General features: G+C 42.8%; 6 protein-coding genes, 2 non-coding genes and 3 pseudogenes across 11 annotated transcripts; 8 read left to right on the top strand and 3 right to left on the bottom strand.

The window, feature by feature from the left end:
* Nucleotides 1-1,182: 1,182 nt before the first annotated feature.
* LOC139378595 (transcription termination factor 1-like) lies at nt 1,183-6,749 on the top strand. Of its 2 annotated transcripts, none has more exons than XM_071120909.1 (11): nt 1,183-1,286; nt 1,565-2,685; nt 3,268-3,395; nt 3,584-3,769; nt 3,930-4,008; nt 4,248-4,372; nt 4,743-4,938; nt 5,065-5,157; nt 5,358-5,423; nt 5,679-5,764; nt 6,261-6,749. In XM_071120909.1, the coding sequence occupies exons 1-11, from the start codon at nt 1,230-1,232 to the stop codon at nt 6,428-6,430; spliced, it is 2,307 nt and encodes a 768-aa protein (XP_070977010.1). In that variant the 5' UTR covers nt 1,183-1,229; the 3' UTR covers nt 6,431-6,749. The 2 variants fall into 2 exon arrangements, with proteins under 2 accessions (XP_070977010.1, XP_070977011.1); XM_071120910.1 differs by having other exon boundaries at nt 1,185-1,402.
* LOC139378596 (gelsolin-like) lies at nt 6,684-15,029 on the bottom strand. 2 transcript variants are annotated; one of them, XM_071120911.1, is made up of 16 exons: nt 13,998-14,102; nt 12,482-12,675; nt 12,224-12,378; nt 11,645-11,806; nt 11,176-11,325; nt 10,918-11,007; nt 10,676-10,808; nt 10,201-10,505; nt 9,784-9,917; nt 9,453-9,543; nt 9,016-9,186; nt 8,492-8,666; nt 8,217-8,338; nt 7,922-7,999; nt 7,621-7,681; nt 6,684-7,482 (listed from the first exon to the last, which is right to left on the bottom strand). In XM_071120911.1, exons 2-16 carry the CDS (start codon nt 12,672-12,674, stop codon nt 7,313-7,315), a joined length of 2,190 nt encoding a protein of 729 aa, XP_070977012.1. In that variant the 5' UTR covers nt 12,675; nt 13,998-14,102; the 3' UTR covers nt 6,684-7,312. The 2 variants fall into 2 exon arrangements, with proteins under 2 accessions (XP_070977012.1, XP_070977013.1); XM_071120912.1 differs by lacking the exon at nt 13,998-14,102 and adding an exon at nt 14,969-15,029 and having other exon boundaries at nt 7,175-7,482.
* Nucleotides 15,030-20,694: 5,665 nt separating this feature from the next.
* Nucleotides 20,695-30,677, bottom strand: LOC139379606 (tetratricopeptide repeat protein 41-like; annotated as a pseudogene).
* Nucleotides 30,678-32,118: 1,441 nt separating this feature from the next.
* LOC139378598 (endoplasmin-like) lies at nt 32,119-40,259 on the top strand. 2 transcript variants are annotated; one of them, XM_071120913.1, is made up of 17 exons: nt 32,119-32,304; nt 33,679-33,781; nt 34,225-34,366; nt 34,765-34,881; nt 35,285-35,616; nt 36,118-36,337; nt 36,467-36,583; nt 36,841-36,978; nt 37,089-37,166; nt 37,650-37,715; nt 37,823-38,092; nt 38,471-38,716; nt 38,849-38,985; nt 39,139-39,217; nt 39,336-39,491; nt 39,747-39,836; nt 39,958-40,259. In XM_071120913.1, the coding sequence occupies exons 1-17, from the start codon at nt 32,256-32,258 to the stop codon at nt 39,982-39,984; spliced, it is 2,367 nt and encodes a 788-aa protein (XP_070977014.1). In that variant the 5' UTR covers nt 32,119-32,255; the 3' UTR covers nt 39,985-40,259. The 2 variants fall into 2 exon arrangements, with proteins under 2 accessions (XP_070977014.1, XP_070977015.1); XM_071120914.1 differs by having other exon boundaries at nt 39,771-39,836.
* LOC139378599 (glycosyltransferase 8 domain containing 2) lies at nt 39,485-46,801 on the bottom strand. The gene is made up of 10 exons (XM_071120915.1): nt 46,625-46,801; nt 44,134-44,176; nt 43,067-43,165; nt 42,396-42,597; nt 42,092-42,209; nt 41,919-42,003; nt 41,708-41,820; nt 41,298-41,464; nt 40,984-41,096; nt 39,485-40,819 (listed from the first exon to the last, which is right to left on the bottom strand). The coding sequence occupies exons 2-10, from the start codon at nt 44,150-44,152 to the stop codon at nt 40,641-40,643; spliced, it is 1,095 nt and encodes a 364-aa protein (XP_070977016.1). The 5' UTR covers nt 44,153-44,176; nt 46,625-46,801; the 3' UTR covers nt 39,485-40,640.
* Nucleotides 46,802-47,572: 771 nt separating this feature from the next.
* LOC139378600 (ankyrin repeat domain-containing protein 16-like) lies at nt 47,573-50,987 on the top strand (annotated as a pseudogene).
* On the top strand, nt 47,910-47,997 carry trnay-gua (transfer RNA tyrosine (anticodon GUA)). Its single transcript is given in 2 exon segments — nt 47,910-47,946; nt 47,962-47,997. It is a non-coding gene; the product is annotated as a tRNA-Tyr (tRNA).
* Nucleotides 48,522-48,609, top strand: trnay-gua (transfer RNA tyrosine (anticodon GUA)). Its single transcript is given in 2 exon segments — nt 48,522-48,558; nt 48,574-48,609. It is a non-coding gene; the product is annotated as a tRNA-Tyr (tRNA).
* Nucleotides 50,988-55,257: 4,270 nt separating the features above from the next.
* Nucleotides 55,258-66,321, top strand: LOC139378601 (rab GDP dissociation inhibitor beta-like). Its single transcript, XM_071120917.1, has 11 exons — nt 55,258-55,417; nt 62,291-62,398; nt 62,717-62,816; nt 63,197-63,331; nt 63,610-63,808; nt 64,138-64,269; nt 64,563-64,662; nt 64,770-64,941; nt 65,326-65,470; nt 65,557-65,611; nt 65,736-66,321. The coding sequence occupies exons 1-11, from the start codon at nt 55,373-55,375 to the stop codon at nt 65,889-65,891; spliced, it is 1,347 nt and encodes a 448-aa protein (XP_070977018.1). The 5' UTR covers nt 55,258-55,372; the 3' UTR covers nt 65,892-66,321.
* Nucleotides 66,322-67,492: 1,171 nt separating this feature from the next.
* LOC139378602 (ankyrin repeat and SOCS box protein 13-like) lies at nt 67,493-71,332 on the top strand. The gene is made up of 6 exons (XM_071120918.1): nt 67,493-67,643; nt 67,849-68,036; nt 69,766-69,922; nt 70,282-70,416; nt 70,637-70,828; nt 70,920-71,332. Exons 1-6 carry the CDS (start codon nt 67,583-67,585, stop codon nt 71,051-71,053), a joined length of 867 nt encoding a protein of 288 aa, XP_070977019.1. The 5' UTR covers nt 67,493-67,582; the 3' UTR covers nt 71,054-71,332.
* A 100-nt stretch (nt 71,333-71,432) lies between these two features.
* LOC139379325 (ankyrin repeat and SOCS box protein 13-like) lies at nt 71,433-74,411 on the top strand (annotated as a pseudogene).
* Nucleotides 74,412-126,362: the final 51,951 nt, after the last annotated feature.

Here is a 126,362-nt window from a genome sequence, read left to right on the forward strand (position 1 = left end):
TCCATCGGTGTCAGGCGGTGCTCACAGGGTCATTTATACACATTGGATACTGAGGGGAAAAAGGTTGGTGCTGCTTTTGGCTCATATTTTCAAGACCTGAGCTATTAATGACTTGAGTCAAGTGTGATTTTTCAATCCAAACCAATTTCAGGCTGTGTAGACTAATACTGTAAAGTATATCTACATTTACTTTAGAACAAAAATATAGGCTATTATAATGACTTATACCTGAGTTAAGCCTATAGAAATAGCATACCAAAATCTATTTATATCCGTCTATAACACACACCACTCATCGCTGGCCATTGCTGACTGTATTTAGCGTCTTAAAATCACCACATAAAAGTTCTCCAATCTCAAATATTTTATCAACAGAAGCACAATTAACAGATCTCTGAAATCTTCAAAATATGATCTGCCTAACTATAGTGTTGTCATAGCAGCAGTGGTGTAAAGTACTGAAGTCAATATACTTTAATGTACTACTTAAGTCATTTTTGGGGGTATACATTTTTTTATAGGAAATTGTGCCATCTGCTTTTGCTTAAATAGTTTTTTTTCTCCATTGTTTCCTAAATGTGACAGCATGGATAGGCATGAATTTATGCAGTTGTGGAAAAAGTACCCAATTGTCACACTCGTGTAAAAGTATAGATACATTAATAATAACTTTTGGTTGTCAGAGAAAATGTATAGAGTACAATATTTTCTTTAGGAATGTAGTGAAGTAATAGTTAAAGTTATAAGGAATTTTAATTGATTTAAAATGTTACTTTTACTTTTGATACTTAAGTATATTTTAGCAATTACATTTACTTTTGATACTTAAGTTTATCTAAAACCAAATAATTTTAGACTTTTACTCAAGTAGTATTTTACTGGCTGATTTTCACTTTTACTTGAGTAACTTAATATTAAGGTATCTATACTTTTACTCAAGTGTAACATTTGGGTACTTTTTCCACAACTGCATAGCGGAATATTAATCTAGACCTACAAATCCTAATTGTTGGGAATTACACGGGAATGCAGATGGGAGACTCGTGATCAGAATACCAGGCAGGCAGCCATTGCGAGTGTAGTTTACCAGTCAAATTGCCAGGGTGAGATGTTCCAAAGTCGTTCAATATGTTATATTTCTATGATACATCCACCACAGAGTGGCAGTAGCTAGCTTTGGTCAGTCACACACATTGCTAACACCAAAGAAGATATTTACATCTCCGGCTATGTCGCTTTTGTCAACAAAGAAGTTACGGTGTTACTTTCCCCACTTGTTCAACCTGGTGAATTTATTTTTCTTTACGAGTTTTATCATGTTTGATTTACACAGCTAGCTAGTCTATTTGAATGGACTATCACTAGCTAGCTCGTTATCCCAACATTGATCACACTTGTGCGCGTATGTACGAAAAAAGTGAACTTGTGTTTTAATATGAACGTATTTTGCTAATCTAATTATGGTAGCTAGTTAACGTTACATAGCTGCTAAAGTGCATGCCTATCCATGCTGTCACATTTAGGAAACAATGGAAAAAACATGAATATTGTCTTTCTGTTACAGATAGAGAAAACAGGTTATGCTGTAGCCACCATGCTGGGGACTTCAACATCCACTGAACAGGGGGCTAGGGAGAATCCCATAGTGCTTGAGATGTGTCGAATATCCCCTCTTAAATTTGAAGACACTCCTGAATTAATCTCATCAGTGGCACCTGATACAGTCGAGGGATTCATAAAAGCCAAAAAGAATAAAGCACTATCTGAACAGGGACCAGAAGAACCGGCAATTGAGCACAATCAAAAGGATGGTCACCGGTTGACAGTCGAGAAAAGAGGTAAAGACCCTAAACATAAAGAGCAAACAGTGACTGAGCTGGAAGTGGTGGAGAAAGAGAGGAAGAAACGTAAAAAAGGAAACGAAGAGAAGCAGCCAAATGTTATTCAAGATGAAATGGAGGTACCAGATCCCGAGGAACAAACTGGAGGGAAAACAAAGAAAAAGTCAAAGAATCTTCAAACACAACAGGTGGGAGTGGATTTAGTGATTGCTGATGAGAATAATATGAATAGCCGGAAGAATAAGAGAAAACATAATGACATTGAGCCAGAACGGGTGATAGACGGTGTCCTCTCAAAGGCTGCAGTAGACGTTTCAGCTGTAACTGCGCCAGATGAAACCAGAAAGAGTAAGAAGAAACACAAGAACAGACAAACAGAACTTGAGGAGGGAGCGGAAAGCTGTCGGACAGTTTCAAGAACAGCAGATGATCCAAAAATCATAGAACTGCACCCTGAAATGGTCAAGAGAGGTAAAAATGTGGTAACTGAGGCAGAGGAGAATGTAAAAAAAAGGAAACGAAATAAGAAAAAACACACAGAGAGTGAACTGAACGATTGTCCAGATAAAGCAGACCTTCCAGGTATAAAAGAACAAACTGAAAGAAAATCAAAGAGGCCAAAAACAGATGTGGAGGTCAGCGGGAGAAAGAAAAAACACCGCAGAGAGTCAGACAAGGGAATGGCCAGTGTCCACTCTGCAGCAGATGTTTTGGATTTAGCTGTTCCAAATGACAACAGGACTCATGATGCTGGAACAAACGGTGAGACAGAGGGCGCCCATTCAACCATGGTTGAGACAGGGACCCAACACAACAAACCCTGCCTAAAGGAAGAAACTCTAGGGTGAGTAGGAGACCTGGTTCACTTGTATTGAAGTGTGAATCTAGCGTGTTTTGAAAGAGTGATTTCCCAAATGAACACAACCATTGACAGTGGGGCAAATCCACAATAATTGTAATGTATGCCCAACAAAAACCAATGATTGCAAAGTTAAACAATCCATACAACTCTAGGCACAACAATGACTTTTAACCATTTCCACTAAATATTTTACAAACACACATTTAAGCTACTTGTTGAACATTGCAGATGCAAATGAGTGCACCAGCTGCACAAACCCTCATTCTGTTACCAATCTTTGCATCTGCAATGTTTTTCAAATAAATGTATGTTTGTAATATTTTCTGTGGAACTTGTTAGACATACATTTTAGAGTGAAATTTGAGTCCCTGCATCACTCTGTTACTGTGGAGTCGCCCAGTTGCATTTGCTGGCGAAAACCAGACATTTTGTGAATGCTGTGTACCAGAATTTCATCTGGAGCCTCTTCCTGTGGAGAGAGGAAGGCATGTCTCTCTTGCTCTGTCGACTCAGAAGTGTGTTTAGACGTCACGTGTATGATTCTCTCCCCTCACTATGCTACAGTGTGGACGACTGGCAGGCTCTGAAGGATCTCAAAGACTTCATTCCCAATGTTGAGTCAAAGTCTGTTGACGAGATCCATAAGAGGATCAAGTATGATCTTGATCGATTCAAGGAATTCCGAAGACAAGGTAAACTTCTTCTTCAGTCACTCATGGTTCAATATTTTTAAGTGTTTATCGCAGCATCATGTAACATTGTAGCAATGATATGTAAGATGTTACTGTGTTTAGAGATGTGACTGATTGTATTATTAGCATTATTTTAGCATTTTAGACCCAGTCATTTAAGCCCATGTGGAATCTTCTGTTGTTCCCAGGCCTTTCCCTGCGAAGTGGAAGATTCAATGCGCAGGAGAACGAACGACTCAGGAGTAATGTCTACGACTTCCTGTCTCTCACTGGGATTCAGAGTGGCTCTGAGCTCTTCCATCCACAGCGCTTCAAAGAGGAAGAAGCAAATATCAAGAAATTGAAGAGGCAGCACAGATTCCATGAAAGAATAGGTGTGTCGTCTTGTAGCCAGGTTCATTCGATTAGAAAACTTTGACAAAGTTTTTATCCACATTACATCCCTGTTCTTCAGCATTGTCTACAGTGGCCACAAAATATGCTAAGCAATTTCCCAGAAAACTGATCTCACCTCTTCCTAACCTGTTGTTCCAGGTGAAGGAATACCCAGGCCTTGGCATCAAATCTATATACGTGGGAGGAAAATGTTTGATGGCAGCAACTACAAGGGCAGGTAAGACGTGGCTAGTTACTATAAGGAAATGACCTTCACGGTTATAAACGGCTATCCCGGCTTACGTTATGTTGCCTCTAAATACAGTGTACGAAAGTATAGTAATATTGAATTGCCATTTTCTTGAATTAGTGTTCACAACTGTGCTATTGTTCTGATATGAACCACTTTATGGTTTGCTAATATTTGCAGACATTGAGGCACTTTGAATGCTTATTTCCTTGATTTCCTTACCGAAGGTTCACCGAAGAAGAGCTTCACACTTTGAAAAAACTACAGACGTTGCACGGCAACAAGTGGGCGAAGATCTCGGCGTTGACTGGCCGAAGCGAATCGGCCCTAGAGAAACGTTTTGCTCAAATGTGTAAGTCGTTGGGAACTGGAATCCGCAAAAGGTGACTCATCGCCACTGTCCCCCCCCCCCCATCTTGTTGATGAAATGGAAGAGAGGAATGTCCAGCATCGTGGTACAAAATATAATCACAGTACATATTCTGCAGTTCTATCACGTGTGCAAGGATGGCCGAAGGAAAATAACTGATGTTGGAAGTAACTTCTTTGTTGTAATATCCCAAACAAATGTGGCAGTTTCACCAAGTACAGATTACAGCTTTAATATATTGACTCTGACATCCTTGCCGGACATTCTGCTCCACTCATCTTTTGGGGAAATGGTTGTTTGTGTTGTTTGATGTGGGACAATGTTCACGCTTTGTTTGGTGTGTATTTCTCAGCCGCAAACAAAGGTGCGTGGACTGAGGAAGAACTGAAAAGACTAATGGAAGCGGTGCGGAAGCACCTGGTGGGACAGGCAGAGCCTGGCAGTGGACCGGCCACCGTCAGGAAAGGCCAGCTGTACAACAACATCCCCTGGACAGATGTGTGCCAGACGGTTGAAACGCGCCACTGGTCCCAGTGTCGAATAAAATGGTGGGCGGGGAGTTTCAGGGGTAGCTGTTACAAAATAAAACCATTGTCATTGAATTGTTTACACAAACATTGATTCAGAACTTTCGTCTGACTTTTGAGGCTGTATCTTTGATACAACTTTTCCAGGTTGGGTGTTTTGAAGCACAAAATGGCATATGGACAACCAGTATTCAGTGGACACACGAAATCATTACAGGGCAAAGTGGATTTGATCAAAGCGTAAGTGTGTTGATTTCCATTCAATCTATGCGATGGTGAATCTGTTTTTTGATTCTTTAAGATTTATTAGCCCGGTCTAGTGATGTTACTCGGACCTTTCTGCACTGTCCTGATACACAGGACAAAAGGTAGACTTTTGGTCCTGATATCAGCATGTGAAACTGTTGCATTGTGAATCATGTAATTTTTGACCTTTTCAGCTTGAATGCAATGCAGGTGGAAGATGTTGCAGATATCAACTGGGAAGAAATTGCTCACACAATTGGGTAAGAGGTTGTTATTGAACACAGATGTTTCAGACAATGTGTCATGGATTGCCTTGTTGCGTTTGTGACATTTTCACTAAGGGAGGTTTGTATTGTGTCAGTATTAATTTTTAGCATTGGCAAGTCTCTCAATAGAACGCTGAGATGTCATTGAATTAGATCAATGCATGACAAAGCCTTTACAAATGTTTTCCATCTTCTATGAGTGTGTAATGCAATGCATTGCTATGTGCTAACATTTCTATAATTTTTAAGGGATGTTACGCCGCGCTACGTACAGACACACTACTACAGGCTAAAGGTAGCCAACGTTCCGTTGTGGCAGAGCATGTCCTTCTGTGGTAGGTGTAAGCTACTGTCATACAAACACTATCCTCTTATTTTAAAGAGTAGGGCGTCCCATTCCTTTTGTATTTCTTGTTTATTGGACAGGATAGAGAGAGTGCTAGAGGACTGGGTCAGATTCAAACCCATGCTCACAGTGGTAGTGCACAGTACCTGTGAGCCTGAGGCAGCAGCTTAGACCACTGTACAACCCCAGGCGACCATCCAAAATGCTCTATCGCTAGGTTTTTAGCATTTCGTTAGAATAGTTGTGGATCAGTGACGACAAATGTCGCTTGGTCCTCCTTGACCGTACTATTTAAATATAATGGTGCTTTGGGGAAGAGAGCTTTGATCTAGTCCCAAATCACACCTATTCCCTATAAAGTGCACTCCTTTTGACCATGGGCCCTGGTCAAAAATAGCACACTATATAGGGACTAGGGTGCCGTTTGGCACGCACCTTGTTTGCTGGAACCGTTTACAGATTTTATTTCTGTATTTTCTTTTCAGAGATCATTGACTTCCTCAACAGTAGAGTTCTCCCCAATTGTGAAGAGCGCCTCAAAGTTCTGATAAAGTCAGGAGAGGTGGTGTCCAGAAATGATCCTCAAGAGCTCTTCCTACTCTCTGAGATATTTGATAATGATGGCGACTACTACAGCGACGTTCAGAACAGCTGAAGAAAACAGCACGTGGACCTGGCTTAAGGCCCCACTGTGGGGGTAGCTGTGTGCCCCTCTGTCTCACAATTAAAGATTCCGCTCGTTCATGGAGGTGGTTAATGATGATCAACTTATTTGTAACTAAATGTTCATTTGGATTTCTGTAAGACGCTACAATGTCATCACCCCATAATGATTCACTTTGATTTAATGCATCTGGTAAATACTCAGATGAGAGTTGTATTATGTTTTCAAAATCTGACAGGTGACATTTTTATAGAATCCCATTTTATTTTTGAGAATAAATGTCTCTTGGCTTCAAGTTGCTCTGCCTTGATTGGCCGGTCTTCATTCATGTTTTCATGATAATCACTAAACCAAAGCCTCTTAGCTATTGCCTACAATTAACATATCGGGCATCATACAGTTTATTTAGTTATGTGAATGTATTTGACTACTTCCAGTTGTGCTTTGTTGAAGCTTTTCCATCCACTTTCAGACATGACATATCCTTTGGGTCGTTATGGAAACTCAGTCTGCACAAGATTCTCAAACAGGAATATCTGAACTCTGCCCAACACGGCATGGTACAGAAGCGAAAAAACTCCTATTGCATTTATTGCAAATGTAGTAAGATACTGCTAAAAAAACATGGGCTAACAGTATTAGTGTGTAAGAAAAGGAAATTACTAAACTGTAGTGTGATTACATGACTATTCTCTCTTCAAGAAAACCATAAGATCAAAACAGCAATAGTGTGAAGAGAGTATATTATCCATCACAAATTGGTATCCATGGGCAGTCTAACAGTTGAAAGGAAAGGGGATAGATACCCAGTTAGTTGCACAAATGAGGCTTTGGGTGAAGTTGCCCCTAGGGGAAACGTCACCCTGGAGTGGTTCAGACACGGAGTCCAACCATGGCCCGTTCCATGGGATTACTGCTCCAGTACCCATGATCCCAGCCCAAGAACCAGCCAGTGAACGTGGGAGGCTCATGACCTTGCTTTAACTTCACTATGGGCGTACTGCTGTCCCGCTTGGTAGGGTCTGTCTCTATGTAACGAATGGCTGACCACAGAACAGGAAATAGGCAGGAGCAGTGAGGAAAGAAAGAACAGTTCATTTAATGAATCGGCATATTTAAGTTCCCGTCGGCACTTTTATCAGGTAATTATGTGATCTTGTTTTAAAACCACCATTGCTTACCTGAGGCAATACTCTCTGTCTTCTCCTCCTCATGAGCTTCACCTCCGATCCAAACAAAGATCTGAAGGGTACATGGAAAGTGTTAAGCGAATCAATAGGTGTGCATTATTAGCAAAAAACCTGAGGCACGTTCAGCAGGGTGCAACGTTTCAGAACGTTCAGATCGAAATATGCTATGTAGAACATACATGCCCCTCTGACATGTGGAATGAGGAATTGCATTTGTTCTATTGGCATTTCTACAACGTTCGGCTGCTGAACGTGGCCCTGGTTGCACCTTGACAATCCCTCTACTAGTCACCTGTTCCCAGGTGTCCAAGAGCATGACATCATCTGGGGCCAGGTCTTCTTGTGTCATCTCCCCAGGCACCTCTTCAATCTGTGGAAATAAATAGTATTTTGACAACAGGCCAGGTCACTGCACATTCAGGAGGACATGGAAATAGTTTCCCACACTTCTGTATAAAATGTGGATCAAAGGCTATTTCATTAGCAGAGGAAACTGAATTTATCCAAATGGATATTCAAATCATGTCAAACCTGAAAACAGGAATGCAGCAGAGTGCTATACTACAGTTATAACAGGGCAGACTCACAATGAACTGCCCAGTTTTGTTGGAGCAGGCAAACAGGCGTGGTGGATGAACATCCATTTTGTTTTTCAGTCTGGCTGAGGTACGGTAGTCCGCTTTACCTCCCAGAGCATCCCAGAAGTCATCTTGACACACAAACACATACATACAATTGTGGATCTGGAAGAAGATGGAGCGGTTGGAAAAGCTTTGCCTTGTATCTTCATAATAAGTAACATTCTGTGGCTATTGGCTAAACACCATTTCCTAGTGAATTAGACTGCTGACAGGGAACGTACCTGCTTCTTCACCCTCAGCCAGCTCTGAGGCTGAGACCCCTAGAAGGTCACTTAGCTTTTGAGCTCCATGTTTCTCACTGTCACTTGTCCCCTTTCCCACCCATATGAAGGAGGATGCCGGGGTCACCAGCACAAACACATCGTTGGAGTTCAGATTTGAGGCAGCAGCATCAACCTTGAGTGGAGAGAGGAAGAAAGGAGGCAGTTAAAAATACTGTACACTGGAGGTACTAACTACAGTTCAGCAGTAGCAAACGGACTGTAGTCAGCGTCACCAACAAACCAACCATACATCACAATGGTTGGCTACTCCATCTACTGGGGTGTATTAGTGTACACTGTAGCAAAGACATTTTGTGATGCCTTTCTTATTGGACAAGTTCAGATTAGTCCTTCCCCGTTTCGGCTTGTTTGCGTCCGTTTGGATTCTAGTGAATACAGCCAAAAAGTAACCAAATAGATGTACCTACAAAACATATTTTATTGAGATTTTCCCACCTCAACTTCCATCTCCTGTTACTCACCTCTATGGCACGTGTGCAGCCAGCAGGGTTGGACCGCACCTGGAACAGCTGTGTGTCTGCAGCCTGGGCCTGGCCACCCTCTCTGGAGGTACCACCCTGGTGCACTACCATCGGCTGCCCCCCAAAAAGACTCATGAGGTGGGCAGGCTCCTTACCCTGGATCACCCGCACCTTCATCACGGTGGAAACAGACAGAAAATCAGAGCGAGTCAGATACCTGGCTTTAAACCTAACCTTCCCTCATTTCCATTTCATTTTACAGACCAACGCTCTGACCCTGTTGATGACCATGGAAACGTATTCCTATAGGTTCAGCGTCTGCAGACAAAACAACTGACTAATAGGGTTCAATTCTGTACTCCAGTGCGTCTTGATTAAAAATTATCTGGACCGTATTATGCGGGGCAGACTGCGATAAATCAAAACTATCCAGTCACCTGTACTGCTCCTCCTCCCAACTCGTCATCCAGCTGAGCAGCCAAGATGGCCGAGGCGCCAATTTCATCCTGGCTAGAATCCACTCCTTGCCTGTGAAAAAGGAGTACTTTTCAAGTGCTATTAACATACATTTATGCTTAGGTTATATCATACAGTATATAGTTGTTTTAGATGTGTCTAATACAGTATGTAACAAAAGCCCTGGTGCTCATAAATGATGAAGCCTACTGTAACAATAGAAGGACGCTAGCAGTTTTTGCTGTAAGACTATGTAATAACACACAAAGCTTCCTGCTGTTGCTTCCAGAAGGATAATCTCCATTGTTTTACCATATGTAGATGACCTGTCCGTTACGCCCTCCATGCTGGTAGTTGTAGAGGATGATGTAGCTGTCTCCCCCATAGAATCGTCCATAAGTGGAGGGCTCCACGGGCACCTTGTCAGCGCCCTCAATACGCCAGATCTACAGAGGTTAACAGGTAAACACAGCTCTTGCTAGTAGTAGTAGTCCATGAATGGAAAAAAGGTAACACCCCTTGCAGCTCTTTTCTCAAAGGCTTGTTTGTGAAATTGTGACACCTTTTTGGTGGGTGTGCAGGCCCACGGTGGTAACCCTTAGGGGCTGTATGTATCCCTTTACTGAGGACACATGACTACCCTAAACCTTGAAACACAATATTTAAGGGTAACTACCATCATACTATATGGTGTTTATTGAGAAAACCCCAGAATCCCCGCCAAAAAACCTGCTTCTCTCCATTCCCCTCGTCCACCATCCCATGCTGAGCCGCCATGGCATCCGAGTGATGGAGAGTGGAGGCATCGAAGGGAACCTTCTTGATCTTGGCGATTTTGTTGGACACGTAGGCGGTTCCCAACCCCACTGTATGGTCCGCGTCACGCCAGATTTTGAAGAACTGCTTGAACAGAGGGGTCTCCCCATTCTCAGGTAGGATCTGGACCTGGGTGTGTTTCGGGTAGCCCATCTTTGTGATAAACTGTTCGGCAGCACTCATCACCGCACTTCTCTCCTCTTTGTTAGCATCCTTACCTGTTTTTATTCCAAATAAACTCATGATTAAACTCCAAAGGCAGAAGAACTAAGTGACTTCCAGGCACAACAGTATTCAAAAGTAGTTTCTAATCTAAGGGAAGATTAAAGCTTGGGGTTTTACAGTCAACATAATTCATAGAGACCAGCTGCTGAGAAGAAACCAATACCTTTCCAGACAAAGATCATGCCATTGGGGCCATTGTCCAAGATAAAGCAGTCACTTGACTCCAGGGCATTCTGTGAAAACGGGTTCTCCGATGCTACCATATCAATGCCCATATCCCCGCTGGCATTAGACACCTTTTGGAAAAACATTTCAATGTAATATTAGTATTTGAAGGTCTGCTCAAAAACAGCTTATTACATCATATTTAACAATTCAATTGTTTAATTAGAAAATGGATCTGACCTTGTATAATTTTGCCAGCTTCCTATTGGACATGTCTGTATTTGTGTCATCTGCATTTGCCTCAGGCAACTCGGGTTTGGGTCCAAGAATCTGGAACGAGACCACGAGTCAGGCATCTCAAAGAAAATGATCATAATTTATGTTAAAAAGGTAACTAACTATAGATGTTTATTGGGAGCATATAAACAATGGCATGATTTGAAGTGTATAGGAATTAACTATTTTTTTCCATCCCTTCCTCCTCATTGAAAGACCCACCTTCAACATCTTCTCACATTCTGCCCCCTCGTCACATATGTACAACTCAGCCCGCCCACATCGTTCATTGTCACGGATATCCTTTGACACCTGAGTGGCCTTCAGCTTCTCAAAGTTATTGGCCTTGGAACCACACCATTGATAAATCTCCTGTAATACAGACGCGTGAAGACTATCAGTACAGTGGACCAAGTGTAATAGTGTAGCTCTAACTCCTCTGCCTGTTGACTATGTTAAAGCATACGTATACAAATTATCTTTTACATTATTCATGACCAAAACAGTATTGGTTTCAAAGTGGATTACTTACATTAACAGCTTACTAACATGAGCAATGACTATACACTCTTAGCCTACATACAAAGACAATTTCACTAAAATCTGCAAATAATGTCACTAAATTAAACCAGTATATGTTTCCTTGATTTGTACATACTGTAGAAACTCTTATAGATTTCAGTGAACTCACGTCGCCCAGGTCGAGGATAAAAATGTCTCCCAGGTTGAAGCTGTCCCAACTGACAGCTACCTCTGTGGCTCGAACCACACGCCGACCCCTGACCTGGAGCACACGCTGCACCTTAACCTCATTGGACACCACGTGCTTGAACCCTGAAGACACACCCCCTTTCTAAGGTAAAGATTGGGAAGATAATCAACAAGATAAGTGGAGGAGATCTTGAGGTAAGTAAATACATTTAACAAACTCATTGAATGTCTTTCAACATTCCAGTAAAAAAGCGTGAGCTGACGCACACCCCAAAATGATGGTGGAGGTGCTGGCTAACGGAATAGTAAACTGTAAAAATAAATACATTATCACATACTCTATCCATACAGTATGCTCCCAACAATTTAACAGGTAAAACCAACGTTTTGGTTCACAGTACCTTCTACCCAGCACACAGTTCCTTTTTGCGTAGAAGGTACTGTGAACACTGAAGAAGAGACTGTGTGCCAAAATGTTGATTTACCCATTAAATTGTTGGGAGCATACACAGACTGTGAGACTTCCTTTGTTTACTTTTTACTCGTTTTGAAACATTACCATGTACTTCAGTCCAGTTTTGAAGTAGCCTGAAAATGTTCTTGACTCGTAACCCTGCACCTCACGGTACTGAATAGGTTTGCCACCCAGGTAGTCATCTATTTGGATGGTAAAAATGGCTGCTGCTCCACTCTCATCTTGTGTACAGTCATCTCCTGCAGGACCAGAGAAATAATGATTTCCAACATTATTTTCACAAATAATGGAATGGATTTCAATCAGTGGACTGAAATGTACAAACACTGTACAGCATTTTACCTTGCCAGAAATGAAGGTCATACTGTAGATGCCCAGAACGTTGCTTAATGGTATTAAGAACAAGGTATGCGTCCCCTGAGTAGAACCCGCCATACAGACTCTCTGGCACGGCCACCAGGTCCAGACTCTCAACTCTCCACACCTGGAGGCCAGGCTTCTTCCCAGCCCTCTTAAACTCAGGGTGGTGCGCCATGCTAGAAAGATATGGGGCAGGAAAAACTTGCCATTCAACTTACAATACGTGTCCCTAGGATAGCCTGGAATCCAGACCTGTTTGTGATAACGTTCCACTCCAAACTGATAGAGTTAGGGATCATGTGTCAGTTAAGAGTTCAAATAAGGTCTGTGGAGAGACACAGCAGTTAAACCAGAGATGTTCTCTAATGTTGATACAGGTTTTGATTTCACCACTCGCTCGCAAATGTTTATTCTATTTATTTAACCTTTATTTGCAAATAACTTGTCTGAGCAGAGAAAGAGATGAGGGAGTGCCCTCATATCTCCAGCCAATCAGTAGCATTAGTCTCATCTTGCCCAAGGGCTTTCTCCATTATCCTCCCCCACGTGATACACTAGGCTAGTTGCCTCCCAAAAACAAAGAGGGGTGAGGGAGTTTGTTTTGTATGGGCCGGTGCCCCGGCTGGTCTAAACATTTTAGACCATTCCATTTGTCCTTAAGTGAAATCTCCACCCAACCAGGGCGCCCTGCCATGCAAAACACTGGCCCATTGTTTCAGCTGGTAAACATTTGTTTCTTGCCTGGCTACCAATCCACCTCACTCTGGCCAAATGCCTCACCCACTAACATTTCTTCTCCATGATGACCAATAGAGCAGTCAAATTACATTCAGTATGAGTCATCAGGCAAGATTTTCCCCCTCCTACAATAAAACAACCTTCTGCATGGATGATGTCCTCATGTCAGCTGATAAAACATTATTTTGCCCTGGTTTAATTAACAGATACTAGTTATAGCCTTCGTGGGTTAACCTACTTTTCCTTTACACTTCTCAGAAAACGAATGGACACAAATTAAGCCTAGTCCTGGACAGAAAAACACTTTAAAATGGAGAATCTCCATTTTAAACCCTTCTTAGTCCAGGACTAAACGTAATCTTTGTCCAGGAAACTGGCCCTATATCATGACTAAGGCTTATCTTCCAGTTTATAAACGGCCCAGGAAACCTCTCATGAGATAAGGTAATACTTGAGGGAGTGACTCATGACTACCCAACATCTCGTAAATTAACATTTGAGAAGATAAGGAATTCAATTAGGAAATATTTTCTAATGTAGAGAACAACTGTATACAACAATTTAAATTGTCACATTTATTCAACATCCTATTAGAACATCTTAACTTTGTTTTAACAAAAACAAAAATCCACAACGATATCATTGTTGCTTTCGACTTTCAATGAGGAAGGCAATCAAGAGAATTGGAGAACATAAGCGATTCTAAAGTTGTAAACGTTTAATGTCAACGCAAATCTGAATGAAAAACAAAGTAACCTACCTGGTGTGTAATAATAAATAAACGTTTATGCTTGTCGTTAGCGGCTGGTATCAAGAGGTTGCTCAGCGATAAAGTGACAAGGCGCTTCCGTAGATTGTGGTGGATAAAATGACTGTGTGGGCGACTCCCTTCTGCACCAGGTACAGGTAACTGCCCAAATAAAGGAAACGTCAACATAAACCGTCTTAATAGATCTTTGGTGCGTTTAGACAGCCCAGTTCTGATAAACATTGTTTTACCACTAATCGGTATTTAAAACCAATCACAAAATATGTTTTTCAGAGCTAATCTGATTGGTTTCAGGTGGAAATGCAGCCGATGACCCAACAGCTTCAATGCACTTGGCATAGATTCTACACTTGTCAAGAACTCTATTGGAGGGATGCTACACCATTCTTCCACAATTTGGTGTTTTGTTGATGGTGGAGGAAAACGCTGTATCAGGCGCAGCACCAGAATCTCCCATAAGTGTTTAATTGGGTTGAGATCGGGTGACAGATCGCTATCCCTAATATATAAAAAAAATCCTATAGTATTCCAATAAAACAATTATATTAGAATCCAAAAGAAAGATATATCAGATCAGTTTGTATCCTTTTGGGAGTCCAATAGGACTGGTTCCAAAATCTGATAGGATTTTCTTTTGGATTCAGGATTTTTTTTATTGAAATCCTATAGTGGGTATTATCGGCTATTCAACAGCGTTTCAGAAATATATTACCTTCAACAGTGTTATCTTGTGATCAAGCCATCAATGTTTTGAGATTATTGGGGTCGTAACATTTTTTGCTAACGGGTTAGCAATTAGCACGATTGACATTTCAGTGGAAATACTACTAGGCCTACAATCAACTTTTTGATAAACCGTTCAGCAAAATAATAGTATTATCGGCATACCAGTTATTTGCCACCTCACTATTCTGTTCAATTACAAGATGTCAGTTTAATTTTGATCAAAAAGAGACACCAACCTCGTAGTAGTTGGCTAGCCTTCCAGTAAAACTAAATATTAATTGAAGGTCAACGTTTCATTGCGTAGGCAGGTGTTGTGCCGAAAATCTCCCCCCTGCCAGCAATCTGCAACCCTTCGCGTGAACGCGCACACACTCAATTCTTCATTGCCGAGGATTGCTTGCTTGCTAGTTGAGATTTCACTAGTAATTTCTGCAGTTTTCTGTTTGGCTATTTGTTTCAAGTGTATTAGTCTACAAATACATCTCTTTGCCAAAATTCGTAATAACTCCCATGTCTTATTCGACTAGTAGTTGTTCTGAAATGTTTATTGCTTACCTACATTTTACTTGCCTACATGTACAGAATTCAGAAGTTTGCGTACACTTAGGTTTGAGTCATTAAAACTAGTTTTTCAACCACTCCACACATTTCTTGTTAGCAAACTATAGTTTTGTCAAGTCGGTTAGGACATCTACTTTGTGCATGACACAAGTAATTTTTCCAACAATTGTTTACAGACAGATTATTTCACTTATAACTCACTGTATCACAATTCCAGTTGGTCAGAAGTTTACATACACTGAATTGACTGTGCCTATAAACAGCTTGGACAATTCCAGAAAATTATGTCATGGCTTTAGAAGCTTCTGATAGGCTAATTTGAGTCAATTGGAGGTGTACCTGTGGATGTATTTCAAGGCCTACCTTCAAACTCAGTGCCTCTTTGCTTGACATTATGGGGAAATCAAAAGAAATCAGCCAAGACCTCAGAATTTTTTTTAAAGACACCACAAGTCTGGTTCATCCTTGGGAGCAATTTCCAAATACCTGAAGGTACCACGTTCATCTGTACAAACAATGGTACGCAAGTATAAACACCATGGGACCAATCAGCCGTCATACCGCTCAGGAAGGAGACGCGTTCTGTCTCCTAGAGATGAACGCACTTTGGTGTGAAAAGTGCAAATCAATCCCAGAACAAGGACCCTGTGAAGAGGCTGGAGGAAACAGGTACAAAAGTATCTATATCCACAGTAAAACGAGTCCTATATTAACATAACCCAAAAGGCCGCTCAGGAAGGAAGAAGCCACTGCTCCAAAACCATCATAAAAAAGCGAGACTACGGTTTGCAACTGCACATGGTGACAAAAATCATACTTTTTGGAGAAATATCCTCTGGTCTGATGAAACAAAAATAGAACTGTTTGGCCATAATGACCATCGTTATGTTTGGAGGAAAAAGGGGGAGGCTTGCAAGCCAAAGAACACCATCCCAACCGTGAAGCATAGGGGTGGCAGCATCATGTTGTGGGGGTGCTTTGCTGCAGGAGGGACTGGTGCACTTCACAAAATAGATGGCTTCATGAGGGAGGAAAATTATGTGGATATATTGAAGCAACATCTCAAGACATCGGTCAGGAAGTTAAATCTTTGTCACAAATGGGTCTTCCAAATGGACAATGACCCCAAGAATACTTCAAAAGTTGTGGCAAAATGGCTTAAGGACAACAAAGTCAAGGTATTGGAGTGGCCATCACAAATCCCTGACCTCAATCCTGTAGAAAATTTGTGGGCAGAACTGAAAAATCGTGTGCGAGCAAGGAGGCCTACATCCTGACTTCGTTACACCAGCTCTTTCAGGAGGAATGTGCCAAAATTCACCCAACTTATTGTGGGAAGCTTGTGGAAGGCTACCCAAAACGTTTAACCCAAGTTAAACAATGTATAGGCAATGCTACCAAATACTAATTGAGTGTATGTAAACGTTTTGCCCACTGGGAATGTGATGAAAGAAATAAAAGCTGAAATCAGTCACTCTCTCTACTATTATTCTGACATTTCACATTTTTTTTAAATGTTGTGGTGATCCTAACTGACCTAAGACAGGGAATTTTTACTAAGATTAAAACATCAGATACTGACTGTTACTTTTGATTTTGACCCCCCCCCCCCCCCCCCCCCATTTGTTCAGGGACACATTATTCAATTTCTGTTAGTCACATGTCTGTTAGAACTTGTTCAGTTTATGTCTCAGTTGTTGAATCTTATGTTCATACAAATATTTACACGTTAAGTTTGCTGAAAATGAACGCAGTTGACAGTGAGGCCATTTCTATTTTTACTGAGTTTACAAGTCAACATGAGTGGATATCTATAATCAGTGAACTGTTATTTTTTTCTCTATTATTATAAGAAAAAATGTATAAATATATAATAATATAATAAACAAAACTGACTGAATGTGCCTCCATGAAGAATCCCCTCCCCAATAGGTCCATTCACCCTCAATAGGACACCCCCAGTACCTCCACCATCCCCATCAACCCTCAATAGGACACCCCCAGCACCTCCACCATCCCCATCAACCCTCAATAGGACACCCCCAGCACCTCCACCATCCCCATTAACCCTCAATAGGACACCCCCAGCACCTCCACCATCAACCCTCAATAAGACACCCCCAGCACCTCCACCATCGCCATCGACCCTCAATAGGACACCCCAGCACCTCCACCATGCCCATCAACCCTCAATAGGACACCCCCAGCACCTCCACCATCCCCATCAACCCTCAATAGGACACCCCCAGCACCTCCACCATCCCCATCAACCCTCAATAGGACACCCCCAGCACCTCCACCATACCCATCAACCTCCCCCCACCCCTCAACCACAAAACACAATAATGATAATAGAAATTAAAATAAAATATATACCAAGAGATATATACACACACACACAATTACAGTACATATACGTCAACTTATTCACGGGACACTCAACTTATCTATTTTCCTACATCAGATATGGATGATTTCCACCTGGATGACAGCACATAATCAGCAAGACGGCGATGCTCTTCATCCGAGGGAATGCCTGCCCGTTCTCAGATGTTGGATAACCCGAGATGATCACGTCATTTACATTCCTGCCCTAACCTGAACGTTCTGCTTCTTCCTCCACACCACCCAGCGATGCCCCCAAGATGCTAAATCAGAGCGTTGTCAGCTCCAGATTTGACAACTTCAACTCACACCCTGCTGGACTGCCTGCATTCTCGGATTCCCCTCCACTGATTTGCACCCTGGACGGGCTCCCTATTGCAGCTCACATTATGTTCAGGATTCTAATTCTAGTCTACAGGGCCAGAAAATGACCAGCTCCTTAATACCCCTCGGCCTGGATAAAGTGCTGTACTGTTGTTCTTTCTCTGTGATCTACAATTGTGTCATTCTTGAAGTTGTCTTCTCTTTAAGGATTCAGTGGACAATCACCAAGACTTGGCTGTGTACTGTTGCCTAATTGGTTGAATGAGTTGAGCTGCAGGCATCATAACTGCCAAGTCCCTTGCTGTTTGTAAATGCTGATTCAATAGCCACTTATTCAAAAAGCACTTTGATACTGATTTACTTTTGTACTAGGAATACACTTCTACCTGTTGCTCTGTTTATAATAACAACATATGTTTGTTGTGCTTTGACTCTAGCAGTGAACAGGTTAGGTAGCAGTTTTCTGCTTGTCATATGGCATATAATATACTGTATATGTTACATTTTAGAATATGGTAGATTCCATCATGAAATACGACATTTACCATAACATGTATGTATCGTTTCAGCATATATTGTACAAATTGATAACTTAAAAATACATTTGATTTGCTTAAGTTACACTGATTCTCCCCTGATCCTCTTTATTCTCCCCTGTCCTTATTTCTAAATGTATTTAACCTCAAATGATGCAACAGGTGTTGCGTCCGTTGTTAAATAAAGACCAAGGTGCAGCGTGGTACGCATACATTATTTTTTAATTATAAATGTTCCACCAAAAACAATACACAACAACCGTAAAGCTAGGAGTGCAAACACATGCAACAACCAAAGACAAGATCCCACAACTGAAGGTGGGAAAAGGGCTGCCTAAGTATGATCCCCAATCAGAGACAACGATAAACAGCTGCCTCTGATTGGGAACCATACTCAGCCAACAAAGAAATATAAACATAGACTTCCCACCCTAGTCACACCCTGACCTACCAAATAGAGAATTTAAAGGATCTCTAAGGTCAGGGCGTGACAACAGGTTTTTATTTGTCTTTTTAATAATAAGATATGGTATTGTCTTGCCTCACAGATATCATGATATACAATAAAGACAGAATGAACTGATTTATTTTCCATCACTTTGGCTTGTCCAAAATCCAACGTATTCCACATACACACACTCTCATTCTTCTTAAGGTGATATGGCTACACTGCTATGAAAAATCAGCGTCACAGTTGTGGATTATAAAGATTGTATTTACATGTTTTTGTGTTATTGTGTGCTAGTATTATCTTTATTTTCTTAAACATTACAAAATGCTTATAAAATAAATGTTTATTTATACTCGAATTTGGCTTTCTGTGGCACACACTACTGGTCAACATGAGCTACCAAAATGATTATGAAGTGTGTCAGGCCTTGCAGTCCCAAGATAGAAAGGGGGTGAGGGATTTTGGCCCAAATCCCCCCCCCCCCCCCCCTTCTAATTTCCTTAATTTTGTCACTACAGTCAAATACATCAGAGTCACATACTTTCTATGGAACAAACTTCATGTCAGGATAGGCAACCGAAATGAATAATTAATGTATGTGTGTTATATTAAAAGTATAGACATGCGAGAGATGACAGATTTTGGCAAAGAGATTTTTTTTTAAATTAATACACTTGAAACAAATAGCCAAACCCAAAAACTGCAGACATTACTAGTGAAATCTCAACTAGCAAGGAAGTCTCAGCAATGAAGAATTGAGTACGTGCGTGGAGGAGAATTCTGTCAGGAGGGAGATTTTCAGCCAAACACTCATACTGCCAGAACATTGTCATAGCCTTTCTGCAATTTTAGCCATCGCAGACTTTCTCGACAGAACTGAAGCAAATCGTACAATCTGGCCAAGTTGATATTATGATTTTAATTTGGTAACATCACACAGTGTGACATGTAATAATCGTAATAGACTGAATCTGACGTACAGTGTGGGAAGGCCTTTAACCGGAGCACAATCTCTATATATTTACCTACTCACACCTCTCAACCTATTCAACACCACCACAATATGGGACGGATTCAAGGTTGCAAGTTCATTTGCAGTATGACCAATAGAAAAATCCTATCAGAATTTGGAACTAGTCCTATTGGACTCCTATGGGATTATATCCTATAGGATTTAATCTACAAGAAACCAACAGAACAATCCTATCAGATTTTGGAACTAGTCCTATTGGACTCCTATGGGATTATATCCTATAGGATTTAATCTACAAGAAACCAACAGAACAATCCTATCAGATTTTGGTACCAGTCCTATTGGACTCTTTACCATTCTATCCTATAGGATTCCAATACAAGATACTAATATACAAATCCTATCCGATTTTGGAACCAGTTTTATTGGACTCCTATAGGATTTGATCATTTTATCATTCATCACATAAAGGGCCACAAACTCAATCACATCGGATCATTGTTTTTGCCACCACTGTAGCAGGTGCGCAAGCCGGCTGTGTAACATGAGCCTCTGCTGGCTGGACTAAAACAACATTTTCATCCTGAAGTCGTCTGCCCGCCCGCAGCATGAACCATTCCGGGCGTATTGATGTATTTGATACTGTGCTGCCATCCTGTTAGAAGGTAACAGATTATTTTATTACAAGGGTTCAATTGGATTTTCATTGTGTGCAATGGTGTTATTTGCCCCCTATTGGATGCTTCTGGTACTTAGAAAGACAACGCAAACAGGAAGTAGAGAATTTGTTCCGCACGCATAGAAGCAGCTACAAACAACGCTACGGTGCAGGTCTTTCAATGTAGTTATTTCTTGTCACGCTTCAGCCTTGGAAAACATTTGTTTGTAAGTTCAATTCAAGCATTTAGCTAATGATTATAATCTTGTTATTGATAGAGTTGCTTACATGTCAATGTTGGTTGCATTTACTCACAAATTGCAATGCTTTTCATGTATGTCGTTAGCTGTATTACTTTGCTCGTGCGTCATGCAAACGAATTGTAAAATATACAATACTGTAGTTTGTTACTGTTCCTAGTGTAATATGCTTTGTTATTCTACATAAATGGTTGTACACTATTAGAGTAATGAAAGGAGCCAATTACCATATGAGTAACAATTAGCTATATGGTTTGGCATCATGCCAGATGCATGGTACCTTAGCGCGTGCTTTGTATTTATGCAACTTCAAATGTATAATGTACAGCTACTGTCGGTGTGAATTGAATACTAAAGTATATTCTTTTCTGTATTTTGCAGTTTCACAACATAAACGTTTTCAATATATTCATTCAAGAAAAGTCACGCCTTGGGAGTTTTATTGAAGACTTAGTTGTTAGCTATCTGTCTAGTTTTGCATGGGAACGCAACTCAAAGGGCAGAATAGATACCATTCCACTAATTCCGCTTCAGCCACCACCACGATCCCGTCCTCCCCTATTAAGGTGACACCAACCTCCTGTGACACACACACACTCAATTCTACACAAACATAGACACACACACACACATATATATATACAAACATACAGACCTTTGAACTTATGACCCAAACTCTACATTACATGGTAAGGTCCAAACTGGCTTAGTCCAACTTCACAGCATCTGTAACATGTTGCTCAATTAATGCTTTCCCTCACATCGTTTACTAGTGCTTACAATGGTTGATTACATCACCCACTTGACTAGAAATACTATAAGTATTGCCTTCTGAGACAAAAGGTCAATGTTGTTGCACTCCAGGATGAGGAGCTTAACCATCTTACAAAACATTTAAACAATATTTCGATGCAACCCTACAGAAAACTAAAAAGGGTTGATTCATTTGACAACATGAAGTCAAATCATTTAGTTTCTGTACAAAATAGGGGTCATTTCACTCCATGTAAACATGCAACAATTCTATTTTAAATTGTATGGAAAAAATAAAAACAGCTGATTGGTATCAAAAGTGGTAAAAAAATAAACACAGTTCAGTGGTCACCATGAGAGCAGTCTTCTCTAGATCTTTCTCTTCTCTCTAGTGCCTCCTGGCGGAATAAGACACTGTCTCTCCAGCTCTGTTCCCCTCCCTGTCCCTGGCCTGTCTGTCTCTCCAGCTCTGTTCCCCTCCCTGTCCCTGGCCTGTCTGTCTCTCCAGCTCTGTTCTCCTCCCTGTCCCTGGTCTGTCTGTCTCTCCAGCTCTGTTCCCCTCCCTGTCCCGTCTGTCTGACCAGCTCTGTTCTCCTCCCTGTCCCTGGCCTGTCTGCCTGACCAGCTCTGTTCCCCTCCCTGTCCCTGGCCTGTCTGTCTCTCCAGCTCTGTTCCCCTCCCTGTCCCTGGCCTGTCTGTCTGACCAGCTCTGTTCCCCTCCCTGTCCCTGGCCTGTCTGTCTCTCCAGCTCTGTTCCCCTCCCTGTCCCTGGCCTGTCTGTCTGACCAGCTCTGTTCTTCTCCCTGTCCCTGGCCTGTCTGCCTGACCAGCTCTGTTCCCCTCCCTGTCCCTGGCCTGTCTGTCTCTCCAGCTCTGTTCTCCTCCCTGTCCATGGCCTGTCTGTCTCTCCAGCTCTGTTCCCCTCCCTGTCCCTGGCCTGTCTGTCTGACCAGCTCTGTTCTCCTCCCTGTCCCTGGCCTGTCTGTCTCTCCAGCTCTGTTCCCCTCCCTGTCCCAGGCCTGTCTGTCTCTCCAGCTCTGTTCTCCTCCCTGTCCCTGGCCTGTCTGCCTGACCAGCTCTGTTCTCCTCCCTGTCCCTGGCCTGTCTGTCTGACCAGCGGTGTGCATCTCTGTGTGTGCAAAGGGGATCCAATCTCTCTGTTCAAAGCTGTTACTGTCTGTTCCTCCAGCACGTACCTGCCTGGTAGGTGGCACCAGCCTGCTCTATGCAGCATTTGGGTCCTGTCTATGGAACGAAAGCCCGGTGCTGAAGAAGGACTGGGTTTGAGTTCTGAGATCAGGTTTCTGATGTCACTCTCTGGCCCAAACACTGTGGTCTGGAAGGCAGACCAGGGCCTGGGAGAAGAAGACAGTTGGTTATGTCTGTTGATGTAGTTCAGGTACTCCACTAGTTCTGGTTTCAGTTCTGGCTGTGTATTGCGGAACTTGTTGGACGGGGCTGACAGGAATCTCTTTCCGGAGAGGTCCAGAGGGGTGTGTGTGGTGCCCCTGTACCAGGCCAGGTGGGAGTGGAGGGGTGCGGCTGTGTTGGGTCTGGTCCCACTGCTTAGTCTCCTAGTGGAGAGGTGGGAGAGGGTTCTGGAACTGAAGACCCAAGTGGTCAGAGGTCTCCTGGATTCTGTGTTTAAAACCCTAAAAGCACAAAGGTCAACTCCGTTAGATCCAATGACAATGCAAGAAGGAAATGTTAGCATTTTAAATTGTGTAGGAGCTAAAGAAGGCTTACTGTTGTAAGTCTCTGGTCAGTGTGTGATCAGACCCCAGGAAGCAGATGTACAAGTCCAGAGCTCTCTGCAGCAGTTCAACAGCCTCTCTACTCTCTGTATTACCAGAGCCATGAAATATCTGCCTGCCTGCCATGACACACACAAGCTAAACATATTACACTCTGCGTAGTTGCTAACAGTCTAAAAAAAAGTGTAAGAATGATTGAGAGTTGTGGTGCATTTGTTTGAAAAAAATGAAGTAATTACCAAGTTTGACCAAGGTGCGTGCGAGGCTGCATCCCTTCGCCTGAAGACACGGCGATGTGGGGGGACAAAGCTTCATGTCCTGGTCTTTGACGTGCACCGTGTGTCGATACAGCTCCACTGCTAGCCTCTGCCTCAACCTGAACACGTCACATCTTCACCACACTGTAACATTCATATACTGTGACTGACTGAGTAAACTACTGAGGAGGGGATGGGGGGAGGAGGAAGAGAGAGAAGAGGGAGAAGAGAAGAAACTACTGAGGAGACGATGGAGGACACAATTAATGACGAATAAGAGGAGAAGAAGAACCAGAAAAACACTAGAAGAGAGGTAGTCTCACCCTGCTGTGTCAGCGCAGGTGTCGGCCAAGATGTCTGCCAGGCACTCCTCCACCTCCACCACTAGAGGGTGCTCTCTACCATACCAGCGCCTCCTGGTCTTCCAAGGCAACCTGGAGGTGCTTCTCAGCTCCATGTGGGTCTTGCAGGCTGAGTCTGCATCCCATTAATCTTAGCTTGCCTAAATTGAGACATACAGTATCAAAAGTCATTCACATGGGTTTAGGTCTAACAACAGAAAAAGACATAGAAACACCTGTAGCTGAACCTATGAAGTACAGAAACGTCACACATGAGACTATCCCTATTTATTCTATTTAATACACACCTGTGTATCCCACAGAGCAGTGATACAGTGGCGTCAGTACACAGGTGGAGTTTGAGGTGTCCCATATTGATGATGCCATTGAGTATCTGAGAGGCCTCGATGGTTCGGACGTCTGCAAACAGCAGCTGGCAGAGCACACAAAGCAACTGACCTGATAGGGGCGAAACATTAAATACATAGAGTGATCATTTCAGCAGGCTGTATGAAAGCCTTTCATAACAGAGTGAAAGACTACACACTAAGAACATAACATGGTATTACTAGAACAATTACAGTGTTACAGCAAAGTCTTAGCATAGTGGCTAGGATTTAAAGGGAAAATCCACTCCAACTATCTTTTGCTATTTTTTTAATTAGTCCACTGTTGATATAGTGCCGAAATACTTTGAATGTCAGCAGTTAAGTTTTATTTTGCATCATCATGATGATGTAGCCGGTATCGACAGCGGACTAATGAAAGAAGATACAGTTTCCCTTTAAGAGTGAGTGGTGGGTCTAACTAACCTGTGTGAGGTTGTTCTCAGCCTGCAGTGGGATCTGCTCTGTTTCCCCCCTTCCTGTTCAGACAGAGCAGCAACTCAGAGACCAACAACTCCACTCTCCCTTTCACACCTGGATCCCACTGACAACCATCTTCTACAGGTGGGGAACAAAAAAACAAGAACAGTCATAATCACTGGTCACATAGGATCACTGATGATGACTGGTAACAGATCACTAAAGACATCATCAACAGTCAATTTGTTATCAGTGAAGAATAATAACCGTTGCTGTCACTTTGGGCCTCAGTCATGAAGGCCCTGTTGCTCTGTACCTCTCTCTGCTCTGGTTTTAATGGAGATAATAGCTACATTATTTAAGGACGCTATCTCTACAGTTTTGTGACATTCAACGCTGAATGCGTGTTGAGATGTGTAACCATGATGCATTTACCTGTATATGTAGCAGGAGGGAATGCTCATCGCCCTGATTGGATGAGAGATCGAGGGTGGATTCCCTTACCCAGCAGGCTCTGGTACGAGGTGTAGGGGTCATAACCTCTGAGGATCAGGAGAGTCCAGTACCTGACAACATCCATTCTCAGCTGAGGAGACTGTCTCCAAGTTATAGACAGGTGCTCTACAGTCCTCGGGTCAGATAGTAAGTGGATACCGTTATGTAAACAAATTATGGTTAAACATGCGAATCTGTAAACCGATATAAAGGCTCACCCAGTTTAAGTGTTAGGTTAAATATATGATGACAGTTCATCTGCGGCTAAACTATTTTACCCAACAGTAACTGTGTGCCCCTAGTGTCCTTATGTGTGAAGTGTATATCCATGCTCTTACTGTGGCTCTATGAAGAAGGTGTGTAGCTCCCTCCAGGCCTCACTCTGCTTCAGGTGCCAGGGGAGTTCCTCCAGGATCTGAGGCCAACTACAGAGCTCCCTGCCCTGCCTCTGGAAGAACTGGGCCAGGCTGAGATGGTAGCCCTGTCTGGTCCTCCTCAAGCCTCCTGAACTTTTACAGGGACAGAGCCCCACAGATCTAAAAATAGAAGTCTAAGGAGAAGTGGAAATGAAATGATTGGTCAGTTGGACTCCAAGAGCTCCACTTACATGCAGATACTCTACTTTCATTGTTAGACAAAGATGATCAACCAAGTAAAAATCACCACCATATTGGAAAGACCAACAAATGAAGGCCATTGTAGAATGTCCATTCTATGCTTTCTATTTCTATGATTGTAACTTCCACTCCCGTCTGCCACTCACTCACTCAGCAGGAGGAGGTCCATAGCTTGGCCCAGTGATTGATGGGTGAGGCTCAGTGTTCCATTGGGTCTCTCCTGTACCCAGGGCCCAGCAGCAGTGCGGAACCGGGCTCACTCCAGAGGTAGAACCCGTAGGTACCCAGGGTAACCAAGAACCTCCAGCAGGACCAGGACCTGCTCCTCAGTCAGCCCAGCATGGGAGAGGTGAACGAGGCAGAGAGCGTCCCATATCCAGTCTCTGAGATCTGGAGAGAAGGAGGCAGTAAAGGTTAGATGCAACAATTCATCAGAGTGCCATAACTAACCATGTTAATTCTTCACCTTTATTGAGAAAACATTAGTGGTTATTCTTGCTGTATGGCACTTTAAAAAAAATAATCACAACTGAATAACTAGAGAGGGTAAAGATGATCCCACCTATGTTGGACACCTGAGAGGTAGGCCCTCCTGTTCCTTTGGCTGGACTGGCCGACCCCGCCATAGTCATTGATCCAGCGCTGGCTGGACTGGCCGTACCCTCAATGACTCCGCCATAGTCATTGATCCAGCGCTGGCTGGACTGGCCATACCCTCAATGATCCAGCGCTAATCACCTTGATCATAGCGCTGGCTGGACTGGCCATACCCTCAATGACTCCGCCATAGTCAATCCAGCGCTCCTCCTGGCCATACCCTCAATGACTCCGCCATAGTCATTGATCCAGCGCTGAATCACCTTGGCTCATAGCTCTGCCATAGAATCCACTTCTACATACTCTTCTATCAACTCCTCCTCCTCCTCCTCCGTTCCCCTCAGGATGCCGCACATCTGCAGCTCGCTAGCCACCACCGCCAGGAACAGCGGCAGGCGGTCCATTCCCAGCCTGGTAGTGGTTCCCAAGAGGAATTGCAGCAGGGTCCTGTGCGGCTCCTGGCAGGGCAGGGTACGGTGTTGGAGGGTCAGGGAGCCAGCATAGGTCCTTCACCTGACAATGAATGAATAAACATTAGGAATTCATGTTCACTATATCAAGTAATATGCTTTGTTTTTCATCTTGATTTATTTGAACGCTATCAATGTAAAATACACTGTACAAGAACCCCCACTTGTAGTGGTCTGGGCAAAGTAAGGCATTACCACCTGCATTGAGAGCCCGAGGGTCCCGGTCAGTCTGTCCAGTCCGTACAGAACCAGAACACAGAGTTCCAGAGCAGCCGCAGCAGAGAAGGCCTGAACCTAAACATGACCTGGGCTTTACATGGTGCTGCAACCCCTCACTCCACTCAGCCTGGGGCCCTAGTACAGAGACACAATAACAACCCCTCACTCCACTCAGCCTGGGGCCCTAGTACAGAGACACAATAACAACCCCTCACTCCACTCAGCCTGGGGCCCTAGTACAGAGACACAATAACAACCCCTCACTCCACTCAGCCTGGGGCCCTAGTACAGAGACACAATAACAACCCCTCGCTCCACTCAGCCTGGGGCCCTAGTACAGAGACACAATAACAACCCCTCGCTCCACTCAGCCTGGGGCCCTAGTACAGAGACACAATAACAACCCCTCGCTCCACTCAGCCTGGGGCCCTAGTACAGAGACACAATAACAACCCCTCGCTCCACTCAGCCTGGGGCCCTAGTACAGAGACACAATAACAACCCCTCGCTCCACTCAGCCTGGGGCCCTAGTACAGAGACACAATAACAACCCCTCGCTCCACTCAGCCTGGGGCCCTAGTACAGAGACACAATAACAACCCCTCACTCCACTCAGCCTGGGGCCCTAGTACAGAGACACAATAACAACCCCTCACTCCACTCAGCCTGGGGCCCTAGTACAGAGACACAATAACAGTAAATGTGGAGCCTTAACAACGACTTAAAGGGAAATACCACTCAAAAACAACATTTTGATATTTGTTTCATTAGCCCAATGTTTATATAGTCCCAAAATGTTTTGCATGTCAGCAATCAAGTTTTCAAGATATAGAACTTTCAAAATATAGAAAGTGTCACAGTATGATGCGTCCACTAATGAAACAAATACCAAAATATTGGGGTTTTTTTGTGGAATTTTCATTTAAAAAGTTTTCCTCTTGGGCTGTACTAAAAAAAATACTAAAAGCACTATTGGCCTCTTTGTCTATGGCCGTCTGTTTATGCCATGGCCTCTTTGTCTATGGCCGTCTGTTTATGCCATGGCCTCTTTGTCTATGGCCGTCTGTTTATGCCATGGCCATGTGTGTCACTGAACCTCAATGCATCTACATGTATGACATGGTTGGTGTATCTTGTAGTTTCTTTTTTGCTGTTTCATTGTATTATCATGTTGATTTGTTTATTGTTTGTTCTCAGGGCACCATTGAGAATGAGACCCTGGTTTCAAATTAGGCTCCCCTGAATAAATCAAATGTATATATACATTTTTTTAAATACCACACTAGTTACTTAGAAGAGTGAGATGAGAGGGAACCATCGGTCTGTCTCACCAGTCTAGACCAGACGAGTGGTATGACAATGTTGGACCTTGTTTCTTTCTTCGGTCAGGTCAGTGTTGTTTCTCGCAAAGTAAATACATATATATATTTTTTTCAAGTCAGTAAAGAAATACATCTTATCTAGCAGTAAAGGTTATATTCACAGGAAAAGTAATTGAGTGTAAACACATTTCTGAATAAATTGGGAATGTAAGTATACAACAGTGCTATAACGGGTTACATTTGGAATTGATGGGTTAGATGACAGAAGTGTCATATGTTGATGTCATTGTAGTCATTTCTAACCCTCTCAGACATAGGCAATTACACTCTGGAGTGTTTACCATAATGGGCCAAGCGTAGCTCAGTGGTGATGTCTCTCAGTACAGATCTGATATCCACACTAGAGCTGCTGATTCCACAGAGGTGAGGGATGGCCAGGATTCTAGGATTCTTCTTCCGGGAACTCCTGAAGCAACCCCTTTCACCACAGAGCAGCAAAATAGACCCCTCGGAATCATGTTTGTCATGGTCACTGAAGGCTAAAGGAAATAGGGTGGACAGTAAAAATGTTTTTCATTGCAAAAACAATATCTGAACACTATGAATGCATAACTCCATCTATCTGCATCTACTTTTAAGTATGGCAAATCTCACAGTAATTCATCACTGATTCCAGCTTAGTGTGGTCACCAAAGTTCTTACCCTGTTAACTTAATGGTTGAATTCCTTGAGGTTGCTAGACTCTGAGACATGTCAGAATGAGTGAGACAGGCAGTAAACGTGTTGAGTTCCTCCATGACAGCAGTGGTCTGGTTGGAGAGGGCAAACCAGCGACACAGAGCCTGGACAGCACTTTCGTGATAACATCTATCAAGGGAGTCCAGGAGGCCTAAAGAGCAGGGGAGAAAGCACTGCTTTAGGGCTTGGAAGATCAGGCAGACCACTGAAAAACACAATAAATATGAACTGGACTGAGCTACGTTAGTCATCTTCGCTGTCTTTTCAAAGCTGGTTCACTTACCTGAACAGGTTGGCTGCTGGTCCAGGGACCCATAGAGCTGTTCCACGAGGCCCCTCCAGTCCCTCTTCACTAGGTCCCCCAGATCCTGCAGCGTTCTGAAGAACCTTACAGGTTGCAGGCTGTCCACTACCCTGTTCTTTGCCTCCCTGGCTCTGTGTCTCTCCTCCTCTGTCTGTTTGGAGAACACGCTCAGCAACAACCTCTGACCTTCATCTGTGTACCTGTCTTCATCCTCCTCTTCCCCATGGAAAGAGTAGTCCCTGAAGTAGAAGAAGCCGTGTCTGGTGTCACCCATCAGGGCTGCCTGGGTGATCTGCAGCTCTGTCAGGGAGCACTTCTGGTTCCTCCCTGTGAGGACCCAGGTGTAGCCTCCCTCCACTGCAACATGCAGGTTCCTCTCCACCCCAGAGAGGGCTTCTCGTTCTGGACCGGCAGCAGGGAGAGGTGAGGTGTCCTGCTCCGGCCTGGAGAGGAAGGAGGAGGAGCGGGTGATAAGGTCTAGGCTGATCTTCAACTGCTGGGAGGAGAGGGGGGTATTATTGTCAGGGAAGTCGGAGGGACGATGGCTCCCCCGGTCAACCCACTGGGTGTCCAATGGTCTGAAGCAGGTGCCTCTGGCCTGGCAGAGAGCATCCAGGTGGGGGAACACGTGTTCTCAGGTAGTACGGAACACAGCACGGGCTGGAGAGGAGCAGTGGCAGGAGGGGCGGTGGACCGGCCTCCCTCTTGTGGGTCCATCTCAGGCCATCATAGCTGGGACCTGCTGTGCCTGTCTGAACAAAATAATGAAAAACAAGCATATCAGGAATAATCATCAACTAGATATCTAGCTACAGTGTTTTGCAAGTACATGGTATTATTGGTGTAAATATGAATAGCAAATTCATGACATGCAGGGAACAGTGCATATTTCCCCACAATTGAGTGTGTCAGATGTGTTACATGCTTGGTGGACTGTTGACAGGACCCATTTGAAGCTGCATCAAGGTGTCTTCTGACTGGCCATTCTTCCAGCAGAAGTTACCGGAAGCGAAGGCATAGAGAAATGGAATCAGGCAACTGTTGGCATAGGTCAGTAATACAACAAAAGACAACTTGGTAGAGAAGTTTTTCAGGTTTTCAGACTTGGTCAAATGTCCTGACATGTTTAGGATGATAACAACTTGGAATGGCATTGAACCGATGACAAAAGTCATGATGATGCTGGTCACAAGTCTAGTCATCCTGGACTTTCAAAAGAAAGCAGAATGTTTCACTGTTTTATAGCGGCGGATGTAAAACCCCACCCCATCCCACTCATCAACAGGATGGTCAGCAGGCTGGAGAATGTACAGCAGTAGGCAACGACCACAAAGAGCTTGCAGGGACTGTTGCACAAGTCCCAGCTGAAGAGTATTGCAAAGACTAATAGCGGCACGCATATTAGCAGGCTCAGAATATCTGACACACCAGGCTCAAGAACAGTTTCATACTCAAGTTGTATCTGTACAGATGCCAACAGCTGCTCACAGCTATGCTATGCCCAGAAGATAGCAGAGAGCCAGGACCACTCCACTGATCATGGTGCCAGTCGGTGGAATCAGGGATTCCAGAGGTGCAGTTGAAGTTGGAAGAGTTACAGGTGGAGGAGTTGAAACTGTCAATTGTTGTGAGACTGAAGATGAGGGAGAAGGAGTTGAAATTAATGTAGATGAGCAGCTGAATGTTGTTAGCAGTTGAGAGGTGGGTTGGTAGTGTCTGCAACTGAGTCAATGTGAGGAATGAGAAAAAAACTCTGATCACATGAAAAAGAAAGGGGAGGGTCTATTCCACACCAAATATGTTGTGTTGAGGTCTACAACCTGTGACAGTTGCACAAGCAAGTGAATGCTGGCATTTGAAATAGATGATTACAGTAGCTATTCCAAATAGACTCATTTCATAAATCATAGCAGAGATGCACACACACACAAACAGTATGACACAACGTGCGAATGGACAATAGTTGACAAACAAAATTCCATACATTTTTTATACCTGTACTAGTGGCCATGAGTTTGTCCCAGAGATGGTTGCCAAATCCCGATTAAAATGGCTCACGTTACAAATAAAATCTGATCTGTATCGTTGACTTTTTTCCTTGCAAAATATATGCATTTGGCAAACTAAAAGCATCTTTTTAGGTAGTCTTGGGGGCAATATCGTTTAAGTACAGCCTCGACGTCAATGTAAGCTTGATACTTCGCTGAGAAGTTGTGAATGACAAGCCATAGCAACAGTGGTAGCCAAGGTGACCGAATGGGCTTCCGGATCAGCCTATCATAAATTGTTACACTGTAAATGTACAAAACCATGTTTCAACAGTGCTGACGAATGAATCTATTTTCAATGACGTGCTGCAATGTATCCGACATGAGTTTATCGCTTTTTATGATAACAAAATCATTGTTTAACGTGTAAGTCGGCCAATGGAAACTAGCCACGCTTTGAACATGTACAATCGGACATGTAATACTACGATTGGAAGATTGAAGCGGCGAAAGCTTCCGCCATTGGTTATTGTTATGCGTGGGGAGCAGGTATAGGTCCACTTCATCAATCCACCGCCTCTAAAAGGTGGATCAGATAAAAGAGTCTACAACCACGGACGCACACCATTTCAAACCTATGCCGGGTTGTAGGAATAAAGTACAATATAGTGAAATACGGGACTAGGACTATAGTGATATTTTTTTTCTATTAAAATGAACCGAATGTGGACAATAGGCCTCTTTTGTGCTCTTCTAGCTTTCAGTAAGTATGAGTTATAAATTGCATAATGTAATTTTAACTTCTTTGCTGTTACTTGACATTTCATGACGTTTTCTTATGATTGCAGTATAATCAGCAGTAAATGTGCTAAAATGCAATTTTTTGATTGCAGTGCATTGTTTTGTTGACCGATGAGTGTGTCAAATGGGGTAACATTGTAGAAGACGGCATTGATTTGCAGCTTCTGGTACTTTTCCCTCATCTGAATCCTGAGGAGCCAGACTGTAACATTATGTTTAATGCTTCTCTTTTTTTTTCATTCATCATATCTGGATGTTGTGGTTGTTTTGCTTTATGAGCACGTTATTCAGATTTTTACTTTACATTTTTGTCCATCTTGACACTAATGTCATACCTAACACCTCTGCTTCCACCACACCGACCAAACAGAAGCAGGATTCTAAACACCCTGATCCCACACAGTTATACTGCAATTGTACCAGTTATCAACAATTAACTACCAGTGGTGGAAAAAGTACAAAATTGTCAACTTGCGTATAAGTAAAGATACCTTAATAGAAAATGACTCAGGAAAAAGTGAACGTCACCCAGTAAAATCCTACTTGAGGAAAAGTTTTAAAGTATTTGGGTTTTAAATAAACTTAAGTATCAAAAGTGTCAATTTCAAATTCCTTATATTAAGCAAACCAGACGTGTTTTCGTGTTTGTTTTAAAATTTACTGCTTTCCAGGGGAACAATCCTACCCCTAATTTACAAACAAAGCATGTGTTTAGTGAGTCCGCCAGATCAGAGGCAGTAGGGATGATCAGGGATGTGTGTGAATTAGACCATTTTCCTCTCATGCTAAAATGTAACTAGTACTTTTGGGTCAAGGGGGAAAATGTATGGAGTAAAAAGTACACTTTCTTTAGGAAAGCAGTGAAGTAAAAGTATGAAGTTACCCAAAAAACTACTTAAGTAGTATTTTTACTTTAGTACTTTGCATCACTGCCAACTACCCATACAATAGTCTGTTTGCTTTGGACAGTGCAATCAGTTTGCTATGTGGGTATAGAGATGGAAACAGCAAAGGTATCAAATCTTAATCAGCCGTGAAGGTGAACTTTTTCTGGAAGCTTATCAATTTTATTACAGTACCGGTCTGTTCTGAGACGGAGAAGGGTCATGACCTCTATGGAAGGAGTCAATGAGATGTAGTAGTGTGACTGTTATGCTTCCAGATAGAGGGGAAGACTAGCTACCAGATGAACTTAGACCCTCCGTAGTGAATTTATGGGCCCGGTGGTTGCTCTGTCACGTGACATGGGTCAATTTAAGTTAATATTAAGGAGTTGTATTTTTACTGGGTACAAGTTCTTGTTTAAACCCTCAGCTCTGTTTAATTTTATCTACAGGTTCTGTCAGAGCGGCGGATGAGGTTGACATTGATGGGACAGTGGAGGAGGACTTGGGCAAAAGTAGAGACGGCTCCCGGACAGATGACGAGGTCGTCCAGAGGTAAGTGTGTTTAAATATTTCAGTAAAGAAGAGTGTTCTGTCATGCAGTAAGTCTTGAGACTAACTAGTGACAAGAGAATCCCATTATAGACTTCTACTTCCTCCCTCTTTTCCAAAACACAACCCTTTATACTGACATGAACCATGGAAACCACTTTTACCCCCTCTCCTTTCGGCCTGTTTTTTTCAGTCAAAGATAAAAACCCCTATTAAGATTTGTTGATATACTATTTCATTTTTGTCTTGACACCCGTTCCTATTAAGCCTGTAGAAGTACACCTGATCATTCTTCAGTTCATTAGATAGCAACACACAACATTTATAAGGGATTTTCCCTATTACCAGTCACACAGATGAGGCCTCTACAAATATTCCCTTTGGGGAAATCTTGAGTCGATCTACCTTGTTTGTGCTGATCTCTGACTACTCTTCTGTTTTTCAAGGGAAGAGGAGGCTATCCAGCTTGATGGCCTGAACGCAGCGCAGATAAAGGAAATTCGGGAAAAATCAGAAAAGCATGTCTTCAAGGCCGAGGTGAACAGAATGATGAAGCTCATCATCAACTCCCTGTACAAGAACAAAGAGGTTAGTGTCTGCTCTAGTGCTCTGTGTAGACAATGGAGCGTTGAACTTTTATACTTACAGAAATAATAGGGCAATACAATACATTTAGATTTTTTACACTCATTAAGCAATATTTAGTCATTTGTTTAATTAGAAATTAGTTCACAATGAGTCCTTCTGGCTATCTATCATTATATAAACCTGATAGAGGTTCAGTGAAGTAACTTAAAATAATTGAATAAGGGTCGAGACAGTTAGGAATGTAATTTGGGGATGGGGCTTCGCCCTGCCTGCGTCTCGGGGTGGGTGGGGGCGAGCACACCCGCTGACTAGAGCACCCACTGATGGGAGTGGCCATTCGTGTATTGTTTTAATAAAAATAAATAAAATCTTATCATTTTCTTTTTGTCTGTGTCCAGATCTTCTTGAGGGAACTGATCTCCAATGCTTCCGATGCTCTGGATAAGATCCGGTTGCTGTCCCTGACCAATGACGAGGCACTTACTGGTAACGAGGAGCTGACAGTGAAAATCAAGGTAGGTTAAGTTACCTTTAAAAAAAAAAGCGTTAGCTTTCTGTGTGACCCACCCTTTCATGTCCTCTGACTGTAGGCTAATTAGCAACCCTTCACTGGGCTATCTAGAGTGAAACCTGAGACCGAGAGAGTTGTTAGGATAACATCTCTAAATTTACATCTCAGTTTTTGCATGGCAAAAAGGGACATCAAGAATTTCAACACCTGCTGCAGGACATTGTGCGCTTTCTCTTTGAGTACATGCAAATGAATAAACACTGTACACACTTGGTTTGCTTTTCTTTTATTCTAAATGTGCATAGATACTTTGAGACTTTAATAGTAATAAAACAAAGTCTGTCAAGTTCAATGGAAAGTAATCCAAAACCCAATATAACATTTCACTGTTTGTTTCTCACCTCCAGTCTGACAAGGAGAAGAACATGCTTCACATTACCGACACCGGCATTGGCATGACCAAAGAAGACCTGGTCAGGAACCTCGGCACCATCGCCAAATCCGGCACCAGCGAGTTCCTCAACAAGATGACAGAGATGCAGACCGAGGGCCAGTCAACCTCTGAGCTGATTGGTCAGTTTGGCGTGGGCTTCTACTCAGCGTTCTTGGTGGCTGACAAGGTGATCGTAACCACGAAGCACAACAACGGCACGCAGCACATATGGGAGTCTGACTCCAACGAGTTCTCCGTCATCGAGGACCCCCGCGGGGACACCCTCGGCAGGGGCACCACCATCACGTGAGTCAGCAAGGCAACTGTCAGCAAGTAGCAACCATTCAGAGTCAATCTAGCATTAGTGTAGGTGGATGATTTGTACTTACTATGGCACATTTAGGCTGGATATGGACAGCTCTGTTAGTCTATGAGGAAGTAGAATATGGTTAGTAGTTTAGCAACGTAAACCCTCGTAACAATAATACATATTATGATGTAGTTATTGCCTCATTTGTTCAGACCTTTTTGGCATTACTGGCTGTGGAAAATTCAGTCAAAAGACTGTCTAAATTAAGCAGAGACACAAATGTCAAACCAAAGCTGAACTAATAAGTGCTCCAACTTGGATTTCACTGTAATGAACATTTGTTTTATTACTGTGCCTTTTTTAATGCCAAGAAGCCCATAGTCTTGCTCAGGCGGTGCAGCCAGAGGAATCTAGTTGTTTGAAAGGTTCACAACTGTAATGACTAACATTAAGCTCTGACTGGCTCTTCACTGCAGTGCATTCTTTTTCTCCCCTAGTTTGGTGATGAAGGAGGAGGCAACAGACTACTTGGAGCTGGAGACCATCAAGAACCTTGTGAGGAAATACTCCCAGTTCATCAACTTCCCCATCTACGTATGGAGTAGCAAGACTGAGACTGCAGAGGAGCCTATTGATGAGACAGACGCAGATAAGGATGAAGACCACGATGAGGTTGAGGTGGAGGAAGAGGAGGAGGACAAGCCAAAGACAAAGAAGGTAAAACATTGTTTTAAAGACTAACTACTGTCTGTAGCAGCAACGGATCCCATCGAAGCAAATCTCAATGGAAGTGCATCTTTCAGTTTTAAAGACTGTCCTTTCTCCTTTAATTCCCCCCCACCTCAGGTGGAGAAGACTGTGTGGCACTGGGAGCTGATGAATGACATCAAGCCCATCTGGCAGAGGCCTGCCAAGGAGGTGGAGGAGGATGAGTACAAGGCCTTCTACAAGACCTTCTCCAGGGTGGGTGTCTGTCAACAGTTTATTCAGACTCGCTCTCCTAGCAGACACTAATCCATTTAGTGGTCACACGGTCTATATTTCCACTTAGATTTAGCAGACACCGGTTCTCAATGGGTGATCTTAGGTCAGATATGACTCGTCTGACTGGACATGAACTGCAGTTGTCTTGTCAGGCAAAGGTTCAGTTGCGCAACTGGTTTAATGACAGATGGAGGTTGTCTATGTAAATAACCTCCCACTCTATTCTGTTCTTGCAGGACACAGACGAGCCCATCTCCCACATCCACTTCACAGCAGAGGGGGAGGTCACCTTCAAGTCCATCCTCTTTGTGCCTGCCGCAGCTCCCCGGGGACTCTTCGACGAGTACGGTTCTAAGAAGAACGACTTCATTAAGGTACCACAGCAATGATTGGTTACAAAGCAACTATGGATTGGCATACAATCAGTTCTCAGTGCAGTATTGATGTAAGTTTTCTGTCAGTAACAATCTTCCATCTCTCTCAGCTCTTTGTGCGTAGAGTTTACATCACTGATGACTTCCATGACATGATGCCTAAGTACTTGAACTTTGTGAAAGGAATGGTAAGTATTATTCCTTAGGGTTAAGTCTGGATACCAGTATGTTTAGCCATCATTCCACTCCTGTTATGCTAAACATTGGCATATGACTGGGGGTAAAAGGAGTAAAATGTTAGCTAATCAGACTGGTACCCAGGCTATTTAAGTGCACCCACTGAGGATTGATTGAATGTTAAAGCTGCAATTTGTACAAATTCACATAGAAAATTGAGTTATAGATCTATAATTATCATTGAAATCAAGTGTAAGAAGCAGTAGATCTGGTTTGTGTGCTATTTCTATGTTTTTACGTCTTTCGGTTTTGTATACCAGCTTCAAACAGCTGAAATTACAATATTTTTGGTTATGGAAAATATATTTCTCTATGGAAATATATTTCTCAGAAGTTTACATGGTACTTTAATTATCTACACAATATTTAGAATTTTAGCAACCAGGAAATGACAAAGCGATTTTTGCATCTTTAAATTTCTTCTGTTCCATCAGGTTGACTCCGATGACCTTCCTCTGAACGTCTCAAGAGAAACTCTCCAGCAACACAAACTTCTCAAGGTGAGGCTTGCTTTCAATTCACTATCAAACAAGGAAACCCACCTGGGTCAACACTCTTCACTCAACCACTCTGCTAACAGCATACTTAAACATACCTCTTCGGCCAGGTCATTCGCAAGAAGCTGGTACGCAAGACCCTGGACATGATCAAGAAGATCGCAGAGGAGCAGTACAACGAGAAGTTCTGGAAGGAGTTTGGCACCAACATCAAGCTGGGTGTGATCGAGGACCACTCCAACCGGACCCGTCTGGCCAAGCTGCTGCGTTTCCAGACCTCCAACAGCGACACGGTGCTGGCCAGCCTGGAACAGTACGTGGAGAGGATGAAGGAGAAGCAGGACAAGATTTACTTCATGGCCGGGACCAGCAGACAAGAGGTGAGGGCCTGGATGAGAGCACTGCTTTGTGATCGAAAATGGTGACCTTTGAGTAGAATGAGTATGTTTGTAAATGTAGAGTATAATAGCAGAGTTCGTTTTTATTTTTAATTTAACCTTTTATTTAACTAGGCAAGTCAGTTAAGAACAAGTTCTTATTTACAATGACGGCCTACCTCGTCAGCTCGGGGATTCGATCCAGCAACCTTTCTGTTACTGGCCCAACGCTCTAACCACTAGGCTACCTGCCGCCCCAAAAGTTATAAACCTTGTAATGAAGAGTCAGGATCTGTAAAATATTATAATAGCCTCCTTCTTACATCGAATGGTTGCTGTATCGTGCCCTGAGCTTAATTTCCCCTCCATCTTTTCCATCAGGCCGAGTCGTCTCCTTTCGTGGAGAAGCTGTTGAAAAGGGGTTATGAGGTCATCTACCTGACAGAGCCCGTGGATGAGTACTGTATCCAGGCCCTACCGGAGTTTGACGGCAAGCGCTTCCAGAACGTGGCCAAGGAGGGCGTCAAGTTTGACGAGAGTGACAAGACCAAGGAGAAGCGGGAGGGCCTGGAGAAGGAGTATGAACCTCTCACCACCTGGATGAAGGACAGCGCCCTGAAGGACAAGGTTAGGGGTCTCCTCAATGGGAATGTGCATTGTTATTAGATAGAGGAGATGCCATCTGACTATTGTCTGTTTGAAAATGTTTGCTCATGTGTCAAAAAAGCTTGAAAAGCTGAATCTTTGATCTGTCTGTAGATCGAGAAGGCTGTGCTGTCCCAGAGGCTGACCAACTCTCCCTGTGCCCTGGTAGCCAGCCAGTACGGCTGGTCCGGTAACATGGAAAGGCTCATGAAGGCACAGGCCTACCAGACCGGAAAAGACATATCCACAAAGTGAGCCATGTGAAACCATTTTAACCTAATGTACAGTATATGTTCTGTGGGATAAGACACTCCCAAGAACTCGTAGTGGCTCAAGTCCTAGAGGGTGTTGACATAGTTTCTGCTTATTACCATGGTTTGACCCCTTTTATTTCTGTTGTCCAGTTATTATGCAAGCCAGAAGAAAACACTCGAGATCAACCCCAAACACCCTCTGATTAAAGAAATGTTGAAGAGAATAAATGTGAGTACCATTTAGAATTCAACACAAATTACTTTACCGGGCATACGCCCTTCCATTTCAAATTTACGCAAATGAATCATAGGTTCCGAACCGTATCAAATTCTCCTCCTGACCTCAGGATAATGCAGAGGACCAGACTGCCTCGGACCTGGCTGTAGTGCTGTTTGAGACGGCCACACTACGGTCAGGCTACCAGCTGGCTGACACCAAAGCTTATGGAGACAGAATAGAACGCATGCTCCGACTCAGCATGAACGTGGACCTCAATGAAGAGGTACGCTCAATAGAACGATCACCCACGTGCAAAAATTATCTGAATACTTACTGCTACTTTACCAATATAATAAACACTGACAATGCAAAGTGTTATAATGCAGTACATTATGGCTGGATTCTGTATATAAGAATTTACTAGTTAACATAGCAGAGCAGATTTTGGGATGAGGCGAATGGGCACAGAGATGCTAAGGTATATCTGCGTCTTTTTCCGGTATATCTTCGCTTATCTTAACTTCCTTACCTGTCACAGCCAGAGGAGGAGCCAGAGGAGGAGCCAGAGGAGGAGCCAGAGGAGGAGCCAGAGGAGGAGGTTAAAGCAGATGAGGAAGATGAAGATTCGGTAAGATGGGAGTCGAGCACAGAACTGGGGAAAATGGCGTTAGTAATGTTAGTAAGACAATGGATAGTGATGAGCCTTTTTGCTTCATGTACGGATGTGTTTTTCACTTTGCTCTTTCCAGGGAGCCACAGGAAGAGATGAGCTGTGAGACGGCCTGAGCGAGGGGGTGGGAGGGAAGGGTGAGGGAGTGAACTGGGGGGCAGAGCTTTGACTGGAACTAGGTCCATCTTCTCTGCTGAAAAGGAGTGGGTGGGTGTTTGGATTTTAGAATCTTCTGATTGTTTTTGTTTATTTTCTACATTCCTACATGATTGTAAATTTGTTAATATTTAACCGAACCGGTTATGGAGTGCTGTCTTCCTGTCACGAGAACATTAAATGTTGCCGGAAAGGTCATCTCTCACCTGTGGTGTCTTGTTTAAACCTGTCATCATTTCTGTTCTTTATTAGCCAGTAGTCAGCCAATTCAGACTTTCCACAGTCAAATCTCCAGCTTTTTATTCAGGAAAAAGCTTTAAAGATCAGATCACATTGTTGCGTTTCAAAACAATCAATACAATTTGCCCACTCGTCTCACAACAACCACATACATTTTTGATACAGCTTGTTTCTGTACATGTCTGGCTTGGAGTTCTTGAAGATGTTTTGATAGGAACCTTCAAAGAAACACCATCTCAAAAGCTGTGAAAACAGCAATAGGACTTATTATCAGAAAGAGTCCTCCACAATATTTACTGTTCACAGCCTCCATTCACAGTCTGAAATGCCAGACATCCCCCTACACAACCATCTGTTAAACACCCCTCAGATTTTGCCCTCGGGCCGTACCAACAAGAATTTCCCGGTGGGATCTGGGATGAACCACTTCTCCCACAGGTCCAGGTGGACACAGGGGTAGTCCCAGGGCTTGAAGCGCCCGTTCCAGTGCAGCAGGTGTGCCCCCTGGAGGAAGGTCTCAGGGTAGCGGGCGTCTGGGCTCCAGCCTGTAGGAAAGGAAAACGGAATACACAGTAAATCAGCCTCCAGAAGTGGCTCTATCCTACATTATGACACCTAGGCCTGTGTACCAGAGCCATACAGCTCAATACATGGTTCTGCTGTGCTATATACGAGGTGTGGTGATGTCATCAAGATGAGGTGATCTCACCCAGGTGTCGGACGTGCCACAGAGGATCGATGATTGTGTATTTGTCATGGAACACGATCAGCATAGGAGGAGTCGCCACGCCCCCTGCCATGGCACTGCTGTATATGTTTTTCCTAGTGGAAGAGAGGAGAGAATCACAAAGTAGAACATTTTTATTGAATTTCTCTAATCATGATATTCAAACGTAATAGTAATAGTAAGCTTTCATAGGCATATCTATTTATTATTATAATAGACAGCAGGGTTAATTGTTTCTGGGTTTAGGGGTTATGTGGAAAGATCTGATCACAGGTCAAACATTCTTCTCTACTCACTTTAAGTTCTCCTGCATCCAGTTCTCCAGCTGTTTGGTGATCTTCTGTTTCTTCCACTCTCCAATGTCGGCCACAAACACCCCAGGGTTGAAGGAGCAGTCGCTGGGGTTGATCCCCAGGTCTCTCACTTCCTGTTTCCTGTAGTCCAGGAAGCCCATGTACGTTGTCTGGGAGACAGGGTCAATGGGGAAGGATTTGGATTCAGAATCGGAGACAAACGGAAAGTTTACTCAGCATTGAGATCTATGAGACCGCTTGTCAAGTTGTTATTTCAGAAGAGCATTAGAGAGTATCTTCTAGGCTAGGTGTAGGGTAAAACATATTGTCCTTCACCAGGATTGATTGTAACAGAGGTGCCTCTGCTCTTATTTTGGCAAACCATACTCTCATGGCAAAACAATGACACTGACCTGCATGCCCACGCTGCGCACCATCTCGTGGGTGGAGGGCAGGTCACAGTCTGTGGCGAAGGCAGCAGCATGGCCTTTCTCCAGCTTGGTATGGTACAAGTCCTTGATGTCACCTGTCATTAGTGAATGTAAATACTGAAAATCCAGGCACCCATTTTATCTCAACTCCAGCTCAAAACTGGACTGAATGGCAAAGGACACATTTCTGTACCTTGCACAATGACATCGTCGTCTAAGTAGATCACCCTCTGGTGGCTGATATCAAGGAGCGGCAAGTAAAAGCGTACAAAGTTCAGCTGCAAAACAATCAAAACCGGGACTTTAGGGACAGTGACTGTGGTTAGGTTCTAATTAGTTCCTATGTGGGTGCTTGTGTGTACTCACTGGATGCAGCAGGTCTGGTCGGGAGGAGTCTGGTTTCACCTTCCCTTTCAGGACCATGGGGTTGAACTCTAGAATCTTATACTTGATTCCCTTCAGCTTGGTCTTCTCTATGTACTGTCTATGAAAACACACATGAATATAATGACCGTTCAACTCACTCAGTTATTTCTCAGTTATCCTTTTCTAAGCCTTTATTGAAACAATTCAGATAATCAATTAAAACATCCTGGGTTGGAACTAGGAACTGAAATTGCTACATATCAAGCAGTGACACAGTGGAAGGGGAGGGATTAGTGTGAAATACCTTGCCAGCTTGATGGCATCACGAAGAGTGACAATATAGAAGAACACGCTGGCATCTGTGTTGCTATAGATGCTGTTGATGGTTGCCATGGCACCGCCCATTCGTTCCTCCGCAGCACAGATGACCACTGGGATGTCATCCCCTCCCTCCGCTGCCTTCTCTACAGGAACTTTGGGCGCACGCTCTGGGTCCTTCCTGGTTTCTGTGAGGGAAGTTCAACCAGTTTGAGCTTGGTCAAGTTTGACCTAGATAGTTTGTTTATGCATTGATATGTAGGCTATGTGTGCCTTTAAAAAAAATGTATGTAGTTGTGTTCTTGTCTAATGATGTTCTGTATTGTGTTTCATGTTTTGTGTGGACCCAAGGAAGACTAGCTGCTGCTTTTGTAACAGCTAATGGGGATCCTAATAAAATACCAACATTAGAAATCTATTTTTTTTTATCTATTCAACTATTTCAATTTCAATGTAATTTGCCCCCTAAAAGCTATACCGTAAGCGGCAAAGGAAATGCATATTTTTCAATCAACAGGCCTTCATAGCCTCATGCCAACTGTTATTCTTGGCGGTCCTGCCAAGTCCTAGTTTCCTTCTCTTGCCGTGGCATGCACCTGGCTCTCAGGTCCGCGTGTCTTTAGAGTGGGACCTGTTAAAGAAGCTGGGGGGAATTACCTGTGCGTTTGAGTTTGGGCCGAGACGGGCCTCTGAACAGCTTACTGTGCAGGAGTAGACACACTATGAGAACCAGCATCATGAGCAGGATATGGTTTACTGTGACACAGCAGAGAGAGAAAGGGACCATTCAATAAAGTCAGATGCAAGGGAACTGAAGCAGAAGTCCTTCCAAACTGGATCAGTTCAACTTAAGCACAGTTTTAACTAGAATACTGTCACCTCATATCCAATCATGGCAGATCACATAGTACTGAGATACTCACATGGCTCTCATCTGTACCCTATCAAAACCTCACATTTTTTACGACTTATCCTCTAGGTGGTACGACTAATTCTAACTAATAAAATAGTTACACTTGTCCTTCTCTTCCTATCCACACACCTCAACCATGTGTCAGCTGTAGTCAACCTGAGTGGCATCAATCTTGTGCTGACACATTCACCCCTGGATTACCTAAACTGTCTGCCTCAACAATAACTAAATAGTCATTAAAATATTGCTTCACTTCTGGAAAATGTAAAGAACCAGGCTGCCAGCTGAACTCTGTGCCAAATATCAACTGTTTGTGTTTGAGTAAAGGCATCTGTTAACTTTATAAGTAAAGTATAGACTGTAGAAAATAAGGGTGTAGAACAAGGCACAACTGTTGTGCACACTAATTAAACATCCTTTAATGGTTGCATCGTGTATTGAATGTGAACAACAGAGGACTGAGATGATGAAATGGGACTCTTTTACGGGCTCACTTTCCTGGTTACCTCATCAGTGTTGAGGAACAGTTTGGGATTGGCAACACACACACACACAGAGAGAGAGTCTCAAACATAATTTATGGAGGTGTTGGAAGCGTTCCATCTCAGCTGAGGCAAAGTATTCTCCAGAGGAATCTGGGGGGGGGTTGTGCTTTACCATGGCTACACTGATCCCTGCTTACAGCCACCACGATTACAAGTGTGGAGCAAAGCCCAGTATTTACATGCAACAATGTTTTATTACTCATTTAATATATATGAAAAAAGGAATGATGTCAAAACGTGTATTACAACATCCTGTGGTCACTCACTTTTCCTCAAAAGAGCCATTGTTCATGTTTCTTCCAGCCACATCTGAAAAGACAGAGAGAAGCAGAAAGCAGTGAGATTCAAAGGCAGACAGACACGAAGACAAATAGACAAAGAGTAAGCGAGGGGGAGGGACTGCCGTATTCCTTGGCATTGGTGCACAGTTGAGGATCCAGAAGGGTGTCTTCACAGACATAAATCCTTCCCAGAGGTGCTCCCGAACAAGATCTGGCAGTCCTCTCAGATAGACACAGTCCTCAATACAGCTGTTAAAAACAGGAAAACCCCTCTGACAAACATACCTCCAAATCAAGATTAATAGTTTAATATTGGGCTTCACATGAGCCTGAGTTGTTTACCATTACCCCTCAGGGTACCTCGCCTATCCACAGGAGGTACTTAGGAAGAGTCATAAGAACATAGGCCTAATGATTGGTTGCAGATGAGGAGGCAAAAGACGGAGTACTTCGGGCAGAGTGAAATGTTATTGGGGGTACAGTCAAGAAAAATAAATGTTGAGACCAACTGGTTTATAATATAAAATGTCCTATTTCACACATGTAAAAGTGTGTTTTATACACGTGTGAATTGGAGAAGTGTTTTTTTGGCATATCCCAACTCCCCCTGAGCCACAGCCAGGGTCACCATTGTTCAAGGCCCCTGGAGCAATTAGGGTTAAGTGCCTTGCTCAACGGCACATGGACCAATTTTTCACCTTGTCGGCTCAGGGATTTGAACTAGCAACATTTCGTTTACTGGCTCAGGCTCAATGCTTTAATCGCTAGCCTACCTACCTGCACCCTAGCCTGTTTCCACTGAAACATTTGCTGATGCAAATAAAGATCCTGCAACGTTATCATGTTTATGTCATGATGATCACATACGCTACACGGTATGATAGTCCACACACTGCAACTGCAGAACAGTACAGACATGATAATTGTATGTCGTGACTTTTGTAACTGGTCACTCTCTATCTCACTTTATCAGTATGGTAAATGTATACCATACTGTAGCCCAAGGTGTTGGCTAATACAGTTATATCTAATGTAGTATACAGTTCATACTGTACTGTTTCTCTCTGTGACATACATGGCTCAGCACGCATGTGGATCTGGTTTTGAAAAGACTATTGGTGCTTCCTTCCTAGTGGCATTTTTCAGTAAGCTTTTGCCTGTCTCTCCCTAGAGGCTATCTTTCTATCCCTCTATTTCTTTTGCTTAAATTCTAACTCTCTCGACACTGATGTCTCTCCATCTCCCTCACCCTCTGTCTTTTTTAGATGTAATGTGTAAGTAAACAGTAGAGAGTTGAGATGTAAACTACTCTATAAGCAATCAATAAAAGTGACATCACAAGCTGTGTTCTGTTTGGCGCTGGATAATCAACCAAAAACTAGTTCAGCTAGTTTTGTACTGTACTCTTCTGCCCATTTTCAGAGAAAATACTGCCACTCCATTGATGTCAGATGGCAATACTAGTATCTGTATGAGTTCAGACTTTTCACATATGGTGCAGACAGATTTTCTGGGCAAGTTATCCTCTGTAGAAAGCATCACTATCCAAGACTGAGTCAGTATAAATGACTTGGGAATGTTTTTTAGTGTTTGTAAAATACCCATTAGGTGAAGTGTTTTGTGTCCTTGTCCAATTTCCTCTCTTATACAACATTAACATAAAAATGGTGACAGAGTTTGGATTGGGTTCATTTCTTTTAGGGGTTCCAGACTCTTTTCAGTGTTATACACACACATTTTAATGCTTTTTGAGACAACTTTCTCTAAATTAATCCAAACTAATCTAAAAAAGAATGAAATGTACACAGATGGATAGTCAGATATTGCTTAATCAGGAGTTTACAAGATGACTTTGTTCTTAGTAGCCTACTGTATGTGAGATTTAAAACATATAGAAGAACTAGGGAATCCTCATTAGACAAAAGTTCTTCACAAAAGTGAACCGTCATTAAAGGTGTCAAAGAAGTCCGTGCCAACTGTTATTTTTACACTCAGCCTCTGCTACCACCACATAAAGAAAACCATACAACCATAGTCTGGCTTCATAACCACACAGGCTACCTGAACTATGATAATGGAACACCAAGTAGACTCTTAAGTAGTCTAGTTGCTGCCATGTGGCACACCTTTTACATGGAAATCATATGTTTGTTTTTTTTCATTATGGGCAACTACATTTGGGATATCCAACCTAGGAAATACAGTAGCCTTACATTGGTTTATGTAACAATTGCACAAATGAAATAAATAAACATTTCAGATGAACCTATAGCAATCTACTCAATGCATCACACATAGATTATGATAATGATTTTTAAAACATTTATGACATTTAAAACATTTATGAATATTACGTTCTTAAAAAGGTGTGTGTCTCCTATTCTAGCTTTAGAGCAATGCAAGCTATGCACAACAACGCACACTGTCAAAGCAAAACTCTTCATTCAACAATGTGTAATAAAATAAATTAACTTACCAGGAAAAAGTGCCACAATTATTCTCACCGGTTAAGTATCCACCGGTCTCTGCACATGGTCTTGAATAACTGCTACAAAGAGAAGCTCCTTCACCCACTCAATTTTACAAAAAAAAAAAAAAAATTCAGGAAGTTCTTTCCAGATGTGCCTCATCTTGTTCACCCATGGAAAGCTCCGCGGGGTCCACATGCCTTCTTGTAGATAATTACAGAGATTGCATTACACTCCACAATAACAACTGTGTTTCCTAAATTATTTCTCATAGGATGCATGTTTTAAAAATATATATTTTACCTTTACATGTTTTAGCCTATTGTAAAAAGAAAAGTAGATCTATAAGCCTACAACTGAATAACTTTACTATATACGCCTATATAATTTGAAGAAGTTATTATTTACAAAGTCTAAATCAATAAAATGTAATAAACCCAACCTATGCATTATCATTCAATATAAGTTATTTTGAGAGTAATGACTATCAAAAACTACAAGCCCCAGTGCACAATTCTGCTACAGCCTACTGGACGATCAGAGTATTACCTAATTTCTTGCTGAACATGCTACAAGCTGTTTTAACCCATAGCCTATGGTAGAACAGTGTTGTGCATTTATTTTACGTATTAATGTCCGGTATTAAGTTCAGATTTTCTATCTTTGGTGTTTTTAACGTAGCGTAGAACTCAATTGAAATATGTAGGCTTTTGGTCGACCAACAATTTAACCAACTTGTCACCATGCAATCTCTAGCTTCTGATCAGATACAGCATCAAGCTATTTTAGCAGTTTAAACTGTGTCAAATAGTGAACTTTATATGTTCAATGGATGATGAGAAGACATTGACATATTTAATCAAGCTTACCCAGAATGGCGAATTGTGCACGCTTAAAAAAATAACTTGGTGGCAACATTGTTGCACAATTTGTCAACAAAAAACTTTTCGGGTGATACATTGTTGCATTATGCTGCCCGTCATGGCCACTTGGACATGCAATTTTAGTAAAGGAGATTGGGATGGACATAGAGCTGTACAATACCGACAACAAAAGAGCTCTGCATATGAAGCTGCGTCCATGGGACAGGGGTGTTTGAGGTATCTGCTCACTGAAATAGCCAAAGTAGACTGCTTAAAAAAGGCTGATTGGTGAGACATACATCAACACGCATGCCATGTGCAAACATTAAGACAACATTATTCCTTATATATATATTTTTTTTAATAGATTTTCGAGTCTATTAGGATAACATGTATTGAAAACCACGTTTTTTCCAAAGTGATTTAACCCCCTTCGATAGCTCAGTTGGTAGAGCGGAGGACTGTAGAGGCTAAATGCTGAAATCCTTAGGTCGCTGGTTCAAATCCGGCTCGAAGGAAACCTTTTTTTGTCGTCATATGCATAAACGCTGAATCGCAAACTCTCCTTAAACAATGCAGTACAGTATCAATTAAGAATCAAATGCCATGTCCAAAAATAACAAAAAGAAGAGACAAAAGTTATAAAACTCGTTGTGAGATATACACTATATAATAAACAAAGTGAGAAGTAACTTGGTTTAGCAGCTTAAGTATATAGTAATAATAAATAGTAACAGTTAAGTATATAGTAACAATAAATAGTAACAGCAGTGGTGACCTTGTGTGTGTGTGTGTGTTTGTCATAAATAACAAATAAGTTGTTCTAAGATTCAATTAAAGTTCTGTTTTCAATTTATCATATTTATGAATTGAATGACCAGAGTCATATTCAATAGAGGGCAAATGGAAGCAAACGGTCGAAACGGGGAAGGACCACCAGAATTTGTTGAATAAGAGAGGCTTCTTTTTTTTGCTACTAAACGTTTTGCTACCTTGTTTCCGAACGAATTACAGGCCTGCTTTTTCTTAAAGTTTTCGTGTCCCTTCGATAGCTCAGTTGGTAGAGCGGAGGACTGTAGAGGCTGACTGCTGAGATCCTTAGGTCGCTGGTTCAAATCCGGCTCGAAGGAATTATTTTAATAGTTCCATGTAATATCACCGTGCCTGCATTGTATACTATTATCAACACATAACTAACTAATCATTAAATACTGCACAAAATTGGCGTGGGAGGGTGAGTCAAAAAAAAATATATATATTTATTGTATTGCACAATAAAAACAATTATGTGCAAATGATCCACCATTGTAGCCCACCTCTACTTTCAGGACCCCTCTGATGATGGCCTGCACCCGGAGGAATCTGGGTATGATCCAGGAACTACTGTCCCATGAGGCTGCCCATATGCTGAAGAACAAGGACGGCTGGAACTCCTTCCACATCACCTGCAGGAAGGGAGACCCAGCGGTCATACAGCACCTCCTACTGGCCAACCCAGAAGTCTGGAGGACAGAGAGTAAAACGCTGAGGACTCCTCTGCACACTGCAGGTAATCTCTGTGCTAACAAATCAGACATGTAATCTCTGTGCTAACAAATCAGACATGTCACAGGTCTAAACATATTCCCAGGTATTTTGAACAATATGCATAAAATATCATTTTTTTTCTGGTTCATTACCCCTTCTCTGTCTATTCTCTGTTCCTACAGCAATGCACGGCTGTGAAGAAGTGGTCAGCATCTTGGTACAGAGGTGTGTTTGTCTATGTTTGTGTGTGTGTGAGAGGAGGTATGAATTAGGATATGTCTCAGAGGATTTGCGTACTTGTGAGAAGTCATGTTCGAGTGTCAGTGTTGAGGCTCTGTGTGTTTTTTTTATTTTATTTCACCTTTATTTAACCAGGTAGGCTAGTTGAGAACAAGTTCTCATTTGCAACTGCGACCTGGCCAAGATAAGGCATAGCAGTGTGAACAGACAACACAAAGTTACACATGGAGTAAACAATTAACAAGTCAATAACACAGTAGAAAAAAGGGGAGTCTATATATACATTGTGTGCAAAAGGCATGAGAAGGTAGGCAAATAATTACAATTATGCAGATTAACACTGGAGTGATAAATGATCAGATGGTTATGTACAGGTAGAGATATTGGTGTGCAAAAGAGCAGAAAAATAAATAAATAAAAACAGTATGGGGATGAGGTAGGTGAAAATGGGTGGGCTATTTACCAATAGACTATGTACAGCTGCAGCGATCGGTTAACTGCTCAGATAGCAGATGTTTGAAGTTGGTGAGGGAGATAAAAGTCTCCAACTTCAGCGATTTTTGCAATTCGTTCCAGTCACAGGCAGCAGAGAACTGGAACGAAAGGCGGCCAAATGAGGTGTTGGCTTTAGGGATGATCAGTGAGATACACCTGCTGGAGCGCGTGCTACGGATGGGTGTTGCCATCGTAACCAGTGAACTGAGATAAGGCGGAGCTTTACCTAGCATGAACTTGTAGATGACCTGGAGCCAGTGGGTCTGGCGACGAATATGTAGCGAGGGCCAGCCGACTAGAGCATACAAGTCGCAGTGGTGGGTGGTATAAGGTGCTTTAGTGACAAAACGGATGGCACTGTGATAAACTGCATCCAGTTTGCTGAGTAGAGTGTTGGAAGCAATTTTGTAGATGACATCGCCAAAGTCGAGGATCGGTAGGATAGTCAGTTTTACTAGGGTAAGTTGGCGGCGTGAGTGAAGGAGGCTTTGTTGCGGAATAGAAACCCGACTCTTGATTTGATTGTTAATGTGATCATGTGTAAGTGTGTGTGGGTGTAGTGCTAACTGACCCTCACTTCTCTGTTTGCAGGTGTGGTTATGTTCCGGATGGCAGGGACAGCTGTGGGGTCACTCTCTTTATGGACGCAGTGATGAACGGACACATATCTGTTGCCAAACTACTGCTGGAGAAGCATCAGGTATACTGGAGACTCTGGGGGAAAATAACATTTCCATCTATCAAAACATATCTGAGATAAATCAACTAGTCTGTATCTCACTTAATTCCACCATAGTCCCCTTGGGAAAATTAATCCACCTCAACCACTCCAGTACCCCTGGACATTGGATAAGATACTGACCAGTATATACTTGCATTCTCGTGTGTCACACAGGCCTCTCCGACTGCAGCAGACATCCCGGGGGCCCAGTCGGTGCACCATGTTGCTGTCACAGCCCAAGAGGAGGCGCTACAGTTCCTAGTGAGGGATCTCGGAGTGGATGTGAACCAGACAGCCACTGACATGCAGCTCACTTCCCTGCACTACGCTGCCAAGGTTAGCTCAATTCTGTAAACGTCTGTTATCAGGCCTATGCTGTACATAAAGGCAAATTGTGTGCATAATATTATATCATGCCTGATATTTTATATTTTCAGGAGGGCCACACAGGCACAATCAAAGCACTCCTCACATTAGGAGCAGGTACTGAACAGGTACTGTAGAGAAGTGGTTCCCAAACTGTGGGGTGAGGGGTCGGCAGGGGGGGCACATGCTCCCCCCCCCCCCCCCCCCCCCAAAAAGGTATATTATTATTATTTTTAAACATTTTTAAAGGAGCTCAATCTGGCTTTAAACTGAAAGTTGTAATAGTAGAATGAACAAGATGTAATTTCGAAATTGGGTAGTGCATCATCAGTTCCTCTTGTCATGTTAGTCTTCGCATACCTTAGAGAGCTATTTATAACTTGTCAGAAATGTTCAGATCAACTAGCCCATGTCAGCTCATGTTTTTTTATTTAGTTTTTTTAGCCCATAGATATTTTTCTTATTCTTATTATTCACTGAAATATCACATGAATACATATTAGACATGAGAAAATGTATAGAATTGCAAGAAAATTAGCTTTAAGGCTGCTAAGTTTTCTTTGCGCCCCTTGACAACATGTGTAGAATTGCACGAAATAAGCTTTAAACCTGCCAAATTCTCTATACCAACAAGAGGGGTGTGAACAGTTTGTATCATAAACAGTGCTTGTGTCCACAGAAATAGACATGGCGTGTGCACACAGGGGAGGCGCGGGATGTTTCCCAATGCTGGAAGAGTGAAAAAGTTAGGGAACCCCAGCTGTAGCTAAATGCTATATAATCATACATTATGATAATTGCACTTTGCTTGTAGCAATACACTTTAATCAAAACAACTGCTTGGAGGCCAAATCTGAATTTGTGCAACAAGAAAAACAGGAAATGTAAGTTGACATAATACTGAGAACAGGATGTGTTCTAATTACATAACTTCTGTCTAGCGTATGCAAGTAGTTCTGGCACTAGATCCAATTCTCAAACCACAAACCAATCAAAACACTCTGTAGTCACAGGTACAGTTGATCTTGAATGCAGGTCATTGAATCCTGTCCTCGGGCACCCTGTGTTAGGGGTAATCACAGGTCCAGAAATTTGGCCCCGTTCCAAAATGCATCTGGGGCTTTCCCACCCAATCCGATATGCATAAAGTAATTTTCAAAAAACCTGTTCAGATCAGAGAGTAGAAAGAGAGAGAGAGAGAAAGAAACTTCAGACTGGGCGCTGCCAGCTCCATCAATAAAAGAGTGATATTGGCGAAATGATCCACAGTTAGGCCCTACGTGTCCTTAAAAAGTGCCTATAACAAATTACAAAAAAACTATTTGTTGTGTTTCGATGGGTAGCATATTCAAAACTTAATAGCCTATTTTTTTTAAATTGGTTTTTACCGTCCTCAAAAATTAACTGTCCACCTCACCGTTTAGCTGTTGGAGATTTGAGCGCTAAATGTGTCAGGGCATTGCATGCATACAGGCCTAGATGTCCACTGTATGATATTATGAAAAGATATATACAGGAAGAAAAGCTTGGGCCTAGCCCAAGAGAGAAAGATAGAGGTATGCTGTCGCCATGTTCCAAACACTGACATGCATTTCTTTATACTCGTCAGATGGAACTTCATTTGGCAAAAAAACAACACTTGTGTCATATTTAAAGAACTGGTTTAAACCTTTACAAACGTTTTGAACAGACTAGGCCTATATTGTAGCAACTACCCATCAAATGACAGCAATAGGCTAAAGCTATTTATTTTACAACAGGCCTACTTTTAACCTATATTGAACTAAATACGGAGTACAAAGTTTAAAAAGACAGTTAACTTAATTTAGCCAACAAAAATGTCTCAACATAATGAAACAAAACACTTTTTGCATATTTGAAGAACTGGTTTAGATTATTTTACAGGCCTACAAAAATAATGATATACAATAATATTAATAATTCTAAAACAAATGATAATTAATACGAAATAAATAAATACAAGTTTAAAAATTGCATCAAACCTGAATAGCGAATTGCACTCAGTCCATTTAGCCAAGCCAACTTTCTTCTCATCTTTCTCCACTACAATATTAAAACTTGTCCCTTGTTCCTGTTGTTGCCTTCTTTTCACTATACTATTTCTCCTCTAACTTTCATTTTACTTTAATGAAAAAGGCCTCCATCTTAGCAATCAACAGTAGCCTAGTCCAAGGCTCCTTTCACTCCTTTCGCGCATGTGAGGGGAGCAGCCGTAATCAGTTTCAGCTGGAACCTAAACTACAAGCTCGTTCAGTTTTCATCACCTCACACACATTAAATTAACAGAGGACGGATCTAGTCAGTAAATCAATTTAAATTGCACATATCTGAGACCTGTGGAAATTATATCAGATCCGACCCAGATCGGAGACAAAAATGTGGGTCCTGACAGACCCAAAATTCAGAGGTCCAACCCAGGACCCAAATTTTTGTCTCAGATCTTGGTCAGATCTCGGAATTTTGGGTCTGTTGGACCCGTGAAGACCTCTACCCTGTGTGTGCACTGTGCAGATCTCTGCGCCAGCAAGTATCTGACATTGATTAATGAATCTACTGCCTGTATCTCTCTGTGAGTCCCCAGCTCTTCATATGGCGTGTACAGGACAGCATGCAGAAGCCGTCAGGACACTCCTACAGCTGGGGCTAGTAGACGTGGTGGATGCCTCGGGCACTACTGCTCAACAGCTTGCCAAAAAACCAGACGTGCTCAGAGTGTTTGAATGTGATTTGACATCAACTACTGTCTGAATGGAGAATCAATAAATGATAGACATTAATGGTATTCTGGATGGCAGAATAATAACTTTATATAATTTCTTTATGTGTGGATTTTGTTGATGGGGATGAAACCAATACAGTGCCTTCAGAAAGTATTCACACTCTTTTACTTTTTCCACATTTTGTAGTGTTAAAACGTGAGATTAAAATGATTGATCATTGCTAGACAGCCATTTTCAAGTCTTGCCATAGATTTCCATGCTGTTTTCTGTCAAAACTGTAACAAGGCCACTCAGGAACATTAAATGTTGTCTTGGTAAGCAACTCCAGTGTATATTTGGCCTTGTGTGTTAGGTTATTGTCCAGCTGAAAGGTGAATTTGTCTCCAAGTGTCTGTTGGAAAGCAGACTGGACCAGGTTTTTTCCTGTGCTTAGCTCTATTCCGTTTATTTTAACATGATGCAACCACCACCATGCTTGAAAATATGAAGAGTGGTAGTAAGTGATATGTTGTGTTGGATTTTCCCCAAACATAACACTTTGTTATTCAGGACAAAAAGTGAATTACTTTTGTTGTGGAAATTCTTTACAGGGACACTCAAAGTCAAGTTATATTTGCATGATTTAGCTTATTCATCATTCATAATTCATTTATCATTAACGTTTACTTCATTCATATGACCGACCAATAATAATGTATGTGATAATAATGTATGTATGGTAATGTATGTGACAGACCAGTACCTCGTGAGCATCTTTTCTCAAAGCTGAGACCTTGAAACTGAGATATCCCTTTCTCAAAACAAGGTTCAGGGCGTGCTGCCAAATTGCAGATACTGATAGTGCAGATTCGTTCAATCAGTCACTTGCATGAACACAGAAATTGGTTATTAGAAAAGCACAAACATAAAATGTTCCATCACAAACTTTTACTTTAGTGCCTCCTGCCTACACCTCCAACACCACTTCTACAGCATCTGGTCTCCCATCCAGGAACTGACCAGGACTAAGCCTGGTTAACTTCAGAGGCAAGCCAGCAGTGGGATGCAGGGTGGTATGCTGCTGGCTCTTTGTAATGACTGGGTGTACTGATACACCATCCACAGTTTAATTAATAACTTCACCATGTTAAAAGGGAAATTCTATGTCTATTTTATTTTATTGTTCTCCTACCAATAGGTGTCCTTTGCGAGACATTGGAAAACATCCCTGGTCTTTGTGGTTGAATCTGTGTTTGAAATTCACTGCTTGACTGAGGGACAGAGATGAAGTAGTCATTCAAAAATCTTGTTAAACAATATTATTGCACACAGAGTGAGTCCTTGCAACTCATTATGTGACTTGTTCAGGGCATTTTTACTCCTGAAATAATTTAGACTTGCCATAACAAAGGGGTTGAATACTTATTGACTCAAGACATTTAATTGTTTTATTTTTTATTAATTAGTAAAATGTTCGGTAGTGTGTAGGCCAGTGACAAAAAAATATACATTTAATCCACTTTAAATTCAGTCTGCAACACAACAAAATGTGGAAAAAGTTTTACAAATGACAAGATTAATAAAATCACGATTCTTATGAAAAATTAATTTAAGGGAAATGGCCATTGATAAATACATAATCGATTCATTATCAATACCCAGCAATTGGAGAAATGTTCCCGTTACTGACAGATTATAGGCTCCTCCCCTACAGTGAAGCAGAATCGCTTGACGTTGAACCGCAGCCCCTTTCGTCTCCAGTTTTGCAGATCTCCATTTTCTTCGGGCCACTATTCAGGAAAAGAGGAGAAAATTATTGGGAAAATGAATGAAGAATACGACGTTATCGTGCTGGGTACCGGACTGACGGTAAGAATAATTGTACCATGCCAGTTCGTTCCTTGAATAATCTTAGCGATGCTCAGAGGGAATATGTTCCTTCAATTCCACTTAGTCGAGCTTTGCTAACCCGCTACGGCGCTAGCTAGCGTAGTTCAACTATCGGCTGGGCCTAATAAGATAGCTAGCTAACTAACTACTGTCAGTGGTCACGTCTGTCAATGTTTGCATTCACGAGTATTTTTCCTCAATGAACTTAACGTTCGGTAGTTAACTAGGTAACTACTAATACGTTTGTCATTTTAAGGTGGTGCCTCAGTCTCATATTCATGCATGCTGTTTATCAATCAAATTGAAAAATCTAGCTGGCATTGGTAGCTAATGGCTAGCATGACAGCTGGCTAGCTACTGTAGCTGATGACAGCTTTGTTTAGGCTAACGTGTCCCAGTTTGACAGTGTATTGTCCTTTTTAGTTTGAAAAAGTGTGCCTGTGCTCTCATGTTGAGTGTGATACAAAGCTAGTGTAATTTTCGAGTTGGATACCAATTTATGTAACGTTACCATCACCATGGGATGAAGCTTTATTTATGAGTGCTTGGATTTCTCTTTAACAGGCAATGGTTTTGGTTTGTTTTGGGGAGGAGATTCTCCCCGCGAGTATCAGTTTAGCTAGCCAACGTGTAACTAGTTTGCTAATCTAACTGGTGTACCTATGATGGGTTGGTTAGTACACTGGACAGAAATATAAACGCAACATTTTCAAAGATTTTACTGAGTTATAGTTCATACAGGAAATCAGTCAATTGAAATAAATAAATTAGGCCCTAATCTATTGATTTCACATGACAGGGAGCACAGATATGCATCTGTTAGTTTGACCACCATTTGCCTCATGCAGCGTGACACATCTCCTTCACATAGAGTTGATCAGGCTGTTAATTGTGGCCTGTGGAAAGTTGTCCCACTCTTCAATGGCTGCGCAAAGTTTTTGGATCTTGGCGGCAACTGGAACATGTCCTACACATCGACCCAGAGCATCCCAAACATGCGGAATGGGTGAGATGTCTGGTGAGTATGCAGGCCATGGGAAAACTGGGACATTTTCAGCTTCCAGGAATTGTGTACAGATCCTTGCGAAATGCGGCTGTGCATTGTGCTGAAACACGAGGTGATGGCGGTGGATGAAGGCGCCTCAGGATCTCGTCACAGTATCGTTGTGCACTCAAATTGCCATTGATCAAATTAAATAGTGTTCATAGGCCGTAGCTTATGCCTGCCTACCATAACCCCACCGCCATCATGGGACACTCTGTTCACAATGTTGACATCAGCAAACCGCGCACCCACACGACGCCATACACGTTGTCTGACGTCTGCCCTCTTCCCGGTACAGTTGACACCGGGATTCATCTGAAGAGCACACTTCTCCAGCGTGCCAGTAGCCATTCGAAGGTGAGCATTTGCCCGCCGAAGCCAAACTGTAGTCAGGTCAAGACAACGAGCACGCAGATGAGCTTCCCTGAGATGGATTCTGACAGTTAGTGCTGAAATTCTTTGTTTGTGCAAAACCCTAGTTGCATCAGTTGTACAGGTGGCTGGTCTTGGACAACCCCGCAGGTGAAGAAGCCGGATGTGGAAGATCTGTGGTGGCCGGTTGGACATACTGCCAAATTCTCTAAAACGGCATTGGAGGTGGCTTAGGGTAGAGAAATGATCTTACAACAGTTCTGGTGGACATTCCTGCAGTCAGCATGCCAATAGTACGCTCTCTCAAAACTTGAGACATCTGTGGCATTGTGTTATGTGACAACTGCACATTTTAATGGCCTTTTATTGTCCCCGGCACAAGGTGCACCTGTGTAATGATCATGCTGTTTAATCAGCTTCTTGATATGCCACACCTGTCAGGTGAATAGATTATGTTGGGAAAGGAGAAATGCTCACTAAAAGGGATGTGCTCAAAATATGACAAGCTTTTTATGCTATGCGTATGGAACATTTCTGGGATCTTTTATTTCAGCTCATGAAATAAGGGACTAACACTCATGTTGCATTTTATATTTTTGTTCAGTATAAATAGCTAGCTAATTCAGTGTTTGTAAATTGAATGGATAGTGAACAACAGCCACACCTGCAATACACAGCTGACTCAAGTAATCATAGCAAAAACCAAATGTGCACCCAGGGGGAGCCCAAGGACAGAGTTTGGGAAACCCTGATTTGTGTCAGCTATTTTCTCAAGTTGATTCAGCAGTACTAGCTAATTACTTTGTGTCCACTAGCCAGCTAACTAGCCAACATTGAGAGAACCAAAATGACCGATATGTTGTTGCCACTGCTTTACTCAGCCGTAAAACACTCGGTTGATGCATGACAGGAAAGACTTGAGATAGAATTTTCTGTACTCTGAGGCCTCACTCAGATTATCTATTGACAGTTTCCTGTCTGTCTCGCATGTCTGACTCACGTGGGGGAGTGTTTTGTTAAAAATAACAGTTCAGCAATAGAACACACACAAGAAGACAAAATCATACTGTTTCATGGGAAACAATCCAAAGCAATACTTTCACTGATAAAGTTCCAGCTAGTTCCTTTGCAGTTAGTCACACTGACTGTCACATTCCATGTTTACAAAACTAATTACACAACATATTCCATCCAGGAATCTTGTGAAATCGTTCAGAATCCTGTGCAGCCACGTTTTGTGTAGTCCACTCCAACAGGATGTGGCAGTCAGGAATGCATTTGGTTTGTCAGTGGTAGGGGTAGGCAGTCTGGCTAAGAGTGTTGGCTTTTGGGTTGGTGACTCCTGTGTTGTTTTAGACTGCAGATGCTTGTGGTTCAGTCACAAAGGAACTGAGAGTACAGGGTAAGTTTAAGTTCTGCAAAATCCAGACAGACCGTTGTACGAGAGCTCTGAGGCATCACGTAGACTTAACTGGCGCCATATACTATGATAGAGTGATATGATATGAGCGGTAGGCATTGGTCCAGCTGATGCAGGTCAAACCTAGCAAGTGTTAGGTTCTAATTATCAGAGTAAGAAGGCTTAAACCAAGTTTATTCTTCCCAAAAGTTCGAACAGCTGAACAGACAAAAACATATTCACACAAGCACTGATATTTAACCCTTTCTCCTATGCTAAGTCTCCCCCTACACATCTGAACAGCCAATGCATCTGTTGCTAGCCAGAACCTTTATCTGTTCTTCCTCACTTCATCTGATCTAACCTCTGGCCCAAAGTGCTCACTCCTCCCCAACTCACAGCTTTCATGATGACTGGTACCAGACTGGGTCTCTTCTCCTCCCAGAGGGATCCCTGATGGCTAACAATAACATATTCTAACATAATGTAAACATTATACATTACCTTCTCTCCCTCAGTGACATGAATAAGTATGTTTCATATTCTCATAACCCAACACAAGTATACAGTTCTGTTTGGCATTTATTTAAGCATCTCGCATTGATTGTGGTCTATGTGGTTCCTCTTTGTGGTTGAGAAAGACATGGTGGGGAAAGGAGAACTGGCTGTTCTGGGATATGCTTTTATTGTATGTATTCTTCTTCCTCTGCAGCTTGCAGTCCATCTGTCCCCTTACTAAAATGATGAGGGTCAGGAGGGCATGGTCATCAATATTGTAGCCCCTCTTTTACACCACCACTTGATACTTTTGGTTGTCATGTGATGTCATTCATGTGATGAAATTTGAGTCCTGGCCAAGCTAACCCTTTTCCTGATAAAAGGATAGAGGGCCGCAGTAGTAGATGAAACATGGGGGCATTAGATTTAGTTAACAACCTTGAGCGTCATTCAATTAGAGCTAGGGAAGATGATGTGATGGTTCTAGTAATGTGTGTGGATCCTGAGAGTGTGCAATGACATTACAGATGCACTCTTCTTGCAGTCCAGATATTGGATCCCAACCTTTTGGAGCCACACATGAAGGAGTTGTGGGGAAATGTCAGCCAGGGTGGCACTGGCACACAGTCACTCTTGTTCCCAGCGTGACACACACTGTGGCCTTTTGAACTTCAGAGAGCCGCCCAACACTTTACCATCTTCAGAGTGAGCCTCAGTCAGTCACTCATCATAAAAATCCACCTGCTTTTTATAGGGCCGCTGTGTTAAAGATTAACTGTGACGTTTCCCCCTCACTTCAATGTGTTTTGTTGCTTGTTTGATTCTTCCTTCCTGAATTGAGGGTTGGTCTCTTCGATCTCTCTTTCAGCCTGAGGTTGTGATGACTAGGCTACCATCAGCAGAATGTCAGAGCCTACAGACAGCAGGGCTGCCTGAGTCCCATGCCACTCAAAATTGTGTCTGGGAGGCATCCATTTACTGCCATATATTATTCAGGAAGTTACAGCACCTTAAAAATGTTTTGTCACACCCCGGATAGTGAAATGTGTCGTTTAACAGTGTCAACCATAGTAGAACGGCGCCCCTGGAGCAAATTGGGCTTAACTGCCTTGACACATCGACAGGTTTTTCACCTTGGGGGCTCGGGTAATCAAACCAGCAACCTTTCCCCTTACTGGCCTAACACTCTAACCACTTGGCTACCTGCCACCCTCATGTATATTTAATGAATTTACAGAACTGTGATGAGAAACAAGGACAATTTTCACCACGCAACCAAATTGATTGTCTTCCTAAATGAATAGGGAAATATGAACTGCTTAGACATTTGCCGAGGTATTTTTCTCTCATCAGAAATCCTCAAGGCATGTTTTATGGTTCCCTTTTCCCACAAAATAAATACATCTGTAAATACTTGGTAATAATTGGTACTAAAATGCTAATTTGGTCATTATGGATGGAACATCAAAGGCATTACCTGCACCTTTTTCTAAGATGCCTTTTATGAAACAGATGTTACTCATGTGCTTGTGGTAGACTACCAGTCAGTGAGATGAGCACATGCTTCCGCTGCGGATGTTCAGCACAGGCAGTCCTGCGTCACTTTATTCTCACGTTGAGTGACATCAAGGCTTCTCTCTGAGAGTGGACATTGATTTTTCTTTCCCTGAGAGACCTGACTGGTCAGTGCTTTAAAAAAATATATATAAATAAAAAATTTAGCTCAGTAAAAGTCCCTGTTTGTCTAACGTTAAGGCCTGTGGTCTGAAAATGCAGTGGTGAGAAAATGGTACTGTCCTTACTTTAAACTTGCCCAACCCCAAATGAGGGGTTGGTTAGGGCTAGCATGGGGCAGGGACACTGTATCCCCACGATAATGGTAACAACAGGGCGGGGTGCTGTTTTGTACACCGGAGCCCTGTCCTAAGTTGCCCTGATCTGAGTGGGGCTGACTCTAGGGAGATGGAAACTAAAGCAATAGCAACACTAGTGCAGTGTCACTTCCTGTGACATAAGGCATTCTGTAGGACCTGGCAGCAGTGTACACCAGGAGTGTGGAATCGTGACACTGTGCTGTGGTGTCCTGTGTTTGTCGTGTCATTAGTCATTGTCAACACAATGTAGCCTATAAAATATGCCTCTCCCTCAAACACAACCTGTCACCTTTTTTCCCCCCATTATATTCAATCTGAGTCATTCCACGGTCTTATCAAGGGTGATTTGTTACAGTAAGATCAAATATTGCGGATTCAATATGTAGGCAGAAGCTATCCCTCTATCAGCAGTGTTCTGAATCGGGAGGCATTTCAGTTGAACTTTTTTTTGAATAAAGTCCACGGAACCACATGATGTAGAGTGGTTTGCTGCTTCTACAAACCAGCTACCGTAATCTTAAAGCCTTTGAAAAACTGTGGGAATTCCAGAGTCAGTCACCCACGTACGTTTTCCTCTGGCCGGCCAGGAATGCCATACCAGGCAGCCCGTGATTCTTGACTCAATTTGGAAAACTATTGCCTTGACAGAGGAACTCGAATTGCAGCCTAGTACTGCAAAGGGAGAAACAGAAAGCTGCTGATCGGCAGCTTGGTTGTCTGATCTAGCCTAAATTCCGTCTTTTAAATGGAGCGTGAGTTGAATTGGACACTGAAACCTACTCCCCCCTCTGCATAGCTCCCTGCTTTAGCGGTCATTGCTGAAACCATTCATTTTGTGGTCACACTGCCACTACAGACTGCCTCTACTCCAGAATGACAGAGAATGTTAAATAGAGTTCTGTGTTCTACATTCTGGAATCCTTCCCTACTGTTAACCAGGCTGGAGATCTTACTGAATTGGTCCCACCCACGCCCCTCTCTCCTCCACTGCCCTCTTATCAAAAGTGGCAAACGCGCGCACACACACCAGAGGCCATCTTCAGTCACAGCCTTAAGTCTACTCTCCCAGAAGATTCATGAAGGGATTTTAATGTTTATCTGTTGTCATATCAATCTTTTTATGGAATTCCTGCTTATTAGGCTAAATGATTGCTTACACTATATAATCAGTGTTAATCAATTTTAAATACACACACAGCTAGCAGAGGGGAAGCATGGGTAGACCACTAGCATAAGCTATCATTATAGAGACCCTGCAGCTGGACTGGTCCACTGTTGCCGGCCATGCAGTCAGTTATCAGATCAGAGCTTGAAAAGACAAGGCCAAACCAGACAGGGACCACATTCATTACTTTGACTACATTCTGCGACAAAGCCTCAAGTGTTTCCTTGTCTAGTTGAATCTTGGCTGTTTGAAATCTGAGGCTTTTAGTGCATTTTCTGCCGTAATGAGACCGTGACTGTGTCTGCCATTATGAAACAATCGTATCTGGAAATACTGATACGAGCAATATTCATACAACAATACAATCTGAAACATGAAAATCAATATCTAGGATTCAATTATCATTCCAAATGTTTGATCTGTGCGATTTTGGCCACTATCCAGGTGTAAGTGATTTCTGATGCTCAAACCCCTCTCCTTCCTGTTTCTCGTCCAATAGGAATGCATACTGTCAGGGATCATGTCGGTGAAGGGGAAGAAGGTCCTACACATGGACCGGAACTCCTACTACGGGGCAGAGAGTGCCTCCATCACTCCCCTGGAGGATGTAAGTCAACCGCTGACCTCTACTGCTTGACCTCTGAGGCGCTGACCCCTAAGACCAACCTTAACAGGCCACACATGACGTAAACAAAGACTGCACCATTCTCTTACACAAGATAACAGGCAAGATGCCTACTCACCCATTTCCCAGCAATGTTTGTAACCGTATGAATCCGAATAACGAGGCATGAGGAAGAGAACAAGGAACTAGTCATACTAATCTTAATATCCTTAAAAATGGGTGACACATATGCACTCTGTTGTATTCCTCTTGGCTTAATTGCTGCTTCAACAAAATGGCAAAATATTTTCTCTCTTTTAGCTGTATAAACGCTTCAGTCTCCCAGGCGCCCCACCGGAGTCCATGGGAAAAGGCCGGGACTGGAATGTGGACCTCATCCCGAAGTTCCTCATGGCCAACGGTAAACACTAATCACCACTTTTTATTATGTATTATATTAACTAGGGCCAGGAGTTTTCCTGACCATGTCACAAGACCAGGAAAAACTCAGGGCCTTAGATATAACAATTCATCCTTGGTCTCAGCGGCAAAGAAGGGATGAATACCTAAAATGTGATTCTGGAATATTCAGTAGTTGTGTCGTGGCCGTATTTGACTGTGCGACTGATCCTGTTGCCTAGCAATGATTGGATGTGATTGACAGGATGAGGCAACAGAGAGCACTTTCAATTTGAAGATGAATGAAGCTGTATATGTAAAAGTGATTTGAATTGGATTGAACTGTATTCTCCTAACCTGCCTGGGAAAGGTAACACTGATTTGTCTGTCTCACCTGTGCAGGTCAGTTGGTTCGCATGCTGCTGATCACACAGGTGACGCGCTACCTGGACTTCAAGGTGATTGAAGGCAGCTTCGTCTACAAGAAGGGCAGCATCTACAAAGTGCCCTCCACCGAGACCGAGGCCCTGGCATCAAGTGAGTGGTACAGGGGGACTATGGGAAATAGAGGAGGTTGGGTTTTGATGTCCGATAAGCTCAGGTTTACTGTATGCAGAGTTAACTTTTAATCAAGTCTAATACCCATCCGGCTTACAGGAGTCTAAAACAGTGAATTGATGACATGTCAAAATGTCTTACTGTCATCCCAGCTCCTCACAAATGACCTCTTCCTGGTTCTACATTGTCTTGCTTTTCAGCTCTCAATCATGTAGATAATTAGCTACCCCTGAATAGCACAACTCTCTCCCCTACAGGTCTGATGGGGCTGTTTGAAAAACGGCGCTTCAGAAAGTTCCTGGTTTTCGTGGCCAACTTTGACGAAAACGACCCCAAGACCATGGAGGGCGTGGACCCCAACAAGACGACGATGAGGGACGTGTTCAAGAAGTTTGACCTGGGCCAGGATGTCATCGACTTCACAGGACACTCCCTCGCCCTCTACCGGACAGACGAGTGAGTCACCTGCATCTTCTTATTGGCTGAGCCAGAGATAGAAGGTGTTCGGACATTTTTGGGTTAACTAAAAAGCATGAAGAGTTCCAGGTCATCCTGTTTGCAGTTGCACTATGTTGATTATCAGATTTCAGGATATAGCAATATTCTGAGACTGTGTAAAAGCTGACCTGGAATGTCACCGTTATGATATACCGTTTAGATGACATGGTAGCCTCACAAGCACAGGGTGTCAAGGATAGTCATTCTATTTTTCAGTCTTTCAAGAAACTTGGTTATATATTCAAAGAAAGCACTGTATTCATACTTGTCTCTCCCCTCTCTCTCAGGTACCTGGACCTGCCTTGCATGGACTCGCTAAACAGGATCAAGCTGTACAGTGAGTCTCTGGCCAGATATGGCAAGAGTCCGTACCTTTACCCCCTCTACGGCCTGGGGGAGCTGCCCCAAGGGTTCGCCAGGTAAGGCCCACCTCAACTCTGACCTCTATCATTTCATTTTCAGGCTTGCTGTCTTTGTTTTATGTGTTTTGGCTTGTTGAATTTCACTATGCAAATTAAGGTTTGACTCGTTTTGAATCCAAATACAATGTTCAGCAGAATGCCCAATGGTTATTTTTGTTTTTCTGTTGGACTGTTCGAATTTAGATGGGTCTTTTCAAAGTGTGCTATTTCTTGAAAGTATACAATAGAATTCTGAACCGTGTGCTTCTAGTTAAAATCTCTCCCTCTCGTTCCCTATCTCCTTCCTGTAGACTAAGTGCTATCTATGGAGGAACCTACATGCTGAACAAGCCCATCGAGGAGATCGTCATGGAGGATGGAAAAGTAGTGGGAGTCAAGTCTGAGGGAGAGGTAAGAATCATGTTATTTCTCCCCGGCTTATATAGAGGCCGTACTCTGAGGACTAGAGGAAGGCATGTGTAATCTTAGCGCTAATATTTAACCCCCCCACACCTCAGATCGCCCGCTGTAAGCAGCTGATCTGCGATCCCAGCTATCTAATGGACCGCAGCACCAAGGTCGGTCAGGTGATCCGGGTCATCTGCATCATGAGCCACCCCATCAAGAACACCAGCGACGCAAACTCCTGCCAGATCATCATCCCCCAGAACCAGGTCAACAGGAAGCACGGTGAGCCCTGCTGCAGGAAGTGGTCACCACGCAAGGCCCCTATGGAAACAATGCATGAGATTTATAAATTGAACATGAGACCATCTTCACACTCCACTACCCAAAAGTCTTGAAGTACTCTACTTAAGACTAAGATGATTCTAACATCACGTAGCAGGCGTAAAAGGAACGCCTTAGGGGGGATCCCCACATCTGATTTTAAGGGGAAAAGGAAGCTAGGTTAACGATACTGTATCCCTGACCCCGCTGAGGGTGAGATGGTGAATCAAATTAATATTTGAAGGGTGGTATGGACGTAACCATATCACTGCCCCAAATTGCACCAAACTTGGACAAGGAGTGAAATATTGAATTTGCTGATCTCTTTTTTTTACATTTTTGCAGATATCTACGTGTGCATGATCTCCTATACTCATAATGTGGCAGCACAGGGGAAGTATGTGGCCATCGTCAGCACCACAGTGGAGACGGACAACCCTGAGATGGAGGTCAAACCAGCCATGGACCTGCTGGAGCCTGTCGAGCAGAAGTACGAGCCTCATCACTAAACTGTTGTTGGATGTCTCCCACTAGTCTTTTCTACGGTCATGTTGACCTTGTCATTTCTCTCTGCAGGTTTGTGAGCATCAGTGACCAGTACGCACCAACTGACATGGGTGCTGAAAGCCAGGTGGGTCCATTACTTCTGTTTGTTTCTTCTTAACCCAGTCAAATCCAGTGACCTTGTGTTAACAAAAATACAATTATTGTCTGCCTGTGTTTAACCATCTATTGTTTTCTTATTGTTGGCGTAGATCTTCATGTCCCGTACCTACGATGCTACCACCCACTTCGAGACCACTTGCGACGACATCAAGGACATCTACAAGAGGATGACGGGTACAGAATTTGACTTTGCAGAGATGGAGCGCAAGAAGAACGACATCTTCGGTGACGCAGCTGACCAGTAGAGAAACAAGAGAGTCTGCAACACTTGTGAATATCAGATCTTTGCTGCCGACCACTGAAATCTTTCAAAAATAAGGAAAACCATACAAAATATAGATAAATGGGCTGGCTGATGATCCAAGTGTATGTTTTGCCCATTATGGAAGTTCATACTATATATAAAGTTATAATATAGCATCGCTGGAAAAGGGGGCCAGGCGGGAATTATGCTTTTTATAATCACTTTCAGAGAGCTGTTGCACTGAACATTGGTATACATACGCCCTACATTCTTTCTCATAATGTAACTGATCATTTTCTCTCCTGGATGAGGGCGTTTAGTCCACAGATGCCAAATCAATTGATCAATCAAAAGAAAACAGTACCACGGTGTGGGAGGGTCAAATTTATTTTGTCCAAAAACTAAAAATAAATAATGCAAACATGTAAAAACATAAGTGTATTGGGGAAATGAATCATGAAATGTGATCAGATCAGTTGTATTTTTCTTGTCAGGTGTTTTTGTTGTGAGGGAGGTATGTGAATGGCTTGGCTTGTCCCAGTTATAAGGAAGCACTATTCCTATAGGCCATAACCAAAAAAGGGTTTGGCCAGCAAAGCTTCATTTGACCACCGATAACCATGTGTGAGAGAGGAAGCTTTTAATTGTTTCCGTGACCAGCTAATATAAATACTCCATCGATTGTGATTGGGGGGCGTTGTTGTTTTTTTTTGTTTTCATTTATCGGCCTCCTTGTCCTAGTGGCTCATCTCCAGCCTCTAGTAGCCAGCCCCGGGCAAGGCATCTTACTGTACCTAGGCCAAGCCACTGAACAAGCAAGTATAGTCCAGCAAGAAGGCAAACTACCTGGACCTGTTTGCAGCTTGAGAAACCATAATGTCTTAGGAAAGGAAAGAATAGTATTCTATTCAAAATGAACAGACCCGAGCAGACTGAAGCAGGTTGGGCATTTGTGGTGAAGTTGACTAATTGCTTTAAAATGACCAAATGTCTACTATGGCAGTATTGATATGACAAGGGCCCTGTTTAAATGTCAATGTAAAAAAAATATATATATATAATAATACAAAAAGATGGTGCTCAAATGATTTCTGTACTGCAAAGTAAAAATGTACTTGTGGAAAAAAAAGTATTTGTTCTTATTCAGTAGTGAGTCGGAGTATTGCTGTCTGATAGGCTTTTGTGGTCATTTCAGCATTGGGAGCTTTGCCTTTGAAACTTCCTCTTTAATACTATTTTATGATATCATCAACCTAAACTGTCTGCTGAAGCATTTATGAACTTTGCACTGAAGAGGACCATTTGTTATTCATTGATGCAAGACTAAAAACAGACAACAGTCTGATTCGTTTGACAAAGACCATCCTTTAATGAAGTGCAAAAATTACTCTGGATTTGCTGAATTCCTGTGTTGGCTGGTTGGTATTAATATGGCAACCTATTTGTAACCGTTAGTGTAATGGTAAAATGCACTGTTAACATGGCATGTCTACAAAATCAAAAAGCTCTTATAACATGGTGAGCAAATACGTACTTAAGTCCTAAGTCATCCTCACGCTTAGAACTCCAACTCCCAGAAGTCTCTGCTGCTTCCCTGTCATAACAAATATCGTCACATGGACGCTGTTTCAACAAAAATAAACCTAGTGCACTCATGTTGATTTTGTTTATCTGTCACGCTAATATTTCCCAATGGAAAATCCTGCAATAATGGAAATGACAGCGGCACGGCGTTCGAACTTTGGAGATATTGGTGAGTGTTCGATTTGGGCAAACTGGCTATCAATTTTTCAATCTGAACTACATACATTCCAATTATGGACGGAAAGGTGGTGAATGTAAATATGTTTGCTTTTCACTGCCCAACAATGTTTTTTGGATTAACGCATAATTGCGCGACCAATGCGTAAATACGCAGCAGGTCGTGTTTGAGCCAGAGCCTCTCCCTTTCCTACTAGGGTTTTGGGCAGACCGAACCGCGTTGCATGAGGCCGCGTCCTTAGGCAGGGCCCTTCAAGTGAAACAGCTGATTGAGGGTGGAGCATCTGTAAACATGGTGACAGTAGACAATATCACCCCGCTCCATGATGCCTGCATCCAGGGACATCCAAACTGTGTTCGACTGCTACTAGATGCAGGGTCTCAGGTGAGGCAGCTACAGTAGGGCTAAATACACTGCTCAAAAAAATAAAGGTAACACTAAAATAACAGATCCTAGATCTGAATGAATGAAATATTCTTATTAAATACTTTTTTCTTTACATAGTTGAATGTGCTGACAACAAAATCACACAAATTATCAATGGAAATCAAATTTATCAACCCATGGAGGTCTGGATTTGGAGTCACACTCAAAATTAAAGTGGAAAACCACACTACAGGCTGATCCAACTTTGATGTAATGTCCTTAAAACAAGTCAAAATGAGGCTCAGTAGTGTGTGTGGCCTCCACGTGCCTGTATGACCTCCCGACAACGCCTGGGCATGCTCCTGATGAGGTGGCGGATGGTCTCCTGAGGGATCTCCCAGACCTGGACTAAAGCATCCGCCAACTCCTGGACAGTCTATGGTGCAACGTGGCGTCGGTGGATGGAGCGAGACATGATGTCCCAGATGTGCTCAATTGGATTCAGGTCTGGGGAACGGGCGGGCCAGTCCATAGCATCAATGCCTTCCTCTTGCAGGAACTGCTGACACACTCCAGCCACATGAGATCTAGCATTGTCTTGCATTAGGAACCCAGGGCCAACCGCACCAGCATATGGTCTCACAAGGGGTCTGAGGATCTCATCTCGGTACCTACTGGCAGTCAGGCTACCTCTGGCGAGCACATGGAGGGCTGTGTGGCCCCCCTAAAGAAATGCCACCCCACACCATGACTGACCCACCGCCAAACCGGTCATGCTGGAGGATGTTGCAGGCAGCAGAACGTTCTCCACGGCGTCTCCAGACTCTGTCACGTCTGTCACGTGCTCAGTGTGAACCTGCTTTCATCTGTGAAGAGCACAGGGCGCCAGTGGCGAATTTGCCAATCTTGGTGTTCTCTGGCAAATGCCAAACGTCCTGCACGGTGTTGGGCTGTAAGCACAACCCCCACCTGTGGACGTCGGGCCCTCATACCACCCTCATGGAGTCTGTTTCTGACTGTTTGAGCAGACACATGCACATTTGTGGCCTGCTGGAGGTCATTTAGCAGGGCTCTGGCAGTGCTCCTCCTTGCACAAAGGCGGAGGTAGCGGTCCTGCTGCTGGGTTGTTGCCCTCCTACGGCCTCCTCCACGTCTCCTGATGTACTGGCCTGTCTCCTGGTAGCGCCTCAATGGTCTTGACACTACGCTGACAGACACAGCAAACCTTCTTGCCACAGCTCGCATTGATGTGCCATCCTGGATGAGCTGCACTACCTGAGCCACTTGTGTGGATTGTAGACTCCTTCTCATGCTACCACTAGAGTGAAAGCACCGCCAGCATTCAAAAGTGACCAAAACATCAGCCAGGAAGCATAGGAACTGAGAAGTGGTCTGTGGTCACCACCTGCAGAACCACTCCTTTATTGGGGGTGTCTTGCTAATTGCCTATCATTTCCACCTGTTGTCTATTCCATTTGCACAACAGCATGTGACATTTATTGTCAATCAGTGTTGCTTCCTAAGTGGACAGTTTGATTTCACAGAAGTGTGATTGACTTGGGAGTTACATTGTGTTGTTTAAGTGTTCCCTTTATTTTTTTGAGCAGTGTATATAGAGCTGTAGACAGATAATGACACATTTCATATTAGGTAGCAGGATGCACCAATACACCTACAGCATGTGTAGCAGTAGTGGTCCATCTCACTCTATCTCTCCATCCCTTCCTCTTTACCCCCTCTCCCCCAGGTGGACGTGAGGACCATCCATGGCAGCACTCCTCTCTGTAACGCCTGTGCTGCGGGGAGCCTGGAGTGTGCAAAGATGCTGCTGGAACATGGAGCCAAAGTCAACCCCTCCCTCACAGCACTCACTGCCTCTCCTCTGCATGAGGCCTGCATAAAGGGTAAGACTGGGGAATGATGAGTATGACTGGGGAAATGGTGATAAGGCAGGGTCAGGTGGACTGGAGGAGGGAAAAAACAGGACAAGTGAGGGAAGACTGACCAGGATAGGAGGGAAGAGACTGGTGGAATAGGTGGTAAGCAGGACAAGGAGAGGTAAGAGACTGGTGGAATAGGTTTTAAGCAGAAGGAGAGGTAATAGGACTGGAGGAAGAGGTAAGGAGATAAGGGGCAGCACTAGGGCGAGTGAGGTAGGAGTGCAAGAGAAGGGATGGGTGTGAGGAGGATGCACCGTAAGTGTATAGATATGTGTGAGTACTTCATATCTAATGAAACCGTTTCGTATCTGTCTATACTGTAGGTAATGCAGATATAGCGAGGCTAATGATAGCGCATGGAGCCTTGCTAGAGGCCTTTGATCTCCAGTTCGGTACCCCGCTACATGCTGCCTGTGCCAAGGAACATGTGGACTGTGCCAGGGTGCTGCTCAAAGCAGGTGAGGATGGGGACAAAGAGGAAAACATTGTCTCAGGCGACTGCTGTATTCATATCAATGGCTCTGTATGACTATACAGTGTTTATGAATATGTTTTACATACAAGTATTTGCTATGCTGGACGGACACTGTGGAATTTCATTCACAAATCTGCCACAAAGCCACATTTTCCTGAGGAAATGTAAGCATCGACTGTAAACATAATGTGTTTTCTGTTCAGGTGCCAAGGTGAATGCAGCTAAGTTCCATGAGACGGCTCTCCACCATGCTGCCAGAGTTGAGATGGTGGACATGATTGAGTTACTGGTGGACTTTGGAGGCAACGTGTATGTCACAGACAACGACAACAAAAAGCCCATAGACTACACCAAGCCTGGCTCTCCCACTGAACAATGCTTACAGTATTATGAAAGTAAGTCTAGAGGCAATAATATTTTCCATTTGTGATTCTTCATCCCTTATGTGACTTTTGTTAGTCATTGTGACTGTCTGATTATCTCTAGGTACTCCTCTGAGTCTGCAGCAACTTAGCAGAGTGACTCTGAGGACGTTGCTGGGTACCAGAGCTCTGGAGGTCGTAGGTCAACTGGACATATCTCAACGTACCATCAGCTACATTCTCTGTGAGGGGTGTTGATGCTGCCTTATGAACTGACTCGTGGATGGATTCCCAAAGGAATATCAGAAAAAGGAGAATGCTTGAATACTAAGCTGGGACACTTCTCATCATCGTCATATGTTTTGTTTACTGTGGGACACACATACAAATTGATGTGATTTATTACTGTGTTATAAGCGGTAACACATTGTAAAATACATTTCAAGAAGGCCTGCTGCAATTGTTCTAATATTCTATAGAGATGAAAGCTTGTTTTAGCATGGTTAGGGAAAATAAAGCCAAACAATGTCAGTCCTCTACTTTTGCAGTAATATGAACATTTTGACAAAACATTTCTACTACAACTCCCAGCATGCTCTCAAATCCATCAAAGGTAATGTCAAAACCAGTCACGTGATGTGTCAGTGCCGCATGTAAACACAGCTCAAATGTGCTTGTTTACTTCTCGTGGGACGTAATTTACCGTTTTTCTACATAAAACGGGATTTGACCAAATGATGGAGGTTGAAACTGCCAGACCGTATTTCTTTGGAGACATAGGTCCGTATGAAATTATTTCGGTTTTGTATGCTAGCATCCATTTGGTTACTGCATGTCATAGCTAGCAAGCATGTGTTCATGATATAACAGCAACGTAAATCAGCTACATATGTGCCATGTTGTGTTTTAGTCCATATAGATTGTCAAGTAAAGGTTTACGATGGCAAAATGTGATGTCAACCAGAGATGATCTAGCATGCACTCACCTCGCGCCGGTTGATTATGTAGCAAGAGGAATTCTCTTGTTGTTTGCTCTCTGGCTGATGACTGTGGCTTGCCCCAGACTGCTGGTCAGAGAGGACCGAGGTGCACGAGGCGGCCTCCGAGGGACATGCTGCCCAGCATGTAGGTGGATGCCCGTAACACGGACGGTAGCACCCCTCTGTGTGAGGCCTGCTCGGTTGGGAGCTTTGACTGTGTGAGGATGCTGCTGGAGCATGGGGCCAATGTGAACCCCACCCTCTCTTCCCGGACCACCTCACCCCTACACAAAGCTTGCATGGGGGGTAAGTGTGTAGGATGAGCGTGCATCAAGATGGTTTGAGAACTTGTGACAGTCTGTTCTTGTGTCCCAGGTAATGCTGACGTTGTGAAGATCATGATCGCTAAAGGTGCCAGTCTGGAGGCATATGACCTGTACTATGGGACCCCATTGCCAACGACCACACGGCCTGTGTCAAGGCGCTACTCAACGCAGGTGAGCATTTTGAGAATAACACTCTCTAACAACTAATTATCTGATTGTGAAGAAGAACAACACAATGAATAAAGACCTGAATAGAGAATAAAACCCTGGGTTTGAGTTCTCAACTCTGGAGTGCACCTTTACTAATAACCTCTTTTGTGTGTCATTTGCTTCCTCAGGTGCCAAAGTGAATTATCCTCGTCTTACGGCCCTGCACCATGCTGCTAAAGTGAAGAGTGTTGACATGATCGACATGCTGGTGGAGTTTGGGGCGAACATCTACGCCAAAGACAAAAACGATAAGAAGCCCATTGACTACATCGATCCCGGTTCTCCCGCTGCACTCTGCTTAGAGTTTTATGAAAGTAAGTCACAGTGTGAGAGTTTTTATACCACAGTTACCAGTTTTAAGCAATAGATGTGCTGTACCAGTATGTTTTTGTGGATTTCTAAGCAATGTCACAGTGTCACCAGTAGGTGGTGCCCATTGCTAATTTTTCAGGATCAGAAAGTTACAGTTAGTGGAAAAGTAAAATAAATGTATAAAAAATAAGAACTTGATGATGTTGAACCCATCAAAAACAGCTGTTTGAACACTTCTTAATTGGTACACAATACTCAGGTCAAGGTAGATTTAATTTCTTCCTGTTTTTTTTATGGGCCTAATTATAGAATGACATATAAAGTAGAATCCATATTAATTTAATAGGATCTCTGTGGTTCTAGTAATAACGATTTGTCATTTAACTTAATGTGGCATGAACACAACCAGTCATGATGTTTTCATCATGTAGGCTACACGTGCATGTTTGTCCACTCACAAATGAATTCCAACAGCCAAACAGTGCTCTGCCCCAACCATTTGATGAATGGAAAGAAACACCTGTTAAAACACCAGAAAGTCTAATGACGTTCTGCGATTGTCATTCTGCCTACACTTGTAGCCTGAATTGATGTGTCTACTTGTAGCCTGAATTGATGTGTCTACTTGTAGCCTGAATTGATGTGTCTACTTGTAGCCTGAATTGATGTGTCTACTTGTAGCCGGAATTGATGTACGCGCGCGTCAGTCTTTGCCAGTCATCCTTGCCTTGGAAAAATATCAGTGTTCTCCTCGAACTACGCCGCATTTTGGAGCGTCTATAATATGCCACCCAATTTCAAGTCCATTTTTCATGCGGCTGACATGTGGTTATGATAAATATCTATTTACAGAAGCATATTTATTTTTTTAGGATGCAATACCAAACCACACCAGCTTACTTTAACCTCTGACAATACTCAGTCCTACGTCAGAAAGATATTTCTCCAGTATTTTGAACATAGACTAAGTCCATCTCTCCTGTCCCTCAAGTTAATGTCTATCCTACTCATGTTCCCTGAAGCTGATCAATTAGTACAATAACATTCAGTTTAGTTACGGGTCAGTAACTGACGATGAGACCCAGACAGATTCCTCTGCCACAGAGCTGCTCGTGGAATGTGAGACCAGGTCTGTGCGAGAAGCCACACAGCAACAGTATCCTAGGCATCAGACACAGACACCTCTTGTAAGGAAAAATAAAAACTTTATTTCATGAAGTGCAAGGACATTGTGACATACATTTTAAAAAATTTGCTCAACTCATGTTTTATTGAGTCCTATTGTTGGGTTATGCAAGCAAACATCAACATAATATCCCTGCTCAAAAGCTCCAGTCTTTAAATATACTAAATGGGACATATATCTCTGACTGTGTATTGACTCTTGAATACTATCCCAGTGTTGTGGATAGACTAAATCTCCCATAAACCTTTGTGGTTGTCTGCCTGTAGGTACTCCATTGAGTCTGCAGCAGCTGAGCAGAGTGACCCTGAGGGCGATGCTGGGTAGCATAGCTCTGGAGGTCGTAGTTCAACTGGACATACCAAAGCAAATAATTTGATTCCTATGTTACCACTGACCCTGATACCATTCTCTTACTAAGGTGAAGGAAGAAAGCTCAGAGACTGAAACCTTAAAAAAAATAATAATCACAATTATCAAAATGCTACAGTCTGAACCGTAGATGCCACTAGATTAGATTCATAAAAATAGTATGCATACAGCAAGGCACAGGTTTCCAAACAAGCAGTATTTTTAAGCGGAGCACTTTTCTCTTTGTCTTCAGAATGTGTGCCATATCATCACATTAGATACATATTTAAAGAACAGGAGCATAAGGAGGTTTTAATGGGGACTTTTTACATACAGTTTATTCCTTGAACTCCCATATCTTGTAAACCTACATAAAAGACAAATGGAGGCCCTCAGGGAAAACAAGGGAGAGGGGGAGAGGAGAAAATAAATGGAGGAGAGGAAGTGATTTTGGCAGCTGATCCTGTCCACTCTGCAATACCGTCTGTGGACACTACACCAGCATCTTAGACGCCATGACAACGCGGCAACAACACAACCGTTAGCAACACATCCCAGATCTCCGGTACATCCTCAGGGATGAGAAACGGTGTTGCAGCAGGAGGATGAGCGGCGTTCCCGTTGACACTCTCCAGATGTCAATGTGTATCCCAGATTCCTCCCTGACATCGGAACGGAAACCACACCTGACAACTGGATGTGTTTGAGGCGGACGTGGAATCCAGGCAGCAGAGAAACACCATGGGAAACGATCCTGCTTTTTTACTGTTGGTGCCTCTGATCTGTTGCATCCGCTATAGCTGAGACGGCCCAGGCCTGAATATGGTGTCTGTTTTTGGGGTGTGTGATGAGTGTGTGTGGATTCCTCAGAGTTGCACGATGTCTCTGGTCACTGTATTGATACTGTTATTATTTGACATAACCCGTCTTAATAATGGGAACAGAGGAATATGTCTTATCAACATGATGTCTATGTAAGGCAACGTGCATTAATTACAAAGTGTGTTTCTAAAATATTATGACCTATTTAATCTTTCCCGACTGGCCACACAACCTCATTTCAGTGTGGGTAATATTTGGTTGAGATGTTAATCAATGAGATTACAACCTACATTAACCCACTCAAATTAAATTCCAACATTTTTAAAGCACAACAAAGCTCAAATGGGAATACAATGTCAGCTATTGATAAATCACTGTGCTTAATCTAATAGCAGGACCATATAACCTGGATTTCAGTTGAGATGACATCAAAACTACACGGGTGCAAGATATGAATGCCATTTGAGATTCTGTGCAGATTATTACAGAAGTTGTGAAGATCTCCACAGACCTGTGATCTATGTACGCTTTCTTGCACATACACGCTTTATATGATTACAGTAACCTCAAAATGTGGTCATGGATGTGTTACTCACTTTTCAAGTTTGAATGTTACATTAGTTTTTTTAAGATAGTCTAAAGTTAAGGCGTTTTACTGTATTACAAAAGTAATATTGAATTGTGTTTTGTTGACAACGCAACCAAATAGCAACATTTTAAAGGAGATTTATCTTCAGCTTGGATAGTTCCATCTGAGCCACTGACTTAGTCTGTCTTTAATTCCAGCTTGTCTACAAGTTAATTATTGCTATGTTGGATTCACATCTCCATCTCAACCAAAAATGAATGTGTTTTCCATATAGATTCCACGTCACAATATGTTGACAAATTATGTTGAAAAAAACTTAAAGTCCAGCGGAAGTGGTGTATCATTCCTTAAAGTCCAGCGGAAGTGGTGTATCATGCCTTAAAGTCCAGCGGAAGTGGTGTATCATTCCTTAAAGTCCAGCGGAAGTGGTGTATCATTCCTTAAAGTCCAGCGGAAGTGGTGTATCATTCCTTAAAGTCCAGCGGAAGTGGTGTATCATTCCTTAAAGTCCAGCGGAAGTGGTGTATCATTCCTTAAAGTCCAGCGGAAGTGGTGTATCATTCCTTAAAGTCCAGCGGAAGTGGTGTATCATTCCTTAAAGTCCAGCGGAAGTGACTATCCTCTCAGATAATGCATCTGTTTAACCCGTTTTGTGAACTGTCAAGTTTTTTGAATGTACTCGAAAAGCAAAATATGCACTCGAAAAGCAACTTCTTAGGGATATCCCCCCCCTTTTTTTATTTTTTATTTTCGCCTAAATGACATACCCAAATCTAACTGCCTGTAGCTCAGGCCCTGAAGCAAGGATATGCATATTCTTGGTACCATTTGAAAGGAAACACTTTGAAGTTTGTGGAAATGTGAATTGAATGTAAGAGAATATAACACAATAGATCTGGTAGAAGAAAATATAAAGAAAAAAACAACCTCTCTTTTTCTACCACCATCTTTGAAATGCAAGAGAAAGGTCGTAGTTATAGCCATCACTCTGGTTGTAATTCCGATGGTGTCCACAAGATGGCAGCAGTGTATGTGCAAAGTTTCAGATGGATTACTTGAAAAATTAGTGAACAACAAGACTTTTAGTGTGAAGTCCCTAGGTACATTTGGGCAAATCGTGAAGGAGACATTCGCATTCATATTCCATTTTTCAGCAAGAATATCGTCATCTGTATACTTGGATTTTGATTTAGCTTTTCAAGTATTAGTAGCCATATTATAAGTTCAACATTTGCAAAACAACCAGTTTTCATAACTTCATAACTCTGAATGTCCTTATAATTGTTGTCCAAAATGAAAAGGCATGCTGTCGTATTAGTTTAGTAGCTACATTTTACAACATATACATGGTTTTCGGATACTCCCATAAATCCCAGCTCATTGGCTATCTGACTAGCTTTGTTTGACCCCGATTGGTGCTTATTTGACAAAGATACAGTTGTTCAAGTGATGGCCGCCCGCGTCATCGGCGTGCCATGAAGGCGTTGCTCTCTGACCAAATATGGTGTCCTATAGGATATACTACACCCCTAATGAAATAGTGAAGTCTCTTTACCTTTTAGGATCTCTGAGGAATAGATACGAATGTGATTTGACTCGTTGAAACAGCGTTTAGGGTGAGATTTTCACAGATTCCTTTCTTTGCAAAGTGAACGAGTGGAAATACAAAATCGATCGTGATGCTATATGGATTTTTTTAGGATATGAAAAAGGATTTTATCTAACAGAACAACACTTCATGTTATCTCTGGGGCCCTTTAGATGATAAATCAGAGCAAGATTTCAGATTGTTAGTTCACAGTTCACCTTCAGAGGTGAATTTATCAAACCTATCGCAAAGAAAAAAGTGTTTTGTTGTTAGGAGCTCTCCTCAAATAATAGCATGGCATTTTTTCGCAGTAGCTACTGTAAATTGGACAGTGCAGTTATATTAACAAGAATTTAAGCTTTCAGCCAATACAAGACACTTATATGTACCGACATTTGTTGTTTCTCTAAAATCTGCGATCTTGACAACGCGCTGCATGGCTTACAACTGTCCCGTTGACGGAACGCTGATCCGTTTAAGTCAGTATCATCAATAAGTTCTAACAGCCCCCCCCCCCCCCCCCCCCATTTAGCCTCCCTTCCAAATCTGTGCTGAGACAGCATGTCTGCTGGTCTATTGAGTAAATGACATGTGTGTCAAGTGTTAAGGTTGCTCGATCATCGCTTGCGGCATTCGAGAGCTTTTTTTTCTACCACGACAGGAACCTATTTGGAACTGTTTTCCGTGGAAACAACGCGGCATCATCCATTACCGTTTCAACCATCCAGAACACATCCATAAATAAGCTCAGGAGCAGAAATAGCTGGAGCCCTCCCTGTTCACATGAAGGAATGAGTATAAATACCCTCTTTAAAAAAAAAAATAAGCTTGTTAAAATAACTGGACCCGGTCCAGAAGGGATCTGCTTCTGCTAAGTCTTAAAATAGGCTGACCATGTAGATGATGGTTTGAAAGCATTTTTCTCCGTCTTAACATTAAGATGAAGCAGACGGAGGAGACGACAACAGGCATGAGAAGAATGTTCAGTTAAAACATATTTGAACAAATAAAAAGTGCAATTTGGGGATTTTGGATCAGCCTTTTATTAAAAGGTTTCAAAGGCACTTTCTCTGGCTGTTCAGATAAGGCAAAACCAGTCACAGGAATTTCAAACATCAGGTATTTGGTGCTGTGCAGCCAACAGAGGTTATTTGATCAATCAAGCAATATAACATCAAAGTTGAATGGATCTAGCATGCTGCCCACACTTGATAAAGTATATTTGTGAATCACTATTGGGTATGAAGAATGCTACAAATATCTATTTATTATGATACATGTTTGTGTTACTGTTTAAATCTGTCAGTCAAATACTATTGTAATTAATATATCCTCCCCGGAAATGTATGTATAAATGACTGTGTTGCTCTGTATACTGTAAGACTGACATTGTGTGTTTAAGAACGACATTGTTGCATATGCTCGCTGCCTTTTGGATTTTATTACGATAAGCTTGATTCATTCATCTAAATTGGGTCAACTGTTATAGAGTAGGCCAATATCATGATGAACAGAAATTGAAATGAGCAACAAGATGGATCTCCAGCCATAATTTTGTCCAGTGTCCACTAGGATGTGCCATAGGTTAGGAATTTGTTTAACAACAATCAATCTTCTCGCTCATTCGTCAAGTTACAAAGCATCTGCACTGCCAGAGCATCAGGCCATGTTGCGTCTCTGAGAAAAGGAAAACATTTGCTCCAACACTATTACTCACAGCCTCTTGTCTACATTGGTTTTCCTGAATTGTCTGAGCTGATATGAAGATATAGTGAACCTTGGAACTATCCATTTGAAGAAATGGATCTATAGACTAGCATTTGAGACAACTAAATAAAAGGCTTAAAATGTGCTCATTCGTGAGTGAGGTGAGAATACACTCACCCACCCTCTTTAGATTACAGAAGAAAAGGCAAAAGATTGAGATGGATGGGACTACTGTATTTCCCTGTACTTCCTCTGTTGCTCACCTAACACAACCACGTTGATGTGCTTTCCTAGATGACATCTGTCTGTACTATCGCGGAGATATACCAAGGTTTATCAGTGGAATGGAGTTAGTCTAGTTAGCTTTCAACCTTTGAACTCCAACCTCTCAGTAGATAAGCCAATGTGTATTACCCTCACATCTTTGTTAACAATGAGAGACTTCACCTCTTTGTAGACAAGTTTGTAAACTTCCTTGGGGGGGGGGGGGGAATTAAGGATGGATGTAGATAGATCAGGCGGGAATCTGAGAGGCTCAGTGTGTTTTAGAGGAGAGATACTTGATGCTGTGATGGTCTGCTAGGCTTCACTAGGCGAGCTCTTCACTTCTAGTTAGGAATCCTTCCTCCACTCAACGAGGAGCAGATGCGAGACAGTGTTTGTGTCAAGCTGGGACTCTGATAGTTACTTTCAGCTATGAGCAACTGATTTAGGACCAGCCTGTCCTGTACTTAGTCTTCACATTAACCATAATGGGACTAACAACAAAACTGGCCCCGGACCAGTTATTAAATGCTTGGTGTAATTATTGCTTCTCCACTCCCATATAATTATAACAATGGGTTAAACATTCATATTAAGGAAAATCTCTACCACACCATAACTCAGAACTGGTCAGGCACTACAAGACACAGCACACATAGCCCAGACCGTCTACTCTGTCTGCTTGTTAGAGTAAGAGGCTGTGAGGCACCATTTTGGGTGTGTGTGTCTCCTAAATCTGCTTTAAGGGTGACTGGTGGAATTGAGTTATTCCACTGCACTGGTAAATAAAGCACGGCGAATGGGAGGAGAATACTGGCTTGAAAGCAGCTCTTCTTTGAAGTGATTCTGCTCTGTATGACTGAATGGACGTGTATTTGACTGAAAAGATCATCAAACACAGAGGCACACCTGTTTATGGCCTTGTCTGAAACCACAGCTCAGAAGTCACGTGGGACCTCTTCAGCAGTTCACTGCAGTATAGCTACAACAGATTGGTACTCAAAATGGTTAGAAGGATCAAGTCTTTAGCTTTAATACCTTTTTAGCCTGAAGTACAAGCACCATCTAGCAAGTCCACCTAACACGTCAGAAATTAAAAGTCAACAAGTCAGTATTCCAGAGAATTTATCTAAAATGCCTACGGCTGGGCGTCTTCATCCAGACTTACTGTAAAACAGTCTCGTCTCCTCCAGCCGGAGAAAATATGCACATCTGTCTAGTCAGCCACACCGACGGACACACACACACACACACACACACACACACACACACACACACACACACACACACACACACACACACACACATCCCAGAAGCACAGTGAGCGGCCAGATGACCCAACCATCTGGTTATATTTTCTATAGGGAGTCCCCAGGCCAGTTCTACCCCACCCTGCTTCCTAACCATACACAGTACTACTCTAGTTCAGTCAGTGGGGGTGAAGTCAGCAGTTTCTTCTTCCCAGACAAAGTCTTTCTCCTTTTCTCTCCAATGACACATACACCAGGGAGCACAGGAGGGCCCAGACGGACAGACTGTCCTGGGCGAGCCCAGGGAGCACAGGAGGGCCCAGACGGACAGACTGTCCTGGGCGAGCCCAGGGAGCACAGGAGGGCCCAGACGGACAGACTGTCCTGGGCGAGCGCAGGAGGGCCCAGACGGACAGACTATCCTGGGCGAGCGCAGGAGGGCCCAGACGGACAGACTGTCCTGGTCTAGCACAGGAGGGCTCAGACAGACAGACAGACTGTCCTGGGCTAGCACAGGAGGGCCCAGACAGACAGACTGTCCTGGGCTAGCCCAGGGAGCACAGGAGGGCCCAGACAGACAGACTGTCCTGGGCTAGCCCAGGGAGCACAGGAGGGCCCAGACGGACAGACTGTCCTGGGCTAGCCCAGGGAGCACATGAGGGCCCAGACGGACAGACTGTCCTGGGCTAGCCCAGGGAGCACATGAGGGCCCAGACGGACAGACTGTCCTAGACTAGCCTAGGGAGCACATGAGGGCCCAGACGGACAGACTGTCCTGGGCTAGCCCAGGGAGCACATGAGGGCCCAGACGGACAGACTGTCCTGGGCTAGCCCAGGGAGCACATGAGGGCCCAGACAGACAGACTGTCCTAGACTAGCCCAGGGAGCACAGGAGGTCCCAGACAGACAGACTGTCCTAGACTAGCCCAGGGAGCACAGGAGGGCCTAGACGGACAGACTGTCCTGGGCTAGCCCAGGGAGCACAGGAGGGCCCAGACAGACAGACTGTCCTAGACTAGCCCAGGGAGCACAGGAGGGCCCAGACTGGCACTATGACTAGAAATGCAGGGAAAAAAGCACACATACATGGACACACTTTACTTTTCTCACAAACACTCATACACAGTTAGCCTTTCACAGACTGATTGTGTATGAGTCTGTCCCGTCTCTCCAATATCCAATTTTTGTAAGCAAGTCTCAGCGTCTCGTGCTTCAAGCCTGCACTCGATTGAAAGATAAAGAAGAAAAGCTAAATGCTGATTGGATTGGTTTGAGACCTTGGGGTCCTTTGGCAACCACAGTACAACAGACATTTAAGAAAGAGCTGTGGGCTTTTTCAAGAAGACAAAGCGGCAAATGTGGAACCGGTTATTTCCCTCCTTAGAGGCCTTCATCTACATCTGCAGTTGCGTTCACATGGTGCCTTTTGTCAAAGCTATTGGTTATGGATATTTGACACCTTAGTGGCAAAATTCACGTGTACACCCAACATATATGCAAACACACACACATACCCCACAACTACTCCTTTCTCACAAAAGCACATTAAATATCCACACATTCTCAGAAGTCAAGTATTTAAACTGGTCTGATTTCCTTTGTTCCTTTTCTTGTGGTGCACAATGTTTTTTTTTGTGAGCAGTCGAACACATATTTGGGTGAAGGATAAAAATGCTGGCTCACATAGTTGTATGTGACCCAAATATCCCTGTATCAATCAATCAATCAATCAAATGTATTTCTAAAGCCCTTTTACATCAGCCTTTAGAAGGGAAACGATGGGCCTGGTTGTATGGCTGTAGAATAAGGTCCTGAAGCTACCTTCTCCGCCGATGGTTGGTGGAGCTGGCCAGAGAAACAATGTGATCCAGAACAGAATGTACTCCAGCTTGTTTCCCTGTTGCTAATAGGCCTCTTCTCTTTCTCACAACCATCAATTTGACATTTTATCGCCCACCGTAATGACAACGTGTGACAGGCTGCCCAACCTGGATTTACTGTTTTAGCTTTTTACGTTATGAAACACTTTTACTGCATGCTCCTCTCTGGCGGTTTGACCTTATTTCGACTAGGAAAGCAGTGTCAACTAGACAGGTTGTTCTCGGTACAGGTGTAATAAGTATGTTAGTGGGGGGAACGGGAGGAGGAGAAGGAGGGAGATGTGTCTTTTTGGCTATAGAAGAGACTGCACAGTCAGACATTGTGTAGACCGTTATGTTATCTTGTAAGGTCTTGTTTATTACCTGCTGATTAATGAAGATGATAAAAAATAGTTTTCGGGGGAAAATGTCTTGCTCAATGAATGTGCATCAGGACAGGTACTATATTACCCTGCTCTTCTTCACTGACCTAACTAAAGACCTTAGTGACCATGGACAAGCATAGGAAAGTTGAGTAAGTGATTACACGTCTGGTTTGTTTTTGTCCATTGCGTGGCAACGACGTTAAAGACAAATTCAAGGTTTGATTCAACACACCATTTTTCAGTGGCCTTAATTCACGGCTGTTGCTTTTTAAGGCTTGTTATTATGGAGATAAGATTAGCCACTAAGTAACAGTCTGAAAGGTGCCGAGGGGAAATATTTACACCTGTGACTGAGTTTGTGTCTCAGTATAGTGGTATCACATAGTTCTTCTATTTTGGGCTTAGTGCCGTGACTGGTGCTGCCACTTCATTCAGGGTCTGGCCTGTTTATTTTGAGGTGATTGTGTTGGTTAGTGCTCAGGGATTGGAATTCCTGACGTTCTTCAGGCACATATCTCTCCTCTCAGCTCTCTTTCCCTAGCTGGTTCAGTGGCATGTGGCTTACATCAAGGGTGATAGGAGGAAAATAGCATATGTGCGTGTGTCCTTGTTAACTGTCTGATTTAACAGGATGCCTCCCACATGCTAACTGCACCATACATCCTCCTAACTATGAGTTTTATGGCGTGGGTCTTGTGTTGTGTCCTCAGAGCCCTGACCTGGAGACCACAGAGACCAGCTCAGATCCTCTACCCTGGCACTGCTCAACCATGACCCCCAAGACAGGACAACCGTTACCTCATCTCTACTCCATCTGTGTGTGTGTGTCCCCCCTTTCTCTCTGACTCACACTTGTTGCCCATACTAGAGACAGTTGAAAAAATCTGTTGAAGATGCCCTGTTTTCCCATTTTCCATTTGGAAAGTTTACCTCATAACCTCTCTTACAACTGGAAAAGTGGTGCTGATGAGAATAGGTGAGGGGCTGATTCCTGGAACTGACTCTGCCCCACCCTCCCCCCAGACCCTAGCCCCATTTATGCCACAGGACCACCCTTATGACCCCCAGAAGAGCTGTGAGGGGTCAGTAGGCGGTGCCTGCCGTGTGAGGCGGACTGAGTAAGAGGGTCACCCAGCTGCTGTAGTCGTCAGTTGGGTCCAGGACGGCCCAATGGGACATCTGCCGCATGCCTCACATTCCGATACACACACACACACACACACACACACACACACACACACACACACACACACACACACAGTGGTGTAAAGTACTTAGGTAAAAAATACTAGCTAAGTAGTTTTTGTTGGGTATCTTTACTTAACTATTTATATTTCTTACTTTTACTTCACTACATTCCTGAAGAAAATAATGTACTTTTTACTCCTTACATTTCCCTGACACCCAAAAGTACTTGTTACATTTTGAATGCTTAGCAGGACAGCAACATTGTAAAATTCACGCACTTCAAGAGAACCTCCCTGGTCACGCCTACTGCCTCTGATCTAGTGGACTCACTAAACACACATGCTTCGTTTGTAAATGATGTCTGAGTGTTAGAGTATGCCTGTGGCTATAAATACAAGAAAATGGTGCCATCTGGTTTGCTTAAAATAAGGAATTTAAAATGATTTATACTTTTACTCTTGATGTATAAGTATATTTAAAACCAAATACTTTTAGACTTTCACTTTTCTATTAAGGCATCTTTACTTTTACTCAAGTATGACAATTGGGTACTTTTTCCATTACTGTGTGTGTACACACACACACACACACACGAATTGGAATACATTGTGAGAATCTCAATAAATATTGTATCAGCGCCTAAGTATTGTGATCATATCGTATTGTAATGTCTCTAGCAATTCCCAGCTCTAGTTTATTGTGCTTCTTCATTCCTACACCTTGGACCATGAGAAGCTGACATCAAGTTTATACCACAACCCCACACGCACACAAGTATCAGAGCGAAACTATACCTTCCTCACACAAGTATTGACAAAAGTCTGTCTGCTACATCACACGTGTAGGATCGATAAGAACTCCCCCTACAACCTACACTCTAAGAGAAAAAAGGTTTATCTAGAACCTAAAAGGGTTCTCCTATGGAGACAGCTGAATAACCCTTTTGGAACCCTTTTGTCTAAGAGTGTAGACCTGTCGGACTCACACAGAGTATCGACATGTCTGCTAGTCTACAACATATAGTCCCCAGGAACCATACAGGGTATTGGGTAATGTCTGGATTCCTTACATGGTGGTTGACTAGAAAAAAATGCAGCCACAGGTTGTCTCAGTCTGGTAAGGCAATAGTCTTGGCTATGAGAGATATTGGAATCCTAGCCACCAAAAACATTAAATAATAACTTAACCGTCCACAGTTTTCCGTTAAAGGCAACTTGCCTAATGTCTACTGTGGGTGTCTGAAAGCTCCAACACCAGGCAAGTGAAATAAGAGACTGCTGTAAGTGTGTTTGTGTGTGTGATCATTTTAACGTTTCAGCACGGCCAGCTGGCAGTCCTAAATGTTATTGTGATTTTATTGCTCAGTCTCAGTTTTCGGGAGGAAAACCCACTAGGAATATTTTAAAAGACAGTTAATTAAAATACTTCAGACATATCACAATGGTCATAGCAGAGTGAGTTTGACGCCGGACACATGCACACACACACACACACACACACACACACACACACACACACACACACACACGACCACGCACACATTCACCAATTCACACAGACAGACACACACACACAAACACAAACTGTTGAGAGATGTTCTGGAGTGTGTATGTGTGTGCCATGTTGAGGTGTAGGGGCCAGGGCTCTTAGAAGGGCAGGTGTGGGTTTTCAGACTTTGAACCCAACAAACGAAAGGTCAAAGGTTAAATTCTTAAAAAGGGAGTCAGTGGCAGTTAGTTTCAACAGTTTGTCCAAGAACTACAAACATGGTACTTTTTCATTGATCATGCAAGTCGAGTGGTTTGTGCCAAAGGACTTAAAACAAGACTATCAATAACATGGATTGTTCAACACTTCCTGCTTAAAACTCCCTCAGAAGGTAATGTGTCTGAAAATATAGTGCTGATTGAAAGTGCTTTTTGGTTCTCAACAATATTTCTTGAGTTTTTCAACTATCTTTAGGTAACATATCACTTTATGAGACTATGAATTTGACATAAATGATGGAAAAACCTCTGGTTGTTATTGGACTGTTTTACATATGACGACAACCACAAAATGAAACGACCACAGATAAGATCCACAGTAAGAGGTCCCCTTCCCTGTAGTTAGTCCATCATGTTTTTTAGAAGTGCTGCTATCAGTTTATGCCAGATCTTGGAATGACACACGTTGCTTTTTCCCTCCAACATCTCTTTTGTTACTGTGGTTATATAACCCTTTTCCAGGCAATCAGATGAAGCAACTCTCCAATGGTTTCAGAAAGAGAAGACCTTGGAGAGAGAGAGAGTTTGTGGTGGGAGGAGCTAGGAGATCTGGCTCGTTGTAATGGATGGAAAGGAATAAATGGAACAGTATCAAACCCATATGTCTGACTCCGTTCAATATATTCCATTCCAGCCATTACAATGAGCCAGTCCTCCAAGCTCCTCCCATCAGCCTCCTCTGACACACACACTCTCCAAGGTCTTCTCTTGTCTGGAAAAGGGTTATACAAAAGAGATGTAGGGGACTAGTCTACCCCTATGTCTCTCTCTCTCTCTCTCTCTCTCTCTTTTCATCACCCTTTCCTTAGAATTCAAATGGAAAACATCTGCCCAACCCATGGGTCTTTCCAATCCAGGCCTCCTTTGGAAGACTCCCTTGTCTGTGGCTACACCTGCTGCTAGTTTATGGACCGTACTGTCTTGATCGAAACAGTGACACCAACACATACATACCCACTACTGTTCTCCTGGAGCCTTTGATCTGACGCCTGGATCAACGCTTTCCCAGGCCTCCCAGCACCCACCATACATTGACATTGTACGTTCCCAGTCCTTTACTTCTTCCAGGCAGACGTCCACCTCCACCCAACCACCCTGTCCCTCCAACCTCTGTCTCACATCTGCTTTGCTGGCTAGACGTGTAATTTCCCCTGTTACGTCATACTCGGACACTCAGGCACTCCAGACACACATACAGACAAAGGCATTAGAACTGTATGCTCAACAGGGTCCAGCACTACCAGACAAAGAGCCTTTTCATACAAAACATCAGCCTCTCCTTCCCAATACCAGCCAGGTCATCTCTACTTCATTGCTGGTTAACGTGTAGGGTATATGGGGAGAGTATTGAAAACAGGGGAAAACGCACACATACAATTGAAGCACGAGATCTGGACAAAAGATGAAACACATGATCAAAATGTATTTTTTTTTTTTTACATGAGACATTTCTTATTATATTGGGACTAGTCCTCATTCACTCAAACAGCTGCACTGTTGCTTCCCTCTAAGAGGTGAGTCACCTACTTTAGACTACATTGGCTTTGAAAGGGGACCTGACACCTGCTTGGGAAGTAAATGAACACCAGAGCAGGATGACAGTAAACCCTCTCAGAGGAACTAATGAGAGCCCTTCCTTAGTTCCTGCTGGTTCAGGTTGCTGCTGAAGGAGTGGATCTGAAGAAGTTGTGACCATCCGTGACTCTCCAGTGACAAGACCATCTATTCATCACCTGTGCTGAACACAAGTACTACTGACGGCTACTGTTCTGTTGTACTTCTACAATGGCCATAAAGACAAACATTCACTTTCATAAGGACTTTTGGATGCAAAACAATGACTTCTCTTATTAGATATTCTTATGAGAAATAGATTGGGTAAGTACAACGTCAAACAAATCAAGTGCGAAATGAGCGTTCCAGTTGAGTAAAACACATTTTCATTACAGATTGGCATCGCGTGAGGAAAATGCCCTGCACGGTTTAACTGATTTCATGGAGTGGACACACCTTATTGCTGGGGCACGTGAGACTCAGCGGGCCAGAACATCTGTGGGGCTCAAAGGGACAGACAGGCTGGGGTCAGACGTCCTGGGCTAAATGCTTCTGGGAAAGGGCGAGAGATTTAGGGATTCTTCAAAGGGTTCTCCTATGGGGCAGCTGAAGAACCCTTTAAGGTTCTAGATAGCACCTTTTTTTCTAAGAGTACCACCAAACCAAAGAGAGAGAAATGTAATAGGTGAGAGAAAAGGATGGAATATGAAGAGAGGGAGGAGGGGAGAGAAAGAGGGCAGAACTGACCGGGGGAGGAAGAAGGGAGGAGGGGAGAAAAAGAGGGCAGAACTGACAGGGGGCAGAAGAAGGGAGGAGGGGAGAGAAAGAGGGCATGAAGGAAAGGGGGAGGAAGAAAGGAAGGAGGGGAGAGAAAGAGGGCAGAAAGGACAGGGGGAGGAAGAAATGGAGGAGGGGAGAGTAAGAGGGCAGAAAGGACAGGGGAGGAAGACATGGAGGAGGGGAGAGTAAGAGGGCAGAAAGGACATGGGGTGGAAAGAAAGGGAAAGTCATCACCAACTAGGACGGCAGGGAGTGAGCTGGCCGGTGTGTTTGAACTGCCAGAACCCTGGGCCCATTAGCTGTACTAATGCAGCGTTTGGAGGGAGGGAAACCGAGCACCCAGAAAACCTTTTAATGTCTGCCATAACTCCTTTACCATGTGGAACAGCCAGAGATTTTTAACATGTCTGCTGTATGCATTTGGAACTGGGCCAGGTAACCCCTCTGCCACCCCACCCCTCTCCTGCTAGACCCGCAATTAGAGGGTGTGTGTGTGTGTGTGTGTGTGTGTGTGTGTGTGTGTGTGTGTGTGTGTGTGTGTGTGTGTGTGTGTGTGTGTGTGTGTGTGTGTGTGTGCGCACTTTAGGAAATGAGGCCCAATTAAACTGGGCAGTGTCTGCCTTATTAGAAAAACTGTGTTTGTATAGGGAGCACTAGAGAGAAAGAAAAATAGCCAGGTCTGTGAAAAAAGTGCACTGATCAGCAGCACACACACACACACACACACACACACACACACACACACACACACACACACACACACACACACACACACACACAGAGTCAATCGTTTAGGTAAACTCCAAGCCTCCCACACCTACAGATATAGGAATCCGTTGTGTTGTGAGAAGGTAGGGGTGGTATACAGAAGATAGCCCTATTTGGTAAAAGACCAAGTCCATATTATGGCAAGAACAGCTTGAAATAAGCAAAGAGAAACGACAGTCCATCATTACTTAAAGACATGAATGTCAGTCAATGAAGGTCAGAACTTTGACATTTTCTTAAAGTGCAGTCGCAAAAACCATCAAGCGCTATGATGAAACTGGCTCTCATGAGGACTGCCACAGGAAAGGAAGACCCAGAGTTATCTGTGCTGCAGAGGATAAGTTCATTAGCGTTAACCGCACCTCAGATTGCAGCCCAAATAAATGTTTCACAGAAGTAACAGACACGTTACAACAACTGTTCAGAGGAGACTGCGTGAATCAGGCCTTCATGGTTGAATTGCTGCAAAGAAACCACTACTAAAGGACACAAATAATAAGAAGAGACTTGCTTGGGCCAAAAAACGGTGGAAATCTGTCCTTTGGTCTGATGAGTCCAAATTTTAGATTTTTGGTTCCAACTGCCGTGTCTTTGTGAGAGTAGGTGAATGGATGATCTCCGTGTGTGTGGCCTCCACAATTACCCGACCTCAACCCAATTGAGATGGTTTTGGATGAGTTGGGATGACCACAAAGTGAAGAAAAAGCAGCCAACAAGTGCTCAGCATATGTTGAAACTCCTTCAAGACTGTTAGAAAAGCTGGTTGAGAGAATGCCAAGAGTGCAAATCTGTCATCAAGGCAAAGGGTGGTTACTATGAAGAATCTCAAATATAAAACATATTTTGATTTGTTTAACACTTTTTTGGTTACTACATGGTTCCATATGTGTTATTTCATCATTTTGATGTCTTCACTATTTTTCTACAATGTAGAAGATAGTAAAAATAAAGAAAAACACTTGAATGAGTAGGTGTGTCCAAACTTTTGACTGGTACTGTATATTGTCACAGAAAAATTATCCTGCAGCAACAGGATTTTAACGGTTAGTCCATAATGTTGGTGGATCGGTGGTTAGGCTATGAGCTGGCCACAAGTAGGCTACGTGAAAAGTGCAATACTGTTAAAGGGATACTTTAGGATTTTGGCAGTGAAGCCCTTTATCTACTTCCCCAGAGTTAGATTAACTCCTGAATACCATTTGTATGTCTCTGTATCATCCAGTATGATGGAAGCAAGTGGTTGTTTTGTGAGCCAATGCTAGCTAGCGTTAGCGCAATGCCTGGAAATCTATGGTATCTACTAGTATGCTAGTATGACGTAGCAGATACCTGGACATACCAAATATGGACAGAGCAGATACCATAGACTTCCAGTCATTGCTCTAACTCAAGTTAGCAATAACGCTAACGCTAGTTGGCTCATTCCTACTCTGCGGTACCTTTTCTGTCCCCAGCAAATATCATTTCTTATTTAGTACAAAAAAGGCTATAAACATAAGGTCAGGTGTTATTTACCTTAAAAACACAAAATTATTGGTCTTGAAATGGAATTGTTTGTATTTTGAACACTTTTTTTCAGTGGATGTAGGCATTTTGCCATGTCCCCGGTTTGTCACGTCTTGACCTTAGTTCCTTTTTTATGTCTCTGTTTTAGTTTGGTCAGGGCGTGAGTTGGGGTGGGCATTCTATGTTGTGTATTCTAGGTTTTGTTTTCTGTGTCTGTGTTTTACCATACAGACCTGTTTCGGTTTTCATTTATTTCTTTTGTTCTTTTGTATTCTGTGTTCGGTTATGTTTCATTAAAATATGGAGACTTACCACGCTACTCCTCTTCAGAAGAGGAGGAAAACCGTTACATGGGTGTTATTCATCAACTTCTCAGAGAAATGTATGCCATAAAATAATAACATATTTAAAATGTTTCTTTATTTTTTTATAGTCCTAGTTAAAATCTCTCATCAAAACGTTTTGTTCATGATTATTGTATTATTAATGTGTTTATAATTTTCTGTGTTCCCTGATTTCGGTTTCCACCCTGTTACTTCTCCACCCTGTAATTCTCCACCCTGTTACTTCTCCACCCTGTTACTTCTCCACCCTGCAATTCTCCACCCTGTTACTTCTCCACCCTGTAATTCTCCTTTTAAAAAAAAAAAAAAAAGCCCCTTCCCACAATTACATCACATTCAGCAAGTGTCATAATTTTTGGGGTGGGAAAACGGTGCAAATCTGAATAAATTTAAACACTCGGTTGTATCTATTTTCCCATGTTTCATGCTGTTGGTCTGTTTGTAACCAACCTGTTAGGCTAAATTATAGAGAAAATGAATCACATTTCAAAATACGTTTTATATAGAAGTTAAAATCCTTTTCAAGTGTCAATCATTATGCTAGCTCAATCTCAATCACCCACAGAGCTATGGCTAATTAGGTTCCACCCTGTTAGGATTATGCGCCTAACAGTGGTGAATTGTATAGTTTTTGTAGCTGCCTGAGCTTGCCCAATATGTTGTTCTGAAAGTCAACAATGTCCTTTTTGTTGTTGTTGTTTTGTTATGAGGTCCAGAAGGCACCGGGCCGTAGGAATGACCCATCTAGGAACTTCCTTCAAACTGCACGCAGAGAGATACAAATGGTATCCACACGTTCATCTGACTCTGAGGAATTAGATAAATAGCTTCATTTGGGGCGGCAGGTAGCCTTGTGGTTAGAGCGTTGGGCCAGTAACCAAAAGGTTGCTAGATCAAATCCCCGAGCTGACAAGGTAAAAATATGTCCTTCTGCCCCTGAACAAGGCAGTTAACCCACTGTTCCCCGGTAGGCTGTCATGAGGTATCCATTTAATATAAGTTTGTGTATGTTTTCAGTGAAGGTCATCTGCAGGAATGATCAAAACTATGTGGATCCTTCATTTGTAAAGGCAGGATGAGCTGATAGATGAGGAATGGGCTGATGAGCTCATAAACAGGAAAGATAATGGAAAAGGTGTGAGAATGGGTGTGAGATTTTTTTGTGAGTTTGTGTGTGTGTGTGTGTGTGTGTGTCTGTATGTGTATGTGTGAGAGAGAGAGAGAGAGAGAGAGAGTGAGAGTAAGAGAGGCAACAAAAAAGATGAAGGTAAGTAATGAGAGAGAGGGTGACGCAGAAGGAAAAGACGGAGAGATAAAAACTGGCTATCCAACAGGTACAAATTATTAATGTAATGAGGGTCGGCGTCTTCTTGTTTGAATGGCATGTTCAGCACGCTCAGCATCCACTCGTATAATAACCAAACCCTGGGTTTTCTGTTTCCACTCTAACACACTAGAGTGCACTTAAACAAACACCCAGACTCCAATCTCGTCTGCTGTTATTAACGAATACTGTTAGACAAGCTCGTGGACAGGGGAGACCATAAATTCCAGGCCAGCAAGGTCATTTGTGCGGTTGTTCGCATTCACGACACACGTTGACCTCAAGCTGCCAGAGCAGCAGCAGTCAAACGCAACAGAGGGGATACAGTAATGATCTCAAACACCCAAGCATTTTAACATGCCAACGCACACATAGCACACAACCATACACATGCACACAACCATACACATGCATACACACGTGTATAGTGAGTACACACACACAGACACACACACTCTGCGTAACCCTCTCTGGGGATCACTCCATCCAGTGATTACGGCTGATCAACGCGAGGCAGCAGCCGGACGGGAGCCATTGTTCTTTCTTCCATGAGGTCTGTCTGTCTGTCTGAGTGCCAGGCCTCACTAACAGCGCAGCTCAGTGCAGTGTGGCAAGGACTGCAGGACTACTAAAGGCTTTGTAATGGATCAGGGAGGTTGGAGTGGACTACCTGCATTAAGTTGGATCGAAAAGATGTGGGACAGGGTTAGATGAGGGGTTCGGGTGGGACACATGGCCAAGAAGAGGGATTTAGAGGGTACCTCTACCTACACTCCTCAGGTGGGCTGGGGGGTTTGGAATGAAACGGGAGGAAGGAGGGGAGATGGGGAGTTGGAGCTGCAGTAGGAACTAGGAACTCTGGTGTACTGTAGGGCAGGTACATGGGGTTTCTTTCTCCAATCCACCTGGCCTGCACCCCTCATACAGTACATACCCCTGTAACTGAGACACCATGTCTAATCTAGACTTTTCCCTCCAGTTCAGTCCCAGTCTGAAGGCCATTGTTGCAGAGAGGCACAGAGGTACTTTTGGCAGGTTCCTATCTCTCCAACCGAGGACAGACAAATTGTGTCTTTGGCTGCCCTGGTTCATATACACAAAGAGAGGATTTAAAGTTCAGTTGATTGCTTGGTTTACTGCCCACGATGAGAAGGAGAGAGAGAATAGGAGAGACTATGGGGAAATGAAGCTCTGTCTTATCTGGTAAGTCATCTAGCCTACACCTTGAGCAGGCCAAGCTATTATACAACAGGCAGGCAGACACACACGCATGCAGGCACGCATTTCTTACAGAACTTTTGCATCCTTTCGTTGAGAACAGAAGAGCGAACATATCTGTAGTAAATAGCCATATTTAAACATCCAAAATGCCCTACGTCAACTAAAGGTCGGCCATAGAACTGGAATTACTAATTATAGTTCAATGAGGTCAACATTCTTGCTGCGTTGTGACTTTTTCACCTCAGCCACACCTTGTTTACTAACTCTAATCCACCAGAGCAGACAGACAGAGGTAGACAGAGAGATCCCCCGGCATCACAAGACAGATAATAATTACACTATTACACAACACAGAGTAGCCCAGCCAGGGTGCTACATTATTTCTACCTCAACTCTGCCCAGCTATTGCTTGCTCTGCAGTTCCTGTTAAGCAGGTATAACTAGGGCATGGTGAAACGACTATATCACACTTCATCACCCAGTCACCGAGAGGTGAATCAGGGTGCCAGGATGCCTGAATCTGGGCCAACTACCTGTCACTCATACACCCCTGGAAGCTCATTGGATGACACGGGAGCCTGAAATACACACAATGAGAGGTCATGACCCCTGACAAGGGAACAAAGGACACACATGAGAGGTTGTGACCCTGTTGGGTAGAGTAAAGAAAAAACACGCATGGGGGTTTGTGTGACGCATAGGTAGCACAGACCTACTAGGCTACTGTAGTGATCGAGAGTGGAGGGAGGATACAAACATAGGCACCCCACTACCAACCCTCCATAGATTTAAAAGGGGAGTGAAAACACACTCTCCTCTCTCTCTCTCTCGTTGGGTATGGAAATCTCAGAATTTTTGGTGGCCTTCCTAAGCCAGGATTCAGACACGGCAAGGACATCAGGGTTGGCAGAGTGTGCTAAAGCAGTGAGTAAAACAAATTGAACCCTAAATCTGTAAACAAGGGCACACTCACAGACGTTATCCTGACCAACTGGCCCTCCAAATACACCTCCGCTTCTCTCTCTCTCTCTCTCTCTCTCTCTCTCTCTCTCTCTTCCCTCTCTTCCCCCCAGCCTACAGGTTAGAACATACACACATCAAATATAGAGCGAGGCAGATCTGGAGACCAAAACAAAGTGAGGATATATGAGCGTGAGATGAATAAGACAAAAAAAAATCAGCGATCAAAGTGGGAGAGGAGAAGAGAGAGAGAGAAGAGTGAGAAGATCTGGAGAACATCAATGTAGTGGACAGGGTACAACTCAGTAAGCACTGCAGAGCACTGCCAGAAGAACCCAGGAGCTCTGCGAGGTTGCCTGCGTATGTCAAAGTGTGTAAATATGTCTGTATGTGTGTGTGTGTGTTGAGCGTGTCTGTCAGCAACTTGTTCCTACAATGTGTTAAAGTTAGACATTCTGGCGCCTGGAGAAACATCAGACGTAGAGAAACAGAGCAATAACAAAAGCAATAACCACACAGAGAGATATATAGATAGAGGGGAGAGAGACGGATACAGAGAGGAAGAGAGATAGAGAAGGGAAGTTAGAGAGAGGGCGAGAAAGATGTGAGTGGTGGGGTCGTTTCTGCCACGTGCATACTGTGCAGTCTGTAGCCTCAGACTCAGATAAACACATGAGCTATTTGGCTGCAGGGAGAGACAAAGGCTGAACTCCTGAGTCAGCCAAATACAGTCTTAGGAGGAGAGGAGAGCCAGGGCAATTAGAAAAAAGGAGAGCAAAATGCAACAGAAGAGGAGAGAGTCAAAACGGAAAGAGAGAGAGAGAGAAAAGGAGAGAAGTACAGCAGGTTGGCCAGTAGCAGTAGCCCCCGTCTGGAGCTGGGGAACCTGAGAAGGTTCTCTCAAGCTCTGCTGGCCAGATCTGGGTCGACAGTGTGCCAGACAGGAAAGGAGAAGAAAGACCCAAACCACTAGTCTGCACACTCTTCTCACTTCAGCATTTCCTCAGGAAACATCAGAGGGGAGGGGAGGGGAAGGGAACTGGGAACTGGGACCTGGTCAACCAGCCAAGATGAGGTGCTAATTGAGTTCATGGTAGATGAGTTTCAAAAGCAGGGTTCCCTCGCTTTTGTTAAAAAGCGTATTTTCAAAGGCTTCCTGGTCCCATGTGTCAGCAGAGCGTGCATGTTGTCAACGCAGTGGCAAGTGGTACTGAGTTGAAAGGTTGTACAGCAGCTTTCGAGGTTCGGGGTGGGGACGGAGCCAGGGAGGTTTTACAAGGGCTAAGCGATGGAAACATGCTGAGGGAGAGCTTTTCCTAAAGCCATTGGGTTGAACTAAATCCAAATTCAGCAAGATAATAATTTATTTCACTTGTGTAAGCTGTTTTACCACCGAGCCAGCAATATCCGAGGTCTCTAATTACTGCATAAGGATAAGGTGAGGTACAAGACAAGCCATTGGATTTTAACGATACACTGCAATGTTTTTATAACGTTGCAATAGACTGCAAAAGCAACACAAATTTCCCTTAAGTTAGTGTTATTTTAGTGAACGATACAGCATACATTTTTTTCAAGACAGGATCTGTAAAATCAATTCATAGCCCTTCCTATTGGAAAAACTACTGCCCCACATCATCGTGCCGGTCATTTTCAAAAGTGTAGCACGTGCAGCACTCTTTTGCTCTGCCAACAGAGGTACACCAGAGGTATACAACTGAAAAATATAACCCCTTGTATTTCCCATTCCAACTAATTGAGGACATTTGTTAACCTGAAAGTGTGTGTTTAAAATCTGCCGTGTTTCCCGTGGGCCTTTTAGAAGACACCGTATTAAAAGCTTTAAAGAGCCCATCTCTCTTCTCCCCTCTGTTTATATCTCTCTGATGTGTGTTTGCAGGCGGATAAAGAACGACCTCTGGAGCAGGTCTAAAAGCAGGGCTTACAGATCTGATTGCTGCCTGCCTGGGTGGCTCTATCTATGTTTGACTGGCTCACACGGGTGTTTGAACGGCTTTCACAACAACCCAGGTTTGATGAGTTTCAGAAGGGAACTCCTGGCCCGGGTTAAGAGCGCTGTGGCACGCAGGTCTGTTGTTTGGTGAGGATTAGATTTCAGCATCAAGATTTTAGCTAGCTACTCCTCTCTTCCCTTCTCTCCATCACCCCCAAAAAATGTACTATATGGAACCCTAAAGAATTCTAGCTGGAACCAAAAAGGATTCTACCTGGGACCAAAAAGTGTACTCAGTATTCCCCGCAGTTTGTTTTCTACCAAAATTGTGCAACCTCTGCTAACCCTCCCGCTCTCCCTTCATCTTGTCTTTTGACCCGTTTTGACTGAGGAATCAAAGGCAGGCTTTGCTGGGTAAACAACAGGAGCAGGGGAGGCTGGGGGATCATTTAAGAGGAGAGTGGACATGGAGAGAATGAGTGAGTGTGATAAAAGAAGGGATCCTGTATCACGGCCATCAGTTTAAAGAGAAAGACAGACAGTCAGTCTGGTGATTAGAGCATCACGGATCACAGACCTTACCGGAGCTCCTCATTACAGACAACTGCGTGGCCAGGAGGTGTTGCACAAAGCCTTACAGCTCATCACAGAGAATTGGCAAAGGAGTTTTTTTCTTGAATCTTGATTTGAAATGGGTTTGCATAGGACCGATTATGCGTCAGTAACGGTTCACATAGCTAACTGGTTGGGCTTATCACATTGCACCCCCATTATTTCTATCTCAACTTTGCACATTCTTCCACTGCAAATCTACCATTCCAGTGTTTATTTTTTTCATATTTTTTTAAAAACTTGCTATATTTTGTTTACTTTGCCTTTACCTCCCTTATCTCACCTCATTTGCTCACATTGTATATAGACTCATTTCTCTACTGTATTATTGACTGTATGTTTGTTTTACTCCATGTGTAACTGTGTTGTTGTTCATGTCGAACTGCTTTGCTTTATCTTGGCCAGGTCGCAGTTGTAAATGAGAACTTGTTCTCAACTTGCCTACCTGGTTAAATAAAGGTGAAATAAATCACATAAAAAATAAATAGAGAAATGGCATAGGAGTTGACCCTTGATTTTAAATGCTTTTGACCTACTCACAAAATACAATGCATGCATATTCTATACACTGACTGCACCTCAAACTGCTGTACTGTCATGCGTTGTACAGAATAATAATGTTAATTCATAATAATTAATACATTTCTGCTACTGTACTGCAAAGGAAAACAAGGTTAATGAATGACTCTTTCACTCATGCCTTTCATTTTACCCTTCTCTGCCTCCCACTCTAGCTTTCTCTCTCCCTCTCTCTCTATCCCACTCTCCGTCGCTTTCTCTCTCTCCCAGTCCTCTCTCTCTCTCTCCCTCTCTCTCTATCCCACTCTCCGTCGCTTTCTCTCTCTCCCTCTCTCTCCCTCTCTATCCCTCTCTCTCCCTCTCTATCCCACTCTCCGTCGCTTTCTCTCTCTCCCAGTCCTCTCTCTCTCCCTCTCTCTCCCTCTCTCCCACTCTCCGTCGCTTTCTCTCTCTCACAGTCCTCTCTCCCTCTCTCTCTCTCTCTCTCTCTCTCCTTCTCTCTCTATCCCACTCTCCGTCACTTTCTCTCTCTCTCCCTCTCTCTCCCTCTCTCTCTATCCCACTCTCCGTCGCTTTCTCTCTCTCCCTCTCTCTCTCTCTCTCCCCCTCTCTCTCTCTCTCTCTATCCCACTCTCCGTCGCTTTCTCTCTCTCCCAGTCCTCTCTCTCTCCCTCTCTCTCTATCCCACTCTCCGTCGCTTTCTCTCTCTCCCAGTCCTCTCTCTCTCTATCCCAATCTCTGTCGCTTTCTCTCTCTCCCAGTCCTCTCTCTCTCTCTCTCTCTCCTTCTCTCTCTATCCCACTCTCCGTCACTTTCTCTCTCTCTCTCTCTCTCCCTCTCTCTCTATCCCACTCTCCGTCGCTTTCTCTCTCTCTCTCTCTCTCTCTCTCTCTCTCTCTCTCTATCCCACTCTCCGTCGCTTTCTCTCTCTCCCAGTCCTCTCTCTCTCCCTCTCTCTCTATCCCACTCTCCGTCGCTTTCTCTCTCTCCCAGTCCTCTCTCTCTCTCTATCCCAATCTCTGTCGCTTTCTCTCTCTCCCAGTCCTCTCTCTCTCCCTCTCTCTCTATCCCACTCTCCGTCGCTTTCTCTCTCTCTCCCTCTCTCTCCCAGTCCTCTCTCTCGCCCTCTCTCTCTCTATCCCAGTCCTCTCTCTCTCTCCCTCTCTCTCTATCCCACTCTCCGTCGCTTTCTCTCTCTCCAAGTCCTCTCTCTCTCTCCCTCTCTCTATCCCACTCTTCGTCGCTTTCTTTCTCTCCCAGTCCTCTCTCTCTCCCAGTCCTCTCTCTCTGTGTCCTTTCTCCCCTTCACGCTGAGGAAATGGGGCTCCTAGCTGTGTCGATCTCCTCTGGATTAGGCAGGAATGCAGCTTCACATGGAGGCTTCAACTGGACTGTTCTTTTCTAAAGCGTCTCCACCTCTATCAATAGCTGACTGCGACAGACCTCATGCCTGAGACCAAACTGACTGACTTAGTCTAGGCTTATCACTGCAGTGGCTGGCTACTGTATTTAGAAACCTCCCCTACAACCAAAAAAATCCACACGTACATATGCACACAGAACCACAAAGGCAGATAGTTCTGTGGTGCCAGACTTAGAATACGATCCATCACCCTATTTATCACACATATCACATGACTAATGCAGTTATGACATCATTTGGCCTCCTTTTAAATCCAGGTTCCCAAACTAAGCAGTGCAGCTTTACTTATTTACAGTACTGTGAAGCCTAAGGCCTAAGTGCAGCACTACACTGACATTCAATGGGGTGGTTGAAACTGTGGGTTGAACTATGAGTAAGTGAAGTAAGAAAAGGTTGTTCGTCTATCAATTGTTGTCACTCAAACATTTTATCATTCCACTCTCCATCTCACTTCACAGCAGGAGGACCCCCTTCATTAGCTAATCAATTATGTCAATCTCAGCTGTAATCTTTAACTGTCTGCTAGAGAGTTGGTTATCGCTTCTGACAATTCCAGCTCCGCCATGAGGGTCAAAACCACAATGTTACATCACTACATCGGAGGGCCAAGGTGTTGTCCTGAAGCACACATCCATCAAACCTCCAGTGGCAGCCTATGTGTTCTCTTCCTCAGGGAGAATTAGAATCTATTCTCTCTGTTGACTCTCCTGCTCTGTGAGACCAATTACCCTTTAACCCAATGAGATAAGACTAGAACTGAGTTTCTCAAGGACACAGTCAGTTTACCTAAGATAATTAACCACTTCCTCATTCTGCACCAGATTCTACACCAGGGTGACTTCATGCCTCAAAAAAGGCTTGGGTCTCTATCAGAGTCTCAAGAAGAGAGCATTGTTCACATAACTACTTGTAATCCACTTTCAGGTAGAAATGGCTGTTGACTCTGTTCTTCTTGACCTCACCTTCCCCACTCCGGTTTAACCCATAAGAGTTAAGCCCTGTCTAACCAGGGGGGGGGGTTCTACTAAGCTATATAGAGTTGTTTTAAGGTCGTACCAAGGAGAATTTTGCTGTTTGATTTTGAATTTTAAGACCCCTTGAAGTATAAAAATGAAAACAAATTATTGATGACAAATTTTATTTGGCCTTAGTGCTATTAGCCCATACAAACGAATTGAGTAACATATTTACCACATCGAACAACAGATAGTCCCAAAAATGTAACATGTATTTAACCCCTTATTTTTGTCACTTAACAGTCTCCATATACACTGTACTTCCATAAATGTTTTCAACTGGTACCCGAGGGACCTTCAGACAAGTCTTGTGAGGCCTGTGGGCGTCCTAGACATGTACACGTTTGTGAGAGTCATATTAGTGTGTAACCCAAACTGTTAGGATGATACAGACAGAAGTTGGCAGATTGGCTGTACCGACTTCAGAAGAGTCCCAAGACGCTTGTGGGGGTCGTATAGCAAAATGGTGAACACCATCGTGTTAGTGGGAGTCTCATCTTTCCATAGAACGGTCATAGGTGAATGCGGTGGACTGAGAAGCATCCAATGCAAAGAAACATATCTCGAGCTTAAACGGACAGATTTTGTTTTTACTATGCTAATTTGATTTCCTCGGGGGCCCAGACATCGACCTTCGTTTTTTTTTTTAAAGAGTAAAAAATATATCAGCCTCTCGAGTGGCACAGTGGTCTAAGGCACTGCATCACAGTGCTAGCTGTGCCACTAGAGATCCTGGTTCGAGTCCAGGCTCTGTCGCAGTTGTCCGGGTTAAGCGGGCGTTGTGTCAAGAAGCAGTGTAGTTCTCGACCTTTGCCTCTCCCGAGCCCCCTATCCACATCGACGGGACAAAAGTGGAGAGAGTGGAAAGTTTTAAGTTCCTTGACAAACTGAAATGGTCCACCCACACAGACAGCGTGGTGAAGAAGGCGCAGCAGTGCCTTTTCAACCTCAGGATGCTGAAGAAATTCGGCTTGTCACCAAAAACACTCACAAACTTTTACAGATGCACAATCGAGAGCATCCTGTCGGGCTGTATCAATGCCTGGTACGACAACTGCTCCGCCCACAACCGTAAGGCTCTCCAGAGGATAGTGAGGTCTGCACAATGCATCACCAGGGGCAAACTACCTGCCCTCCATGACACCTACACCACCCAATGTCACAGGAAGGCCAAAAAGATCATCAAGGACAACAACCACCCGAGCCACTGCCTGTTCACCCCCCTATCATCCAGAAGGTGAGGTCAGTACAGGTGCATCAAAGCTGGGACCGAGAGACTGAAAAACAGCTTCTATCTCAAGGCCATCAGACTGTTAAACAGCCACCACTAACATTGAGTGGCTGCTGCCAACATACAGACTCAAATCTCTAGCCACTTTAATAATTAAAAATTGGGATGTAATAAATGTATTACTAGCCACTTTAAACAATGCCACTTTATATAATGTTTACATACCCTACATTACTCATCTCATATGTATATACTGTACTCTATACCATCTACTGCATCTTGTCTATGCCGTTCGGCCATCGCTCATCCATATATTTTTATGTACATATTCTTATTCATTCCTTTACACTTGTGTGTATAAGGTAGTTGTTGTGAAATTGTTAGATTACTTGTTAGATATTACTGCATGGTCAGAACTAGAAGCACGAGTATTTCGCTAGACTCACATTAACATCTGCTAACATGCATCTGTGTATGTGACAAATAAAATTAGATTTTATTAAATTTAATTTACGGGAGTAGCAGCGATGGGACAGGACTGTAACTACCAATCGGATACCAAGAAAATGTTCCGTTTTTTTTTCTTTAGAAAGAGTAAGAAAGATATCTTAACCATAAAGACCTAATCTCTGGAATCTTAACCTCTAAAAATCAGCCACCTTGAAAACTCTAGAAACTAGAGTGGGTAGCCAATAACTGTCAAAGAATGTTTTAATGAGGGCATTGAGAAGATTTTAAAGAGGGATCTGTCAAGAGTTGTGCACAGCCTGACAAAAAAGACAAAACAACCAATGAATGAGCTCATATCCAAGGAGAGTGTAGTGACATCAACAGGGTATCATCAAGGTGCAAAAAAGGGCCATTAAACTTTCTGTGACAGACAGACCGTACTTTGGTCAAAACACTACTGTCCACACTATAAAACCCTAGCCTTCTCCTTCATGGGAAAGCTTCACTTCACAGAGATTATACCTCTCTGAAAAAGATCAGATGAGCTCTGGGTCGATCAGTGTTTGCGCTAGCCCACTAGCCCATTATTCTGCCTCTCCTGTCTCCAGTCCCCCACCATGTGTAATGTACAGCATGTGGCGGATTTGGAGTTTACATAAGTGCATATCTTTCAGCTGGGCTAAACCACTGAGCTGAGCTCTGGGACCCTTGGCTTGTGAGGAGGCACTGTAGGCAGTACCATCAGGCAGTACAGTCTCCTCAAACACCCACCCTGCCTGAACTCTGAACCTCAGCTCTCAACGGTCCATTGCAGGGCCCCAATGCTAAAAGCTATCAGGCAGGCCAGACGTCAAACCTTCCAGATGAAAGGTAATGACCGCTGACACACTATGGGAACATGTTACTTTGAATGCTCAGCATTTTTTTTTGTGTTATCTTCATTGTGTTGTAAAGATATAATTCAATAACACTGTAAAAAAGACTTAATAGAACAACTTCTGGCTTTGGTCCATGAGTTCATTGTAGGTTCAAGAAACTGGTGACTAGTCCAATATTCAATATGGCAAAGAAACATGCTAAAAAATAAAGTCAGAAAATAGCATTCCAAAGGTCTCATTATTCTTCCAGTTAGCTACACGTACTAAGTGAGAGGTGACATCTTGACATACAGCACTGTTCTTCATTCATCAGCAATTCACATTAGTTCACATGGGATCAATGGTTGATGACGAATGGGACAGATAATGAAAGATAAATGCCCCAGTTTTCTCTGCTAAGGGAAACCACATGTGCTCTCTCTCTGGCCTGATCTGAGTCCCTCACTTGAGCCAGAGAAAGAAAGAATAAAAAAAGTGTGCGTGTTTTCAGAAGCACAAAAGGGTTCTTTGTTGTCACCCTAGCAACCACAGGTGAATGACATCCTCCTCCCTCCCTGTGACTGAGGCAAATTGGAATTAAGCGGTCTGGTATGTGTGACTATGTGTGTGTGTGACTTTAGCGATTGAAGCCATGTCTCTCTGTGTGCTTGCGTGCGTGCGTGCGTGCGTGCGTTTGTGTGTGTGTGTGTGTGTGACCTTGCTGATTGAAGCCATATCTCAGTGTGTGTGTGTGTGACCTTGGTGATTGAAGCCATATCTCAGTGTGTGTGTGTGTGATTGTGTGTCTCAGTATCAGTTTTCCCATGAGAGAGAAACAGGGAAAACCCACACGTTACGAAGTAGCTCATGACTCCCTAACCCCAACCATTGGCCCAGCTACATTCAAACATTTTACCGAGAGCTAAAACAGGACAATGATGTTAAAACACAGACACCGACCTCAAATGGAGACGAGAAGACATGAGTATACCACATACATTCATGACATCATGCATACAGCTACCACCATGAGGTTGGGTTACACACTGCAACCATAGCCAACACACTTTTCTCACAATGTCACCAGGACTGTTTAACTCACAAGCTACACACATGATAAACACACTACACAGAAGCACGAGGTTTAAGTTAGCATGTTAGCTACACTCAGTGGTGTAAAGTACTTAAGTAAAAATACTTTAAAGTGCTACTTAAGTATTTCTTGGGGGGTATCTGTACTTTACTTTACTATTTATATTTCTGGCAACTTTTACTTTACTACATTTCAAAATAAAATAATGTACTTTTTACTCCATACATTTTCCCTGACCTCCAAAAGTACACGCTACATTTTGACAGGAAAATGGTCCAGTTCACACACTTATCAAGAGAACATCCCTGGTCATCCCTACTGCATCTGATCTGGCAGACTCACTAAGCACAAATGCTTCGTTTGTAAATTGTCTGAGTGTTAGAGTGTTCCCCTGGCTATCCGTCAATAAAAATGTAAAAAAACTTTGTGCCGTCTGGTTTGCTTAATATAATGAACTTGAAATGATGTATACTTTTACTTTTGATACTTAAGTATATTTAAAACCAAATACTTTTAGACTTTTACTCAGGCAGTATTTTACCGGGTGACTTTTACTTTTACCTGAGTCAATTTTTATTAATGTATGTTTATTTTTACTCAAGTATGACAATTTAGTACTTTTACACCACTGGCTACACTCACAGACTGACAGAGGAGTGTGAGAGAGACTGTTGGAAGCGGTGGAGGGATATAGGGTTACCCCCGCCAACAGAAGCCAGTGCTTGCATGTCCCTTGTGTCCCTTCTCTCTACAAAACATGTGACACAGAGACATGTGTATATCAAATCAAATCAAATGTTATTTGTCACATACACATGGTTAGCAGATGTTAATGCGAGTGTAGCGAAATGCTTGTGCTTCTAGTTCCGACAATGCAGTAATAACCAACAAGTAATCTAACTAACAATTCCAAAACTACTGTCTTGTACACAGTGTGAGGGGATAAAGAATATGTACATAAGGATATATGAATGAGTGATGGTACAGAGCAGCATAGGCAGATACAGTAGATTGTATCGAGTACAGTATATACATATGAGATGATTATGTAAACAAAGTGGCATAGTTAAAGTGGCTAGTGATACATGTATTACATAAGGATACAGTCGATGATATAGAGTACAGTATATACGTATGCCTATGAGATGAATAATGTAGGGTAAGTAACATTATATAAGGTAGCATTGTTTAAAGTGGCTAGTGATATATTTACATCATTTCCCATCAATCCCATTATTAAAGTGGCTGGAGTTGAGTCAGTGTCAGTGTGTTGGCAGCAGCCACTCAATGTTAGTGGTGGCTGTTTAACAGTCTGATAGCCTTGAGATAGAAGCTGTTTTTCAGTCTCTCGGTCCCAGCTTTGATGCACCTGTACTGACCTCGCCTTCTGGATGATAGCGGGGTGAACAGGCAGTGGCTCGGGTGGTTGATGTCCTTGATGATCTTTATGGCCTTCCTGTGACATCGGGTGGTGTAGGTGTCCTGGAGGGCAGGTAGTTTGCCCCCGGTGATGCGTTGTGCAGACCTCACTACCCTCTGGAGAGCCTTACGGTTGAGGGCGGAGCAGTTGCCGTACCAGGCGGTGATACAGCCCGCCAGGATGCTCTCGATTGTGCATCTGTAGAAGTTTGTGAGTGCTTTTGGTGACAAGCCGAATTTCTTCAGCCTCCTGAGGTTGAAGAGGCGCTGCTGCGCCTTCTTCACAATGCTGTCTGTGTGAGTGGACCAATTCAGTTTGTCTGTGATGTGTATGCCGAGGAACTTAAAACTTGCTACCCTCTCCACTACTGTTCCATCAATGTGGATAGGGGGGTGTTCCCTCTGCTGTTTCCTGAAGTCCACAATCATCTCCTTAGTTTTGTTGACGTTGAGTGTGAGGTTATTTTCCTGACACCACACTCCGAGGGCCCTCACCTCCTCCCTGTAGGCCGTCTCGTCGTTGTTGGTAATCAAGCCTACCACTGTTGTGTCGTCCGCAAACTTGATGATTGAGTTGGAGGCGTGCGTGGCCACGCAGTCGTGGGTGAACAGGGAGTACAGGAGAGGGCTCAGAACGCACCCTTGTGGGGCCCCAGTGTTGAGGATCAGCGGGGAGGAGATGTTGTTGCCTACCCTCACCACCTGGGGGCGGCCCGTCAGGAAGTCCAGTACCCAGTTGCACAGGGCGGGGTCGAGACCCAGGGTCTCGAGCTTGATGACGAGCTTGGAGGGTACTATGGTGTTGAATGCCGATCATACACACACGCACACGCACACACACACACGCACACGCACACACGCACACACACACACACATTGAGGAACAGAGTGTTCTTTGTCCCAAAAGTAATTTGAGAAGCAGAATGTCTTTGCATAACACAGATTTGAATAATGTAAATAAATTGGTAGGTAGAGTGTGTTGATGTACAGGTGAGTATGCTTTTTCCAGGCCTTTAAACTGTGTATGGCAAAGACAGAGAGAGTCAGATTCACAGATTCAACCACAAAGAAGGGCACCTATTGGTAGATGGGTACAAAAAAACATACATTTCCCTTTGAGCATGGTGAAGTTATTAATTACACTTTGGATGGTGTAATACACCCAGTCACTACAAAGATACAGGTGTCCTTCCTAACTCAGCTGCTGAAAAGGAAGGAAACAGCTCAGGGATTTCACCATGAGGCCAATTGTGACTTTAACATAGTTACAGAGTTTAATGGCTGTGATAAGAGAAAACTGAGGATGGATCAACAACATTGTAGTTACTCCACAATATGAACCTAATTGACAGAGTGAAAATAAAGAAAGCCTGTAGATAATACAAATATTTCAAAACATGCATCCTGTTTGCAACAAGGTACTAAAGTAATACTGCAAAAATGTGGCAAAGCAATTGACTTATTGTCCTGAATACAAAGTTTTATGTTTGGGACAATATCAATACAACACATTACAGAGTACCACTCTCCAAATTTGCAAGCATAGTGGTGGCTGCATCATGTTATGGGTATGCTTGTAATTGTTTTAGGACTGGGGAGTTTTTCAGGATAAAAAAGAAACAGAATGGATCTATGCACAGGCAAAATCTTAGAGGAAAACCTGGTTCAGTCTGCTTTCCACCAGACACTGGGACATGAATTTAATGTGATTTTCCCGTGATTATTATTATGTGAACTTGCAATTTTACATGTGGAACTGCAATTTTACATGTGAGGTGAAAACATGGTTTTCTCCTCACATGAGAAAAGATGGTGTTAGCATGTGAACTCTAATTCTAATACATGTGACATTATACCTCAACATCTAAAAATGTGAAATTGCAAATGTAATGTTGTTTTTCTGTAAGAATGCCGAGATTGTACCAGCCGAGATTGTACCTGAACTACTATTGACAGAAAGACAATGCGGTCCAAGAATGCAGCAGAAATCAGATTACAGTCACCTGCACAGCGCTTCATCAAAGGAGCCTTTCTCAGTGAGTCTGAGGTCGAGATTATTGCAGGTGACAAACGACATTTCTTCATTCATTCATTATCTCCACTCAGACTGGGACTATTGTTCATAATCTACCCCTGCCTGGAGGCTGAAAGTCGAAGCTATGAGGGATGGAAGGCAGTGACAGTTTCAACCATGGCAGCATGGTATGTTGAGAAGTACACAAACAAAAGCGGGTTAATTGTAGTCTGCCAGACAGCAGAGAGATGAGAGGAAAGGATAAGAGTCGACAGACAGAGTCAACGAGGGGAAACCCCACCTACACATCCTGCCTGGTGACAGAGGAGTGTCAGAGGACATCTTGGTTGAATTTATTAACACGGATGTCATGTTAGGGCTGTTTGTGTCTGTGTCTGAAATGGCATCCTATTCTAGTCTATAAAGTACACTACTTTTGACCAGGGCCCATACGGCTCTGGTCAAAAGTAGTGCAATATATAGAGAATAGGGTGCCATAGCGCTCTGGTCAAAAGTAGTGCACTAGAATTCCATTTCGGACTCATGCTGTGTCACAGATTTAAAGAAAGCGTACTCTCCTTTGGGACTCCATTGTTCTAAACACAATTCTAATAGAATTGGAGGGGTTCTAAAGATAGAATGGAAGTATTTTTCATTGTGATCTATCTACTTTTGTCAAGGTGCCCCTTGCTGACATCGCTAAAACAGGTTCATGAGGCATATGCTCTATTTTGAAGAGACATATTTTGGATTTATCCCCTGTGTCACACTGCGCTGAGGGAATGATTCCAGAATAATGCTGTAACTTTTGTTTCAGGGCACCCGTAATACAAAAACTGAAAAGAGCTGCTGGGCTCGATTACAAATAGTCACACAAAGTACAGTAGCAAAAGCTTCACCCCGTAACAGTGGCATAAAAATAACAATATATGCTTTAGCATCTGCTCCAGCAGTGTTCAATACATCACTGGGCTCTCTCTCTCTCTCTGTCTCTCTCTCCGCAGGGCATATTGAAATGGACTAAACAGATGCAGATTGGCATTTATTGTTATCAATCTTTCCCTGAGGCAGATCTGCAGAATGGTCACTAGCTGGCACAGCCACAAAGTCATAAAATCTGATTTTAAACCACACTGCTAACCCCAATGCCTAACCCTAACCTGAAATTAAGATCAAAAAGCTCATTTTTATTTTCATGAATTTTTACAATATAGACATTTTTTACTTTGCTGCTGGCCCATCTAGCGGAAATCGCTCAGTTCTGCCTCGAGGACAGTAAATGTCAACATTCTAAACAGAGGGCCAATCTGGCAACCTGCTGAGCCAATCTGACTATGAGGTTAGAACAGTATGCAGTAGTGCTCTTGGGGAGAATCCATTGTCTAACCACAGATGGAGTAATACCATCAGTAAATATCACTAATAATAATAATGTATGAAAGGTTGTGGGCTCATTGACACACAGGCAGTGGTGTTCTTTCTGAGGGAACAAACACACAGACAAAATAAAGTCAACATTTAGGTTGGCCGTGTTTTCTCGCAGTCACCCGCCTCACCATTCCTCCCTGCTGCTATAGAGGCTAATTATGGAATAAGTCGTAGAGAGAGAGTTCGACAAGGTGGTGTAGAGTACAGCCCATCACTCCAGGGGATTAATGATTTCCCTCGTGTTACCACAGCTCGCTCTCACACACACACACACACACACACACACACACACACACACACACACACACACACACACACACACACACACACACACACACACACACACACACACACACACACACAAACACACACACACACACACACACACACACGCCCCTTGAGCAAGGCTGACAGAGGTTGGTGGACACAGAGACACAGACAGAGCTTCCTGGTCTGTAGACAGCAGACCTCCTCAGTAGAGAGACTACTGGTGAGTAAAGGAAATACTGGTGACCCTCTCATATAACTCAGACTTAATGAGTGAAAGTACACCTATACCCAAACTAACTACTACACATAGCAACTACTACTCAAACTAACTACTGCCCAGACTAACTACTACCCATACTAACTACTACAAAAAATAACTAACTACCCATACTAACTACTACCCAGACTAACTACTACCCAGACTAACTACTACCCATACTAACTACTACACAGACTAACTACTACCCAGACTAACTACTACCCATACTAACTATTCCACATTCTAACTACTACCCAGACTAACTACTACCCAGACTAACTAGTACCCATACGAACTACTACACAGACTAACTACTACACATACTAATCACACAGTGACCCTCCTCCACAAGGCAATGATAGAAACAAGTCAAATACTCAAGAAAATGAACTGGCTGAATGAATTTAGAAAATGAAAAATGTATGTATATTATGTGATAACCCAATGACAAAATACAATTTCCCCAAAAATGTGAATCTAACTAATACATTGCAGCAATATGTTTGTTACTGTATAAAGACACTGGCCACATCAGTGTTTTTCCCCATCTGTCTAGCTAAACCAAATCCACAATGTGTATGATGTATGCCATCTGTGGAGTATTAATTACCTCATGATACCTATTATCATATAGGATGATATAGGATCACACAGAAACTGATACGCAGCACACGTTACTTAAGCAGACAGGCTGCTGATGGACACAGATAGAGACACAGCTTCCTGTTTAGTACTCTCAGAGGGAGTATACTGATGTCGCCCTCCGATGAATCACAGTGTTTAGAGAGAGAGCCAGAGGAATACAAATCCAGACTTTTGCAGTCTCATCCTATCCCCCGCCAGTCGCCCAGACAGTGACCAACAGTCTCAACATCATCCTACCACCCCTCCGCATACTTGAATGAAAACAGCAGTTCAATAACAGATTGACACCGCTGTTACACAACAATTCCATAAGTTGCGTTAAGTAATGAGCCGAGTGGAGAGACGACCGTCCCATTAAAACCTAATTGTGACTAATGTGGAAAAGAGAAGGGGACGAACATTAGACAACCGTATTCAAATGATAAAGTGCATTCGCCAACTAACATACGAAGACCTCACCCTCATATCAGGTTTAACCAAAGATGAATAAAGTGCAAAACCCAAGTCAAGTAAAAGTCTAATTTTCCTATATGGGTCCAGTTTATCTCAATGTACACCCAAAAACCCTCAGCTGTAGGGAGTTAAGTAACATAGAGAACCAATTTCACCTCCCACCCGTTTCCCTGCACTCCTCCCCTCGTCCCCCTGTCCCTCCTTGTACACAACCTTCTCTGTATTCCTTGATCAACAGAGCTCTGCGGTCAACAGCGGCTTCTCATATTTCGGTAATAAACTTCATCAAGGGGTAATCAGGCGGCCTCGCTCGGTGCGGCAGGGAGTAAAATAATACCGCCACCGCCACCTCGCTCCTGGCAGGCAGTCAGACAGGAAGTGCTTTAATCAGGGCTTCTTGTGCAGCTCGCTGCTAGAGGGCCTTGTTTTGTCTGAGAAAAGGAGAGTAATGCATCCACCAGGTGTTGCTAGGGCCCATGGCTGCAGATGGATGTTTGGGGCTTAGGGCCAGGGAGAAAGACAGAGAGAAGTTCAGCACTGGCGAATAAGGGGAGTATCAGAAGCGATATACTATTTTTTTGAGCCCAAATCCCATATACTTATATCACTTCCAAGTAGTGGGCCTAGTCAATCTTTAGCGTTTTGTTGACATGGGTTAACACTACACAGTTTGTCATGTTGAAATGGGGCCTCATTTTGATTCTCACATCCTCTTTCTGTAGCCTCATTCAGTGTGTTGGTTGGCCATACTGCAACCCTTAACACTCACACAACAACAACATAACAAGAAAGTCATGTATGAGTTACAAGGCATTCCCAGCTGGACAAAAGGTGCATTGAGGACGAAACATGAGCTCACTAACAGTCACATCTATGTCTACCAACCGGTTTTCAGGAACAAACAGTTCTGTCAATGTCCCTGGAACATTTAAGGAACCATTCTGGAATGTGATGCGTCACCTTGTCTTTAATGTCCATCAGGACTGGATATCGATAGCAACCGTCAGGAACTGTTTTTTTGGTAGCACAGCACAAATTGTTTAATGAAAGCCGAAAGGACAGATTAGACAGTTCAGCATTGATTCAGAATGAACTAAGTGATACCCAGATAGGGTATGAACTGGAGGGCTACTGTTTGTTCTCTCTCTGTGTACTGATCCCAAACCTCACGCCTTTTATCTTATCATCTGATAGGGTGGCCATGTCCTTGCCATGTCTTGTTCTCTCTCTCTATCTCAATCTCTCTCCCTCTCTCAATCTCAATCTCTCTCCCTTTCTCTGCCTCCTTAGTCACAGTCGATAATGCGAAGGTTGTCCACACAACAAAGAACAGTGATTGCCTGTGTGTCTGACATCACTATATAGTGTACAGTTGTGGCCAAATCTTTTGAGAATGACACAAATATTAATTTTCACAAAGCCTGCTGCCTCAGTTTGTATGATGGCAATTTGCATATACTCCAGAATGTTATGAAGAGTGATCAGATGAATTGCAATACCTATTTGCACATATTTGCCATGCAAATGAACTGAATCCCATTGCAAATGAACTGAATCCCAAACATTTCCACTGCATTTCAGCCCTGCCACAAAAGGACCAGCTGACATCATGTCAGTGATTTTCTCGTTAACACAGGTGTGAGTGTTGACGAGGACAAGGCTGGAATCATTGTTCTTCCTCTGTCAACCATGGTTATTTACATGGAAACATGTGCTGTCATCATTGCTTTGCACAAAAAGGGCTTCACAGGCAAGGATATTGCTGCCAGTAAGATTGCACCTAAATCAACCATTTATCGGATCATCAAGAACTTCATGGAGTGCGGTTCAATTGTTGTGAAGAAGGCTTCTGGGTGCCCAAGAAAGTCCAGCAAGCGCCAGGACCATCTCCTAAAGTTGATTCAGCTGCGGGATCGGGGCACCACCAGTACAGAGCTTGCTCAGGAATGGCAGCAGGCCAGCAGGACAGACTGATACAGACTGATATCAGGGACAGACTGATACAGACTGCAAAAGGTACAGGGATTGGACTTCAGAGGATTAGGGTAAAGTAATTTTCTCTGAGGAATCCCCTTTCCGATTGTTTCGGGCATCTGGAAAAAAGCTTGTCCGGAGAAGGCAAGGTGAGCGATACCATCAGTCCTGTGTCATGCCAACAGTAAAGCATCATGAGACCATTCATGTGTGGGGTTGCTTCTCAGCCAAGGGAGTGGGCTCACTCGCCATTTTGCCTAAGAACACAGCCATGAATAAAGAATGGTACCAACACATCCTCTGACAGCAACTTCTCCCAACCATCCAGGAACAGTTTGGTGATGAATAATGCCTTTTCCAGCATGATGGAGCACCTTGCCATAAGGCAAAAGTGATAACTAAGTGGCTCGGGGAACAAAACATCGATATTTTGGTGATATCAACTGTAACTGGTGGTATTTGATATCTACTGTAACTGGTGGTATTTGATATCTACTGTAACTGGTGGTATTTGATATCTACTGTAACTGATGGTATTTGATATATACTGTAACTTGTGATATTTGATATCTACTGTAACTGGTGATATCTACTGTAACTGGTGGTATTTGATATCTACTGTAACTGGTGGTATTTGATATCTACTGTAACTGGTGGTATTTGATATCTACTGTAACTGGTGGTATTTGATATCTACTGTAACTGGTGGTATTTGATATCTACTGTAACTGGTGATATCTACTGTAACTGGTGGTATTTGATATCTACTGTAACTGGGGATATCTACTGTAACTGGTGGTATTTGATATCTACTGTAACTGGGGATATCTACTGTAACTGGTGGTATTTGATATCTACTGTAACTGGTGATATCTACTGTAACTGGTGGTATTTGACATCTACTGTAACTGGTGGTATTTGATATCTACTGTAACTGGGGATATCTACTGTAACTGGTGATATCTACTGTAACTGGTGGTATTTGATATCTACTGTAACTGGTGGTATTTGATATCTACTGTAACTGGTGGTGTTTGATATCTATTTAACTGGTGATATCTACTGTAACTGGTGGTATTTGATATCTACTGTAACTGGTGATATCTACTGTTACTGGTGGTATTTGATATCTACTGTAACTGGTGATATCTACTGTTACTGGTGGTATTTGATATCTACTGTAACTGGTGGTGTTTGATATTTACTGTAACTGGTGATATCTACTGTAACTGGTGGTATTTGATATCTACTGTAACTGGGGATATCTACTGTAACTGGTGGTATTTGATATCTACTGTAACTGGTGATATCTACTGTAACTGATGATATCTACTGTAACTGGTGGTATTTGATATCTACTGTAACTGGTGATATTTGATATCTACTGTAACTGGTGATATCTACTGTAACTGGTGATATCTACTGTAACTGGTGGTATTTGATATCTACTGTAACTGGTGATATCTACTGTAACTGGTGATATCTACTGTAACTGGTGGTATTTGATATCTACTGTAACTGTTGGTATTTGATATCTACTGTAACTGTTGGTATTTGATATCTACTGTAACTGGTGATATCTACTGTAACTGGTGGTATTTGATATCTACTGTAACTGGTGGTATTTGATATATACTGTAACTGGTGATATCTACTGTAACTGGTGATATCTCCTGACCCCTCCTGTCTCAGCCTCCAGTATTTATGCTGCAGTAGTTTATGTATCGGGGGCTAGGGTCAGTTTGTTATATCTGGAGTACTTCTCCTGTCCTATTCGGTGTCCTGTGTGGATCTAAGTGTGAGTTCTCTAATTCTCTCCTTCTCTCTTTCTTTCTCTCTCTCTGAGGACCTGAGCCCTAGGACCATGCCCCAGGACTACCTGACATGATGACTCCTTGCTGTCCCCAGTCCACCTGGCCGTGCTGCTGCTCCAGTTTCAACTGTTCTGCCTTATTATTATTCGACCATGCTGGTCATTTATGAACATTTGAACATCTTGGCCATGTTCTGTTATAGTCTCCACCCGGCACAGCCAGAAGAGGACTGGCCACCCCACATAGCCTGGTTCCTCTCTAGGTTTCTTCCTAGGTTTTGGCCTTTCTAGGGAGTTTTTCCTAGCCACCGTGCTTCTACACCTGCATTGCTTGCTGTTTGGGGTTTTAGGCTGGGTTTCTGTACAGCACTTTGAGATATCAGCTGATGTACGAAGGGCTATATAAATACATTTGATTTGATTTGATATCTACTGTAACTAGTGATATCTACTGTAACTGATGGTATTTGATATCTACTGTAACTGGTGGTGTTTGATATCTACTGTAACTGGTGATATCTACTGTAACTGGTGGTATTTGATATCTACTGTAACTGGTGGTATTTGATATCTACTGTAACTGGTGATATCTACTGTAACTGGTGGTATTTGATATCTACTGTAACTGATGGTATTTGATATCTACTGTAACTGGTGGTATTTGATATCTACTGTAACTGGTGATATCTACTGTAACTGGTGGTATTTGATATCTATTGTAACTGGTGCTATTTGATATCTACTGTAACTGGTGGTATTTGATATCTACTGTAACTGGTGGTATTTGATATCTACTGTAACTGATGGTACTTGATATATATATTGTAACTGGTGGTATTTGATATCTACTGTAACTGGTGAAATCTACTGTGACTGGTGGTATTTGATATCTACTGTAACTGGTGGTATTTGATATCTACTGTAACTGGTGGTATTTGATATCTACTGTAACTGGTGGTATTTGATATCTACTGTAACTGGTGGTATTTGATATCTACTGGAACTGATGGTACTTGATATATATATTGTAACTGGTGGTATTTGATATCTACTGTAACTGGTGATATCTACTGTGACTGGTGGTATTTGATATCTACTGTAACTGGTGGTATTTGATATCTACTGTAACTGGTGGTATTTGATATCTACTGTAACTGGTGATATCTACCGTAACTGGTGGTATTTGATATCTACTGTAACTGGTTCTATTTGGTATCTACTGTAACTGGTGGTATTTGATATCTACTGTAACTGGTGATATCTACTGTAACTGGTGGTATTTGATATCTACTGTAACTGGTGATATCTACTGTAACTGGTGGTATTTGATATGTACTGTAACTGGTGGTATTTTGATATCTACTGTAACTGGTGGTATTTGACATCTACTGTAACTGGTGGTATTTGATATCTACTGTAACTGGTGGTATTTGATATCTACTGTAACTGGTGATATCTACTGTGACTGGTGGTATTTGATATCTACTGTAACTGGTGGTATTTGATATCTACTGTAACTGGTGGTATTTGATATCTACTGTAACTGGTGGTATTTGATATCTACTGTAACTGGTGGTATTTGATATCTACTGTAACTGGTGGTACTTGATATATATATTGTAACTGGTGGTATTTGATATCTACTGTAACTGGTGATATCTACTGTGACTGGTGGTATTTGATATCTACTGTAACTGGTGGTATTTGATATCTACTGTAACTGGTGCTATTTGATATCTACTGTAACTGGTGGTATTTGATATCTACTGTAACTGGTGATATCTACTGTAACTGGTGGTATTTGATATCTACTGTAACTGGTGATATCTACTGTAACTGGTGGTATTTGATATGTACTGTAACTGGTGGTATTTTGATATCTACTGTAACTGGTGGTATTTGACATCTACTGTAACTGGTGGTATTTGATATCTACTGTAACTGGTGGTATTTGATATCTACTGTAACTGGTGGTATTTGATATCTACTGTAACTGATGGTATTTGATATCTACTGTAACTGGTGGTATTTGACATCTACTGTAACTGGTGGTATTTGATATCTACTGTAACTGGTGATATCTACTGTAACTGGTGGTATTTGATATCTACTGTAACTGATGGTATTTGATATCTACTGTAACTGGTGGTATTTGATATCTACTGTAACTCGTGATATCTACTGTAACTGGTGGTATTTGATATGTACTGTAACTGGTGGTATTTTGATATCTACTGTAACTGGTGGTATTTGATATCTACTGTAACTGGTGGTATTTGATATCTACTGTAACTGGTGGTATTTGATATCTACTGTAACTGATGGTATTTGATATCTACTGTAACTGGTGGTATTTGACATCTACTGTAACTGGTGGTATTTGATATCTACTGTAACTGGTGTAATCTACTGTAACTGGTGGTATTTGATATCTACTGTAACTGATGGTATTTGATATCTACTGTAACTGGTGGTATTTGATATCTACTGTAACTGGTGATATCTACTGTAACTGGTGGTATTTGATATCTACTGTAACTGGTGCTATTTGATATCTACTGTAACTGGTGGTATTTGATATCTACTGTAACTGGTGGTATTTGATATCTACTGTAACTGGTGGTATTTGATATCTACTGTAACTGGTGGTATTTGATATCTACTGTAACTGGTGATATCTACTGTAACTGGTGGTATTTGATATCTACTGTAACTGGTGCTATTTGATATCTACTGTAACTGGTGGTATTTGATATCTACTGTAACTGGTGGTATTTGATATCTACTGTAACTGGTGGTATTTGATATCTACTGTAACTGGTGGTATTTGATATCTACTGTAACTGATGGTATTTGATATCTACTGTAACTGGTGGTATTTGACATCTACTGTAACTGGTGGTATTTGATATCTACTGTAACTGGTGATATCTACTGTAACTGGTGGTATTTGATATCTACTGTAACTGGTGATATCTACTGTAACTGGTGGTATTTGATATGTACTGTAACTGGTGGTATTTTGATATCTACTGTAACTGGTGGTATTTGACATCTACTGTAACTGGTGGTATTTGATATCTACTGTAACTGGTGGTATTTGATATCTACTGTAACTGGTGGTATTTGATATCTACTGTAACTGGTGGTATTTGATATCTACTGTAACTGGTGGTATTTGATATGTACTGTAACTGGTGGTATTTTGATATCTACTGTAACTGGTGGTATTTGACATCTACTGTAACTGGTGGTATTTGATATCTACTGTAACTGGTGATATTTACTGTAACTGGTGGTATTTGACATCTATTGTAACTGGTGGTATTTGATATCCACTGTAACTGGTGATATCTACTGTTACTGGGGGTATTTTATATCTACTGTAACTGGTGGTGTTTGATATCTACTGTACCTGGGGATATCTACTGTAACTGGTGGTGTTTGATATCTACTGTAACTGGTGGTATTTGATATCTACTGTAACTGGTGGTATTTGATATCTCCTGTAACTGGTGGTATTTGATATCTACTGTAACTGGTGGTATTTGATATCTACTGTAACTGGTGATATCTACTGTAACTGGTGATATCTACTGTAACTGGTGATATCTACTGTAACTGGTGGTATTTGATATCTACTGTAACTGGTGGTATTTGAGATCTACTGTAACTGGTGGTATTTGATAGCTACTGTAACTGGTGATATCTACTGTAACTTGTGATATCTACTGTAACTGGTGGTGTTTGATATCTACTGTAACTGGTGGTATTTGATATCTACTGTAACTGGTGGTATTTGATATCTACTGTAACTAGTGGTGTTTGATATCTACTGTAACTGGTGGTATTTGATATCTACTGTAACTGGTGATATCTACTGTAACTGGTGGTATTTTATATCTACTGTAACTGGTGGTATTTTATATCTACTGTAACTGGTGATATCTACTGTAACTGGTGGTATTTGATATCTACTGTAACTGGTGGTATTTGATATCTACTGTAACTGGTGATATCTACTGTAACTGGTGGTATTTGATATCTACTGTAACTGGTGATCTCTACTGTAACTGTTGGTATTTGATATCTACTGTAACTTGTGATATTTGATATCTACTGTAACTGGTGGTATCTATTGTAACTGGTGATATCTACTGTAACTGGTGGTATTTGATATCTACTGTAACTTGTGATATTTGATATCTACTGTAACTGGTGGTATCTACTGTAACTGGTGATATCTACTGTAACTTGTGATATTTGATATTTGATATCTACTGTAACTGGTGGTGTGATATTTGTTAGTCCAATGTACAACTGCTAATAGGGAGGGAACGTGATTACAAGTACAAGCCCACAAACAAGGAATAATAATCTTACACATCAACTCTTTTCTCTGTGGGGATTTTCCTAACACCCCGTTGTGACATTAAAGAGTTAAATAATATGATTTCTTTCACTTAGACGTTCTTAATTAGTTGTTTATGTCCAAGCAGGGGCATTTGGTTTTCTCCGAAAATCACCTACGTGGTGCTTAAATTTTCTCAGAATACACAGCAGGAAAAACAGAGTGCCATGTCTCGCTGTTGACAGACAACATGCCATGCAGGTGTTGCTGCTGGCTCGCATGGCTCTGCCACACGTGGTAGCTCCTCTCTACGTTGTCATAGGACCCTGGCAACCAACGACACAGCACAGACCAGATAAACAAACCCCTGACATCAGCTTTGAGGAGAAATGGGGTCATCTTGCCTCAATTCAGCCTTTAAAAAGACCACAGAGGATCAAAAACAACAGTATTATCAGAAATGACAAGTTGACTGCAATTTCAAGATTATCACACATTTGACACTGTATCCCTACCGGTCCAGTGTTGCCCCTGCCCTACCACGTCTGAAGCATGTTCTGACCTGCTTTGGGAGTTTAACCCTACCTCACCCCACCGTGCCACCGACACACAAGCAATCAATCTCTAATCAATTCAACAAAATCTTGACGTCTTTCCCAAGTGTTCTGTCACTGCTTGAGGGTTAAACCAACCTGCCCTCGAGTTCTCATGCTGCAATATTGTGTCTGATTAACCATAATGAGAAGGGGAGTTTTCCATTTGCCTTTATCATGCTGTATGTATACTGTACAGTGAGGGAAAAAAGTATTTGATCCCCTGCTGATTTTGTACGTTTGCCCACTGACAAAGAAATGATCAGTCTGTAATTGTAATGGTAGGCATGATGGAGCACCCCCACAGCATAATGTTTCCACCTCCATGTTTGACGGTGGGGATGGTGTTCTTGGGGTCATAGGCAGCATTCCTCCTCCTCCAAACACGGCGAGTTGAGTTGATGCCAAAGAGCTCCATTTTGGTCTCATCTGACTACAACACTTTCACCCAGTTGTCCTCTGAATCATTCAGATGTTCATTGGCAAACTGCAGACAGGCCTGTATATGTGCTTTCTTGAGCAGGGGGACATTGCGGACGCTGTAGGATTTCAGTCCTTCACGACGTAGTGTGTTACCAATTGTTTTCTTGGTGACTATGGTCCCAGCTGCCTTGAGATCATTGACAAGATCCTCCCATGTAGTTCTGGGCTGATTCCTCACCGTTCTCATGATCATTGCAACTCCACGAGGTGAGATCTTGCATGGAGCCCCAGGCCGAGGGAGATTGACAGTTCTTTTGTGTTTCTTCCATTTGCGAATAATCGCACCAACTGTTGTCACCTTCTCACCAAGCTGCTTGGCCTTGTGTAGGTCTACAATCTTGTCCCTGACATCCTTAGAGAGTCTTGGCCATGGTGGAGAGTTTGGAATCTGATTGATTGCTTCTTTTATACAGGTAACAAACTGAGATTAGGAGCACTCCCTTAAAGAGTGTGCTCCTAATCTTAGCTCATTACCTGTATAAAAGACACCTGGGAGCCAGAAATCTTTCTGGTTGAGAGGGGGTCAAATACTTATTTCCCTCATTAAAATGCAAATCAATTTATACAATTTTTGACATTCGTTTTTCTGGATTATTTTGTTGTTATTCTGTCTCTCACTGTTCAAATAAACCTACCATTAAAATTATAGACTGATCATTTCTTTGTCAGTGGTCAAACGTACAAAATCAGCAGGGGATCAAATACTTTTTCCCTCACTGTATGTATCCAAAGCCCAGTGGATCAGCACACCACTGAACTGTAAACTCAAGTGGAGTTGGGTGTGTGTCGTACAGTGTTGCATGTTATCCATACCAGGCGATCATCCCTAAATTGAGTGTAGTTGTGTTTTACTGATGTAGCACAATATAAAATGGTGTTCCCCCAGAAGTATGGGTTACAACATGCAGTAAATAAAAGCCTTGATATAGATTACTTGTTGGAATACAATAAATGCTGTTCCCGAGAGCCTTCTGTTTAGCTTTAGGCAGCTGGCAGGTCTTACTAGGGGTTGATCTAACTGCTGTTCCCGAGAGCCTTCTGTTTAGCTTTAGGCAGCTGACATGGGTTGGTCATCTCAAATGTATTTTTTTTGTGCAGATTTGTTTTATATATATATATATATATATATATATATTTATTTTTTTTACACGTAAACAGCTCAGGATACTGTTGCCAAGGTTCCACTTTGGAAAGCATTTTTTTTTCAGTTAGTGGAAAACGGAGAGGAAACAACTCCCTCTTTAAAATGAAAGATAATAAAATCTTACAACCATGACTTCATGTAATGACCCTTGAATGAAAAATAATAGCTTACGAAGCATTATGTTAGCAGAGAAATGTACATCCTCCACATCCAGTCCTGTGTTTTTATGGTAATACTTTAGGGCCCTCTGAAAATACCCCCCACTTTACCCCCACTGGATAATGTATTATTGTTAATGTCTTAGTGGTCATTGTTACTAGACGGATGAGGGCTTCACGATTATTACAGTGGAATGTTTCCATTTCATTTTGCCCTTTGGCTCAGTTAAATTGACTCTTCTCACAAACAGCTTGATTTCACTGTTCTGGTTGACTGCCTGCCTCTGACATTTTAAACTCACAGAGATTATTGTTTTATTTATGTAGGAACATTTGGATAGATAAAGAATAATGTAATTTATATTGATAGTTTAGCTATTTTAATTAATTTTGAAGCTATGTGATCCCTCATCTACAATCTTAGAAAAATAAGTGCTTTCTAGAACCTAAAATAATTATTTGTCTGTCCCCTTTGGAGAACCCTTTTTGTTTCCAGGAAGAACCCTTTTCACACAGGGTTCTACATGTAACCAAAAAAGGGTTATCCTATGGAGACAGCCCCCTTTTGGAACCCTTTTTTTCTATTGTTCCTATACGGGGTCTTTTTTCCTACTCCCCTGTTTACGTCCTCTGTCCCGTACTTGCAAGAGGTGTCAGTCTGGAGAAGGCATGCAAAGACAAAGGAGACATTATCTAAATCTGTCCTAGAAACACCTCAGTAAGCTTCTGAACAAGAGGCTTATGGGCCCCAAAATCCTAGTAAGCCAAACCTTAACAGCGTGATCCAGGTGTAAACCTGATGGCTTTAGAGTGGAGACATTGGACACCTTGGAACAGGTTGGAGAGTGCATGGTTCTGCCAGGTGGTTTACATTCCCTGCTCCCAGGGCCTTCATTGTAAATGATCCGAGTGTTCAATCCTGGTTAAATAAAGGTAAGTATTACAACAACTTTGAAGATCATACCAAAGTCAATATTACACCTAGATAAACCCTGCAGCAGTTAGGCCTATAATACACTGGGATGGATATCCTAAGAACCTCCTTCCCTCCAGTGAAATAAAAAAAAAGGGGACATTGCCTTATCCTCCGCAGTGATGAGGCTCTGTCAACCAAGTCAGTCTGAGAGGTAGAGTAGAGGGCCAGACCAGGATAGGTATGCACAGACAGTACAGTGGGCCCTCCGTCATGCTGAAATGTTTTGACCACCAGGACTAAACCCAGACTGTTGCTATTGTCGCTTGGGGGCTGAAGAGAGTACAAGAGACGAGGGCCCGTGTTTTCATAGGAATACTCCTGTGGAGAAAGACAATATTGTCATGCTCGAGCTTCTTAGCCTGCTGAGGGATGTAGTACTGTACTGTGCTGCAGCTGTTTGATGTTTCAGCTTGTTAGGCATGATTGTATTTGGGGTGAAGAGTTTTGTTATTGAAGGCATTATGTAACCTGTGTTGTTGATATTCAACTTGAAGTGCTCTGTTGAGGCGTGCTGTCTGACGATTCGCCGGCAGCCTAATGGACGGCACAGGTCTGTATTCTCTCTCTGTTTGTCTCCGTAGCCAAGTTGACTATTGGCAAGGGGTGGCTCTACCAGTGTTGGCAAAGCAAGGCCTGCCCAGAAAAAAGTGTCACGCCGAAGTGTGTACTGGAGAGTGTACTGCTAGGCCCGAGGTAAACTGAGTGAGTGAATGAGTAACACAGTGAATAACACCTTGAACAACACATGGTGTTCCCTGAGGACATGGATGAGATCCAGATGGCTGGGCCTCTCACACGCGATCGACTGCAGGGAACGGGTTGACCTGACCCAGGTAAGGACCAGACCAGGCCCAGTGACACTCTAGGGGGGGGGGGGGGGTTTCCCAGCTCCAGAGAATATAGAGACAGAAGGGGGTATGTTTGGGAGTCGTGTGCAGAAACCTTCAGAGAAGAGAGTTCTCATACTGGACATACCTCAGTGCCCAGACGGCTGACCGACACCAACGTGTCTAAGAACATGGTTAAGAAATACAGCACTCCACCCAAACCTGCACTCGCACGCACACACCCACAGACACACACACTCATTGTTAATCGCTCACTGAGAAACACATTGTTACTCAATCTCTTTCTTGTTGACACACAAAAACAGTCTTCTACCACATATTGCGCAAAAAATAAACACACACTCCCTCTCACCTTTCAACCCCTCACCTGACAGTACCTGTGCTGCTGCATTGCAATAACACTATAGGAAAGAGCTATGGCTTCTGGTTTGGTGGAACTCTTATGAACCCCCCCCCCCCCCCTCCTAATAGTTTAGGAGAATGACGTTGATGCTAGTAAACTGAGCGTCGATTTTAACGAGATGTTCCCTGTCCGGATGACCCTTTTGAGACAAGAAAGAAATGAGAGACAGACAGAGGTGGAAAAACAACAACGAATCAAAGACATGAAGTTTCCCAACAGTCAGAAAAGGGAAAACATAATTGGAGCTTGAGGACACTGTCTTCTTGCTTTGCTGTTGGTGTGGAGTTGAGCGATGGTCTGGAAGTAAATCAAGGTCTTGGAAGAGGGCAGGCGGGGAGAACGAAGATGTTTGTACAATGATGGGCTGTGGGTTGGCGTTTGTATATTCTAGCTGTTTGATGCTACAGAGTTGGATGTTGTTCAGAACGCTATCAGATTACTTTACATGACGGGAGACCTTGATTCTCAGAAACCAGAAGGGAAAACCTACATAAAACTGCCATTCAGAATTCCTTAATTTAAAGGAATATTTTTTGTTCAAATGGAACCAAACTAGATTACATTGTTCCTGTACAAAAGCAATAGTTGTCCAGTGTTTTCCTGATATAAACCGTGGCCTAATCTTTGGGATGATAAAATGTTTTCAGTGTAAACTTAAAGGACTAAACCAGACATACATTATGTAGAAAAGATAATGGAGCTATATATTTTTAAATAAGACAATCTTTGAGAACTCACAACCACCAGAATAAAAACCAGACAGTCAGGAATATTTTTTTTCTTCTCCCAAATGTCATGGCATGGGGCCCCCATTGATTTTGTTAAAAGGCTTGAGTTACTCAGAGAGCATAAGAAGATGACATAAACTATGGTAAAATATGTAGAATTGCAGGAAATTTGATCTAAAATAGCAACATTTTGTTATTGGCCACGCCTATTACCTCGCTCACTACCCCGCCCACTACCCCGCCCACTACCCCGCCCACTACCCCGCCCACTACCCCGCCACCAACTTTCCCACCGTTGCTTCAAATAATCCTAGTCTCCGTGACTGCTCCTCGTCCACCATGCTAAGCTCAGTGTGAAGACATGACAAATTGAAGTTAACCTGTTAGAAACCACTGGGAGGAGACAGGGGCCACACAGGTTCACTGAAGAACAATGGACCAGTAGTTCAATGCTGCCTCCTCTGCTGCTCCCTAAAAGCTTCTAAATCTGGTTTACCAGGAACACAGACATAGCACAGAGGGGAGATGGGGGATTTTTCAACAAGGCTAAATAACTCAAGCTAATTCTTATTATTTTGAGGAAGTATACTGGCTACGGCCTCAAGGGGCCTTTTAACACTTGTTCGCTTCAGCCGAACCGAAACATGCGGACGGCTTTAGGCAACTCTACCCCTCCTCCATACATACACCAGTATCCCACCTTCAGTAGAGTCCCCTGTTCTCTGTTTTCAGAATAATGTAATGGTTATTTTGAAAGAAATGCACTCTTCTAAAAGTGATATACTGACTTTGGAAGTATGGTATATAGGAGTACTCCACTCAGGTATTTTGGAGGTCTTGAGTCTCTCAATCAGGAGGACCGTACAGTCCCATTTCTGGATGATTGACCTGCTAGGAAATCTGTAGGATTGTATCTCTGAGGTCTTTCCTCCTAGCTGTGTGGTCTAGGATGAAATATCTCTTACAAAAATAGTGATAATTATGAGCCAAGTTCAGGATCGTAGAGACTGATCTCCCTCTGAATTGTCAATCTTCCAAACTGGCGTCAGAGATAAAAAATAAATAAATCAACGTTAACCCTCTTAGAGTTGGGGAGGAGGTGGGTTATGGGTTATGTGGATGGGTGGGTGTAAACTCAAATCCTTCCCTGAGGCTATGTGGTTAGCCTCTACAGGATCAGTGGGTCCCTCGCGGGACGGTTGCGCTAACGTAGACTAATGTGATTAGCATGAGGTTGTAACAAGAACATTTCCCAGGACATAGACATATCTGATATTGGCAGAAAGCTTAAATTGTTGTTAAACTAACTGCACTGTCCAATTTACAGTAGCTATTACAGTGAAAGAATATCATGCTATTGTTTGAGTAGAGTGCACAGTTATGAACTTGAAAATGTATTAATAAACCAATTGGCCAGTCTTGATACAAAATTTGGAACAGAAAAACAATGGTTCATTGGATCAGTCTAAAACTTTGCACATACACTGCTGCCATCTAGTGAACAAAATCGTAATTGCGCCTGGGCTGGAATAATACATTATGGCCTTTCCCTTGCATTTCAAAGTTGATGGTACAAAAAAACACGTTTTTTTTCTTAGTATTATCTTTTACCAGATCTAATGTGTTATATTCTCCTACATTAATCAAACATTTCCACAAACTTCAAAGTGTTTCCTTTGAAATGGTATCAAAAATATTCATATCCTTGCCTCAGGTCCTGAGCTAAAGGCAGTTAGATTTGGGTATGTCATTTTAGGCGAAAATTGAAAAAAAGGGTCGGCTCCTTATTAATCTAAGATAACTAAAGAAATCTGTCATTCATTTTGACGTTTTTGCTGAGGAGATCTTAGTCGTGCAACTAAGATGTTATTGCAGTGATATTGCAGTATTTCTCAAGTGAAAATATTTGCATAAAAACTATTTGTCTCTCGCTGAATGAAAAATCCCTACTGTTTACCTATCACCGATGAGGGGGCATAGACTTCGGGCTACCAACTTCGGCTTGCCTCAAGAAAAAAATTGCCACCGACCTCAAACACACTTCAAGTTTTACATTTCCTGCATTGCAGGAAAGTTCTCCTGCGACAGGGTGATCAAATTAAATTCCTACATCTGTAACAAAAGCCTTCTAATTCAATCTCAGTTGAGTTTTCTAAGTAGAATTCCAGAGAGGAACACAGAGACTAAAGCCTTGAGGCAGTACGGCAGGAGGTTGGTTGTGCCAAGTCTTCATTTAAAGGTCCGTGTTGTGTACACAAAGAGAACTGTGTAACTCAGGACACCTATAAATCACTATCCCATTCCTCTGTTTATGAGGCAGTGTTATCTCACACACACACACACACACACACACACACACACACACACACACACACACACACACACACACACACACACACACACACACACACACACACACACACACACACACACACACACACACACACACACACACACCACACACACACACACACACACCCACACACACACACACACTAACAATACATACTTACTCACAATGGAATACGCGCACGCACGAGAGCAAAAATGAAACAGAACAGACATACAAATTTGTACAGTATGCAAACAATAAAAGCTAGTATTGCACGCGCACACACTGTCACGTCCACATCTACTCAAAGTATACAAACACACACATATACAATAAATCAATCACATGTTATTTGTCACATGCTTGGTAAACAGGTGTAGACTAACAGTGAAATGCTTACTTACGGGCCCTTCCCAACAACACAGAGAGGAACAAGATAAATAATAGAAAGATAATAACACAAGGAATAAATACACAGTTAGTAACATACAAACACACACACACGACTCCCTCCTCCCTTCTCCTTATCTGGCGACAGTGGCAGAGCATGAGACACGGAGAACCAACCTTACATAATACAGTAATGAAGGAGGATTTACCTTGACAGAGACACACTGACTAACACTAGTCTCTCCAGGACCATCATCAAACCTGTCAACAGAAATCTATAATGAATCAGTGATCTTTACACACGTTTGTTTTTAGCAAACATACATTAGCATATATCCATTAATTCTCCATAGTTTGAGAAAACATTTCATTCTTGTTTAGTCACTGAACACATGCAGAATGTTCAGCAGTCACAGAACGGCTTGAAATTGTGTTTTTTCTGTGTGCCGTGAATTTGTTTTTCAGCCGGTGTCTGTTTCTTTAGACAGTCGGA

Source organism: Oncorhynchus clarkii, chromosome 21 (assembly GCF_045791955.1).
Source record: "Oncorhynchus clarkii lewisi isolate Uvic-CL-2024 chromosome 21, UVic_Ocla_1.0, whole genome shotgun sequence".
NCBI lineage: Eukaryota > Metazoa > Chordata > Actinopteri > Salmoniformes > Salmonidae > Oncorhynchus > Oncorhynchus clarkii.

What these genes read in the sequence shown, in the direction of transcription:
- LOC139378595 (XM_071120909.1), top strand. Translation starts at nt 1,230, where the DNA reads ATGTCGCTTTTGTCAACAAAGAAGTTACGGTGTTACTTTCCCCACTTG. An exon ending in CAGATTCCATGAAAGAATAG is followed by an intron (nt 3,770 to 3,929) that starts GTGTGTCGTCTT and finishes CTGTTGTTCCAG; the next exon opens with GTGAAGGAATACCCAGGCCT. An exon ending in GAAATTGCTCACACAATTGG is followed by an intron (nt 5,424 to 5,678) that starts GTAAGAGGTTGT and finishes ATAATTTTTAAG; the next exon opens with GGATGTTACGCCGCGCTACG.
- LOC139378596 (XM_071120911.1), bottom strand. Translation starts at nt 12,674, where the DNA reads ATGGCGCACCACCCTGAGTTTAAGAGGGCTGGGAAGAAGCCTGGCCTC. An exon ending in TGGGAGGAGGAGCAGTACAG is followed by an intron (nt 9,187 to 9,452) that starts GTGACTGGATAG and finishes ACCGTGATGAAG; the next exon opens with GTGCGGGTGATCCAGGGTAA. An exon ending in ACAAAACTGGGCAGTTCATT is followed by an intron (nt 8,000 to 8,216) that starts GTGAGTCTGCCC and finishes TTATTTCCACAG; the next exon opens with ATTGAAGAGGTGCCTGGGGA.
- LOC139378598 (XM_071120913.1), top strand. Translation starts at nt 32,256, where the DNA reads ATGAACCGAATGTGGACAATAGGCCTCTTTTGTGCTCTTCTAGCTTTC. An exon ending in CCCTGTACAAGAACAAAGAG is followed by an intron (nt 34,367 to 34,764) that starts GTTAGTGTCTGC and finishes GTCTGTGTCCAG; the next exon opens with ATCTTCTTGAGGGAACTGAT. An exon ending in AAATGTTGAAGAGAATAAAT is followed by an intron (nt 39,218 to 39,335) that starts GTGAGTACCATT and finishes TCCTGACCTCAG; the next exon opens with GATAATGCAGAGGACCAGAC.
- LOC139378599 (XM_071120915.1), bottom strand. An exon ending in GATGCCATCAAGCTGGCAAG is followed by an intron (nt 42,210 to 42,395) that starts GTATTTCACACT and finishes GTGTTTTCATAG; the next exon opens with ACAGTACATAGAGAAGACCA. An exon ending in CGACGATGTCATTGTGCAAG is followed by an intron (nt 41,821 to 41,918) that starts GTACAGAAATGT and finishes CACTAATGACAG; the next exon opens with GTGACATCAAGGACTTGTAC.
- LOC139378601 (XM_071120917.1), top strand. Translation starts at nt 55,373, where the DNA reads ATGAATGAAGAATACGACGTTATCGTGCTGGGTACCGGACTGACG. An exon ending in GAGTCAAGTCTGAGGGAGAG is followed by an intron (nt 64,663 to 64,769) that starts GTAAGAATCATG and finishes CCCACACCTCAG; the next exon opens with ATCGCCCGCTGTAAGCAGCT. An exon ending in ACATGGGTGCTGAAAGCCAG is followed by an intron (nt 65,612 to 65,735) that starts GTGGGTCCATTA and finishes TTGTTGGCGTAG; the next exon opens with ATCTTCATGTCCCGTACCTA.
- LOC139378602 (XM_071120918.1), top strand. Translation starts at nt 67,583, where the DNA reads ATGGAAAATCCTGCAATAATGGAAATGACAGCGGCACGGCGTTCGAAC. An exon ending in TTCGAACTTTGGAGATATTG is followed by an intron (nt 67,644 to 67,848) that starts GTGAGTGTTCGA and finishes CTTTCCTACTAG; the next exon opens with GGTTTTGGGCAGACCGAACC. An exon ending in TACTAGATGCAGGGTCTCAG is followed by an intron (nt 68,037 to 69,765) that starts GTGAGGCAGCTA and finishes CCTCTCCCCCAG; the next exon opens with GTGGACGTGAGGACCATCCA.